Here is a 143,611-nt window from a genome sequence, read left to right as displayed (position 1 = left end):
ACTGCCCTTGGCATTCCTGCCAGGCAGGGCTGTCCATGGGAATGGGGTGTCCAAGCTTCCCTGACACCTGTGGGGCTGTGGGCAAAGCAGTCCATGGGAAAGGGGAATGAGCTGAGCCCCCTCCCTGAGATCCCATCATGGGCACAGCCGGGGATCTCCTTGCTGTGCCCTTCCAAGCTCTGAGCTGCCCTCCTGGGTGCAAATCTGTGCCAGAGCCTCTGGGAGTTCCCTGAATGTCCCACGGGGAAGGGCAGAGCTGCCAGAGCTGAGGAAATGCTGTTGGGTTTGCCAAGGGAGCCGTGAGTGTCCTTGGCACAAGGGGATGCTGAGACATTGCCCAGAGACCTTTAGGGAGGGTGAGACATTCAGGGATCCCTCTGCTCTGGGCAGGGTCTGGTTTATCCCAGGGAGACCCAGGAGTGTGATTGTGCTCTGATTGCAGCCTAAGGTGCAAAGCCAGAGCAGCTGGGAACAAGCCCATACAGCCCCTCACCTTCCCTGAGCCACAGGGAATCCTTTGCCTCTCTCATCTGGCAGTGGCAAAATCTGAGTGTAGCAGAAATGCTGGGGATTTTTGACCTCAGAGAGCCAAGAATGATCTGTTTTTAGGAAAAAAGTCCTTAAAACAGCTCCTGTAATCCATGTCCTGAAAACCTAGGAGTGCAGATGCTACCAAGCCTATGTCCATTCTGAGTGATTCCCCTGAAAAATCCTGAATATCCAGCCTTGTCCCTGTGCCCCATGGCCACAAACCCAGGGCAGTGGGGCAGGGCTGGCTCCTCAAGAGCCTCCAGGCACAAGCCTAGCTGCTCCTGGCAAACTCAGCCTGCATAACTGGAGCTCAGGCAGGGACCTGGGTGAAGGTTTTCCCAGAGAAAGAACAAGGGTGGGTGAGTCCCAGCAAGACAGTCTGCAGGGAATTGCCCAGGTTTGACTCCAAGCACCTCTCCTGACTTGTCACTGTCCTTTCTCCATGAACAGGTCCCCATGTGCAGCCCCAGCAAATGTCCAACAGCAGCTCCATCAGGCACTTCCTCCTGCTGGCATTGGCAGACACGCGGCAGCTGCAGCTCCTGCACTTCTGCCTCTTGCTGGGCATCTCCCTGGCTGCCATCCTGGGCAACGGCCTCATCATCTGCACTGTAGCCTGCGGCCACCACCTGCACACGCCCATGTTCTTCTTCCTGCTCAACCTGGCCATCAGCGACCTGGGCTCCATCTGCACCACTGTCCCCAAAGCCCTGCACAATTCCCTCTGGGACACCAGGGACATCTCCTATGAAGGATGTGCTGCACAGGTGTTTTTCTTTTTGCTCTTCATTTCAGCAGAGTATTTCCTCCTGACCATCATGTGCTACGACCGCTACGTGTCCATCTGCAAACCCCTGCACTACAGGACCCTCCTGGGCAGCAGAGCCTGTGTCCACATGGCAGCAGCTGCCTGGGCCAGTGCCTTCCTCTATTCACTGCTGCACACAGCCAATACATTTTCCCTGCCCCTGTGCCATGGCAATGCCCTGGGCCAGTTCTTCTGTGAAATCCCACAGATCCTGAAGCTTTCCTGCTACAAATCCTATCTCAGGGAATTTGGGCTCATTGCAGTTAGTGTCTGTTTATGTTTTGGCTGTTTTGTGTTCATTGTTTTCTCCTATGTGCAGATCTTCAGGGCCGTGCTGAGGATCCCCTCTGAGCAGGGACGGCACAAAGCCTTTTCCACCTGCCTCCCTCACCTGGCTGTGGTCTCCCTGTTCCTCAGCACTGCAGAATTTGCCTACCTGAAGCCTCCCTCCATCTCCTCCCCATCCCTGGATCTGGCAGTGTCATTTCTGTACTCGGTGGTGCCTCCATTCCTGAACCCCCTCATCTACAGCCTGAGGAACCAGGAGCTCAAGGCTGCAGTGTGGAGACTGATCACTGGATGCTTCCAGGGACATTAAACTGCTGGCCAGTTTCTGCCAATCACTTCTAATAAAAGACATCTTTCATACTTCTTGTTGCTTTGGTTGTGGTTTGTTGTTTTTTTCCTTTGTATTAGTTTTTCATATTGTCCACAAAGGAATGTCATTGTTTTTGCCTTTTCTCATTTTGTTTCTCTCCAACTTCCCTGTGGCCAGAGGCTGTGTCAATGAGGGGCCACACTCTTTTGGCTTTAAAGGAACTAAAGGATCTCCCAGCCAAGTTTTTTTCCAGAGATGTCCTTGTGTTCCCTTCTCTGGAGCTGCAGCAGCAATGTCTGTGTGCTGAGCTGGGGGCAGATCAGTGCTGGCACAGCAGCTCTGCTCCTGCTGGCCACACCATTCCTGATCCAGGCCAGGAGCCATTGGCCTTCTTGGCCACCTGGGCACGCTGCTGCCTCATGCCCAGCCTGCTGTCTATCACTCCCTGCAGGTCCCTTTCTGTCTGGCTGCTGTCCAGCCACTCTGTCCCCAGCCTGTAGTGCTGCAGGGGTTGTTGTGGCCAAAGTGCAGGTCCCGGCACTTGGACTTGTTAAACCTGACCTTGTTGGATTCACCCCCTAGATCCACCTGTCCAGGTCCCTGTGCAGAGCCCTCTTATGCTTCCAAAGAATCAACACTCACACCCAGCTTGATGTCATCTGCAAAGATGTCCTTGGTTCCATGAGGCCTCTCATTGTCACAATGACCTCCTTGTTACACCAGGCCCTGCACTGTCACACTGGTCTCCTGGGTTCCATAGGGCCCCAATATTTGACAATGGACTCCTTGGTTCCATGGGGCTTCACAGTGTCACAATGTTCTCGTTGGTGCTGCAGTTCCACACTGGGCCCTTGGTTCCATGAGGCCCCAGAGTGTCACAATGGCCCCATGGTTACATGAGGTCCCACACTGTCACCATGGTCTCTGTGGCTCCACAAGTCCCCTCAGTGTCACAATGGACTCTTTGTTTCCATGAGGCCACACAGTGTCACAACGTTCTTCCAGATTCCTGGAGGCCCCATCATGTCACCGTGGCCCCTTGGTTACACAGCATTGTGCAGTGTCACAATGTCCCCTTCGTTCCATGAGGCCCCGCAGTGTCAGAACAGCCCCTTGATTCCACTGGGCCCTGGAGTCTCCCAAAGGTATCTTTGGTTTTGCAGTGCCAAAATGGTGAAACCCCTTGGTTACACAAGGCCCTGCAATGTCGCAATGGCCTCTGTGGTTCCATGAGGACCCAGAGTGTCACAGTGCACTCCCTGGTTCTATGGGGCTCCAGAGCACCACAGTGGACCCCTGGTTCTATGGGGCTGCACAGTCCTCTTAGTTCCACTAGGCCCTGCAGTGTCACAATGGCCCCAGAGTGTCCCAATCATCACAGAATGACAGAATCTTATAGGCTGGAAAAGACCTTTGAGATGATCATGTCTAACCAATGCCCTAATACTGCCTTGTCACCCAGACCATGCCACTAAATGCCACTGGAGAGGGACAGTGACTCTGCCACCTCCACCCTGGCCAGCCTATTCCAATGCCCACTCACCCTTTCTGTGAAGAACTTCTTCCTCTTGTCCAGCCTGAACCTCGCCTGTGCAGCTTAAGGCTGTGTCTTCTTTACCTGCCCTCCAGCAGATCCACACTCACACCCAGCTTGGTGCCATCTGCAATTTGTGAATGGTGGACTCGATCCCCTCACCCAGATCATCAGTGAAGATATTAAACAGGACTGGGCCCAACACAGATCCCTGGGGGAATCCACCAGTGCCTGGACACCAGCTGGATGCAGCACCATCCCCACCACTCTCTGGACCCAGCCTCCAGCCAGCTCTTCAATCTCCCAAGCCGTGGGCTGCAGCTTCTCCAGGGAATGCTGTCAGAGAGTTTCAAAGGCTTTGCTGAAATCCAGGCACACAACACCCTCAGCCTTTTCTGCATCCACAGGCGGGTCACCTGGTCATAAAAGGAGACCAGGTTGGTCAGGCAGGACCTGCCACCCCTAAATCCACGCTGGCTGGCTCTGATCCCTTGGCCATCCTGTGGGTGCCCTGTGGTGGCACTCAAGGTCATCTGTTCCATAACCTTGCTGGGCACCCATGACCACCAGAGACCCTCAAGAGACCCCTACTCTAAATGTCGGTAATTTTGGGGAAGTGATTTAAACATGTCAAACACTTTGTGAGATTGTTTAGCCTGTGAGTTTGAGCAAAGGAATGAATAAAAGTAATGAAAGTAATGTCTTAGTTCCGTGGATACTAACACATGGGTGTGCATGTTTCAGGGAAGTGATTCCTCACGCACCCAGCACTGAAATAAAGCAATGCCTCTTTTCTCACACTGAGCTTGCAGTGTGGATCGGGCCCTGCTCGGTAACGTTCATTTTGGTCATTTCTATTGAAGCATAAGGAATGGTTGAAATGAAATCTTTTCCAGCTGTTTCCCTTTGGTTTACCCGTTTGAGGGGTAAAATTGTGTGCTGCAGGTGTGCTGGGTGCGTGCAGAGCAGTGCAGCCCCAGACACCCCTTGGCTTGCCCACAGGTTGTCATGCCTTGTTCCCAGGTGTGCCCAGATGTGGCAGGAGAAGGAGCCCGCAGCGCAGTGGGCACCGTGCCCTGCCCAGCCGGGGCTCTCTGGCACAGAGCAGCAGCAGCGCCAGCACCGTTCAACCCGCTCCTGACTTGGCTTCCCCTGGCACACAGAAGCCTCTGGAAATCAGCACCACCAGTGGCGTTCCCAGCTGGGAGCAGCTGCTGCTGGCGGGCAGATGCTGCCATTTCAACTGCTGCCAAAGGGGAAGAAAGGCAGAGATGTACCCGCACCGGAGCCCTGGGCATGTCCAATAAAGGTGCAAATATGTGGGGAGATTTGTTAGGAAACATTTCAGCTGTGATGCCAACAGTGGCCTCTCTCCTGGTTCTGTGTGTTCTGGACGAGTAATGCAATGGTTGGGTCTGACAATTAAGAAGTAGATGTTATGTGGATGTTCAAATGTGTAGTGATGGTATTGTAATATATCCTCCCATAGTCCTCTTTCCCGTCCCCCTTGTAATAGCCTTGGTAGTCAGGGCATTTGGGGAGGGCTGGCTTGTGACCAGCAGGCAGGGTGTAACAACACCTGACCTCCAGTCAGGATGCAAGAAAGTAATCTCCACCAATAGACAGCAGAGAAAGAGTTGACTGACAAAACTTTTGGAGGGGCTAAGAGTATAAAAGGCAGAGCATCGTTTTTGTAGATGAGAACGTGGCTGCTAGTCACAGAGACTCCCTATACTGCAATTTTTCCTTATTCAGTCCTTTGTTAAGGTTTACTACACCTTTACAATGTTAAAAGTGAGAGTAATTTCTCACATGTGCAATGCTGTGGGCCATTGTCTTGGTCTGGTTTCTTTTGCTTGGGTCCCATCTGAGTGCTCAGCTGGGGTACAGGCTGTAGGTGCTTGAGGCACTCTTGGAGTTCCTCTTAGATCCCCTGAACCATGAGGGGAATTTGTGCTTCTTTGTGACAGAGAAGAACTTCCCAGGCTCTTTTGTGTTTGCTGTACGGAAGGTTGGTTATTGCTTTGCATAAATTCACAGACTAACGTGCTTTGTGATGCTTTTCTTTGTCATACTTTGCTTTGTGATGTCACGGCATGGTTGCCACATCGTTGTGGTGACATCAGAAGGTTGCCTTGGTGCACAGAAGGCCTGAGTGTCAGAGCAGCCTTGCTCACATCAGGAGAACCCTCCTGGTTGGAGCATTGGTCAGTGGGTAGTTGCACTCTGAGAGGCCATTTGTTTTTCTAGTGTTGGAGAAGACTGGCACAGCTCTGGGAATATGATTCACCATCTGGCCACAGCAGCTTTTGCTGCTTATGGTGTTTGTTTTTCCGCGTATTACGTTACACACTTTGCACGTAAGTAGAGTTTTCCATTCTACTTAGGTTAACCTGGCTTTTGTATGTCTTTCTGCTGGTGGCTGAGTTACTGATTTTGAAAGGGAAAGAGCTTTAGGATGCCTCTGGTTTAGTAAAGCTCCTGTCAAGAAGTTAAGCTAAAAAGGGGGTGTCTGTAGCTACAGGGGCAGCATTTGCAGGGGAACCTGCAGGGCTTCCGTTCCCTCCAGGGGAGAGTCTGTGGCAGCAGTGTCTGTCATTTCCTCAGTTTGCTGGGACAAGCAAGACACCTTTGAGATTGTAGACTGGCAGAGCTTCTTGGAAGGCCTTCTAAAAACTCTGCAGTTGTTCCCAGAATTCAGAGAAAGCTTATTTCTTTTTAAATTTTGTCATGAAAGGATTTGACTGTCTAACTTGACCTTTATCAAAGTGCTAAAATAGTGATTCCCTTTGCAAGGAAATGCAAACTCCAAAGCACTGAGTGTCTGCCACAGTTCAGAGGGATTTTTGGGAAGCTTTTCTGAGCAACTGTTTCAAGCAAGTTAATGAGAACCGGTGCATGCAACTGATTAAAAAAAAGAAAATAACCTCAAGGAGGGGATTTCAGAAGCTGTTTTATGTCTTTGGTAGAACAGGAGCACTGAGTGTTAAAGAACAATTTGCATTTTCTTGGTCATATTTGTATTCATTTACTGGCAAAACAGGCTGAAGTGTAGGCACAAGCAAGAATATTGTCCTGATTCCTTGCTGGCTGTGTGAATGAAATGTGTCTGCTGGAGGGATGTTGTGAAACGGGAAATCATCTCTGTTTGGGTTGACTTGTTCTGTGGGATTCAGCAGCCCAGGCAGTTTTCTGACAGCATCTGGTTCATTTTCCCTTCCCACTACAGGTCACCTGAAGCGTGTATTCAGCTGTGCTGAAGATCCTGAGGTGAGTGAGAAAGGAACATTTCATGTTCCTGGTGTTTAAGAATTGTGGAGCTGGCTGAGAGCGTGGCCAGAGCTTGGCAAGTAGAGAGCCAGCTAGGAAGGCTGAAAGAAAATCCATTTTCATGCCTGAAGAAAAATAACAAAGTGCGAAATGGATATTTTTAATTTCTATATCAGTTTTGAAAAACTACAAACCTAGTGTTGCAGAGAGAACCTTGCTTGCTGACGGCAGATAGGGTGGAATGTTTACTTAGGAGCAATTTCCTGTACAGTTGAATTAGACCATTTTAATTTAGTCAGAGTCCCTTAGAATTCTATTCCTATCAAACTTTATGATATCTACTTAGAAGATGTGGTTATAGAACAGGAAGGCCATCTTGCAATGGTGCCTGCAGTATCTGAAGTGCAGTGGGCACCTTTGTGGCTGGGGAGCTGCGTGGGCCCAAAGGACGCAGGGCTGGCGGCCGTGAGCAGCTGAAGATGAGGCAGCGTGGGGCCAGGGGGCCAAGAAGGCCAAGGGCACGGTGGCTGTGCCAGCAGCAGTGGGGCAGCAGGAGCAGGGCAGGGAGCGTGGCCCTGTGCTGGGCAGCGCTGCGGCCACAGCTGGAGTGCTGTGTGCAGCTGTGGGCCCTGGGAAGCAGAAAGTCATGGAGGGGCTGCAGCGTGGGCACAGAGGGACAGGGGAGCTGGGCAAGGGGGTGCAGCACAAGGCCAGTGAGGAGGTGCTGAGGGAGCTTTAGCCTGGACAATGGGGGCTCATGAGGGACCTTCAGGCAGACTTCCATAGATCCCTGCCTTAGATCCATAGAGCCAGTGCTCAGCACAAGGGCTGTTTCCCTGCCAAACATCCCTTCACTGCATCCAAGTGCTTTAGACACTGGAGTAGGTAACAATTGCATATTTTGTTTGTTTGTTTGCTTGTTTGTTTGTTTGTTTGCTAGAAGGGGAAGCCTTGTGCAATTTCTCCTTCTCCAGGGAGCAAGGGAGCTTTTACTCAATCTTTCCTGCCCTTTTCCAGCACTGGAAGAAACACATCACTTTCAGGTTAATGACTCCCGTGTCTTTTGGCTGCCCAGGGAATCAGTGTGTGTTGTGTTTGGGAATTGAGCAGGAAATCAATGCCCTTGCATTCCAGCTAGTGCTCAGAGATTAGAGGTGCTGGGAGGGGCTGGGCTGCATTTTTGATTCCAGCCACTTTAGCACCATCAGTGTGGTCGAGTCCAAGAGAAGAACTTGCCCGAGCACAGATGCACAAAGAGTGCAGTTCCCAGTGCAATGCTCTGGGTCTGATTGCATTCCATAAGGACCCACACGCTCCAGATTCCCCAAGAGTGTGGTTACTGAAGCAACAGGAGAGCAAATTCAGGATGGCTGCTGACTGGGGCACTGCTACCGAGTGCTGACGTGTGTAGCGACAGAAGGGACAGAATTGATTCAGGGTGACCCCCACATGGCGAATAATGTGCTTTGACTCTATGATTTAGAAGGTTAAAAAAATGCTTTCTTAGGCTATGCTATATTACACTAGTACTATATTAAAACTATACTTTAGAGATACTATACTAAAAAGCTACTAAAGAAAAACTCGTGACTGTCTCCAGACAGTCACAACACAGATTTTATCTAATTAGCTAATCAAGCTGAACAACTACCACTAAAATCCAATTAACAAATCACTTTCAGTAAACAATCACTATAACACATTCTACATGTACTAAACAAAAAGAACAGCCAGTAGAGATAATTGTTTTCTCTTCTTCTCTAAGTTTCTCACTACCTTCCCTTAAAAAAATCCTAGGAGAGAGAGAGGAACTATATCTCTCCGTATTCAAAGAATGTAAATGCCACAGCACAGTAAAAAGAGATTAAAAAAGTGAGATCTGTCTGTCTATCTGTCTATTGAATCTTCCTGGCTCAGCTCCAAACCAGTGGAAGATGCAAAACTCACCTAAAGGCATCCCTTCAGGAGAGAAGTAGAGACAAGTTCCATTGACTGATCCTGAGCAGGCAGAGATGTTTCCCCCTCCAGAGATGGTTGTTTTTTCCCCTCATGTTTTCCTCCTCCAGCCTATTGTGCCCTGAAGCCTTCTTTTTATTCTTTAAATTTTTGCATGTCCTAAGGGAGTGGAACTATCCCATGCTGTAGCTGGGGTCTGGTGACTTTGCTCATACATGACACATGGTTTGCATTACATGACACATGGTTTCCTACGCTGGCATCCCCAGGGCTGTGTAAGTGCATTCGTTAATGGGGCCTTATGAGAAACTCTGTTAGTGCTGGTCAGAATTCTCAGTTGACAAAAGAGGGAAAAGAAACACCTTGGTCCTCCTCCATATACTGAGGTGGCCACAGAGGTTCTCTGACTTCCATAAGAGATCTTTGCATGCATCCTCATCTCCTGGATGACCCGGTTTTCTAACAAGAGTGTGGATGTCAGGAAGTCGCAAAGGTGGTGCAGGCCTGAAGAGAAGGTGAACTCCAGAAGTGTCTCTCACAAGGAGTGAGCTCACCCAGGAAGCCCCTGCAGAGCCAGGATGGAGCTGTGGGACAGGGCGGGGTGTCAGTCACTACTGAAAGACAAACAGGACACGGCAGAAGCAGAGGGAGGCTCTCACCAGACCCTTGAGAAATGCCATCCCTTCCCCGTCAGCTGCCTGAGAGGCTGCTGGAGCTTCAGTCCCAGATGGCTCCTGACTGTAGGGCCAGGGTCACTTTGGAATCTGTGCCTCCCCTCGGGCAGAGAACTACCCAGGAGAGCAGCAGCACAGTGCTTTGGGAGCGTGTGAGCCCAGCAGTCTGTGAGTCTTGGCCCACAAAGGGTGTATGGGAAGTTGAAACCCATCTTCTCTTGCTTTCTGTGCAGGTGCTTCTAGAGAAAGAGCAGGAGCACACTGACTCATCTGAGCTGCCATGCCAGACTCAGGGAGAGCTGTTCCCTGCCCGAGAGCAGGAAGAGCAGCTCAGGCAGCAGGTGGAAGAGCCACAGGAGAATGGCCAGGTGAGCCTGACTGGCCAGGTGACAGAGGGAAGGGCAGGAAGAGGGGCATAAACCAGAGCTCTTGGGACTGAGGAGGCCAGGAGTCCCACAGGCACTGGAAGCACAGAGCCTTGGAATCTGCAGAGATCAGCACCAGGACAGGAAGGTTACAGTGGAAGCAGAGCTGAGTGGAAAAGCAGAAAGAAGGGGCTGAATAAATGTGATTTTGAGGCTAAAAGAGGGAAAAGCTGAGCTTGATGGCAGCTCTCAGTCCCTTGCTCTGCTTTTGTGTGCACAGAACATCAAGGCAGAGCCACAAGCAGAGCTGCCTGAAGCTCCGAGTGCCATCATGGCAGTGAAGAGGAGGAATGAAGACATCCAAGAGGAGAAGAATCTCCCTATGCAGAGGGGCAATCAACAAAAACAGGTGAATGAAGGAATGGCAGCCACTCCACTCATGAAAGAGAGTCCTTTCCATTGTTGTTTACAGAAAATTGACGAACAGATGGAGGCACAGCTGCAAGAAACTGAGACTAGGATAAAGGCAAGGAAGAAGAGGCTAGATGAAAAAATTAAAATCATCAAAGAGAAAATGAATCACCTCCTTCAGGAGCAAAAGGCTGTAGAAAAGCGAGTGAAATAGCACTAGGCACTGCAGTCACCCAAGGGGTGGTTTCTGCCTGCCCTGCCTTTCCAGTGCAGAGCAGCAGCAGGGGGTGGGTGATGCCTCTGAGTGCCATCCTGATGAGGCCTCTGTCAGAGCTGCTCTCAGGGACACTTCCTGCTCTGCTGGATCTCAGCTGATGCTCTAGGCAGTGGCATTACTCCTTTGGCCATTTAGCCAGCAGTCATCTGAATGAACTCCTGCTGGCTTCTTCCAGGTGACCTTGTTTCTTGAGGTGTTTTTGCAGGTGAACATGGTCACTCACACAGATTTGGAATATGAGCTACAAGCTGTCTGTATCCCTTGCAAATCTGCTCCTGTCCTTTACTTTCTTCCCAGTCGATGGCTCCTGGCTGGCGGGCACAAGCTGTAGTCTCTGACTGCTTTGTTCTGTTTGACTTGAGGTGGAAGTGTCGCCATCCTACCTGGCAGCCTGAAGAGAGTTCCAGCAAATGACGGGCAACCAAGAGCCCCAAGGCTGGCATGAGGCCCAGGAACTGACCCATCCAGAGATGCTGCAGGATAAGCACGTCCTGAGGAAGGTGCAGAAAAAGAGAATTTCATGGCAGGAGGTAGAACATTAGAATGAGGAGCTGCAAATGTATCTGCAGACCTAGGAGGGGGAAAGGAGTCTTTGGGAGAAGTGGAGCGGTCATTGCTGCAGTCATCCTTTAGAACAAGAAACTGGCTATGAACTCGAGTCAAACCAGCCTTTGGTTTTGACCATTTGGTTTCACAAGTGGACATCCAAAGCAATCCAGTTGAAGAGCTCTGCATGTGGCTGACAGCAGCTTCCTAAGGGCTTGCATTTCAAATGGCAATCTCTCTTGCATTTCAGGGCAATCTCTGCCACACCTTCCTGACATCAACTCATTTCTTGTCTCAGATCTACACCGACTTTGACACTGAAGCTGCTGCAGAAGCAGCAGTGCCATCCCAAGGAGCCTTTGCTCTCCAGCTGAAGAAGTGGAGCCTGAGCCCTTGGTTCACCTCCCGTGCTGACCCAGCTGCTGCTCAGCAACAGGAGATGGCGGGTGATTCCCTGGAGCAACAGAGTACGTCTGCTATCTTTCTTATCTGAGGGACAGTGAGTTGTGTGCACGTGTCAGCACAGCTGTACCAAAGGGTTCGGCTCAGTTTAGTGTCACAGAAGTGCTGGCATTGCTCCGAGGCAGCAAGAGAGAGCTCTGGGTGTTCCTGCTGCCTCTGAGGGCAGCTTAGACTGGCTGGAGTTTTCCTGGGCTTCCCTTCTCTCTCCTGAAGGCAGAAGCAGGGATTGTTCCTGGATCAGCAGAAGGCTGTGACTGCTTGAGTCCCAGCCACTGGCAGAAGCCCTGCTGAGACCAGTCTCTAGGAGAACACATCAAGCACATTGTGATTCTGCAGCACAACCCAATGAATCTGCTTCTTGCCCTTAACGGCTGCCAGTGCTGTGCTCTCAGATAAGATCTGGTAGGGTTGAGAAGAGAGCCCAGTGGATTCTGTGTCTACCATCACCTGTTGGGACAAAAAGGGCACTGATCTGTGCCTGGGTGTGGCTGATCTCAAAGCCCATCCTGTTGTGTCCTGAATGGGGGCAACAGCTTGTCCGGGGCTCAGGCTCACTCTGGCTTCTTCCCATCAGTGCCTGTCAGTGCTCATGTTGGGGCTTTGCCAGCCTTGTCGTGGTCACTGCCCTGCCCCTGAGGGCTGTGGGAATGCAGAGACTGGAGCCTTCCTTGGCTGGGAGGGTCCCGCTGCTGCCCGGCTGCTGCAGCGCGGAGCTGCCTGAGGCAGCAGCCCCTTCTCTGGGCCGGCTTCTGCCTCGCACGGCCTGGACTCACCAGAGGGTCAGCATCTCCTCTGGGCAGCTCTCTGTGTCACAGGGACGCCTGAGGAGCACTGCTGTCCTCTGTGCCCGTGCCCGCTGTGCCGGGTTGGGAAGATGGGGACGTGTGCAGTGCAGAGAGGGCGAGTGCAATGGGAGCGACTGATCTGCGCTGTCAGGGTGAAGAGAAGCGGTGTGGTTCTTCACGCGGGGCACGGGCAAGGGCGTCTTTGGGCTCAGCCTGCTCATAAAGGGTGAGGGTCCTGATGCTGAAAGCCCCATGGGGATCGGTTCTAGCATGAGCTGCTCTGGTTTACAAACGCAGAGTCATTCTTCTGGCAAACTGCTGCAAGGTGGAAAAGATGGGAACACTTGGCAATATTCCTCCTGTTCTGGACTTGACATCTGTTCAGAGGAATTGATTCTACATGTCCAGGTGCATTTAATCTTAGCAAGTAGGAAACCTTTTCTAAATCTCACAGTGTTTATTCCCAAGAGAACAAAGGCACTGTTAGTTCCAGCTCTCCTTAATGTTTCTAGATGACAAACTTACTTGCCTAGGTAGGTATTCTCTTCTGGTCTCAGTCTCCTCTGAATGTATCTCCCTGTGCTTCCCTGTGTGTCTGCTGTCAAGAGGTCTCTCACTTCAAAGGATGCTGGAAATCAGTCTCTGTGATGGCCACTTGTGCTGTGGGCCTGCTGTTCTTTTCTTGGTGTTCCAGTTGCTGTTCCTGTTGTTGTTAGCCAGCTGTCCACCAAGGGAGGCTCAGAGCTCCAGACAGTGGGGCTGCCTTTTGTATCTCCTGGAAGCTGGGATCTCTGCTTTAAAGTGAACATCTTGCATTTTGTTTCCCTCAGGGAGAATGGTGAAGATGGAAGGTCCTATTCTAAAATACATTGAACTGGAAAATATTGGCAGTGGGTGAGTCCAAGCAATGTTAATGGTACAAAACTATGCATCAGGTGCTTAGCTGGTGGAATGGGTATCAAGTGTGAAGTCAGACAAACTGCAAATGTGTTCAGGCACTGTGCTTAGATTGTCAGTGCTGATCAGAATTTCTAGGTGTGCTCAGAAGGCATTGTCAAAGACATCTTCATGCTTCCAGTGTCCTGCAGGCATTTACAGCAGAGATCTCCTGTGTGGGCTGGCTTTCACTGCAAGATCTAAATGGCTTCTCCTTTCTCTGCTTCTGTTTTTTTTCTAGGAGTTTTGGAGACGTTTATAGAGCACTCAACACTGCCACAGGAGGAGAGGTAAATGTGAACAGCCCCTGCAGACTCTGCTGCACTCGAGGGCTTTCCCCTCTGGTGTGAGCTGTGGCTGGAGCTCTGGGCAGAGCTGTGCTGAAAAGGCACAAGAAGCACAGACTGGTGCCAGCCCACAAAACACATTTGGGACTTTGTCCTCCTCAGCTGCCGGAAGGAAGGCACGGAGGGCAGCGGTTCCTTTCAGAGAAGGCCGCGCTCGCTCGCTCTCCATTGCTAAAACAAAGGTGGTGCCTTCGAGCACCTCACTGCTCTTTGGGGCTACAGCTTCAGAGTCCTGGATTCTCATTTCTGGCTGCCAGCAAATCCATCTGAAAGTTACTGGCAGATCCTTAGCCACCTGCAGTGCTGCACTAGGGAACTGCATGTAGGGAGAGATCTGCAAGGCGTCCCTAAAAGCCCTAAGCCATGCCCATAGCCCAAGATGTATGCACAGAGTATTAAGGCATGGATTACTTCTTCTGAGTCCCAAACCAAGCAGCAGAGAGTGTGGTCAGAGGTTTGTGGATGATAACTGAGACACCGCTGTTACCAAGTGGTCAAGGCAAAATGTCAGTGCCCCCACATGTCCTGTAACTGGCTCCCAAGGGAGCAGAGAAATGGGCTGTTGGAATGTCAGTTCCTGATTACTGCACTGCCTGATCACAAGGCAGTTTGGCACAGCTCAGCTGTGTCATTGCAAAATCACTCGCTCCATGTGCCTTGTGGTCTCGTGCCACCAACCTCTCATGTTACTGATTTTCAATGTCATTTTAGGTAGCCATCAAGAAAATACAGCTTCAAGGACTGAGCAAGGAGGAACTAAAAGTCAATGAACTCATGGTCATGAAGGTGAATAGAAATCCCAACCTGGTTAACTGTTTAGACCGGTGAGTTGTGCTTTTGTCCCATGAATGTTTGTTTACATATTGCAAACATGCAAGGTAAAATCCCACTTTGGTCACTGGCAGAAAATAGAGCTGTAATTATTGGCTAACTATTATTGCTCTTTTCATCTCCAGTGGATGGGAAGGGATTGCATTTTGTCTGCATCAGTCTTCGCTGGCACATGGTATTTGAAAATTGTTCAAAAACCCGGATGATTTGTGTCTTACTAAATCAATGATCTCTATATTCACAGCCACCACTTTGTTTTAGATCTTGATTTTTTTCAAGTGTCTTCTTATGTCCAGGTACACTAACAAGGATTTCCCTTGGATTGTTGCCACTGGTTTTCATTGCTATGCATGCCAGGAAGGCTAGGTGCTTTTTTCCAGAAACACCATGCATGACAGGTTTTTTACCTGGGCTGTTTCTAAACTGCACATTTTGCTTGCTGCCCATCTAAGACATCTCCTTTTTTGCAGCTGTGTCTTTCTCCTTGAGACTGCACAGATGGCAAACAATGCACAGCCAAGAGGGAATGTCCATTCCTTTTTTTTGTCTTTGTCTCAAAGGGACCTGAAAAGAAGAATCAACCCTTCTTTTCCAAACAGCAACCTAGCCATGAACATTCATCTCCATGCCCTTGTTTCCTTCTTTCAGCTACCTTCTGGGTGAGGAACTGTCCCTGGTTATGGAGTACATGGATGGAGGCACTCTGAGCAATGTCATCAGCCAGACCTACCTGTCGGAAGATGAGATGGCAGCCATCAGTCGGGAGGTCCGCAATCCCATCTGTGTTTCCAGGGGCTTGGGCAGGATTGTCTGGGAAACGGGGGCTCAGAGCTGAAGTGATGTCCTGTGCCAAGCTTTGTTTCTGTGTTGCTGCTATTCTATGGGCAAGTAAAAGCATCTCAAGTGAAAGGCCTGCCAGTGCCCCTGCCACTCCCTGTACTCAGTGCCAGTACTCTTATCTCCTGCTGTTGTATTCTTGCTCTGTCTCTTGTATTTGTATTTGCTGTTCTCCACCTTGCCTCTCTAAACATTTGCCTGGAGTCTGTCTTCACTGCATTCCTTGCCAGTAAAAGCAAAGGAGCTGGTGGCAGGATATGAAATGACCAGCAAAGAAAAAAGACTCATTTCTCACAGTCCTCAGCTGAAAAGGATAGAAGTGCAGCCAAAATGCTCTTTGCTTGCGGGAGGTGACTGATGTGATACTTACACGCCTGTGCTGAGGCCAGCAAGAAAATCTTTGTCATGAAGCCTCCCACCCAAACGTGATCCCCTAAACACCAAAGGGAGGGACTTTTCCTTTCAAAACCCCTCCTTTGTCCTCTGCATGGAAAAAGCACGTCCACTGCAGCAGGAGTCGTCCTGGCTGGTTTGCAGGGGACAGCCTACACCAGCAGGTGCTGTTGCTCTTTCAAAAGCTGACGTGACTTTCCTCAGAAAGGTCCTGCTCTGCAAGTGTTGGAGCAGCAAGCTCTTCCTCTCAGTGGCCATTACTGTTCTGCCATTACTCCCCATTCCCCTGGAGAGGGAATCTTTTAGATTCTTTGCTTCCTTTCTTGTGTGATGAAATCACATCACTCATTTTTGCCCTCCTCTTTCTGTTTTCTCTCTCAGTGCCTGCAAGGACTGGATTTTCTTCATTCAAACCACGTCATCCACCAAGATGTGAAGAGTAGCAACATCCTTCTCAGAACTGATGGTTCTGTCAAGCTGGGTCAGTATATTCTTGGTCAGGTGCAGCGTTCCAGGGATGTGGGTGTGGGGCTGCTTGGAGTGACTGCCAGCTCCCCAGAAATGGTGCTGGTGGCAGTGCAGAGACCCCTGCTGCGAGCTGAGGGCACAGTTGCAACGTGCACAGAGGTAGAAGGAGCCACAAGCAGTCAAGAGTGGCCTTGCTCTGTGTGTGTCCCTTCCAGACAGAGGGAGCTACAATCTAAAGCTTCAGGGGAATGAAGTCCACTGCTGTGAGGAGCGTTAAGAAACCTGGGATTTTTTGGAAGTGGCCAATTCCATACTCCCTTGGCTAAATCCCCAAGGAAATCGAGCATGGACAGTTCTCCAGGAGATCCAACAGCACATTGTTAGCCTGAGAGTGGGGAATTCTTTTGCTTGGTTTCCTAACTGGAGCTGGCTTTCATGGTTTGTTGTTTTCTCCACAGCTGACTTTGGCCTCTTTGCTCAGCTCAGCCCTGAGCAGGGCAGACGGAGCTCCGTGGCCGGCGCTGCTGGGTGGCTGGCGCCTGAAGTGGTGACAGGTCAACCATGTGGCCCCAAAGTGGACATATGGTCTTTGGGAATTGTGGGCATCGAAATGGTAGAACGAGAAGTTCCTTCCTGGAATGCAACCCCTGTCTTGGTAAGGTGCAAATACTCACTGATCCCACTGTCTTTCTCACCTGTCCCATGTTGTGTGTGCCATTGGACAAAATCCCATTGCCATCTGCTGGCACCACTTCCACCAAGGTCCCCTTCTAAAAATGCCCCTGCAGCACAGCAGCATCTGCTGTAGCTTTGGTTGTATCAGAAAGGGAAGTGGCAGTTCAGAAACCTAACCAGTTCAGAAACCTGCCATTTTGGCCTCCAGCCATGCCTGACATTTCCCACTTGTTTTTTGAACAATGTTGGAACTCTGTTTCTGAGGGACAAGAATTTTTCAGTGGACAGGGTAGACATGTGATAAATATCCTGAGAAATAGAGGTTAGACCTTCCCAGTTTTAATTTCATAGAAAACATAGGAAAAAAGGAAAAAGAAAACTTAACAAAAAAGGAAAAGAGAAAAAAACCCACTACCAAAGCAATGCCCAAGCAGTTCTGCTTGCTTTTTCATTTTTTAAGCACAGCTCTTCTCTTCCATTCTGTAGCATCTTTTCCAAATCCTGTGGTCGTTGAAACTTTCAGGCTTTCAAGTCATCTGTACATTGTTCAGTCATGTGTGTGGGTGGCCTGGATAAGTGTAGGATGTGTTTTTCTCCAACTGCAGTTAGAATTTTTTTTTTTTTTTTTTTTAATGGCGGACAAGACAGTGACCCTGCACTAAGCTGTGGTACGGAACTGTGCCGAGGAGCTGTGTCGCCGAGCCGGGCCTTGTAGCTGGGCCGCGGAGTACTGCCGCAGAGCTGTGCCGCGGAGCCGGGCCTCGGAGCTGGGCCGCGGAGTCGTGCTGCGGAGCTGAGCCGCGGAACTGGGCCTCGGAGCTGGGCCGCGGAGTTGTGCTGCGGAGCTGAGCCGCGGAACAGGCCTCGGAGCTGGGCCGCGGAGTTGTGCTGCGGAGCTGTGCCGCGGAGCCGTGCCGCGGAGCCAGGCCTCGGAGCTGGGCCGCAGAGCTGTGCCGTGGGGGTGTGCCGCGGAGTTGTGCTGCGGAGGTGAGCTTCGGAGCTGTACCGCGGAGTTGTGTCATGGAGCTGTTCTGTGGAGCTGTGCTTTGCTCCCTTTCCCTGCATTCTGCATCCCTCGAAGCTGCTACTACCTTAGCAGCTCTGTGGTGCCTACTTACTGCTGGAGAATTCCTGGAACTCTGAAACCCTGGATTTTTAGATCCTTAATTTCCAAATCTCTGTATTTTTAAACCCCTAGACTCCTGTAACCTCGGATTTTAGAATCCTTGGATTCCTAAACTCTCGGATTCCTGAATTCCCGGATTGCTGAACCTCCGGATTTTGAATCCCCTACTGTCTGGTTGTTTCTGGGGTGTTTGTTAACAATGGTTTCTACAAGATCAAAAGCTGTGGCTGGTATAAGTGATCAAGTTGGGCCCTCCAAAAAGGATGTGAGTGTACAGACCCACCCCTGCCCAGAATGTTTGAGTTTATTGGTGGCATCAGGGAGTGCTGTGGAGGAGAACTGTTTACACTGCGAACAAGTGAACGACCTCCTTTTAATGGTGGCTGAGCTTAGGGAGGAAGTAGAAAGATTAAGGAGTATTAGGGAAAGTGAAAGGGAAATAGATTGGTGGAGTTCAGCCCTATCATCTTTAAGGGAGGTTACTAATCAAGAGACTGAGGATTTATATGCCTCCCACTCTCAGACGCTAGAAGGGCATTTGGTGGATGAAGAGGAATGGGAATGGGTCCCTGTGAGGGGTGGTAAAAATGGAAAAATCTGCCCCCCTCCATCATCCAGCCAAGTACCACTACAGAACAGGTATGAGTTATTGGATCCAGAGATACAACTAGATGGTTTAGGAGAGAATTGTCTGCCTAGTGAGCCTCCTAATTATGTTTCACCTGCAACACGAGTTATTACCTCTAGTACCAAGAAGAAAAGAAGGGTAATCGTCGTAGGTGATTCCCTCCTGAAAGGAACTGAAGGCCCTATATGTCGACCAGACCCATCCCACAGGGAAGTTTGTTGCCTCCCTGGGGCCCGGGTACAAAATATTACTGAGAGACTTCCTGGACTGATTCAGCCCTCTGATTATTATCCACTGCTGATAGTTCAGGCTGGCAGTGATGAGATCGAGAAGAGGAGCATTAAGGAAATCAGGAAGGACTTCAGGGTACTGGGTCAGATAATTGACAAGGCAGGAGCACAGGTAGTGATGTGCTCAGTCCCTTTGGTGGTGGAGGATAATGATGAAAGAAATAGAAAAATTCGTATCATTAACAAGTGGCTTAAGGGTTGGTGTCATCGACATAATTTTGGATTTTATGACCATGGCGAAACTTTTACAGCATCTTCTTTGCTGGAATCAGATGGGGTACACCTCTCCATTAAGGGCAAAAGAATTTTAGCTCATGAACTGGCAGACCTCATTGAGTGAGCTTTAAACTGCTTTAAACTAAGCTTGAAGGGGGAAAGGGAACCAGCTGAGCTAACTGGAAATAGGCCCAAGAATTGCAAGTGTAAGATAGGGGTGAACTCAGTTGCCCAGATGAGGTGCATGTATACCAATGCACGCAGTTTGGGCAATAAACAAGAAGAGCTGGAGGCCATGGTACAACTGCAAAGCTATGATGTAGTTGCCATCACGGAAACGTGGTGGGATGACTCATATAACTGGAGTACTACATTGGCTGGATACAGACTCTTCAGGAGAGATAGAAAAGGAAGAAGAGGAGGTGGCGTAGCTCTTTATGTTAAGCAAACCTTCAATGCCATTGAAATTGAAACAAAGGAAGAAGGTGTTGAAGGTTTATGGATAAGAATCAAGGGGAAGGCCAACAACGCCGACATCATATTGGGAGTCTGTTATCGTCGACCCGATCAAGAAGAAGAAGTAGACGATTTATTCTATAAGCAGTTGTGCAATGTTTCAAGATCATCAACCCTTGTTCTTGTTGGTGATTTTAATCTACCAGATATCTGCTGGGAACTTAATGCAGCAGTAAAGGGGCAATCCAGAAAATTCTTAGAATCTATGGAGGATAACTTTTTGTTACAGCTGGTAGATGAACCCACCAGGGAAGGGACTACATTAGATCTGTTATTTACAAATAGGGATGGGCTGGTGGGGGATGTGATGGTTGGAGGTCGTTTGGGGCAGGGTGACCATGATATAATAGAGTTTTCAATACTTGGCGATATTAGGAAGAGCACCAGTAAAACTCGTACACTGGACTTCCGGAGGGCGGACTTTGGCCTGTTTAAGAGATTAATTCAGAGCGTCCCTTGGGAAGCCACCCTTAAAAATAAAGGAGTTCAGGAAGGGTGGGCTTACTTCAAGGCAGAGATCTTGAGGGTGCAGGAACAAACCATTCCTGTATCCCGAAAGATCAGTCAACGGGGCAAACGTCCAGCCTGGCTGGGAAAGGAGAGCTTGGAGGAACTTAGGAATAAAAAGAGGACGTATCAGAGTTGGAAAAAGGGTCAGGTCTCCAAGGAAGTATTCAAGAGGGCTGCTAGAGTATGCAGGAAAAAAATTAGGGAGGCCAAAGCTCAGTTTGAACTCAGGATAGCGACTGCTGTTAAGGATAATAAAAAATGTTTTTATAAATATATTAATAGTAGGAAGAAAGGTAGGACCAGCCTTTGTTCTTTACTGGACAAAGGTGGGAAGTTAGTATTTGCAGACGAGGAGAAGGTAGAAGTGTTTAATGCCTATTTTGCCTCGGTTTTTAATGGGAAGATGACTTGCCCTCAAGACTCCCATCTGTCTAGGCTGGTTGATGGTTTTAGGGAAAAGAATGGTCCCCACATTATCCAAGAGGAGGCTGTTATAGAACTATTGAAATGCTTGGACATTCATAAATCTATGGGACCAGACGGGATCCACCCCAGGGTAATGAGAGAGCTGGCAAATGAGATTGCAAAGCCACTCTCTATCATTTACCAACAGTCATGGATTACTGGTGAGGTTCCGGATGACTGGAAGCTGGCCAATGTGATACCCATTCACAAAAAGGGTGCAAAGGAAGATCCTGGCAATTATAGACCAGTCAGCCTGACCTCTATACCTGGCAAAATAATGGAACAGTTTATATTACGTGTCATCATGTAAAATTTGCAGGATGGCCAGGGTATCAGACCCACCCAGCACGGATTTAGGAGGGGTAGATCATGTCTGACTAACCTGATCACCTTTTATGACCAGGTAACCCGGATAGTGGACGCAGGGAAGGCTGTAGATGTTGTTTTTCTGGATTTCAGCAAGGCCTTCGACACTGTTTCCCATAGCGTACTCCTAGACAAACTCGCAGGCCGTGGTCTGGACAGGAATACCCTTTGCTGGGTTCAGAACTGGCTGGATGGCCGGGCCCAGAGAGTGGTGGTGAATGGTGTCACATCCAGCTGGCGACCAGTCACCAGTGGTGTCCCTCAGGAGTCTGTGCTGGGGCCAGTTCTGTTCAATATTTTTATTGACGATATGGATGAGGGTTTAGAGTCTTTTATTAGTTAATTTGCAGATGACACTAAATTGGGAACGTGTGTAGATCTGCTAGAGGGACGTAGGGCTCTGCAGAGAGATTTGGAACGGTTGGATGGATAGGCAGAATCAAATGGGATGAACTTCAATAAGTCCAAGTGCCGAGTACTGCACTTCGGCCGCAATAACACCCTGCATCGATGTAAGCTGGGGACGGTGTGTCTGGACAGTGCTCAGGTGGAAAGGGACCTGGGGGTGCTGGTTGACAGTTGATTGAATATGAGCCAGCAGTGTGCCCAGGTGGCCAAGAGGGCCAATGGCATCCTGGCCAGTATCAGGAATGGTGTGGCCAGCAGGAGCAGGGAGGTCATTCTTCCCCTGTACTCGGCACTGGTGAGGCCTCACCTGGAGTATTGCATCCAGTTCTGGGCCCCTGACTTTAGGAGGGACGTTGAGTTGCTTGAGCGTGTCCAGAGGAGAGCAACGAGGCTGGTGAGGGGCTTGGAGCACAAGCCATATGAAGAATGACTGAGGGAGCTGGGGTTGTTTAGCCTGGAGAAAAGGAGACTAAGGGGTGACCTTATCACTCTCTACAACTTCCTGAAGGGTGGCTGTGGTGAGCTGGGGGTCGGTCTCTTTCTCCGGGCGACAACAGAGAGAACAAGAGGACACAGTCTCAAGATGCAAGTTAGAATTAAGAAGGAAGTATTTTACAGAAAGAGTGGTCAGATACTGCAATCATCTAGCCAGTGAGGTGGTGGAGTCATCATCCCTCGAAGAGTTCAAAAAAAGACTGGATGTGGCACTTGCTGCCATGATCTAGTTGAATTGTTAGAACATGGGTTGGACTTGATGATCTTACAGGTCTCTTCCAGCCTTGAATTTCTGTGATTCTGTGATTCTGTGATCACTGGGTGGCTATGTAACATCATAGGATGGGCTGTGACATCACATAGTGACTTTCTGACACCACAGAGTCTTCTGTGAAATCACAGTGCAGGTGCATGACATTCCAGGGTGACATCCCAGAGCTGGCTCTGTGATATCACAAGGGTGCTGCGTGATGTCCCAGAGTGGGCAGTGACATCACAGATGACTGTGTGACATTGCAAAAGGGCTGTGTGGCATCATAGGGGGCTGTGGAATCACAGATGGCTGTGTGAGGTCCCTGGGGAGGTCACTCTGCCCCGACCCCCCTCACAGTTCCCCACAGAGCAGTCCAGCCCTGCTCGTGCACAGCAGGGTCCCCTGTCCCCCCGGGTCCCCATGCCCCCAGCCCTGCAGCCTCCCCCAGAGGATGTTCCACGAGATCGACCCCAGAGCCTGACACGGGGACGGGGGGCTGGGGCCCTGGGCGTGGCACAGGGGGACAGGGACCCCCCGGCAGCATCCCCGTGTCCCCCAGGGCCAAGGCCTGGGCCAGGGCTCCTTCACCCTGTTACAAACGAGGCCTTGAGAGTGCTGAAAAAATCCCCAGCAAGGGAGCAGCAAAAACCAGATTTAATATTAAGGGACAGCAGCACAAAGTTCCTTGGCAGGAGTCACTCTGCTCCTGACTGGGCACTTCAGGCACACCAATGAAACAAAGTAACAGCAAAACCAAGCAAAATCCAGTCAATCAAACCAGAAATCAGGCAAGAACTCTTCCTGGGTATGTGTGAGACACAAGGACAGTGAGGGCAAAGATAAAAGGAATATGGGCCAAAAGCTTAACAGAGCTCAAACTTAACAGGACTTTACTTATACCTTAACTTTAACTGGTACCTTCAACTCCCCAATTTAGCAAAAGAACAGCACTTAGCACTATTTAATCTAACTTAAAACCTATGAGTTAGAAATTTAACAGAGGAATTACACTTAACAATCCTTAACTTAGCTAATAAATTAAATGTAACAACTTAGAAAAAGAGCAACTCTTAGCAGCATTTAACTTTGTTTAGACCTCATGACTTATACTTACTTACTGATATCTGGATATCTGACTCACTCAGGTATCCAAGGCACTCCAACCCCTTAGAGAGCAGCACTTCTGCCACGTTTCCCCAGCACAGGCACTCCTGTGTGCACGCAGACACAAAGAGTCAGTGCAAGGCACCTGGGAACAGTTCCCCTGAGGGCAGGAAATGCTCCCTGTGGATGCTTCGGCATCTCCCCAGCAGGTGAAGGGTTGACCCTGGAGGAGGGGGAGCGGATCGGCCCAGGCTCCATCATTGTTTGGGATCCCCGAGTGCAGCAAACGGGAGAGTTCCCGGCTGGGAGAGGCCCCACTCAGAGGGAGTCGCAGGCCCAGGAGAGCTCCAAGGGCTCCTTTTGGAGCACTGTGTGCAGGGCCCCAAGAGAGGAGCTGCAGTCCCAGCAATGGTTCATCCTGGCCGCACTTGGCATCAACAGCTTTCTTTGGCAGTGTGAGAACAGGGATGTTGTGTTACTGAGATAACAAAAACAGTTCCCAGGGCTGCTGCTCCAGAAAGCAGGAGCTGGTTGCGCAGCAGCAGTGCCTGGAGCAGACAGTGTTTGTGATGAGCTGCGGAGGGGTTGAGCCCAGGGGCTGTTGGCCAAGGCCGAGCCCCAAGGAGCTGGCAGGGCGGCCTGAGAAGGGGAGGGGGGAATGCAGCAGCACAGGGCCCATGGAACCAAGGGACCATTGTGACACTGTGGGGCCCTGTGAGACCAAGGGACCATTGTGACTCCGTGGGACCTCATGGAATCATGGAGAGCACTGCGACATTGCTGGGCCTCATGGAACCAAAGGGACAGTACTGACACTGTGTGGCTCCATGGAATGTAGGGGTCATTGTGACACTGAGAGGCCCCATCAAACCAAGGGGCCATTGTGACACTGCAAGACCCCATGGAGCCAACAGTCCGTTGTGACATTGCAAGACCTCATAGAACCTAATGGAGAGACCATTTGGGCACTGCAGAGCCTCATGGAACCAAGGTCCATTTTGACACTGAGGGAATCCATAGAATCATTGGGACACTGTGAGGCTCTATGGAATAAGGAAAGCATTGTGACACTCTGAAGCCTCATGGAACCAGTGAGACCATTGTGACCCTGGGGATCCTCACAGAACCAAGAAGACCATTGTGATACTGTGGGGCCTTGTGAAACCAAGAGGCCTTTGCGACACTTCAGGGCTGCATGGAACCAAAGGTCCAGGGTGATATTGCAAGGCCTTATGACATCAGTGGTCCATTGTGACACTGGGCAACCAAAGGAGACCATTGTGACACTGCAGGCTGCATAGAACCGAGGGGCCATGGTGACATTGTGGAACTCCATTGAACCAAGGGTTCATTGTGACACTGCAGGCTTCAGAGAACCAAAGCTCCAGGGTAACACACAGTGGCTTCCTGTTATCAATTGTCCATTGTGACACTGTGCAGCCAAAGGGAGACCATTGTGACACCACAAACCCCCAGGATCCAAAGGTCAATTGTACATTGCAGGCTGCTTGGTACAGAGGAATCGTGTGTCATTGTAGGGCCTGGGGAACTGTCGGGATCATTAGCTTAGCAGAGTGACCCCGAGAAAAGTTTGAAAGTCTCTTTTCCCAGCCCGGTGCTTGAAGAAGGAGTCAGGGCTCTTCATTTCTCGGTCTCAGGGTTGTTTATTTTATCTTATCTATTAAAAATTTTCTAGTGCCCTGCTGAGGTCAGCTCACAAAGACAGTCCAAAGCATTCTGCCTGCCCACAGGGCGGTGTTATGTTTTTATACAAAAACTATGTATACAATGTTCACAATTACTTTCCAAAACCTATCACCTATGTTAGACATTGAGCTTCTACTCTAAACCAATCTGTAAGTGCCAACACCACAGCAGAAGATGGAGGCCAAGAAGAAGGAGAAAGGCTGGACACACTTAGTTCCCTCCATCTTGCCCCCATACCAAAAACGCAAAAATCTACTTTTCCACCCTGTGAAAACTTCACTAATATTCTATTTAAACTGTTGTGGCTTGCTGATCTTCATACAAGGTTGGTAATTTGCTCCATGGTCATAATCAAAACCACAGGGGCATTTTGGGCTCTGTGCCAGGGTCTCTGAGACCCCTGACAGGGGTCTTGGCTGCTCAGGACAGCCAGAGGGATGTCCTGGGTCCTGACAGGGAACCACAGAGACCATTGTGACACTGCAGGGACTCATGGAATCATTGGGACCATTGTGACACTGTGGGGCCTTATGGAACCAAGGCGCCATTGTGACACTATGGAGCACCATAAAGCCAAGGGAACACAGAACAGGTCTGGCTGGTTTTGCCTCCCATGGACTGCCTGACTGGTCCAACTGATCTTGGCATGTGGAAGGTTGCTTCTCATCTGCTGCTGAAATACTGGGGCTCTGTGCTTTCCTTCTGATGGAAAAGAACTGTCCTTCTTCTCCAGGCACCCATGGCCTGAATTGAGATTTCACCTCCAAACTTCCTTTTATCCAGGGATTGTTCCCTGGAATATTGCCAGGACAAGTTTTTCTGGCAGTGGTTTTGCAAGGGTCACCTCTCATCTTTCCCCAAAACACTGGGGAAGGCTCCGTGTTTTCCTTTCCACGGGAAAGAATTGTGCTGCATCTCCGGGTTTCCATGGGTGAGATTGGTGCTTCACCTCCACAACTCCCTAGATCCAAAGACTGCTTCCCGACAAAATCTGCCATTCCTGACAAGTCTGGCTGGCCTTGGCCTAGTGAGCCTTTCAGCTGCTTTCCAAAAACTGGGTCTCTGTGCTTTCCTACCTATGGAACTGTCCTTCTCAGCCAGGTGCCCATGGCCAGAACTGGGGTTCCACTTCCAACATTGCCTGTTGTGAAAGACTGGAGGAGATTGTTGGATACAAACTTTTCATGTGTGAGGGAAGGAAGAGGCAGGTCCAGACCCTGCCCTGGAGCCCCAATCCCCCCAGAGCCTCTATCCCAGCCCAGCAGTGGCTGCCAGTCCCTGGCACAGCACAGGCAATGCTCCACAGCCACCTCTGCAGCCCCAGCCCAGCTCCTGAGGGATCAAATGAGCCCAAGGCCCACCTTGGGGAAGGGCCCAGGAAGATCAAGGGGTATTTGAGGCTCACCACAAGGCAAGCACACATCTTGACCCTGTGTCCTCTTGGAATTTCCATCTGAACACTGCTGGAATCCAGGAATTGGTAGCTCTGTGTGTGCTTCTCTAAATCTTTTTTGTCTTTCTCTCTTTCCATGTCTTCTTATGTTTCTTTGCTTCTGCAGATATTGAATAACATTAAATTGAACAGGCTTAGAGTTTGTGAAGTCAAATGGGCCAAGTCAATGCTTTGAGATGTGTTTTTTGTTGATTGAATGTCTGTTGTAGTTTGACATGAGAAGAATTTTAAAAAGTAATACAAAAATTTTGTGTAACTGACAATCTGTTTAACCACAAAGACACTGAACACGCCTCTGTGATCACATAGGTAAAGATGAAAAAACCCAGGAACCTCCTCTTTCTTTTCCAGTCAACAAAGAAGCAGCGGGCCCTGGCCCCAGCCTCCATTTCAACCAAACCAAACCAAACCAAGCAACCCTGCCGTGGGCTGAGCCCCTTCCCCCTCCCCAGGCTGCCCCGTCCCCCCGCGATTGGTGCCATTCTAACCAAACCAAACCCCAACAGCTACCAAAAAGGAAAACAAAAGAGGCTACAAAACCCCAACCAGAAAAAAGCTAGCCACAGCTATTAAAATCTTACCATCAAGTCCCCTCCCCCAAGACAATTAAAACTAAAACCCCCAGAACCTACAACCCACACAAAATAACCCTATAACTAATATTAAACACAATAAAAAGCCCCAAACCAGTCATAAAAGCAATCCTAATACAACTCAACCACAACTTCCCCCACAAGTTATCAGCGGGTCAGGTGTAAATCCTTTCAATACTTCAACCCTCCCTCAACTAAAATAAAAAAATTTAAAAAACCAACCAAAAAAAAAACCCATAAAAACATAAAAGTCAGTAAAAAGTTAAATCCCTCCCCCAAAAAAGAAGAAAAAATACCTTTATCTTAAAACTAAAATCTTCTTATTAACTATAAAGAAAAAACTCTTTTTCTTAATAACACATAAAACTATAAAAAATTCAAATTATTCAAAATATTTCAAATTAATCAAAGAAAAACCTGCATGTTAAATAAATAAATGTTAAAATAACTGTAATTTTACAAAAAGTTTAAACAGGGGGAAAAAAAGGTAATCCAGTATCCCCAAGAGAAGATCTCCATTGTCAGAGATAAAAAATAATTTAAAAATAAAAAATAAAAAAAATTACCTTTAAACAACTCATCTTTAAAACAATACCCCTTAATTTGACATGACCCATCAACAAGCTGTAAAAAAGCTTGTAGCAATAAAAACAACATCACAATAACAAAGATCCCGAGACAACTGTTATCCATGACAAAACTAAGAACAAAAAACAACCTATTTTTTCCTCTTGTAAAAAAATCTCCTTAACCTTATAAGAAAAACTTCTCCCCACAGTAAACTAAAAAAGTTGATTCTAGAAATAGTGAACTGACTAGAAATTTCTAGTTTACTTTCTTTACATTTTCAGTAAAATGAAAAAGATGTAAAGAAACAAAAATTATTCTAAAAAATTTATTTTAATTCTTACTACCTTTTATTTAATTTTACTTTTAATAAATTTTTTTTCATACCCTTTTAAAATTTTAAGCCCACTATACCTTTCTTGTAATCCTATCTCAAAATAAGATAAATACATAAATAATTACCCAGCACTAAAACCCAACATATTCATCAGTACATTAATTAGGAAATCTCAAGATTAGAAAGATCTATAATTAACATACAAAAAGCACTACAGTGCCATAAAAAACATTTTGTCAAAGCTTCTCTGATTTTCCAAAATTGCCAGTAAAGCCTGTTTTGTTGTTTTGAGTTCCTGAGAATCCCCAGTTCGTATATCTCTAGGGAGTCCAGCTCACAGTACCCAAGCAATTGTAATTCTTTTCAAATGTCTCCTTGAGAGAATTGTTTGGTGTCGACGGAAGGGAACCAGGACATCATTTTGATCATCACAGGCTCAATTTTATTGATCAGTACGGCGGGTTAAATACAGTTAATAATGAGCTTCATACATATTGCAAAAGTTGAGCTCAGGATTGGTCAGCTTGCATATCAGCACCTACGCCTACTTCTGCATTCCTATGGTTCTACTTTTGATACTTTCTACATATTCTTAGGATATATTCAGGACTAATCTCTACTCCCTACCCTCATGTTGCAGCAAGGTCGCTGCTGACTCTTCCTTTCAGCTTGCTGACTGCTGACTTTTCTCCTTCAGTTTAACCAGTGGCATTATATCAGTGTGGCCTTTCTCAGCTAACCAATTATTAATAATGCTCTCCACATTTCCCCCGTTTTCTTCTTGTGCAAGGAGATTAGTTTGCCATGTTTTTGCTATTGTACGGCTGACCATGTTTTGGATACAGTTAAAGATACAAGGCAAAATAAGCAAAAACAGTAAAATTACACCCAGCAATCCTATAGCATAGATCACAAGGTTCCTCAGCCACGGTCCGAGTCCCAGGCCTTTAAGCCATTCGTCAATTCCTAAAACGTCTTCTTCCTTAAGTTTGTGAAGTCCCTGTTGTAACTCTTTTATCTTAGTGTGAATGGACACTGAATGATCAGACAGATTCATGCAACACATTCCCTCGAACTCTTCACATCCATGCCCTTGTGCTAAGAGCAAAAAATCTACAGCAGCTCTATTTTGCAAAACAGCATGGTTAACACTTTGCACATCTGCAGTTAGCATGTCTAGAATTTGTGATGTCTTGTTCAGCTCATTCTTTGCCCAGCATCCTAATTGTTTTGCTAAATTCATGGCTTTATTGGCAGATCCTCCCGGTAAGATAGTTGAAACCACCACCTGTTTGAATGTGCCCCAAAACCGTGGATCTCCTATCTTGCTGCAGTCTAAGTCATGTATGCTACATTTTCTCCTGTTTGAATTTTGACTCAGCTGCATTAGCAAGGACACATTAGGATGAAACAGTGACAATTTTCCCAAAAAACAGGGTCCACCCTGTGGTTTAGCTGGTATACCATTCCACGCCCTGTCTCCACAAATCAAAAATATTCCTGTGGGTAATTTCATTGGTGCTGTGATATTTGTGCCGTTACATTGACTGTAATGCTGTGGAGAGAATTCACTCACATTCAGGGATGAATCTAGGGTGGCCCATGTTTCTTTAGGTTGGTTTAAATTCTGAGCACCCGAAAGTTTGAAGCTAAACCATCCACCAGCTGTAGTGTTAGATATGCTGGCATTTGTACATCCAAAAAGATCCAATTCCTCAGGAGGAGAATGCAAAGAGGTGTTAAGTGATTGGATTAGTAAGCATTGACGATAGCCATCACTCTGACCTGCAGTATACCCCTGTTGCACCGGCAATGTGATGTTTGACATGTTAGACATACATAAGGTTTGATTGTTTATCAAACTACAAAATTCTCCAGGAGACCACACCGGAAGTCCCACCAGGCATGTTCGAAATGGGTTAGTGACTCCTCCAAGACTAAGACAAAGTGATGATTGGTTAGTTTGATTAGCAAGTGTTACCCATAAATTTTCCCTTGGTTGACTAAAGTGTGTTACTCCTACTGCTTCACTTGCTACAGCATTGAGCAGTATTACAAAAACAAACCTCATTTTTCTTTCTGCTTACTTTGTTTTTTCTTTCTTCGCTGTCTTTTCCCTGGTTCGCTAGATTGTCTATTGTAAGGCTGAGTCAATTTTTGAATATACTGATCTAATTCTAAATCAGCATCCTTGCTCACAGGTATAGCACGAGGTAAGTTTGAAGGCAAATCAGCTTTGCAGCGAGCTGCTATGATGCATGAGGCTTTAGTAATTTCAAATATTCTAAGGCTTTCCTGTAACTTCCACCTAAGATATGCTATAATCACTTGTTCTGCACTCTCAAAGAGCTGTAATCCTGTCCGTCCTGGCAGGCCAGTACTTTGTTCAAGAGCTCTAACCCAGATATGATTTCGAATCCACTTTCCAAAACAAGATGTACACCATAAATATCCCAATGACTTCTGTGAATACCAATAAATCTGATTACAATCTGCACAATGCAAAGCTACCCATGCATAGCATTTATCTTTATCCTTTTTGCAAACATAACAAGGAAGCGAATGTAAGTAAGGACCAGTATAAAATTGTGTATCTTCAACCCAAAGCAACCAATTCAATGGTGGTGATCGCAAAGCCTCTTCAGCCTTTTTACTATATGAGGCTAACAGCTCAAGGTCTTTCTTTAACACAAGGTGTATCTTATTTCGTAATCGTAGTTCTTGTTCGTTATCCTCCTCAACAACTATATCCTCCCGAGGGTCCCACAACAGCAAAATTGTTCTAATCATAGAAAATTAATTAGCAATCACTGATACCCCTATTCAAATGAGACCGTTCCCCTTTTTGCCTTCTTCTTCTTATCTGTCTTCAATCTTGCTGCTCCTAATTTCACTGGCCCTGCCACTTTCAAACTTAATTTTTGCAACTTATCAACGCAGCAATCTAATGCTCTATCAGGATCCCCTTGGAAGGGTCCTACAACTGAATGCTGTGTTAAAGGCACTAATTTCCTACACCTTATAGAAACTATACGTGATTTACTTTGAACCTTAATTCTATTTACAATACATTGTATTTCCCATCGATAATAAGCAAGAACCTTCTGTTCAGGAGACTCATAAAGATTTAAAGCTATATATGCGTTTTGCCCCGTTTGTCTCCTTAATTCATCTTGCCAGCTTTTACCCCACGTGTGCTCGTGTTTACAGGTATGACACCACAAATCCCGTAATAATGATTGTTCTATCCAAAAAGTTCTTTTACAACCCCCACAACGTAGAGCTATCCAGGCAGCACAATGTGAATTGTGACAGTCAAGGCAATGTAGTTTCGCTGGATCTGTTAAATGAAAAGTTGATAATGAGTCAATGAAACCAATCAACTCTTGGGCTGTCCGATAGTGACGTGTCAGTGCTCTGTCCACCGCTTCCGAGTACCCCTTCAATTGTAACAGTAGTGGTTGTAGGACTAGAAGCAGTTTCTTCCCCAGCCGCTCCTTGTCCTCCTCCGTAAGGTGATCCACCAGAGGCTGCATCAAAAACAGGTTTAGTCCACTTAGCAGGCACCCACAAAGGCCCTGTAGGTGAGGAAACACAAAGATACCCCCGACCCCAATATAATACCTTTGCAGGTTTTTCCCATAATCCTGTACTTGGGTTCTTATACTTAACCCAGACCTCTGTTTCCTTAGTATTTTCCTGACCTGACCTCGGATGATGTTTCATTGCAGGGGGGGTATCATCTTCCCCAAAAATGCATAAATGATTAATCACATACAAAACCTTAGCCAAACATGCTTGTGGATCTGTCAAATCTTGATGTTTTTCAATATACTGCTTAAGGGTACCGTTTGCTCTTTCCACTATTGCCTGTCCGGTAGAAGAGTGTGGAATACCTGTCACGTGCTTAACAGACCACTGATTCAAAAATTTCCGGACCCTAGCACTTACATAACCTCGACCATTATCCGTTTTGATACTCTTTGGAACTCCCATAACAGCGAAACAACTTAACAGGTGTCTGATAACCTGTATAGCTTTCTCTCCTGCCTGAGCCGTAGCCCATATGTAATGACTATATGTGTCTATGGTGACGTGCACATGCTTGACTTTACCGAATGTAGCTACGTGTGTAACATCCATTTGCCATATCTCATTTATTTTTAAACCTCGAGGATTAACCCCGATGCCTAGACCTATCCCACCATTATGATAACTACATGTTGGACATGCTCTGACAATGGCCTTGGCTTCTGACAAACTCAGCTCAAAGTGTTTTGCCAAACCTCTTGCATTTTGATGATATCTACTATGTGCTTCTCTGGCCAATGTGTGCTTGTCAATGGGACAAGAATTATCAATGGGTAGGGTAACCAATTTATCTGCACGTTCATTCCCTTCTCCTAAACCTTCAGACCACTTATGGCTCCTCATATGAATCACAGAATATGCTGCATTTCTTTCTCGTAAAGCCTTCCTTAACTGTATCAGTAACTCATACAATCGTTTATTGTTCACTTCCTTAATTGCTGCTTCCTCTATTCGTTTGACTACTCCTGCAACATACATAGAGTCTGTGACCACATTTAAAGGCTCCTGTAAGTTGGACACCGCCCATACTACTGCTAACAATTCCAAAGTTTGTAAGCTATCTGCAGGGTCTGCTGTGAGGAGTTGATGCTTCCATTGTCCTTTTTCTTGCCAGGTGACAGCAGCACGCCTTGATTTCTTTCCTGCATCTGTAAAAACTGTAATAGCTCCTTCTATGGGGTTTTCTTCTCTCAAAGGTCGAGTAATCCAGTTCCATTCTGTCATCCATTGCAAAACTCTAGGCACTAATTTACTAGTCTCTACTTTAGCAGGTGACATCAATAATGCTTCTTGTAAATTCTTTGAATTTATCAAGTACCAGTCCAAGGTTTCTTTTTCCATAGGTAATCTAATAGTAGCAGGTTCTCTACCATCCACTTCAAGAATTCTGAGACGCCCCTTTTTGATTAATGCAGCCAATTGTTCAATTTTTGAAGATATTGTTTTCTTATGCTGTAGTGGTGGTGATAACCATTCCAACACCCGTATCTCCCCCGTTTTCTTTTGCAACTGAGAGAGAGCACCAAGCAAGTGGCAAGGGCTATTCCAAATAGTAAGGTCAATGGGGTGGTCGAGTTGTCGACGAGACACATACCCTTGCTGTACACAGTTACTAATTTGCTGCAAAGCAAGATGATGCTCCTTTGTCAGGTGTACAGGAGTAGTAGGGTCCACACCTTTTAACAAAGGTCGTAGGGCTTCTAATAAGTGATTTGGTACTCCCACAATAGGCTTCAGCCACTGTAAGTCTCCCAGCAACTTCTGTGCATCATGTAGAGTTTTAATGTCCAATTGTAATTCCAATTTTTGTGGTATCACTATTTGATCCATCAAAGTCCATCCCAAATATTTCCAGGGCTTTGTAGTCTGAATTTTCTCTGCAGCAATAACAAGTGAATATGCAGCAAGAGTATTTTTAATGGTGTTAATCTGTAAAGAGGAGAATGGCTGTTGCTGTGCAAACAAAATATCGTCCATGTAATGATATATTATAGTTGCTGGCCATTTGCGACGTAGTGGCTGTAATGCTGCATCAACATAAAGCTGACATAAAGTGGGAGAGTTGCGCATGCCCTGCGGAAGAGATGTCCATTCAAATCTTTTATCTGGTTCCCCACGATTTATTGCTGGTAAAGTAAAAGCAAATCTCTTCATGTCATCAGGATGCAGGCCAATAGTGAAAAAACAATCCTTCAGGTCAATAATTAAAAGTGGCCAGTGTTCTGGAATCATAGCTGGATTTGGAAGACCAGGCTGTAAGGCCCCCATTGGTTCCATTTGGTCATTTACAGCCCTCAAATCATGTATCAAACGATATTTCCCTGATTTCTTTTTGATTACAAAAATAGGTGTATTCCAAGGGCTTGTGGACAGTCGCAGGTGTCCCTTTGTATATTGTTCCTGTACCAATTCATGGGCATGCATAAGACTCTCCCCTTTTAATGGCCATTGCTTAACCATCACCGGTGTATCCGTTTTCCAGGTGAGTGGAATGGGGAAAGTCCAAGCAATGGCAATTACCCCAAAGGGTGCTGATTAGTTAACACCACTCCCAATTGTGTTAAAATGTCCCTTCCAATTAAACAGGAAACTGTAGGAGGCAGTTGAACAATTGAAAACACAGCAGATATTTGTTGATTCTCAATGCACACAGACAAAGACGGCGACCTGCTTGCCAATGTAAATCCTCCTACTCCTGTGAGCATGTTTGATGAAGGAAATAGAGGCCAATGTTGTGGCCAGGCTTCTGGAGAAATGATGCTAGTATCTGCTCCTGTATCCAATAATCCATAAAGGGTTATGCTTTGATGCCCATAGGTAATTTCAACCTTTTGTTTTGGTCTATTTTGTAAATCCACAGTTAAAAGTGTAACACCGGTAGAGCCAAAACCTTTTTCATCCCGTGCTTGCCCAGTAAATGATTGTATTCCTGATGTCATTTGTGACAGTGGTACCAATTGTGCAATGCGTTGTCCTTTTGTAATTTTAATCGGAGGATAAAGGGTGTAAGCCATAATTTGTATTTCCCCTGTAAAGTCCGCATCGATAACGCCAGGCAAAACAAATAATCCCAACATAGTTATAGAGGAACGTCCCAGCAATAATGCTCCACATGTTTGTCCATTTAGTATAAGAGGACCCTTTATTCCAGTGGGTATCCTCTCAGGCCGGTTCGTCATTAGTGTGACGTCTACTGCTGCTGATAAGTCCAAGCCGAGGCTCCCGGTTGTTGCGGGTTGCAGACAGGAGGTGGCAGCGATGTCACGGCAGCTGCTGGTGTCTCCGATGTCACGGCGGCAACTTGTGTCTGTCCCTCATTGCCACATCGGTAACACTTGATGAATGGTCTCGAGCCTCTTTACGTGACTGCCAGTGAGCCGCTTTGGAGAGGAGCAAGAGCAGCTAACACCTGATTTTGAGTAGACTATGCTTTTGCAACCCTAATCCTAATTCCTTTAAGGCTTCTGCTATAAATGCCTGTGAAGCTGTTGGCATTAATGCCATTCGCTCTAATGCTTCCTCAATAGTCTAATTTGCCCCTAAAGTAGCTAACACTCTTTGGGTTGCTGGATTGCTATTTTGCAAAGCACACCTGCTTCAATAGCACCCTGCAACACCAGCCCGATCTATAGCAGTAGCTGTTCTATCGATAAAATTTCCAAATGATTCTTCCCTTCCTTGCTTAATACCCATATAAGCCGGTAACCCTCCTGGCTCTTTAACCATATCTATTGCAGCACGCACTAACCACATAGACTCTGTAAGTTTATCAGCTCCCTATATCATCTGTGCCTCTGTACGTAAAAATGCCCCTAAGCCCATCAGCTCCTCTACTGTCACCCCATGTAATGGGTCTCCCTGGGCTCGTTGTACAGCAACCGATTCATTTACCAACGCGTGACAATGGGCATTAAATAATAACTGCTGATGCTGAGTAAATATCAACCGAACTATTCCTCTTAAATCATTAGGACATAAAACCTGAGTATTAAAAAGATAATCTAACATTTGCTTAACAGGTTCACTTTTTACTCCAAACTGACTAACCGTAGAACGTAGCTGAGTTAACAGCTTCCAATCTAAGGGAGTATATTCTGCTATATTATGCGTAAGGTTCCCCTGTGCATCATACTGTGGTGTGTATGTAACTGGACATGCAAGACTAGAAGCTATTTCCACCGCCTCACCATCCCCCATTTGCATTACTTCCTTTGCCAAAGCAGCCCAAGCTTCCCTCCTCTGTTTAGCCATCTCCCCCCATGGATCACGGTGTGCCCCTGGGATGGGATCTGGCCCTTTAAGGGTGCTATGCTGCTGGCGCTTCGGTGCAGACACCGAGGTTTCGCACGGGGAAGGCAGTGAAGCAGAGGCTGGCTCGCGCGGGGGAAGCGGGAGCCCCCCCTCCCCCGCTGGAGCTGACAGTGAAACCGGAGCCGGCTCACACGGAGCCAGCCTGCGAGGGGGAACCAGCCCCCCCGCTGGAGCCGGCTCGGGCGGGGGAGGTGACCCCCCCACCGAAGCTGTAACCGGAGCCGGCTCACTTAGGGGAAGCGGCAGAGGCAAGGCTGGCAGCGGAGGCGAAGCTGGCTTGCCCCTCCCCCCACCATCCGACCCGCCTGAAGCTGGTGGCAGAGGCAAAGCTGGTTTGCTCCTACCTCCACCATCCGACTCGCCCTCCCCCTGTGACAGGAAAGGTGCAGACGGTTCCACTGCGCCTATAGGGCAATCCTCCACACCACTTTGCTGGGGACTCTTAGGCATAAGTACTTTAGTTACAGAGGGTGCCAGGGGATCATCTTCACGACCATACCCTATATTCCTCTTATGAGCTTCTGTTGCCCTTTCTGCTGCCTTTCTCTCAGAGACCTGCTGAAGTAACGTGTTATACACCACCCGCCATAACTTCCCGAATTTCTTTGCTGACTTATCATCGTCTAGTACTGTATCCCACAATATTTCCCCAAACTTTCTCCACTCTGCTAACTCATGAACTGTATGAGGATTAGAAAAGATACCCTTAGCATGGCCATAAGCTAATAACCCTGGTAACTCCTTTTTTAAATCTATCCCTTTTATCCCACGCCGCTCTAAATAGGCGGTAAATAAATCATATGCCGCTTGCCTATCCATACCTATTAATCAGCGCGCGCTGTTGCAGCTCTCCAGGCTCCGGCGGACACGTATTGGCTTAAGTCACAGTTGTGAACCTTAAGGGTGCTTCAAATTCCGGCACCGTCCCGGCTGCTGGGACCCAAACCCAACTTCCGGACCGTGGCGTAATCCCTTTTTCTTTTAATCCGAGAAAAAGGGCAGAGATTCGGTTATGCCCGCATTCTCCACCATTTGTCGACGGAAGGGAACCAGGACATCATTTTGATCATCACAGGCTCAATTTTATTGATCAGTACGGCGGGTTAAATACAGTTAATAATGAGCTTCATACATATTGCAAAAGTTGAGCTCAGGATTGGTCAGCTTGCATATCAGCACCTACGCCTACTTCTGCATTCCTATGGTTCTACTTTTGATACTTTCTACATATTCTTAGGATATATTCAGGACTAATCTCTACTCCCTATCCTCATGTTGCAGCAAGGTCGCTGCTGACTCTTCCTTTCAGCTTGCTGACTGCTGACTTTTCTCCTTCAGTTTAACCAGTGGCATTATATCAGTGTGGCCTTTCTCAGCTAACCAATTATTAATAATGCTCTCCACAGTTTGGCGTTTAGGGGGCAGGGCTTGTGTGTCCTGCTTGGCCCAGCCCAGGCAGGGCTTTCCCAGCCACATTCCACACTCCATTTCCCAGCTGGAGCCGCTGGTGCCTCTGAGTTGTGCTGCCCCAGCCCCAGGGACGCTCTCCTTGTCTGCCCATTCCCCCACGGTCTCTGGGCAGGGATGGCCTCAGTGGGGGCTGCTGACATCCTCAGCACCTTGGAGGCTGCTGCTGAATTTTCCTGCTCCAGAGGCTTGTTCAGCCTGCAGCTCTTCAGTGCAGGAATTCAGTGTCTCAGGGCTCATTAAAATTCAGAACACCTTAACAACCAAAGCCTCTGGGAATAATTTGATTTCGGTTTCCAAATCTTGTGTGGTTAAAAAGAGAGATTTCAGAAGTGCATTCAACTGAAAATGTTCTATTTAAAAATACTGTGAGAAAACATTTTTTTGGACCTGTTTATTTTTTTTTTTTTTGTGTTAATAGCAATCTCCACTTGACATTGAAACCAAGTACCTCCTCATGCAGTTTGAAGATATAAAAATCAAGACCTTTCATGGCTGACAATCAATCAGACTCTGTCCCTATCCCCACCCCACCATTTCCCCCATCCAAGCCCTGGCACTCAGAGCAGCCTTGTGCAAATCTGAGCTCCCTCCAGCTCAGGCTGCACCTGCAGCTTTCAGCTCCTTGGCTCCAACTCCCACCTGCTTTCCTTGGAGAAGGAGCTGCCCAAGACACTGAGGGATGTTCATTTCTTCTCAGCCAACAAAGCCAAGGGAAGGCACAGCTCCATCAAATGCAAAAGTCATTCCTCTGCTGGGCTCTGCCCTGCCCCTGATCCCCACAGCCTGTCCTGTTTCCTTCATCCCTCCTTTGTCAGGGACTTTGTGGTACAAGGGAGCTCTGCTCTGGCTACAGGGGGAGGTCCAGGTGCCACCACTGGAATGGGAATCACAACTCATCATGTCTGTGTCCTTTTGGGGGTCAGGAACTGAGGAGACTCAGAGGCACAGAAAGTTTTTCTTCATGGCCTACAGACCATAGTGGAACAGGACACAATTTAATATCAATCACACTCTTCCCTGAGCTATGTACAACACCCCAGCAGTATCTGATGAGTCCACCATCCACAAGTGATTTCCGTACCAGAATTATTTAGACAAACATGGTTCTATGATTGATGTAAACAGAATTAAGTTCTTGTATCAGGATGCTCACCTAGATTGGGTGCAAAGCAGCTCAAACAATTCCTGATTTGCAAAGCTGTCAGTGGTGGATGGAGAAGGGAAGTCAGGCTGCTTTTGGTGTTGAGGAAATGCTGAAACCAGCCTGACTAATTTCATCTCCTCCTGTCCTGGCTGATCTCCTCTCTTTCCCCTTCTTCCCATTGGCTTTTTCTTTTCCCCCCAGCCCCCTGTCAAGAGCCTGGCTCTGTGTTCTCCATCCCCTCCTCACTGGCACTGCCAGGCTGGGATGGGGAGCCCCTCAGCCTTCCCTGCTCTGGGCTGGACAAGCCCAGCTCCCTCAGCCTCTGCTCACAGCCCAAGGGCTCCAGCCCCACCTTGGAGGCCCTTCCCAGACCCTGCTCCAGCTGTCAGACATCTTTCCTAGCCTGGGGAACCCAACCCAGGCCACAGTGACCTGGATAATCCACGTCCTTGATGTCCTGGTCACACAGCCCTGGCCCCTTGTCCCCATGTCAGGCTCTGGGGTGGATCCTGTGGAACATCCTTTGGTGGAGGCTGAGACGAATTGGGGATCCATTCTGAATTAGGTGAAGTGCCGGGAAGAGGTGAGAGGTCTGTGGGGCCAAAGCTGAAGGAAAGGCCGCATTCCAGAGACAGCAAGGAGACAGAGAAAGGAAAACAGAAATTACCGCAAGGTCGATCTGCCCCAGACCTAGGAATTCCTCTGATAAAGAAGAACTAGTGCTAAATGTCACGCGGAATGAATATGTATGAACTTATTGTGAAACTGTATGCATATGCATTTGGGAGGGGGATAAAAGAAGACCCGAGGTCTTCAGAGGTACGCTTGCCTATTGGGGAGGCTTGCATCCGGCGCGTGTTGTAATAAAGCATACCGAACTTTACAACTTTTACGAAGTTGGGAGGTTTCATCTTTTCTCTGCAAAACAAGGCTGTGGCTCCAGGTGGGCCGGGGGGATCCCGGGGGACAGGGACCCAGCTGGGCATGGACAGCATTGGACTTGTTGGGAGAAACTGTGAGGGGGAGCTGGGGCGGAGTGACCAACCCAGCGACCTGACACAGCCCTGCTGGGATGTCACACAGCCCCTCTGGGATGTCACACAGCTGGTCTCTGATGTCACAGCCTGCTCTGTGATGTCACAGCCCATTGTCCAATGTCACACAGCTGATCTCTGATGGTTGGTCACAGATGGTCACAGCCAACTCTGTGATGTCACAGTCTGCTCTGTGATGTCAGACCTCTGCCCTCTGATGTCACAGATGGCTCTGTGATATCACAGGGGCAGTATATGATGTCATAGCTGCTCAAACACCTCACATAACCCGCTCTGTGATATCATAGCCCACTCTGTCACCTCATGTTACCAGATGATAAATTGTCTCCACCAGGTGAGCTGACACCCGGACCTTGTTCTCCAAAACCCCAGGCCTGTGGAAACCACACAATGCCCATTGTGTGAGAAGGGGAACTGGAAGTTCAGCAGCCTCAGTGTCCTGCCAGCTCAGCCAGACCCACTGCAACATTGGGATCCACAACCACCAGGGACCACCAGAGAGACCCCAAGACAGAACAACACATGGGTGAAGGGGAGGGGAAATATGTGAATGATTTTGGGGAAACCATTATCATATTTATGTTTAGTCTGGGAAAATCAATGAATATGTGTGCAATATACAGAATATAAACAGAAACTTTCCTTCACTCAGCCTGCAGGGCTTAGGGAGGAGCTGTCCCCCGTGCATCCCCCTGAATAAATAATGCTGCTTTTTAATGCTGCATTGGGGTTAAGGAGTTTTCTATTTTACCGAATTTTTGGTAACACTCCCACTGCCAAGGAAAGTTCTGTCTGCTGCTGTTCACAAACACAGAAGGGCTGGTGGCAGATGTTGGGCTCAGAGGTTGCCTGGGGCACAGTGACCATGAAATAAATAAGTTTTCAATGTTCTGGGAAAGAAGGAGGGGCAGCAACAAAACTTCTACACTGGAATTAGGAAGGGCAGACTTTGACCTGTTTAGGATGCTGATTTTGGGAGTACCAAATCAAGTTCTGATTTTTTGAAGAAAAACATCCCTTAAAAACAAAGGGGTCCAGGAAGGATGGACATGTTTCACAGAAGTAATCTTAAGGGGAAGGAGCAGCCTGTCTCAATGTGGCAAAAGATGAGCTAGTGAGGAAAATGACTGGCCTGGCTGGCCGTGGAGATTTTGTGGGAACTCAAGGGTAACAAGAGGTGCATCAACTTTGAATAGAAGGTCAAGCAGCTTAGGAAATGTTTAAGGATGTTGTGAAGTCGTGCAGAAAAAAAGTCAAGAGGTGAAAGCTCAATTAGAGTTTAACCTGACCACTTCTGTAAAAAAAAAAATAGACAAAGTTTCCACAATTAAATTAATAGCAAAACATGGGATTAGGAGAACCTCAACCCTTTATTGGATGCAGTGGGGAATATACAAACTAAAGATAAGGAGAAGGCAGAGCTACTTAACATTTCGTTTCTCTCAATTTTCGATATTAGGGCAGGCTGTCCTCAGGACAAGTGCTCTGCTGAGCTGGTAGATGGGCACAGGGAAGAGAACAGACCCCCGTAATCCAGGGGGGAGCAGTTGGTGACCTGCTGAGCCCCTCAGATGCTCACAGGTGTGTGGGAGCAGATGGGATCCATCCCAGGGGGATGAGGGAGCTGTGGATGAGCTCCCCAAGCTGCTCTCCATCATTCACCATCAGGGCTGGCTCAGCAGGGAGGGCCCAGAGGACTGGAGGTGCCAATGTGAGCCCATCCCCAAGAAGGGCTGGAAGGAGGATCTGGGGAACTCCAGGCCTATCAGCCTGACCTGGGTGCCCAGCAAGGTTATGGAACAGATGACCTTGAGTGCCATCACAGGGCACCCACAGGATGGCCAAGGGATCAGAGCCAGCCAGCGTGGATTTCAATGTCTGCACTGATGAGCTGCATGAGGGGACTGAGTCCAGCATCAGCAAATTTGCAGATGACACCAAGCTGGGTGTGAGTGTGGATCTGCTGGAGGGTAGGTGGGCTCTGCAGAGGGCCCTGGACAGGCTGGATCGAGGAACCAAATCCAACAAGGTGAGGTTTAACAAGTCCAAGTGCTGGGCCCTGCATGTTGGCCACAACAACCCCTGCAGTGCTACAGGCTGGGGACAGAGTGGCTGGAGAGCAGCCAGGCAGAAAGGGACCTGCAGGGACTGATGGACAGCAGGCTGGGCATGAGCCAGCAGTGTGCCCAGGTGGGCAAGAAGGCCAATGGCTCCTGGGCTGGATCAGGAATGGTGTGGCCAGCAGGGGCAGGGCAGTGATTCTTCCCCTGTGCTCAGCACTGGTGAGGCCACACCTCGAGTGCTGTCTCCAGTTCTGGGTCCCTCATATTTATGAAGGACATGGAAGGGCTGGAGCACGTCCAGAGAAGGGCAACAAGGCTGGGGAGGGGTCAGGAACACAAGTCCTGTGAGGAGAGGCTGAGGGAGCTGGAGTTGTTTATCAGGGAGAAGAGGAGGCTCAGGGAGATAAGGTGGTGTCAGGGCACAGGTTGGACTTGATGATCTCAAAGGTCTTTTCCACCCTTGCTGATTCTGTGATTCTCTGAAACCACCCTTGGAGCAATTGCAGGATGAGCCCTGGGCCTCCTCTTCAGAAGCTCCAGCAGCCCACGTCCCTCAGCTTCTGCTGCCAGCCCCAAAGCCCATCCTGTCAGTCCTGCAGAGCCTCTGCAGCTCCTCCTCACTGCCCAGAACAGGGAGCCCCAGAGCCAGACACAGCAGCCCAGATGTGCCCTCCTGGCCTGCGGTGCCGCTGGCAAGGGAGCAGCACCAGGCACTGCAGGAGCCTGCAGACAATTCCTGCAGCACTTGCAGGATGATCCTGCTCGCCCAAGAGACGTTCCCATGGCGCCAAGTCAGGAACTGCAATGGGAGTGGGGCCAGAGAGGAAAGGGCCAACAGGGATGGGCTGTTTGCAGGGGAGGGAACAGCAAAGGGCAATAGGAAGGAATCTGGATCAGGGACGAGGAAAGAAATCCAAGGTTAAGCCAAGGAAATGCTCAGGTCAGTTTGGGGGTGGCTGCCAGGCAGCCCTGGCTCTGAGCAACAGCATCTGCAGTGGCACAGGAAACTCCCAGCTGATGGGAACAAACTTACTGGCTGACTGCAGAGGCCAGGACAAAGCTGAGTGGTTTCCCTGGTGTCCCCCAGCCCTTGCTGGCCCCAGGGGCTGATGGCATTTGTGCCCCCTCAGGTTCATGTCCCCACACCAACAGCATGGGGGTGCTCCCCCTGCTCTGTGCAATGCAAACAGGGGCTGCTGAGCCAGTGCTGCTGTGTGTGTGCCTGCAAGGATGGGGCACCTGTGTGAGCTGGGGGAGAGGCCAGGGCTGCAGAGGGGGGATGTTGTTGGCAGCTCCATCAGGACGCTCTGGGACGCTGCCCTGGGCTGTGCAGCACACTGGGGATGGATCAGCCCCTGCTCTGCTGCTCCTTCCCGTCTGCCCCAGGGCCCTTGCAGAGCCCCAGCCATGCTGTTTGCCCCCAGCCGGCCCACGGCCAGCCTGGGGCTGCCCACGGGTCTTTTCTGTGCTGAGCATTGGCCTGGGTGTGTTCTTGAGAGAGCCTGGGCAAGGAGCCTGGAGCCCCCAGGCCCTGGGCTGAGGCGTCAGCGCTGCCCCAGCAGTGCCCATGGCCTGTCCCTGCTGCAGCCCCGGCACTGCCACCCCCAGGGCTCTGCCCGGCCCCGAGAGCACTCAGGCCCTGCAGCAACACCAGGGCCACCAGGGCAGTGGGGCAGGGCCACGGCAGCAGCACTGGCAACAGCAAGTGCTGCTGCTGCTGCTGGGCACAGCTGCTGTGCCAGCATTGATCTGCCCCCAGCTCTGTACACAGACATTGCTGCTGCAGCTCCAGAGAAGGCAACAGAAGTGGGATCTGTGGTGAAAAGTCTCTGATGAGAGGATCTCTTCTGGGAGACCCTTTAGTTCACTTGAAACCACCAAGGGGCAGAGCTCCTCATTGACACAGTCTGGGGCCACAGCAAAGGTGGAAAGAAACAAAACGAAAGATGGCACAAACAATGGCATTTCTTTGTGAACCCTATTAAAAAAATAAAGGAATGAAAGGAATTAACCAACCTCCAAACTCAACAAGAACTATCAAAGTTCACTTTTATTACAATGACTTGCAGAAAACGGCCAGCAGTTTAATGCTTCTGAAACCATCCAGTCATCAGTCTCCACACTGCAGCCTTGAGCTCCTGGTTCCTCAGGCTGTAGATGAAGGGGTTCAGGGCTGGAGGCACCACCGAGTAGAGGACTGACACTGCCAGATCCAGGGATGGGGAGGAGATGGAGGAGGGCTTCAGGTAGGCAAAAAAGCCAGTGCTGAAAAACAAGGAGACCACTGCCAGGTGAGGGAGGCAGGTGGAAAAGACTTTGTGCCGTCCCTGCTCAGAGGGGATCCTCAGCACAGCCCTGAAGATCTGCACATAGGAGAAAACAATGAACACAAAGCAGCTTGAGGCTACACAGACAGTAACAACAAGAAGCCCAAGTTCCCTGAGGTAGGATTTGCAGCAGGATAGCTTGAGGATCTGTGGGATTTCACAGAAGAACTGGCCCAGGGCATTGCCCTTGCACAGAGGCAGGGAAAATGTATTGGCCATGTGCAGCAGTGAATTGAGAAAGGCACTGGCCCAGGCAGCTGCTGCCATGTGGGCACAAGCTCTGCTGCCCAGGAGGATCCCGTAGTGCAGGGGTTTGCAGATGGACACGTAGCGGTCATAGCACATGATGGTCAGGAGGAAATACTCTGCTGAGATGAAGAACAGAAAGAAAAAGAGCTGAGCAGCACATCCTGTGTAGGAGATAGTCCTTGTGTCCCAGAGGGAATTGTGCATGGCTTTGGGGACAGTGGTGCAGATGGAGCCCAGGTCGCTGAGGGCCAGGTTGAGCAGGAAGAAGAACATGGGCGTGTGCAGGTGGTGGCCACAGGCTACGGTGCTGATGATGAGGCCGTTGCCCAGGAGGGCAGCCAGGGAGATGCCCAGCAAGAGGCAGAAGTGCAGGAGCTGCAGCTGCTGCGTGTCGGCCAATGCCAGCAGGAGGAAGTGCCTGATGGAGCTGCTGTTGGACATTTGCTGTGGCTACACATGGGGATCTCTTCATGGAGAAAAGGACAGTGAAGTGTTAGAGGAGATATTTGTAACCAAAATCAAAGCCATTTCCCGTACACCCTCCTCTGTAACACACATGGATTATTTTAATTATTAAATAACAGGCTTTTGTGTTTAAGAGTTCTGAGGTTTTCTGATTGAGCTCCCCCCATTTGTCTCCTGTTATTCTTGGATATCAGAAACCCTCTACATTGTTTCTGCACTCAGGGAGAACAGAGCAAGTTCTGTGAGACAAAGTAATGAGAGGAGAGTAAGGGGAGACGGTCTCTCATTCTGACCGAAACAGAGTTTCTCTGGGCTTTAACCTTTCTCAGGTGGAGAGTGATCTTCTTCCCATGTTTTCCCTAAAATGTCACCAGGTACTGCTGAGAAGAGATGGATCCACCACAGCCCAGCTCCACATTTGTAGGCAAGGACTCATGTTGCTCATTTCATTAACCCAGCAGCATTTTCAGTGTCACAACACCTCTGCCTTTCCCCATCAATCTTACAACTCAGAGATGCTCTAGGACAGGTTTGCACTCTGGATTGAAGCTCCCAGCTTGGACTGAAATCTCAGAGACTTCCAAGTGTCCTTATGATGGCATTGGATGAAGGGAGATGCAGCTCCTTCCCTGGCTGCACTGACAGCATTGCCCAGAGCCGGGCACTGGGGACAGCATCACCCTGAGCCAGCTGTGCCCCCTGCCAGAGCCCCCAGTGCCGGGCAGCTGCTCCCAGCCCTGTGCTCTGCAGAGGGAACTGGGCCCGGGGCTGCAGAGCTGCCCCACCGCTCTGCTGCAGCTCTGCCTGCACAGGAGGGGCTGCACGCCTTGGAGCCCCGGCCCTGAGGGCAGAGGCTGGGCTGGAGCACAGGAGGGAGGGGGCTTGTTCAGAGGGAGGGGCTGCACTGCAGGGGATCCTGTGGGCATCTCTAAACTCTCCCTGCCACAATATTTCTGGGGTGTGTTTACTCTCATTTCCTGATCTTCTCTCTGCTTCCTGGAGATTTCCCTCCTGCAGGTGTTTCCCTGTGCCTGATCTCTCCCTGCCAGCACTCACAGACCCCAAATCTCTGTGCACTCTCCTTGGCCCTACAGAACCCTGCCTGTTTGCAGGGCACTGGCTGGGGGCAGGTTCTGTTTGCACGTGGGACAAAGAACAGCTCAGACTGAGCCTGATGCGTCCAGCAGAGGGGATTCTGGTGCCGCCCATGGGCAGAGTGGCTGAAAGTACATTAGCGATCTCCTGTGAATCTACGGAAAACTAAAATAACAGTTCCAATGTCTCAGGAACTTTTAAAATTTCATAATTAATAATTCACAATCAATCTTTAATATTAATCCCCCCGGTCCCTGCCATTCTCCAATATTAGGAAACTGAATACAAAGTCTTTGGAAATGTCCTAATTTAATGAAATCCTTGTATTGGAAAAATTTTATGACTGACCAGCATTCCTCTGCATGTCAAAGCTTCATGAGCATTTCACCTCCCCTGCACCAGAAATATTCAGAGTTTTACTCACAGGGTCTGTAGGCATTGGGATGTTCCAGCTGTAGGAGATGGCTCCAGGAGCTGCAGCTGCATTGTCCTGCAGCCAGAGGTTCCTGTGCCAAGGGCTGGCAGAGATTCTGCCCCAGGCACTTCTCAGCACTTCCCAGTCCTGACTGATTGAAGCTCTCTGTGCCTCTGTGCTGTGCCCGGGGTGGCTTCAGGCAGTGCCCCAGCCCCGCTGGGCTGGGAGAGGAGCTGCTCCTCAGGAGAAATGTCTTTTTGAAGCTCTTCTTGGTTTGCCAGGAGCTGCTTCTGTGCCAGGCGCCCAGCCCAACTCAGCAGCACAGACACAGGACAAGGACTTTAATGACCCTCTCGGGGCTTCCGTGTTGTTTACATCAGACTCAGTCCCTGAAGGAGTGTTCAAAAAACCTCTCAAGAACTCAAAGTTAAATTGAAACTCTGAAGTTTCATGAAGTTTTTATGGGTCCCACTGAGAAACTCAACTCAGAAAATGTCCCCAGGTTCCAGTTAGAGCAGAACCCTACAGACAGTGATGACAGCTGGGGACAAGCAAGGCAAAGGTGTCTCTGGTGCTGAGCACACCTGGATGTGTTTGAGGAATGCAAAGGGCCAAGGCCTGAGCCCCAGCCCCTGGCCAGGCAGATCCTGTCCCTCCCTCCTTGCTCAGGGCTCTTCCCGGGATGGGCACTGGCATGTGGGGATGTGCAGTGCCAAGGGCAGGAGCATGGGGCGGCCCCTGGCAGGCTGCTGAGCAGGGACAAGGAGGCAATGAGGCCCCAGCCCTGCAAGGGTCACTTGTCTCCTGCTCCTGCCTCAGGCCCAGGCCCAGCAGCCATGGCCAAAGTGCTGCCCAAGTTGGCTCTGGCAGGGCTGTCTTGCAGCTGCTGCCCATCCCTGTGCCCTGTGCAGCCCAGGCTGTCCCTCGGTGTCCCTGCCCTGCGCCTCTGTCCCTGCAGGCTGTCGGCATCCCCCGGCTGCCCCACCTGGCTGGGCCCTTCCTTTGCTGACAGCTCTGCCTCCTGCCTGCCTCTGCCTGCCCACACAGAGCCTGGGGCTGACCCAGACTCCTTCTGGGGGCCATGTTGCACCACAGCCCTGCCCTGGGAGGGAAATTCCTTTCTCTTTGGGTCCTGTCTGGCCCTCCCTACCTGCCCTTTGCATTATTCTTTCTTTCTCTGGCTGTTCTCTACTATGTCAAAAGGAGCCACCATCTCTGAAACCACCCTTCACTCCCTCCCAGGGCTCTCCTCTGCTGTCCTCAGTCTCCACCCCACTGAGCACAGAGCCCCACTGTCCCTATATTGTGCTCATGTGCTTCAGGCCTCCAAACCCCACCTTGGGAGATCTCTCAGCCCTCTCCAAGATACTGGCAAATAAAAACATTCTGCTCATAGTGTAAGAAAATCACCTCAGGACAAGACCAGTCAGACCTGTGTGTCCTGGCTACTTTTACCTTGGAGCAATCCTTGAATAGATAGAATTTTTTAGGCCAAATTTCAGTTTTGCCCATGGGCACTTTGATGTGAACAACGATTCTCTTCCATTGGAAGGAAAGCAGAGGCCCAGTGTTTCAGAGGCAGATGAGCAGCAGCCACCAAGGGCCAAGGCGAGCCAGACCTTTCTGGAATTGCAGCTTGTACCTGAGAGAAATCCTTGGATACACAGAATTTGGGAGGTGGAATACAAGTTTTGGCCACTGGTCTCTTGATGAAAAGGCCCTTTCTTTTCCATCTGAAGGAGAGCAGAGAGCCCCAGGGTTTGATGGTAGATGAGAAGCAGCCCCTGGGAGGCCAAGCCACCAAATTTGTCTCTCCTGGCAGCTTTTGATTGGGAGCTATCCTTGCATATATGAAATTTAAGGCCAGATCTCAAATTTGGCCACGGCCCCTGGATGAGGAGACTGTTCTATTTCCATCACAAGGAAGGCAGAGAGCCACAGTGTTTCAGGGGTAGATGACAGGTGGCCATCAGAGCCCACAGTGCCAGTGAGAGCTGGCAAGTTTTGTCTGGGAGAAACCCTTCATGTAGTGAATATTTTGGGAGGAGTAGCAATTTGGTCATGGAGGAATAAGAAGATTCTTTTCCATAGGAAGGAAAGCACAGAACCCCAGTGCTTCAGGGGCTGATGAACTGCAGGCACCAGAGACCAAGGCCAGCCAGACCTGTCTGTAATGGCAGCTTTTGTGTAGGAGCAATAATTGGATATAGGACTTTTGGTGGTGGAATCCCAATATCAGCCATGGGCACCTGGAGAGGAAGGATGGTTCTTTTCCCTTAGGAAGGAAAGGGCAGAACCCCAGGCTTTCAGGCAGATTTAAGGCAACCACCAGAAGCCAAGGCGAGCCAGACCTGTCTGTACTCGGAGATCTTGTCTGGGAGAAGAAACCATTGAATGTAGGAATTTTGGAGGACAAGTACCAGTTTTGGCCATGGGTACTTGTGCAGGAGGGACAGCTCTTTTCCATAGGAAGGAAAGCACTGAGCCTTACAGTGTTTGAAGGCAGGTGAGACCCAGCCCTCAGGAAGACAAGGCCAGCCAGACTTTTGGCTGCCTAATGGCAGCTATTTTCTGGGAGCAAACCCTGAATATTAGGAATTTTGGAGGGGAAATCCCCTTTTGGCCATGGGTGCTTGAATGAGAAGAGCAGTTCTTTTCCATTTGAAGGAAAGCCCAGAGCCCCAGGGTTTCAGGGATACATGAGAAGAGACCCTTGACATGCCAAGGGCAGTTGGACCAGTCAGGCCAAGCCAACCAGAGCTGTTCCCTGTTCCCTTGGATTCATGGGCCCCTGCAGTGTCACACTGGTGGTGTCACATCGGATCCTTGGTTCCATCAGGCCCCAGATGTGTCACACTGGCCTCTTGTTTCCATGGGGCTCCACAGTGTCACAATGGTCCCTGGCTTCCATGAGGCCTGGCAGTGTCACAGGGGTCTCCTTGGTGCTGCAGTGTCACAATGGACCCTTGGTTACATGGGGACTAACAGTGTCAGAAGGGTCTCCCTGGTGCCATGAGGCCCTGCAGGGCCTCCTAAACCAAACGAGGCCTCCAAGTGTCATCATGGCCTCCAGGATTCCATGAGGCCCCACAATGTCACAATGGACCACTGGTTCCATGGGGTCCTGAACTGTTCCATGGATCCTTAGTTCCATGGGGCCCTGGAGTGTCACAATGGACTCCTTGATTCAATGGTGCCGCACAGTGTGACAACTGCCCCTTGGCCTGCCAAGACTCCACAGTGTCACAATGGTTCCTTGCTTCCATGAGGCCTTGTAGTGTCACAATGGTCTCCATGACCCCATAAGGCCTTGCAGTGTCACAGCAGACCATTGCTTTCATGGAGCCCCACAGTGTCACTATGGTCCCCTTGGCTCCACAAGGCCCAGAAGTGCCACAATGGCCCTTTGGTTTCACAAGGCCTCCAAGTGTAAAAATTGCCTCCATGGTTCCATGAGGCCCTGCTGTGTCACAATGGACCTTTTGTTCTATGATGCCCCCAGTGTCACAATGGTATCCTTGGTTCCGTGGTGTCAGAATGGACCCTTCATCCCATGGACACCCACAGTGTTCACTGCAGTCCCCTTGATTCCACCAGGCCCTGCCATGCTCTAATGGCTCCTTGGTTTCAGTGGGTCCCAAAGTGTCACAACAGTCTCCATTGTTCCATGAGGCCCTGCAATGTCACGGTGTTCCCCTTGGTTTCATAGGGCCCCACAGTTGAACTATGGACTCTTGGTTCCATGAGGTTCCTCAGTCCCAATGGTCTCCTTGGATCCGCAGTGTCACAGCGGTCCCTATGCTCCGTGTTCCCACACTATGTCACAATGGCTTATGGTTCCATGAGGCCACACAGTTTAACAAGGGACCCTTGCTTCCATCAGGCCTTGCTGTTTCACAGTGGACTTCTGGTTCCATGAGCTCTCACACTGCCAGCAGCAGTCTCCTTGGTTCTGCAGTGTCACCATGGACCCTTTGTTCCATGAGGTTCTGCAGTAGAACACGGTCACCTTGGTTCGTTCCGTGAGGTTCTGCAGTGTCACCATGGACCCATGGTTCCACCAGGCCGTGCTGTGTCACAATGGCCCCTTGGTTCCAAGAGGTTTCTCAGGTCACAATGTTCTCCTTGGATCCGCAGTATCACAATGGAGCATTGGTTCAATGTGGCCCCAATGTGCCAAAATGGATTTTGGTTCCATGGTGTTCTGCTGTGTCACAATGGACCCTTTGTTGCATGAGTTTGCACGGTGTCACAATTGACTCCTTGGTTCTGTGAGAAACCACTGACACCAAATCTCTGAAATATCAGAATAAGGCTCCTTAACACTGATTTGCTACTTAAGAGGGTATAATTTATTCAGGCCTGCGGTCTAGTGAGGGATAACTGCTAACCTTACATAGACATGTGATTCTACCCGTATGTTGCTTATACACAGTCACAAAATGTGATAATTTTCCATTTCCATAAAACCCACTCCAAGTTCCCAGATTCAGTCCTTGTTTTCTCTATCCCTGTACCCTTGAGCCAGATGACTTCTTCTTCTCTTCCAAACATCCTTTATGAGAAAGCAGCCCCTGCATGCCTTGTTCCTGTGCTGAAAGTTCACAGGCAGGGTAAAAATGGAATGAACCCTTCTGGTATCAGCCCCAGGCTTTGTGTGGGCAGGCAGAGGCAGGCAGGAGGCAGAGCTGGCAGCAAAGGAAGGGCCCAGCCAGGTGGGGCAGCCGGGGGATGCCAACAGCCTGCAGGGACAGAGGCGCAGGGCAGGGACACCGTAGGACAGCCTGGGCTGCACAGGGCACAGGGATGGGCAGCAGCTGCAACACAGCCCTGCCAGAGCCAACTTGGGCAGCACTTTGGCCATGGCTGCTGGGCCTGGGCCTGAGGCAGGAGCAGGAGACAAGTGACCCTTGCAGGGCTGGGGCCTCATTGCCTCCTTGTCCCTGCTCAGCAGCCTGGCAGGGGCCGCCCCATGCTCCTGTCCTTGGCATTGCACATGCCCACATGCCAGTGCCCATCCCGGGAAGAGCCCTGAGCAAGGAGGGAGGGACAGGATCTGCCTGGCCAGGGGCTGGGGCTCAGGCCTTGGCCCTTTGCATTCCTCAAACACATCCAGGTGTGCTCAGCACCAGAGACACCTTTGCCTTGCTTGTCCCCAGCTGTCATCACTGCTTTCAGTGTTCTGCTCTGACTGGAACCTGGGGACACTTTCCCAGTCGTATCCCTCAGTGGAACACATTAAAATTTCATGAAACTTTGGAGTCTAAATTTAACTTTGAGTTCTTGAGAAGTTTTTTCAAGACACTCTCGGGGACTGAGTCTGATGTAAACAACATTAAAGCCCTGAGAGGTTCATTAAAATTTTCCAAGTCAGGTTATGGAGAAAGATTTCAAACACCTTGTAAAAAAATACACATTCTTATTTTAAAGGATGTATTTTATTTTATTTCTCTTTAGAGCAGAGGTGTTGCAGCATTCTGTGATTGATCTTTACCCAGAGTCTCTCCTCAGCAGCTCTGGCCTGCTCACAGAAGCTGTGCCTGGAGCTCTGACCCAGTGTGGACAACCTTGCTCCACATTGCCCAGCCCCATCCTGTCTGTCCTCACTCCCCTGGGCCCTGCTGTGCTTGCAGAGCTGGCTGCACTCAGCCTAAGAGGGGTTTTCCCTTTTTGTACTTTTTGCAGCAATCTCAAACTGCTGAGTTTCCCCAGTGCAAACAGACACACTGCTCAGGTGTGTGCCAGCCCCAGGTGCCACCAAAGGCACTGCAGAGCTGCCCTGGGCCAGCTGTGAGGGTGGATCATCAGCCCAAGCTGCACTGGGCCCTGCAAGGGGCTGTGGCCATGGGCACTGCACTGACCCCACTGCTGGGTTTGGCTGCCACGGCCACCGTGAGAAATGAAACTGTCCTTGGAAACACTGGGGAGGAATGGGACATACTGGGGAACACTGGGAACGCTGTGGGAGACACTGGGACATACTGGGAGTGACACTGGGGAGGACTGGGACAACCTGGGAACATGAGGAATGCTGAGGGGGAATGTGGGTGGACTGGGATGGACTGTGGGGTACACTGAGACAGACTGGGAGTGATAGTGGGGCAAGCGGGGCACACTTGGGACATTGCAGGAAAGACTGGGGACACTGGCGCATCCTCTGGATGAAATTGGGGTGAACTGGAAGGGACTGGGAATAATCTCAGGTGTATTGGGAGTGACTGGGCTGTACTGAGGATGAACTGGTCTTTACTGGGAGGGACTGGAGGAGGGTGAATGGGCTGTTCCCACCTCCACCGCATCCCATTTGCCGAGGCTCCCGCCCATCACTGCCTGTAGCCAATCAGCGCCAGGGATCCAGGCCTGGGGGAAGTGCCTAGGGTAGGCGCCATCTTTTCTTTTTGCCTACAACTCCCGTCATGCCCCGCGGCCCTAATTGAGCCCGATTAGAGCTGGAATTAAGACTCCCGTCATGCCCTGTGCTCCACAGAACGCCCGACGTCCGCCCCCATCTGTCCCATAAGTGTCCCCCAGACCCTCCAGGATCCCTCAGTGCCCCCTCAGCGCCTATTCGGCCCCCCCACCAAGGAGTTCCCGGGCCCCCTGAGTGCTCCCAACCCTACAGATGCCCGCTACAGCCACTTCTGGGATTTCATCTCCTCTCATCCCCCGCGGCCCCAGAGCCCCTCAGAACAGTCCCGCGCCTAAAACTCCTGCCGTGCCCCGCGCACTATAGAGCCCGGTTACAGCTCCCCGAGCTACTTCCAAGGGCTCCCAAAGCGTTTACGTTCCCCCAGAGGATCTCAAGTCGCGGCTCGGATGCAGAAGTATCCCCCAAGTGCCTTCCCGGACGCCCAAACATCGTGTTCGAGCCACTTCCGGGACTACAGCCCCCATAATGCTCCGCAGCGCATGTCAGCGCTATTTTAGTCGGGACTTCCTCTCCCATCATGCCCCACGTCTTACCGAGAGCCATTGCTGCTGCTAATCGAACTCCCGTGAAGCTCCGCGGCCCCGTTAAACCGTATGATATCCGCGCCTACAACTCCCGTCATCCCCCGCGCCCCAGGGAGCCCCGTTCGAGTCCCCCAAGGGCCCGCCCGGACTCTGAAGGGCCCCTAATTCCCGTCCCCGACCTCCAGGCGCCCCCGTGGAGCCCCAGGTGCTGCCCCGGACCCCGAACTGTCTCTCAGATTCCCTGAGTGCCCCTCCAAGTGCCCACCCGTCTTCCCCAAGTGTCCTCCAGACCCTCAAGTTCTGTCAGAATTCCCTCCCCAGACCCAAAAATTCCCCAAATGTGCCCGAGAAATGTCTCCTGGGAACCCAAAGTGCCCCCCGTCCCCCGACCCTGTATTGTTAAAAGATGATAAAAAGTCTATAAATATATCTAATTACCAGAAAGAGGAATAAATAAATACCTACTAGAGCTTAATAAATTAATGAAGGTGTGAAAATCGCCAATCACTTGTTTTTAAAATTTTAAAAGTTTAATGGGAATAAAATGGTTATAAAAATAGTAATACAATTAGAGTAATAATAATTCGGACAAATTGAAGTAGGACAATATGAGAGAATAAAGACAAAGAGTTACGGACGTCCAGGTACCTTTGTATGGGCAGCACGAGCCCGAAAAAGGACACCTGTTATCAAAGGATTAACGCTTAAACCAATAGCATTTTTGTGAGATGCAAAGCTGTGTTTCGTGTCAGGTACAAACAGGTGATGTGTGTACTTGTAAATGCAAATGTGTGGACATGGACAATGGGATAGTTGCAACTTCTAATAATATCTGAGGAAAATAAAGCATGGAAAAAGGCCTTTGAACCTGTCTTTTGTTTGCAATTAACCCTGGTTGATTCAGGAACATTGGAATTAAGATGTTAAAGATGTTGCTTTTTGCTTGCATTTAATCCATAAAAAGCTCTTCAATAATAACCTTTTGAAGTATAATTTTAGAATATTACTTGTATCCTTGAAACTATAGCTTTGGAACATATATAAAGGAAATACGTTTATCTCAAACCTTATTGAAACAGAGAAAAACAGCTTGAGAAAGGAAGATGAACATCACCTCAAGGGTTTATGGTTTTGACCAAAGGGAAGCTGGACATCACTATTATAAGATTTATACTCTCTGCAATTAAAAGGTGGACACACATCTGGGAAGCTGGACCCCAGCAGATGGGATTCGTCTTTCTTCTTTTGGAAACTGGACCGTCACCATCTGGGGATACTCCTTTGACATACATCCTGAGAAATTAAAATCACAATAGTGTATAGAATTGTGATGTAATAATTTGGAATAAAAATTGCTGATGAGTAAAAGATTGGAAATAGAAACTGCTGAAAAAAACTGATGAGTACCCCTATAAATACCTGTAACCATCAATTATCAGTGTGCAGTTGGAGGGAAAACTTCCCCCACTGTACCCAGTGCTGTATTGCTCATACTTTACCATATTAAATAATAAATTGATTGCTGCTTGAACATTGGCCTAGTCAAGCTTCTTATTCACAACAGATTTGGTGCATTGGCCAGGATTTTCCAAATCCATTGAGGGAGACTCCTGATATCAGGGAGGTGCCCCACCTTGGAGGCTTCTGCCTCCGGTGACCCTGAGTGACGGGAGAATCTCTCAGGGCAGAGGAAATCCATAAGGTAAATTATGAGCAAAGAATTTTGAGTTCCCGGAGTAGACTGCAGTAAATTCACCTGTAATAAACTCGTGCACAAAGACCCAGGCGAGAAAAGGAGGCTGTAAGTATCGCTTGGTTTGGTGGGATAAGAACGGGTGTAGGTGTGTAAAATGTGAATGGTGTGTGTATGAGACGTGACCTAGTCACGACACAAGTGAGGCGTTCTTCTAACCTCGGTTTCGCTACCCTGCAACGGGGGCAGCAGGTGAAGGAACAAAGCGTGTGGAAGAGGATTTTCTGTATATAAAAGGTCGGGGTGGGGGGGGCTGTGATAAGATAATAGTTATGGAGAGGATTTTTTTATTCCTTTTAGAAAATCAGAGGTAGGAGGCGTTTGAAGGGACTTTATATTAAGGAAATTCCTGACAAGAAGGGACTAAAGTCTGAACAAATGAGCTCAAGACGAGTGAGGGAGCACCTATTCGGGAAAAATGGGTAAATGCCAAAGCAAAACCCAGGAGCTGGTATAAACCAGCAGGAAAATAAAGGTACTGAAAGTACTGGAAAAAGAGGGAGCATTTTGCCAGACATACCTAAGGACAGCCCCCTTTAGGTAATGTTAAAATTGTGGAATAAATATGAATCCAGGAGAGGAAAAAGTAAAGAGAAAATGATACAATATTGTGTGGTAGAATGGACTAAGGAAATGATACGACCTGATAATTTATACTGGCCAATGTACAGGTCATCTGAAGGATGGATCTATAAGGCCTTGAATGCCGATGTAAATAAAAAGGACTCTATTAACCAAGAAGAAAGAGATTATGCTGCTTTTTGGCATGGGTTCTGGCCTAGTCCCCTGTATGCATTAAAAACCAAAAAGGAAAGGGATCAGTGGGACCCCTTAGATAACCTTCCCCCCCCTTATCTACCACAGCCAGCGGCACTGGCAGAGGTGCCTCATCCAGCACCTAACCCGGCACCCTTTGCACCCATTCCAGCACCCCCCGCACCACAAGCCCCGATAGCTCCGCTCCCACTGCCACAAGTCTCGGTAGCTATGCTCCAATTGCCACCAGCCCCGATGGCTCCGCTCCCATTGCCACAAGCCCCGGTGGTTCCACTGCTGCTGCCACAAGCCCCGGTGGCTCCACTCCCGCTGCCACAAGCCCCGGTGGCTCTGCTCCCGGTACGTGATTCACCACTAGCACACAGAACGAGAAGCCAGGAAAGGGCACGAGCAGAAAGCAGTGGGGATAGCAATAAAGAAGAGAAGGGGGGGCAGCTGTACCCATTGAGAGAAGTACCATTAGTAGGAAATCAAGGGAGACCAGTCATTGGGTATGTGTCAGTAGCCCTAAACACCAGGGATGTAAGGGCTTTTAAAAAAAGAGATGAGAAGGTTACTTGAAGATCCTCTGGGGGTGTCTGAAAGGCTAGATCAGTTTCTAAGACCCAGACGGAGATTCAGTCAATTTTAAGTATTTTATTTACAGCAGAGGAGAGGCAGTTGATAAGACAGGCTGGCATGAGAATTTGGGATAGGGACCACCAGCAGGGACCTTTAGGAGAAATGAAATGGCCTCTGGCAGCCCCTAACTGGAACCATAACAATGACCAAGATAGGCAGAATATGGTAGATCTCAGGAATATAATTATTCAGGGAATTCGAGAAGCAGTTCCTGGAGGGCAGAATATTAGCAAGGCCCTGAATGAACGTCAGGGGAAAGATGAGTCACCCATAGATTGGTTAGAAAGAGTAAGGAAGAGTATACAAATGTATTTGGTATTAGATCCTGATACAGCAGTGAGAGAAGCATTAATCAAAACTCAGTTTGTGGCAAAATCATGGGAGGATATTAGAAGGAAACTTAGAAAGTTAGACAGCTGGCAGGAGAGAGGTTTGCAAGAATTGTTAAGGGAAGCACAGAGAGAGAGATGAAGAAAAGGCGAAAGCTAAAGCTAAGGTTTTCATGGCTGCAGTAAAAGAGGTTCAGAACAGTAGTGCATCTTCAAGTAATGCTAAAAGCATGAGAAAAATTACTGGTGAGGGTTCTAAAAGACCTACCTGCTCTTACTGTGGTATGGAAGGACATGTTAAAAGGGTTTGCAGGAAGTGAGAGGCAGATCAAAAACTGTTTGTAGAGGAAAATTAAGAGCAGTTCCCGAAGGTGAAGAAGTCGCCCTTTTAGTAGATACGGCTGCTGAACAATCAACAGTGCAAAGATTACCAAAAAGATGCAAAATCAGCCGGAAAACTGCTCAAGTAATTAAAGCAAAAGGAGAGGCCTTTAAGGTTCCCATTATTGAACAAGCACTAATTGAAGCAAAAGGAAAAGTGGATATTAGTGATCTATTACTAGTTTCAGAAGCAGAATGCAATCTTTTGGGAAGGGACCTGATTATTTCATTAAGAAAAGATAAGGTGAGGACAATTTACACAGACTCAAAATATGCTTTTGGAATTGTGCAAACATCTAGATAGAAAGAAGTTTGATAAACACTCAAGGGAAGAAACTGATCCATCAGGATCAGTTAAAAATCAGAGTGCTTGAAGCCCTGAAAAGACCTAAGAGAATAGCTGTAGTACATGTATGAGGTCATAAACGAGAGTCAAGCTGCTTAGTAAGAAGAAAAAGAGGCAGCTTGTAAACTAAAAGAGACTATCCAGCTGAACACTATAGTGGAAATTCAAGAGAAGCTGCCAAAAAGTTACAGTACTCAAGAGGAAGAAGCTATAAAAAAATTAGAAGCTAAGAAAGAGCTGGGAAAATAGATACTATCAGATGAGAGAGAGATTTTACCTAAAGCTTATGCTAGAAGGATTTTAAGCCAGTTGCACCAACATACTCATTGGGGAACAAGAGCCTTATGTGATCATTTTTTAAAATATTATGGATGTATTGGAATTTTTGAGATAGCAAAACAAATAACACAGGGGTGTTTGACATGTCAAAAGGTTAACAAAAAGGTAATGAGACAAGCTCCAGCCGGCGGTAGAAAAATAGCCTACTGACCATTTGAAAGGGTTCAGGTGGATTATACTGAATTACCAAGGGGGGGCAGAGGAAATACTTGTTAGTATTAGTAAATCAACTGACTCATTGGGTGGAGGCCTACCCAGCTGCCTGAGCCACAGCGAAGTTTGTGGTTAAAATATTGTTGGAACAAATAATTCCTCAATTTAAGGTTATCAGGGCCATTGATTCTGATCAAGGCTTCCACTTTACTTCCAGCATCATAAAAAGGAGTAACACAAGCCATGGGGATTTCCTGGGAATATCACACCCCTTGGCACCCCCAGAGCTCTGGGAGGGTGGAAAGAATGAACCAAACTATAAAACAGTAGTTAACAAAATTAATGATTGAGACCCAAATGTCATAGGTAAAGTGTTTACCTTTAGCATTGCTTAATATAAGGACACTTCCAAATGCAGATACGGGACTTTCTGCATATGAGATTCTTTATAGAATGCCTTATTCCCAGGAAGTACCCCAAACATCAGTAGTGACTGCCGATATGACTATTCAAAATGCATCCAGAAGATGGGACAACATGTCCTAGAACTAAGGGAGAAAGGGGTAATTGCTCAATCAGCCCCTCTCGGATTTAGCATACATCAAATAAAATCAGGTGACTGGGTGCTGAATAAAAGCTAGAAGAAAGAAAGTTTATCTCCCAGGTGGGAAGGTCCATATTTAACTCTGCTGACCACTGATACAGCTGTCCGAACTGTGGTAAAAGGCTGGACCCAGGCGTCGCGGGTCAAAGGACCAGCGGAACCACCGACAGAGATGGAACCACCAACGAGACGTCTGTTGAATCCCAGTGGAGAACTGCATCTACCCCCAGAGAACTGAAAATCAAGGTAAAAAAAGACTGATGTATGTCACAAAAACGCTCCTACCTTAAGCTGCAAAACCAGTTGTATTCACGAGAGGTAGAATGTACTACTCTAAACTGTAAGTGTTATCCATGGGATTGTTTTAAGTGTATAGAGTGTGAAGAATTTTGGTATACAAACCTACCAAGGGGACAGATCTCTAATGCTCTCTGCTGTAATTGATGAAAAAAATGAAAAAAATAGAGAATCAAATTAAAGCATAAGATAGCAGGAAGCCAAGTATTGCCGGAAGAGGGGGAGGCACATACACCAACCCTATTGTACTTGCACATGCCCCGAACTCAGGGGCCAATTGGCCTAAATTAAAAAGAATCGGGCCACAACCACGATAAATAGAGATCTGAAGGCTCATGAGGCAAAAGGCAAAAATGAAACAAAAGATATCAGTGACTAAATCCCAAGGTATAAACTCTGCTACCAAGAAGATCTACATCTCAGCCCTTGGATGCAACCCAAGGGGCCTTGAGAGAGGTAGAGAGTTAAACCCTTTGAGGATTATTTCACTGTATTGATCATTGCATCCCAGGCAATGGGCCTTAGCCTCACTCCTGAACTCCACATAATCCACGAGCGAGCTGCAGGATCAGAGCCTATTGCTCCAGCTGTCTGTGAGAAATGCAATAATACTGTCTAGATCGGGGGAAAAATGGAATCAATGTTCATGTCACATTCCCATGTTAGTGAAGTGTGCTATGACCATAACCAATTAAAGATGTGCACTATGGGTGGCAAATTATACTGGGTTGGAGAAAATTTAAAACCTGAGGGTGTAAATGACCCATGGAAAGCCCCAAATTGTATATATTGGATTTGTGGACAAAAAGCTTACAGCGAACTGCCCCGTAGATGGAAAGGTGGAGATTGATCATTACGGAGAAACCATCTGGGGTTTGGCAGGAGAGATCAAAGGAGTGGCTCATGTCCCTGTCCAAAAACGGAATTCCATTCTTCAAGCCTCATGGTGGGACCAGATGCTTGGAGGAGGAACTTGGTGGAAGAAAATAGGGTTCCTGATATTGTGCTCATTAGCTGGGTTATTGTTTCTACCTTGCCTTATTCCATGTTTTATCTGACTAATCCACTCAGTTATTCAAAGCATGCAGATTCCAGTAACCGACTCGGAATTGGCTACCGGAGAAGTTGGTAGATTTGAGAAAAGAGCTAAGATAACCAAAATAATGAAATTAAAGAAAAGAGACCAAAAAGAGAAAGCTTCCAAAGTTTTGGCCAGATTTGAAGCCCAGACACGAATGAGTAAGATAAATGAAAATTTATACAAGCAGAGGGGGGACTGTGAGATGCAAAGCTGTGTTTCATGTCAGGTACAAACAGGTGACGTGTGTACTTGTGAATGCAAAATGTGTGGACACTGACAATGGGATAGTTGCGAATTCTAATAATAACTGAGGAAAATAAAGCATGGAAAAAGGCCTTTGAACCTATCTTTTGTTTGCAATTAACCCTGGTTGATTTAGGAACATTGGAATTAAGGTGTTAAAGATGTTGCTTTTTGCTTGTGTAATCCATAAAGAGTTCTGCAATAATAACCTTTTGAAGTATAATTTTAGAATATTACTTGTATCCTTGAAACTGTAGCTTTGGAATATATATAAAGGAAATATGCCTATCTCACGCCTTATTGAAGCAGAGAAAAACAGCTTGAGAAAGGAAGATGAACATCACCTCAAGGGTTTATGGTTTCGACCAAAGGGAAGCTGGACATCACTGTTATGAGATTTATAGTCTCTGCAATTAAAAGGTGGACAAACACCTGGGGAGCTGGACCCCAGCAGATGGGATTCGTCTTTCTTCTTTTGGAAACTGGACCGTCACCATCTGGGGATACTCCTTTGAGATACATCCTGAGAAATTTAAATCACAGTAGTGTATAGAATTGTGATGTAATAATTTGGAATAAAAATTGCTGATGAGTAAAAATTGGAAATAGAAACTGCTGAAAAAAGCTGATGACTACCCCTATAAATACCTGTAACCCTCAATTATCAGCGTGCAGTTGGAGGGAAAACTTCCCCCACTGTACCCAGCGCTGTATTGCTCACACTTTACCATATTAAATAATAAATTGATTGCTGCTTGAATATTGGCCTATTCAAGCTTCTTATTCTTAACACCAGCGCAGGCCATGCTCAGCAATTCCCTCTGTGAGCCTGGCCTTGCTGTCAGCCCCGGCAGCGGCTGCGTGGCCCCTTTGTGGCCCTGTGCTGGCCCGGCCATGGTGGCCCAGCCCCTGTGCAGGCCCAGCCCAGGCCAGGAGCACTGCGGCTGGGAACGGCCCCTGTGCCGTGGTGCCCACAGCAGCCTTGGGGCTCTGTGCCCCATGGCCTCCCTGCTGGGCAGCCTCTGCCAGCTCCTGCAGAGCCCGTGGCACCTGTGGGGCTGCACAGACAGCCCTGCCCCAGGAATCAACGGGAGTGGTGTTGCCCTTTTAAGGGGCTTATAGTGGGACCCAACCATGGTGGTGGCCCTTAAAGCGGCGATGGAAGAGAGAACCCCAAAAATCACCCTGGGAGGCAAAACATCCCCTACAGGGGCTTGGAGTGGGGGCCCCATAAAAATGTCACTTAAAGCCATCATGATTCCCCCTTGAAAGGGGCTTGTGTGGCTGCAGCCCCACAAACACCCTAAAATGGGAAGGGAAAAACACCCTTGGAGTGGCGGGATCCCCCCCAAAAAAACACTAAAAAGAGAAAACCTACTCTTCAAAGGGGCCTGAAGACCCTTAAAGGGCCTCGAGGAGGCACAAGATCCCCTCCTCTGCTGGGGCCTCTCCCAGCCAGGAACTCTCCAGTTCGCTGCCCTCGGGGCAGCCCCTGAGTCTGTCCAAACACGGGAACTGCACTGTGTTGAGCCCAGATCCAGAGTCCTGAATCCTGCACAGGGCACAGCAAATCCCCTGCTCGCTGCTGTGCATTGTCCCTGCTGAGGCTCAGACACTGGCGGGGCACATACCCTGCCTGCAGGTTTTGTGCCCAACCCAAGCACTGCACTTTTTGCTCCAGCATTGCTTTCCAACAAAACCAGGGCAAGGCAAACTGTGTGTAGCTCATGGTATTTTACAGAGTGTCTAAAACTCGCTAAGTCATCGATCTGAGAGGTGAGATGCATTTGGAATTCATGGCATGGAGAAGCAGTGCAACATGGAAAGGGGGATCACAGAAATAGAGGAAAACGTCTCGGATTGTTCCTTTCCATTTTCATTTCGCTTCTGGAAAGCTGTTTCACTTTTCCAGAAATGTTCTTGCTAGTCCTGTCTGCCCTTTTCAAGAACCTTTCCTGCAGAACGAGGTGCAGCTTCTGTCACAAGATGTGCCCCCAACTGCAGCTTCTCTTGGCTTTCCACACCGTGAGTGCAGCACAACTTATGCAGCAAAGCAAGACAAATGTTTGGATTCCTTGACAACTTGTCCTTTCTTTTCCCTGTGGCCTGGGCAGTTGTGCCATTGCTGAGTTTTTCATTGTGCCTGTTCTAACCCAAGAAAACAGGAGGTTTTGTTGGGGACTTGCTGGGCAATGCAAGCCTGACCGAATGCCAAGAGAATCTCCAGGACACTCTGGGAGCTCCCTGGGCTGGGCTTGGGCTCCCGCTGGGACTCTGCAGAGGGCTGGGCTCCAAGTGGGATCAGCAGCAGTGCAAAATACCTCTGGGCATCTCCATTTTCTGCTGCTCTGAGGAAGCAATGAAGCCAGCCAAGTTCTGTATTTTTGTTCTCCTGGTGGATTTTTTCATTTGATTTGCTACTTCAGAGGCAAGTTCTGTGATGGGGTCTGTAAGTTGATTCTATTTCAACAGCACCAGCAGCAGGGCGGTGTTTGACTGCTGCAAATGTGGTCTGTGAGTCTTTCATTCCTCTGGACTTGGTGCTCAAGGACTTGTGAGCATTTCAGTCTCTGCTAATCATGATGCCTGTGACAAAAACACTGAGTTCACCATTGTAATGGATAGCCCTGTTCACTAAACCCCGATATAGAAAGCCATATGATTGTGAATAAGAAATACATGGTCAGCCTGGTCAGCCTTATGATTGTGAATAAGAGATACATAGTCAACCATGTGATTAAGAAATACATAACCGCATAACCTAAAAATAATATATATCAAGTTACTATTGTTTGCTAAATTCAACCATGTATTGCGCAAACACTAACCATGCGAAAGGCTAAGGTTTTGGGAACTAAGAAGAGCTAGCCGAGAAACAGAAACCAGCCAAACACCACCCCATATAAGGAAGGCAAGAGCTCCGAGGTCAAGAGTACAGGCCTGAGGAAGACTTCAAGCCTTCATCCAATGACCACCAGAGGGTAGAAGACGACCCCCTAGCAACAATTGGAGCATGCGCCAAGGGAAGAACACGTCTACGGAAATGGACTAGTATAAAAAGGGAACTTGTGAGATACTGGGTGCGGCAGTTGGTGGAGTTGGACTCCCCACAACTCCCCTGTCGCCCAGCGCTGCTTTGCTTATTACCTATGCTTGCTGTAATTAATAAATTCCAATTTGGCAACTTAACTCGTTGCAGAGTTCCATTTATAACAATTTGGTGCCGTGACTCGGATGGTCATAGGTGAGGGAGCGACGGTGTTTGGGAGGCGCCCCACCCCATTTTCAGGTGGCCCAACATCTGACCTTCCTACCATACGTCCACCGACGAACCTAAAACTTTAGGTAATAAGCAAAGGGAGACACCGGTGAACCGCGTTAATCTTCTGTGCACAGGGTTCGGACGAAGATGCAGGACACGTAAGTTTGGGTCCCGGAACGCAAAGGCACTCCGGAAGAAACGAAATCCGTCCGGTTAAAGGATGGACAGAAGAATGCTCCAGATGAGCCTGTGGAGGGCGAGGGATCCTGGAGTGCGAGCAAGTGAGGTGTGCATGAGAGGGGAACCGACAATCGGATTCCCCAAGTGAGTGTGGACCCTCAGTAGTGCGGTTCCCATTAGTCTGCGAGGACGTGGGCCACGAACAAGGGGAAGCGAGTGGTGATTTGTGTGTGAGAGGCACTCCGAAAGGATGGGACAGGGGAAAAGCAAGCCCCCTATTTTCATTAGGTTTCTCCGGTGCCAAAAGATGGTTCGTTGGGGTTTATGTTAGAAAATTGGAGACATTAGAAAATTGGAGACATTTTCCGGGCACTAAGGAGAAGAATAAAGCTAAGACGATTCACTATTGTGTTGAAATTTGGGGAGAAAAGAAATTTTTACAAGTGTATATTGGCCCATCAGTAAAAATCCCTTTAGTCAAGAAGAAAGTGATTAGCAATATGGGTCAAGCAACCAGATACATTGGTGTTTAAATTGGCGGAACGAAAGAAACAGGAGAAGAAGAAGAGGGACTCTCCTGAGGAGGACCCCCTAATACCTCTACCCCCCCCTCAGGCTCCCCCTCTCCCACTAGACCCAGACTCACAGCTTAGGCAGGCACTGCTGCGGATGCATTCTATAGCATAGGCATGGGAAGGATTCTATATTAGATGGAAGTTGAAGAAAGTAGACGAAGGTTGGAAAAGGGTAGATAATTGGCAAGATGGAGGATAAATTGCTGTGGGAGGTACAGCGCGTGTTCGTACGGAGAGATAAGGGTGCCCAGAAGCAACAACTTGGTTGCAACCATAAGGGAGACAAACAAGGAGTTAGGAAGGAATGAGTTTGGAAAGCGAAGACAGGGGAATAGTCAGGACACTGGGATGAAAGGGAATGGTCAGGAAACTGAGACGAAGGAGCCTAAAGCCTGCTTTTACTGCGGAAGGAAGGGACATTTCAAACGAGTGTGTAGGGTCAGGATCCGGGATGAGAAAACTTCTCAGGAGAATCAGAGAGGGCGGGAGCTAATGAAGAGGACCGAATTACACCCAGAAGAGGCCTTGATGATAAAGCTAAGAGTAGGTCCTCAGAGCGAAAAACTTGCATTTTTGGTAAATACAGGAGTTTCTCAGTTGTCAGTGGCAAAATTACCCCAGGGATGTGAGATAAGTAGTGAGCGAGTTTCAATAATCGGAATTACGGGAGAGGCTTTCCCTGTTCCTGTAATAAAAGGAGTGCAAATTGAAACAGATAACAAATTTGAAGTAAATGATTTGTTGTTAATGCCAGAGGCCGGGAATAATATGTTAGGCAGAGATCTAATAACAGTCTTAAAATTACAGATAACACCCTGTGAAGGAAAACTTAAAATTCATTCTTTAACTGAAGAAGATAATCTAGAAATTAATGACACAGGTGGGCATTCAGGTGAAGTGGGAAAAGTTTAGGATAGAGGAGTCTGGTCCCCTTAGTCCCTCCTGGTCAGCACAAGCCTGTGAATTTTATATATTACTCTGTGCATTATTAATACTAAAAAGGCGAGAAGGGACTACTTATACAGACTCCAAATATGCTTTTAGTGTAGTACATACTTTTAGAAAAACTTGGAAGGGGACTTATAAAAATTGAAAGGAAAGGATTAATACACGGGAGATTGATAATTCAGATACTTGAAGCTTTAAAAGGCTCAAAGAAAATAGCAGTAGTTCATGTAAAAGAACACCAGAGAGGAAGGGATATTAAAGTTAGAGAAATAATTTGGCTGATAAAGAAGCAAAAAGAGCGACCTTAATTGGCAGCTATAAGGAAATTAAGAGCAACATTTAAGGAGGAAAAGTGGGTTTTTCCTGATGGCAGGATTATGATGCCAAAAACCAGTGGCACATTAGATTTTAGATAACTTGTATAGACAGACACACTGGGAAACAAAGACTTTTTTGTGATCACGTATAGGGATATTTGGAATTGGAAAATAAATTACCCAGGGGTATCTTACCTGTTAAAAGGTAAATAAGAAAGTGTTAAGAAGCCCTCCCTTTGGAGGATGCAAAAAGCCTACTGGCTATTTGAAAAGACCCAGGTTGATTTTATAGAATTGTTTAAAAAGTAAACCGGTAAAAATATTTGTTAGTAATAATAGATCAATTACCTCAGTAAGTTAGAAGCATTTCCAGCAGTTTGAGCTACAGTTCAAATAGTAGCTAAATTTTTGTTAAAACACGATTTATATTAACCCTGATTTATTAAGAAGGAACTAAGCACCCTGGAGTGGCTGTGACTTTCCAAAACGATGGAAACAGCCTAAAAAAAAAAAAAAAAAAAAAAAAAAAAGGAAAGAAAAAAAAATTTTTCCAGCAGCTGACTATAAAATTGCAATTCCAGAAACTGGAATTGATAACACCTGACACTTGTTGTTAAAACTCATGACAGAGAATAACTAAGGGAGAAGAGAAAGAGAGACAATTGATTCACTTGCCTTGCTATGATTATGTATTTAGCCAGCTAATTATAGAACCTATTGCTAGGATTTTTGGTGATACCTTTGAGATTGGGAGACAGGACCCTTCCGGCAGCAATTGAACTAGTGGGGAACTTAGAGCAATTGATTCCTGCTATATTGGCTATAGCACAAATAAAAGAAGGAGCAACTCATAATAATAACATTAATGAAATCAGGAGAGCCCTATGGGAAAAGGGAATGACTGCTCAAAGACCTCCTTTGGATCTTGCATTACATCAGGTAGAGCGTGGAGATTGGGACCTGGTCCGTAGCTGGAAGGAGAGCCCCCTCACACCAAAGTGGGAGGGACTCTACCAAGCCTTACTAACAACGGACACTGCAATTAGAACCATAGAAAAAGGCTGGATCCATGTGAGCCAAATAAAAGGACCAATAGAACCACCCCGACCAGTGGACCAAAAACACAAAGAACTATGAGTAGGAAGTGAGTGAAATACCGAGAGACCTCAAGGGCTAAGATGAATAGCACAGAGGAACCTCAGAAAAAATCTTTAAAGCACGAAAAACCATGAGAGTAAGTGATCGGCAACAACTTAAAGCTGTCTTTAAAGAGGAGTTGTTGAAGACAACGGAAGTGAAACTGGTAAATGGAAAACATGAGGATGGAGACTTTGATATAAATTCCCCTTTAAGCAATACAGATTGTCCAGAAGTCAAGAAAGACGATCCCTGTGATGAGAAGGAGGAATACCTATAACAAATTCAGAAGTAATAAGTGACCTTGGGTGTATGTATGAATATTGGGATTGGGTATATCGGACTTTTCTGTTGGTAGATAGGAAGTCGGGAGAAATAATCGAAGAAGGGGAAGGATTACCGAACTCAAAATAAGGGTTATATGTAATGCTCAAGGGTGTTGGAGAAATTGTAATCCATTTGTCTGTATTATTTGTATAATATGTAATGAAAGGTGGTGAACCCATTGTCGCAGCGGCTATTCCCCTAGGGGAACATGTTATAACTGTTATTACACACAGCAAAAATTAACTGAACAGACATTGGCACTTCGAATAATATCTGGGACCCTTAAAATAGGCTCCAAGAATTGGTGGAGCATTTATGCTAAAGGAATAAACCCCCAGTATTATTGTTACCACTCAAACGAACCAACACCATTCGTAACGAGAATTGTTGCAGGGGTTTGCCTGAGGTGGATCCCTGATCTGAGCTGTCTAGCTCCTCAGGTGAAAGACACTAAGTGGTCTAGATACCTCCAACGAATTAGGAGAAAGGGGCACAAACCTCCTCCTGAAGACTACCCTTGCTGCCGAGAAGACAGATCACCCCATAGCTCGCAGCAACCGAGTTGATGGGCGAGGCAGAGGGGCTGATAACTGTGGGGGAGAGGGCCCTAGAATAAGACCTGAACAAACTCGGGACCACTCTAAGCAAAAGCAACAATATCAGAAACAACAAAATTTGGAACAGGGAAATTATGGCAGCCGCTATGACAATTGGAAAAACTACCTTGGAATTTTTAGAATACTTTTAATAATGTTAACTATTGGGAATTGTAACTCTCAAACACACGAGCCCTTTAAATGGTCATTAATTAGGTGGGAAGATCAGGTTGTGATCAGTAACATCACACTAACGGGACCCCCTTCATTTAAAGTAAACCTAACGCAGTTAATCACCTCCTGGGGAACTACGCTCCCAAGTGTCGGTTCCTACATCGGTTTTTACATGTGCCCAGCCTCTAACCCTGGAAAAGTCTATTGCAATTACCCAGGGTATAATTATTGCAGATATTGGGGCTGTGAAACAATAGCTCAGGGATTCACCCCAGGGGGAGGACCTGACAGATTTTTACAGGTTGGAAGAGGCCCTCCGGGGTGTACCCCTCCACAATATGCATATGACAGATCAATTTTGGGAGGGGATACTCAGGATCATGCAAGTTTATATATATATATGAATGTCACTCAGCCAGATTACCCAGGCTGGCTAATAGGAAAAACCTGGGGAATCCAAATATGGCAACCAGGGAGAGATCAAGGAGGGATGATACTCATTAAAATGGAAGTTGTTCCCTATGACCCCGAACCTGTTGGACCCAACCATGTGATAGCAAACTCAGGTAATAGCTTAGGAAGGGTAGAGAATGAAATAGAAAATAACAAGACACAGGTAGAACAGGTAGAAGTGACTTCGGCTGACGAGGGAGGTAACATACTTTGAAAATGGGATTAATCTTGCACCATGTTTGTGGAAAAAGGGCAGGATAGGACTCCGGGAATTACCCTATCACAAGTAACCGGAAAAGGGAGATGTATTGGAACTGTTCCAGGGAATAAGAAACATTTGTGTCAAATAACTAAATTGGTGCAGGATACCTTAAGACCAGCTGAGTGGTTAATTCTGGCAGCTAATACCAAATGGGTATATAATACCCTAGACGTGACCCCCTGTATCTCTATAACAGCCTTTAATGAAAGCCATGAATTTTGCATACAGGTAATAATAGTCCCCCGGATTATCTATCATCCCAGGGAATACGTGTACTCCCAAAGCCATATTTCAAAACATCATTTGCAAAAACGAGAACCCTTTACAGCCCGCACGGCTGCGGCATTATTAACCATTGGGGGAGCTGGGATAGGAACAGGCGCGGCAACTCTTGTACATCAACAACAGAGGTTTAAGGCTTTAAGAGCCGCTGTAGATGAGGATCTTGAGAAAATTGATAAATCTATTAATGAATTGGTAAACTCGCTCCGATCACTTTCGGAAGTAGTTTTACAAAACCGAAGGGGGTTAGACTTACTGTTTTTACAACAAGGTGGCCTTTGTGTAGCCCTTCGGGAGGAATGCTGCACATATGTAGATACTACTGGAATAGCAGTAGACACTATGGCCGAATTATGCAAACAAATAGAAAAGAGAGAGAAAGAGAGAAAATCCCAACAAAATTAGGTATTAATCTTTATTCAACTATTCTCCATGGCTTACCACCTTGTTGTCCACCATTGCCGGACCGGTAATCTTGCTGTTGTTAGGGTTGCCCTTTGGGCCATGAATATTCAATAAAATAATTAGCTTAGTGAACTCCCAATCTGAAGCAGCCCATTTGAAGATGATGAAAACAGAGTATAAATCTCTAGGTGCCGTAGAAGGAGAGGACTATTTGGACTTAAATAGGAAAGAACTTCAAAGGTTTAGTGAACAGAATGATAAATAGAAAAAGGGGGGATTGTAACGGATAGCCCTGTTCACTAAACCCCAATATAGACAATCATGTGATTGAGAAATACATGGTCAGCGCCGTATGATTGCAATTAAGAGATACATGGTCAACCATATGATTAAGAAATACATAACCGCATAACCTAAAAATAATATGTATCAAGTTACTATTGTTTGCTAAATTCAACCATGTATTGCGCAAACACTAACCATGCGAAAGACTAAGGTTTTAGGAACTAAGAAGAGCTAGCCGAGAAACAGAAACCAGCCAAACACCACCCCATATAAGGAAGGCAAGAGCTCCGAGGTCAAGAGTACAGGCCTGAGGAAGACTTCAAGCCTTCATCCAGCGACCACCAGAGGGTAGAAGACGACCCCCTAGCAACAATTGGAGCATGCGCCAAGGGAAGAACACGTCTACGGAAATGGACTAGTATAAAAAGGGAACTTGTGAGATACTGGGTGCGGCAGTTGGTGGAGTTGGACTCCCCACAACTCCCCTGTCGCCCAGCGCTGCTTTGCTTATTACCTATGCTTGCTGTAATTAATAAATTCCAATTTGGCAACTTAACTCGTTGCAGAGTTCCATTTATAACAGTCAATAATTCAGTGAAGGGGCTGATGTCCTTGTGTAGGGGTTTTATACTGGCTAAGTGCAGGCACACACAAAAAAAACATTTACTCATTTTTCTCTGCTATTGTTGAGCAGAGGAGGGGAAAGAAAAATTCAAGGACTGAGTTGAGATAAGGATTAGAAGAAAAACACTTTGAGCGTAAAGCAAATTCAAAATAAATAGTATAAAAAATTATTAATAGAATTAAAAGTGAGTAATAGGAATTTAAAAAAATCCTTAAAACACCTTTTTTTCCAATCCCTCCCTCTTGCCCACCAACAGCACAGAGAGACAAAAGATATGATCTTCAGTCAGTTTGTGACTTCTAAAGATCTTTTTTCAGTTTGCTTAGAGAGTTTCTTTTCCTGCTGTGCTCTGGGGTCTTCCCACCAGAGACATTCTCTGGGAACTCTTCCAGTGTGCTTTTAATTTTTACCAGTAGCAGTCCCACCCAACCTGCTGCAACAGATCTTATTCTGGGCACTAAAAACTCAAAATGTTTCTAAAAATGAATTGCAGTAGCAGTGTGTTTTTGTCTGCTCCTCCAGGTAGTGTGTCATGTTTGAATAGGAAACTTTTGTTTTAAATATTTAGATTGTGCCCTCTCACCCCTGCTCTCCCAAGGGTTTTAAGGTATTACCTTGAACACTTCTGATCAAGTACCTGTTTCTTACAGTGCTTCAGTCTTTGTTAAACAAGCTAAAGCAAAGCTTCAAGTATAGGGCTGAAAAGCAAATAGAATTATCTTGTGTATCTATTGAGTGTCCCTGTTAATTACTGCCTCACTTGGGACTGTTTTCCTTTTTCTGGGCTGTGCAGAGTTAACCCTGTCCTTTATTTAATGGTTTGTAGGAAAATGAGCTGTCATGTTTGAAACGGGAACTGTCATCTCTTAAGGAACAGCTGAGAGCAGAAATGGAAGAAAAGGTGGAGTTTTTTTTTCACTGAGCAGTGGGGGTGAGAGGTGTGGCCTGGGCTTGTGCTGTGGGAGGAGCTGGGTAAGAAATGAAACTGAACAGAAAAACAGTGACTTTGGAATGCTGGGGTTGTGCTAAATCTGGTCATGTATTTGTGTGAACTTTGTAACAGTCTGTGATTATAGATTACATACAAATAAACAAACAACAAAGCAAAACTCTCTTTTATTTTAGTTAATTTTAACTAGCTAAAGCAAAAACGTTCCCTAAACTGTAAAGTTTTTCAGTGACTTTTGATTGCTGGGGTTGTACCAAACCTGGTCATATTTTTGTGTGAACTTTGTAGCAGTCTGCGATTGTAGACTGTGCTCTGTAATTACACCAAGAAGATTTTTAACAACTGAATTCAAATCAATATTTCCTTGCTGTCACATAACTCTTTTCTAGGAGAATCTTGTAAAAGAGCACTCTGGCAGTGTGATTCCTGACAGTGAAAAGAAACACAAGGTAACTTTAACTTTTTAATTGCTTCTACAATTTGGTAATATTTGTATTTGTAGAATCAATTGAAGTGCCATGAGAATTTATTTGCATTCAACAAAAGACATTGGAATGCTTTTGACTTCAATCTTTTTAAATTATAGAAAATACAAATTTATGTTCCTGACTCCTAAACCTTGTTTAGTTCTATACAGTGAATCTATTCATGTAAAAATAGAAAATCTCCAAATTATATTCCTGAAATAAAAAAAAAATAAAATAAAAATAAAAACTGCCTCCTTCAGTACAGGAAGCCTCTTGGGCAGTCCAACATTGAAGTTTTGTAACTCCTAACAGTGAATTTTTCTTGTTGCATTTTTCTGCCTATATTTCTTACTTCTCTGTAGATGATTTTTTCCCCCCTGGGATAAGAAGGGATTTTAAAGGGTCACACCATTCCATGGAGATATTAGACAGCAGTTTCTGGAAGGGCTCTCCCAGTGTGTAATTTTTCTTGCTCAGTTGTTGATTTTTTAATGTCTCTAGAACTGATTTACTTAGTCTTTAAAAGTGTCCATTTGTAAAGGCACTTTTCCTCTATGAAAGAAAAAAAAGCTGATACAGCTGTAAAAATGGTCAAAGTATCAAAGTAGTCCTGATTGCAGAACTCACCCTTCTTCCCTGTCAGGAGTTCACTTGTGGTTTTCACATTGGAACAATGGAATCCAGCACCATTTTGATGTTATCTGTCTAAAAAAGGACTGCACTGGACCATTCAATGCTTCTCAGTTTCACTTCTAGTGAAAAGACTATTTTAAATAACACCAATCTTGATGTAGCTATCAATCTTTCTCTGAAAGCCTTTTCCTGCAGTTTTGTTTGTTCCCATTTTCTTTGATGTTTGATAGAGTCCAATGTAGTGGCTACAGTTCAGAATAACCTGAATTTCTGCAGATAAGCACGGAGAACTTAAATACCATGTGCCATGAAACTCAGCTCTTCCATAGCTTCCCCTTCATTCTCCTCATTTGGCAACAAAAATAATATAAAAAATGATATTTCCACCCCACCCCACTTTGTTTGGGTCTTTGCTTCATGTTTGGATGGAAAGATCAGAGTTCCACCATTTCTCTCAGGTGAATTCTGGGACACTCAGACTGTCAACTGGGTCCTGAGTTTGGCTTTAGATTCCATACTTACCCCATAAAATATAATCTAAAAAGAGAAGCATTTTCTTTCCCAGACATGTGTTATAAAGACTCCTCCAATGGATAAAATGCAGAGTGGAAGAAGCACAAACCTGCCTGCAGGGCAGAGCAGCAGGAAAAAGCAGAAAGTGCTTGTGCAGCTGGACACTGAGTCAGACAGCTCTGAGCACACTGACCTCCTGGTAAGAGCCAGAGAACAAATCATGTGCTGAGCAGCTCTGAGCAGCTCTCACTGCTGGGGCTGAGAATGGAAATAAAGAGTTTGGGCTTCCACATTCCAGCCAATATTTATGTGTATATTTTTAATTTATTGGTTCTTTCTGGAATTGTCATTGTATGTATATAATTAACATTCTTTTTATTGAACTGTTATGCCTCATAATGACATCTTTTTTTTCATAGTCTAATATCCTTAGGGGGAAAGAAAAAGTATTTTTAATATAGTGTGACTAAGTAACTTTTTAATTTATTAGAGCATAGTCTCGGAAGAAGAAATGTTTAAAAATTTGTACAAAGATTATCCACAAGCTTCACAGTTACATTCCACAGCACCAAAAAAGGTATGTTAGCCTTTCCTAAGATTAAACCAAGCAGTTAATCAGATTGTTTACAGAAACGAAAGGATGGCTTTATTTTCCTTCCTAGAGCCCAGCTCCATGCAGTGTGAAATCTCCAGGCTCTGCTCTGAAACTCAAAACCATGAGGAGGATGCGCGAGGCGGGCTGGACTGTGCTCTCCAAAATGGACAGGAAAAGGAAAATTAAAGATGCTGTAAAGATGCTGTAAAGATGCTCTTTGCTTAAAATCCAGAAATGCCCAGTGCCCTGGCATTGCTTGCAGGGCTGTTTTTCTCTCAGAGTTGGTGCTTTGTTGCATTTTTCTGTCATACTCAGTGTGTTTAATACTGTGTTCATTCCTTTACACATATAAACTTTATAGATCTATAACTGCAACCCCTGCAGAGCATCTTCCACCTTTCCTCCCTTGTGCTTCAAAATGTTGGGACACAAATTAGCCAATTTTAAATTTGGAAATAAATAGAACTACACAGAAAGTTGTTTCAAAGCTGCTTCTGGCTTAGAAATTAGAAATTCTGGTTTCAAAGAACTTCTGTTCTTTTACATTTACTCTGTTTTCCTTAACATATAACTACTTAGTGGAAGAAATGTAGCTGTTAAATGAATGTTCTTTTACCTGAAGTCCTCTTGCTTTTTCCTGCATTTTAATGGCTGTTAGACCTGTCTTTTTAGACTGTTTTGTTTTCAGTATGTTAAAATGGTTTCGAAACTTCTAAAATTTCAGTAGAATTACTTGTATTTAAAAAGATTTCAGCTTCACAAGGAGTAAAATATGCACGTTATAAGATTGTGAAACCAATGTGAAGATGCCATTAAATTGTTTATCTGAAATATAAAGTGTGGGACTATTTGTTGTTGCTTTAAATATTTGAACACGGACATAAATCACCCACCAGCCTTCCTAGGGACCAGCAGAACTGCAAGGATAGATTAGAACATCTATTTCTGTATTAATCCTTGGTTAATCTTTGTCAGGATCTCTGGCTGGTCAGAGTGACCCTGAGAAAAGTTCCAAAGTCTCTTTTCCCAGTCTGGTGCTTGAAGAAGGAGTCAGGGCTCTTCATTTCTCAGTCTCAAGGTTGTTTATTTTATCTTATCTATAAAAAATTTTCTCCTGTCCTGCCAAGGTGAGCTCAGCAAGACAGTTCCAGGCACTCTGCCTCCCCCAGGGCTGTGTTATGTCTTTATACTAAAAACGACATATACAATGTTTACAATTACTTTCCAATATCTATCATCTATGTTAGACAGTGAGCTTCTACTCTAAACCAATCTGTAAGTGCCAACACCACAGCAGAAGATGGAGGCCAAGAAGAAGAAGGAGAAAGCTGGACACATCCAGTTCCCACCATCTTCCCTACTGAACCCCCATACCAAAAACCCTAAAATCTACTTTTCCATCCTGTAATAGCTTCACCAATATGCTACCTAAAGTGTTGTGGCTTGCTGATCTTCATACCGGATTGGTAATATGCTCCATGGGTCATAATCAAAACCACAGGGGCATTTTGGGCTCTGTGCCAGGGTCTCTGAGCCCCCTGGCAGGGGTCTGGGCTGCTCAGGACAGCCAGAGGGATGTCCTGGGTCCTGACAAATCTTGGTTCCACAACAATGACAAATCCTGCTTCAGAGCCTAGACATAACAACAAAATTACAAGTGTTATGTTTGCCCAATTATCCCATCATAAAAAGGCCAAAAAATATTAAAAATAGTAGCAATTTTAATTAAATAGTTTAAAAATGTATAAACAAGGGATAATTTGGTTCAAATAATAGCGCATAAGCAAAAACAACCACGGGGTACGGAGGGCAGGTTTCAATGACCCTTGCCACTTCACGTACAAGCTTGCCAGGTGAAAGTCACCCCTTATATGCCGTGTGTCAATGCCATCTCCTCCTATTTTCGGTTCGTCACTTTTCTGTCTCCGCCCTCCTCACCACCTTTACCACGCACGCGCCACCACTCGGTTTGGTGGTCACACAAGTCTTTGGGGGTCGTCACTGATGAAGGCCCTGTAGTCTTCTTCGTTTTCCTTTAATTCACCTTTGGGTTACACATGCACACCAAGCCAGTACAATGTAAGCCAAGACTAACGTATCAGTGCATCTACATATCAAAGCAATAAGTCCCTTATAATTAGCATTTTCTTGGACCCAACCAGGTTCTTGGTCATTTTTAGCAACTGTATCTTCAGCTTCTTTCCTGTGGTCCTTGAGAACATCTGCTGGGGAAGGGGGGGTGGGTGGAGCCCCTCCTTTCCCTCTCTTCTTCGGCATTACAACTTTTAGCTATTAACTATTTTATTATTCTCAAATATTAATTACCGTATCAATATTGATTACTGTTTCAATTTTTATCAGCACGAATCATACCTATTTATCACACAAGTACATCTTAATCCTCGAGCCCTGAGCCCCCTGCCCATCGCTGGGGACTCTGGGGGTTTCCCCCCCTGCCCCAGTGCAGGATTGATGGGGGTAGCACGGTTGAGATGGACAGAGATAAGAGATCTCTGCAGCCAGGTCGTGGAACTTGGGGTTTATTGCAAAGGGCCTGGGTGCAGGGCCCTGCTGGGATTTGGGGTTTATTGCAAAGGGCCTGGGTGCAGGGCCCTGCTGGGATTTGGGGTTTATTGCAAAGGCCTGGGTGCAGGGCCCTGCTGGGATTTGGGGTTTATTGCAAAGGGCCTGGGTGCAGGGCCCTGCTGGGATTGGGGTTTATTGCAAAGGCCTGGGTGCAGGGCCCTGCTGGGATTTGGGGTTTATTGCAAAGGGCCTGGGTGCAGGGCCCTGCGGGGGTTTGGGGTTTATTGCAAAGGCCTGGGTGCAGGGCCCTGCTGGGATTTGGGGTTTATTGCAAAGGGCCTGGGTGCAGGGCCCTGCTGGGATTGGGGTTTATTTAAAAGGCCTGGGTGCAGGGCCCTGCTGGGATTGGGGTTTATTGCAAAGGGCCTGGGTGCAGGGCCCTGCTGGGATTGGGGTTTATTGCAAAGGGCCTGGGTGCAGGGCCCTGCTGGGATTTGGGGTTTATTGCAAAGGGCCTGGGTGCAGGGCCCTGCTGGGATTGGGGTTTATTGCAAAGGGCCTGGGTGCAGGGCCCTGCTGGGATTGGGGTTTATTGCAAAGGGCCTGGGTGCAGGGCCCTGCTGGGATTTGGGGTTTATTGCAAAGGGCCTGGGTGCAGGGCCCTGCTTGGAGCTGCAGCCACAGCTCGGAGCAGGCCCGAGAGAAGAGAGGGGGAGAGAGGATGAGAAGGCAAGAGAGTAAAAGCGTAAGAGAGTAAAAGGGGTAAGAGCATCAAAGGCAAGAGCTAGGAGACAAGAGGTAAGAGCAAGAGTAAGAGAGGTAAGAGCTAAAACAGCAAAGTTCCCATTACAATATAATAAATCTTCTTCTGTGTTGAATATTCTGATTCTCACTAACCAATCTAGTACAAGATACAAATCCTACAGCATTTTCATACCACCTATAAGAATCATTACATTACCATACTGTGCTACATTTTAAACCCTAAAAACTCCTCTGTGGTCCCCTTCAGTAGGGGCTGCTCTGACCCTCGGGCCTGCCTGCAAGCAGAAGGAATTGTTCCATCAAAAGGGGATTACTTTCAGCGGCCACACCGTTGTTTTCCCGCTGTTCAGTAACTAAGGGATCTCATAGCTTGCTTTCATTTCAATCTCGCTTATAGTTTCCATATTCTCAAAATCTTTTGCCAGACAATCATATTTGTAAGGCTTTCCTGTTTCATCTTCTCCAACACCCCAGAGCCGGCGCCGCTGCGGCTGTGGGACAGAGGAGGGGCGAAAGGGGGATCCGGGCTTGGAGCGGGAGGAAGGGCAGGGAGAGGGGAAGGGGAGGAGCAGGAACAGGAGCAGCACGGAGGGAGCAGCCCGAGGAGGAGCAGCAGCCGGGGAAGGAGCATTGCGGGGTTCCACGGCGAGCCCGCAGCTCGGCTGGGCCCGGCAGCATCGCATTGCCCCGCGTCCCGCAGGTGAGCGCCGAGGGGAAGCGGCAGCTCCGGGAGGGTTTTTGGGGGGAAGAGGGGGATTTGGCTGGGATTTGGACCATGCCGATTCCGGAGTTATGAAAAGTGCGTATTATATGGCTCTATGCAGATATTTACTGTGGGAATCCATAAAATCAGAGGGGTTTGGGAAAGCTGCAAAAGGCAGGCCTCAGAGACAGCAGAACTGTGAGTAGAGCGCAGCCATGAGATAGATCATCAGAAAAATTGTTTAAACTGTAGAAAAAGCAAGGGCAAATAGAACAATGGCCTGTGTATTAATGCTTGTCTGAATAGCTCTCTAAGCTGCAGAAAGTTTATCTAGCAAGATATTAGGAAGGTTAAAGCTTAAGAATGGAGCTCTGTGTGTTGTGTTTTAAGGCTTACAAGCAGGTATTGTATTCGAAATAAGCAAGCATTGTTTTAAGCAAAGGTACGTGTGCTTATGGTGTGTGAAAAATTGTAAAAGTTTAGTAGTAATAAAATGGTTCTAAAAATAGTAATACAATTAGAGTAATAATAATTTGGACAATTTGAATTAGGACAATACGAGACAACAAATACAAAGAGTTACGGACCTCTGGGTACCTTTTTCTGGGCAGCATGAGCCCGAAAAAGGACCCCCGCTAACAAAGATTAACCCTTAAAAACAATAGCCCATTGCATATTCATGCACTTCATACATGATGCATAAATTCCATTCAAACACAGGATTCTGTCTGGTCAGTGTCAGCTTCTTCCTCTGAATCCTAACAGCACCTTCGAGGCAGGAAGAAGTTCGTTTCTTCTGGTAAGAGAGCAATAAATTATTTTTCTCTGAAAGATTCAGGTGTCCTGTGGCTGCTATCTCGCTGGAAGTCCTTTCTTTAAAAAAGTATCCTACGTGGCATCGTTTCTATTTTAACAATTTTTATAACCTAAAACTATATTTAACATGGTACTTAAGAGAATTAATACAGCATTACTTTCTAACACAACACATATAATATTCATTTAATATTTGCGAGAAGCCAATCATAAAATACAGGCATTTTCACATTTACCATATGTATTTTGGTGTATTGATTAGTAGTGCTGTATTAACAGTTTAATAATAAATGTAGTCTTGTAATTAAAAGGTAACTTTTGTAGTTAAAAGAAGAACTATGTCAGTGAGGTTTTTTTAAAGAAAGGAATGAGGCACTCGCATCAGATAGCAGCCACAGGACACCTGAATCTTTCAGAAAAAAGAATTTTTTGCTCTCTTACCAGAAGAAACGAACTTCTTCCCGCCTCAAAGGGGCTGTTAGGATTAGAAGGAAGAAGTTGATGATGGCCAGACAGAATCCTGTGTTTGAATGGAATTTATGCATCATGTATGAGGTGTATGAATGTGCAACGGGTTATTGTTTTTAAGGGTTAATCTTTGTTAACCGGTGCCCTTTTTCAGGCTCGTGCTGCCCAGAAAAAGGTACCCGGACATCCATAATTCTTTGTATTTGTTGTCTCGTATTGTCCTAATTCAAATTGTCCAAATTATTATTACTCTAATTGTATTACTGTTTTTAGAACCATTTTATTACTATTAAACTTTTAAAATTTTAAAAACAAGTGATTGGCGTTTTTCACAGGAGTTGAGTCCCAAATATATTTTGGTGTCGCTGAGAGAGGTATTTTTAATTTATTTGATGAAGGGGGTACTTTTGGATCTCTCAGGAGTGCAAAGGGGAGCAGGGGAAGCGCTGAGTGCCTAGAGTGGGGGGATGCTGGAGAAAGGGGACCCTGGAACACCTGATGTAAAATTTCAATAGCGAATGTGAATTTTACTTCTATACCTTTTATTTTAAAGCAAGCACGCAGCGCTGGGTGGCTGGGTGGCTCCACTCATAGCACACACAGTTCAGTAAATTATATATACTGTTTTTAAGCCTACAAAGCATTTTCCAATATGCTTGGTTAGTCCAAATTAGCAAATATCAATAAGCTGGGAGCAGTAATTTCACAATATTTCTAGGTGGTCATTGATTGCTATCCTTCTTGTGATTGTCTGGAGGGAGGCCTTGCACTGGTGTCTGCTACATGATTTGTCAAGTGCATCAAGCTTTTTATTATACATAAGCTTTTAATTGCTTTGTTACAATATCTCTTAGCTTTACCCCAACTTCCTCTATTTTATTCTAAGCATCAGTCGTCTTGCTGCCTCATCTCTTTTGCTCTACTATACTTCTTTGATTTTGATGCTTTATTTGTCTATTTGGTCAGAAAGTTTCAAAACCTTTCTTTGTGTCTTGTTTTGGACACAGCAGATAGAAGCATTTGCTGATTCCATTCCCAATTGGCACGTGTCACAAAAACAATTTCCACAGAATCAGGGGAGGGTGAGCCCTGGGACCCCCAAAACCCCCTCAGCATGCCTGAGCAGGACCCGGGAGAGGGGGAATGCCCAGGACCCACAGGCCCCCCATCAGCTGTGAGAAGAGGGACCCCCATAAACCCAAAATAAGGACACTGGAAACGAGGCACTCCTGGGAGAGGTTTTTGGAATTCCTGATTTTTGGAGGTATTTCTGGCCACCAGACACTCAGTGACTTCTAGAGATGGACTTGGCCAGTGGGACCTTCAAAGCCAATGTCCTGGCTTAGGGCAATTTTGGGAGGAAAAACTCTAAAGGTGTTTCCTGTAGAAGAGCAAAGTCAAGTGGCCCCTCCTCCAGCTGGTTCTGGAAAAGTATTTTCTTTGAGAGAAGTGGAAAAAAACTGTTTATTGAACAGGCAAAGCACTCACCAGCCCCAAAAATGAACAGTATTAAACAATAAAATCTCTTGCTGCTCCAAAAGAGATGACAAACTCACAAAGTCCCTCCGTGAGCTGTAGCATGGCTTGCTCAGTCTCTTATCAGTCTCTTATCAGTCTCTCTGGTGCTGGAAATGCCGTGGCCCAGCCCCGGTGGGGCACAGGTGTGAGCACCTGGTGCTCTTCTGGGTGTTCAATCCAGAGCAGGTTTAGACAGGTCCAAAGAAAAGGATAAACCAAAAACCACAGTCCAGGGAGCTTCTCTTCCTCTGCTAGCTCAAACTGACTAACAGCAAAGGAGGGCTCTGTCCCACTGTCTGTCCATCTGCAGACAAGAGAGGAGCAGGAATGTGGAGGAGTGAGAGAGGTTCTGAAAACAAACTCCGTGCTTCTTCTTCCTCCCTCTCTGCTCTCAGAACCAGTGTTAAAGGTGCAAAGCTTATTTCAGACAAATGGGGATACGAGCATCATAATTTCACCCCTGGGACCCCCAAAAGACCCTCAGCCTCTGTAAGCAGGACCCGGGAGAGGGGGAATGCCCAGGCCCCACAGCCCCCCCAGCAGCTCTGAGGAGAGGGACCCCCATAAGCCCAAAGTGAGGACACTGGAAACAGGGAACTCCTGGGAGAGGTTTTTGGACTCCTTGATTTTTGGAGGTATTTCTGGCCACCAGACGTCCGGTGACTTCTAGAGATGGACTTGGCCAGTGGGACCTCCGAAGGCAATGCACTCACATCTTGTTTTTCCCCCAAATCAGGATTTCCCATTCCCAAACCTCATCTGGATGGAGAAGGCTGTGAGGAAGAGGAAGATGTCCCAGGGCACTGAGGCAGGTGAGAAGGAAGTCAGTGCCCCTTTTCCCCTCTGTCCTGCTCCGTCTCCCAGCCCAGCACGGCCCCAGCTGCAGCACAGCCCCACTGCTGATGCTGTCCAGCCAGGGATGCTCTGGGGGATCTCCTTCCCCTTCCCTGTGGCACGGAGGCAAATCCCAGCCTCTCCTTGTCCTTCCTCCCCCAGGGAAGGAGCTGAGGATGGAGACCAGGGAGGACAAATCCTCACAGCAGAACCTGGTGGAAGAGGCCATTTTGAGCGGCTCCAGGGCACAGGAATCCACTGGGGAGGAAAAGCCCCGGAGATCCCTCAAGAGGAGGGGCTGCAAACCCAGCCCAGGGTGCTCCGAGGAGGAGAGACTCAGCCTGTGCCTGGAAGGCAGCCAGAGATCTGGCCAGAGCGCTGAAGTGGTGGTCCATGAGCAGCTTGATGAGGGCAAGAAGCTCCACCAGTGCTTGGAATGTGGGAAGAGTTTCGGCAGGAGCGACCACCTGCTCATCCACCAGAGGACCCACACCGGGGAACGGCCCTATGAGTGTAGGGAATGTGGGAAGAGCTTCAGGATCAGCTCCCACCTGACTGTCCACCAGAGGATCCACACCAATGAACGGCCCCACAAGTGTGGGGAATGTGGGAAGAGCTTCAGGATCAACTCCAACCTGATCGCCCACCAGAGGATCCACACCAATGAACGGCCCTATAAATGTGGAGAATGTGGGAAGGGCTTCAGGAGGAGCTCCAGCTTGAAACTCCACCAGATGATCCACACTGGGATACGACCCTTTGTGTGTGGGGAGTGTGGGAAGGGCTTCCGTGACAGCTCCCGCCTGATCATCCACCAGACAATGCACACTGGGGAGTGCCCCTACACGTGCTCAGAGTGTGGGAAGAGCTTCATTGAGAACTCCAGCCTGATTCTGCACCAGAGGATCCACACTGGGGAGAGGCCCTACAAGTGCAGGGAATGTGGGAAAAGCTTTAGGCAGAGCTGCCATCTGAATGCCCACCAGAGGATCCACACTGGGGAGAGGCCCTATAAGTGCAGGGAATGTGGGAAAAGCTTTAGGCAGAGCTGCCATCTGAATGCCCACCAGAGGATCCACACTGGGGAGAGGCCCTACAAGTGCAGGGAATGTGGGAAAAGCTTTAGGCAGAGCTGCCATCTGAATGCCCACCAGAGGATCCACACTGGGGAGAGGCCCTATAAGTGCAGGGAATGTGGGAAAAGCTTCATCGACCCCTCCGGCCTGAGTGTCCACCAGAGGATCCACACTGGGGAGAGGCCTTACAGGTGTGGGGAATGTGGGAAAAGCTTCAGTCAGAGCACTAGGCTGATTCTGCACCAGACAATCCACACCAGGGAGAGGCCTTACAGGTGTGGGGAATGTGGGAAATGCTTCAGGCAGAACTCTAGGCTGATTGCCCACCAGAGAATCCACACTGGGGAGAGATCCGATGAGTGTTCTGAGTGTGGGGAGAGGTTTCAGAGCCGATACCGTCTCCTCAAGCATCAGCAGATTCACACAGAATAGAGGCCCTTCTGCTGCCCTGACTGCAGGAAGGGCTTTTAGAAAAACTGCACTCTCGTCACCCACCAGTGGATCCACACTGGGGAGAGGCCCTGACAGTGTCCCAAGTGTGGGAAGAACTTCTCCCAGAACTCTGCTGTGACCCAACACCAAGGGAGGCAGCAGTAAGGGATGCCCAACAAGTGCCCTGTGTGCAGGAAGAGTGTTGCCTTGATTTTTAAAGATTTTCTGAGCCTTCTAATGTTTACATTCTTGTAGCAAACTTTCTCAAACGCTTTCTGTAAATAACTTCTTGTTTGGCATTCTTTTATAGAAGAAGAAAAATATGATGGACTGTTAGTTTGTCCAGTGTCATTGGAGAGGTGGCACTTTCACCCTCCAATCCACGGTCGCTTTTAGAAAACTGTAAATGTTGGAGTCAGGAAATAAACTTCCCTTTTCTTCCCCTTGAGAGCAGCAGTGTGTGCGCTCGTGTTGTTTTGTGTCCTACAGTGACAGGAAGAGCTTTGAGTGCTGCTTCAACTCCATCGCCCATTGGGGACCCCCACTGGATGGTCCACAGTGACCCTCGCTGGGCGGAGACTTGGTCATCCATGATCCTGGTGATCCATGTTGGGAAGACGCCTGGCTGGTGGTCCCCACATCTTCCTGGCTCTCCTTGGGCACTTGGACACGGCCAGAGAAAAATCCATTGGGATGCAAACAGACATCAGAATTTCATAGTGGACAGCACAGTTTTTTACTTTCGACCCCAAAACAGTCTCACCTTTTGCATCCAGTCATTGCTTCGAGTGGCATCCAGAATTCCAAATGGTGTTGGAGGTCTTTTCCAACCTGAATCATTCCATGATTCTAATTCTCTCTGGCCCACCAGCATCTTCCACAGCCAAATGGTGATTGACTGGGGCAAAACCCAGGATTTTGGAGACAATGGAGTGGAAATCTTTCTAGAAAAGGTCCTTTCTACCTGCCCAGGCACACGGATACTCAGCCAGCATGCACACATAAATGCTTTTATTTTGGCCTTTATTTTCTTTCATTTTTCATTATGCTTCACCCAACATTGGGGTAAATATAAAGACATTCAACTAAGACATGGATGGTGACATTGTGGGACTTGGATGGGGACATGGTAGGGATGGGGACAAGGACGTGGGTGGGGATATGGTGGGGATGGGGACAAGGACCTGGGTGGGGATGTGGTGGGGATGGGGACAAGGACCTGGGTGGGGATGTGGTGGGGATGGGGACAAGGACATGGCTGTGGATGGCAATATTGGGCATGGGAGGTGTCACAGATAGAGATGGTGACATGGGGCTCTATGGCCATGGATGAGGAAATGGGGGACATGGCCATGGATGGTGACACAAGTGGCCTAGAGACAAGTCCATGGGTTGACATGTCCATGCCATGGGGTGTCCCATGGCCAAGGACAACACATCCCCACCACCACCATGATACTGTCCCTTTCATGCTGCCATTTATTCCCTGCTCCTCCCCATTGTCACCCCACTGTGAACCCAGCCAGGGACAGGGGTGACATTTGGGGACACTGCTGTCCCCACTCCAGCACACCTGGGGCCAGCAGAGAAGGGGATGAAGGACGACGGGGACCGTTCCTTGCTGTTTTCCAGACTGAACCTCAGAGGACTGAACACCTGGGGTGACACCAACACAGTCACACCGAGGGGACACAGCTGTCACCACCATGGTGACAGGGACACCTCATAGGGTGGCCCTACCTCACGCTTGGGCCAGAGGTCTGGGTTGTGGTGGGTCCCATAGATGCTCATCAGGCAGATGACCCCTGCTGGGATGGGAATGGCCACTTTAGGGACAGCAGATGAGGATGGGTGGTGACACTGGGGACACCCTGGCCATGCCATACCCTTGGGGATGACACAGCCATCACACAGGGGGATGTCCTCGGTGCAGCGCCAGGACACAGCAGTGACAGGAGGGTGCAGCCGCAGGCTCTCCTTGATGCATATGGTGGTGAAGGGCAGCTGGGACAGGTCGTCCCTGGGGACAAGCGGGGGTGGCATCGTGTCCCCAAGCCACATGACCGGGGTGGCCCTGGGGACATCTCACCATTCAATGTCTGCAGTGTCCCGGCCAGCCAGGAGCTCCTGTACCTGCTGGCGGCATCGCTCCTGGTGCTCAGGATGGCCGGCCAGGTTGTAGAAGAGCCATGCCAGGCCACTGGCCGTGGTGTCATGGCCTGTGGGGACACTGGGTGAGTGAGGGGACACTGGAGTGGCTCCTCCCCAGTGGCACCTGGGAGCTCGTGCTCACCCTCAAACATGAAGGTGTCAGCCTCAGCCGCGATGTCCTCGTCCGACAGGGTGCGGCCATTCTCGTCCTGCAGAGGCAAGATGAGCCACGGGCCACTGGGGCCACCAGTCTGTGGGCCACCTGGGGCCAAATCCCATCCATGGCCACCACCCTATGGCACCACCATCCCACTGGCCACCAGCTCTATGGTCAATGCTGCCCATGGCCACCACTGTTCCCCTGTAGCCACCAGTCTATGTCCAAGCCTCCCATGGCCACCAGCATCCTACTGGCCTCTATGGTCAATCCTTCCATGGCCACCACCACTCTCTTGACCACTTTCATGCCCCATGGCCACCACCCCAGCCCCACCTTGGTGAGCAGCAGGATGTACTCGCTGGGCTGCCTGTACCAGGGACGATGTGGGGACACTGTGGCCACCAGCATGGATGATAGCAGGACCATTGGGGCCACCAGAATGGCCAGCAGGGACAGTGATTGGACAGGATGGCCAGTGGGGACCATGGCAGAGCCAGCACAGCCACCAGGATGGCCAGCAGGGACAATGGTAGGGCCACCAGGATGGTGTCATGATCCGCTCGTACAAGCGAGGGTCATGATGGTTTGTTAACTGATCTGAGTGCAAAAGCAACACGGAAGGGGATTTTGGTATTAATCAAAACAAATGCACCTCTTGTTGAGTGCCCACAGCAGATGTGATGGAAGGATTAGAAAGGAGAATAAAGGAGAGAGAGAGAGAGAGAGAGAGAGAAAGAGGGGAGGAATAGCTGCCAGTGGAGAGATGAAACCCTTGTGGTCCAGCCAATAGATCCGTCTTGTCACGTCAGGGAGAATCTCAAAGTCTTGGTTCTGTTATAGTCCTCCACCAAGGGGGGGAGCAGGTAAGTCTATTGAAAGCACCGAGAGGGAACAGGTGAGTTTACAGACAGTCCATGTTCTCAGCAGTGAGTGAGACCAATTGTTTTCTTGGTCCAGGGAACACACCTGCAGGCAACACTTGGCAAACATCTGGCTTCAGTTCGGCCAGCCCCCTGTGTTAGAGTTATAGGGGTCTCAGTCTCAGCCCTTGGGAGGGGGCTTCAGTCTCCGTCACAGCGGTCGTGAGGCAGCTGAGGGAAACCTCAGAGTGTCTCTTACAGATGATCAGTGGGGACAGGTGTCAATCACTCCTGGCCGTGGGTCTCATAGCTGAAGATGCACTTCTGGAGCGTGTCCAGGGTGAGGAGGCTCAGGGGCTGCAGCTCCTCCAACTCCACCGGCCCCCACCAGCTGCCACTGCTGCTGCCGCCCACTTGGCCTGCGGGGAAGGGCTGGGTTGGGGAGGGAACAGGGAGGGGATCAGGGACATGGGATAAATTTGGGGGTGGGACAGGGGTGGGAGAGGGGGAGGAGTTGAAGAGAAGGTGTGGAACAGGAATGTGGTGATAAATGAGGGGTGGGGTTGGGGTTTGGGGGCAGCTTTGAGTTTGGGGTATGGGACAGTACAGAATTTGGGTACAGGACGGGGCTCGTGGTGCAGGACAGGACTGAGGATGCAGCAGTGGGTGCAGGACAGAATTTTGGGTGCAGGACTGTCTATGGTGACGTTATGATGCCTGTATCCCCATCCATGTGTTCTGTTTATGCTGGATATTATGTTCTGTGCCTTCAAGACTGGCTCTGAAGAGCGAAGTTTTGTTTTGGTTTTGTTATCAGCCGCTCCCCCACGGCTGGCGGGACACAGAGACAGGGCAGTGCATGGTGCTGCTTTTGCTTTTTGCTTGGCTTTTTGCTTTGCTCTTGCTTTTGTTTCTGCTCATTAATTAGTTTAGCTAAGCACTCCGAATTTTTCCCTGGACTGTTTTTCCTTTCTCTTTTTTGGAACCACTCAAACCTGCTCCGGACTGGGACCTTGGAAACACTGAGAGTTTGCACCTTGTGGCTGCAGCAGCTGCCCCAGCACCAGAGGGACTGATAACAGAGCGACCACTCCCAAGAGAGACTTTCTGAATTTGTCATCTTTTTCAGAGTGGTGAAAGAGTGTTGTCACCTGGTATTGTTCATTTTGTGTGCTGGGGGTGCTTTGCCTGTTAAATAAACAGGTTCTTTCCACTTCTCTCCAGGGAATCCTTCGTGACCCAGTTGTGGGGAGGGGCAATGTGCGTTTGCTTTCTGGAGGAGCCCCTTTGGAGGTTTTCTCCCAAATTTGCCCTAAACCAGGACAAAATTTGGTGCCCAACGTGTGGGGCTTGAGAGAGAGTGGAAAAAACCCTGTTCTGACTGCATTTTGGTTGCCATTACTCTGTGTTGGTATAAAGCAGTTAATGGCCATGTTTTTTGAATTCATAATGTCTCTTGCGGTGGAGGCTTGCATGCATTTCTGGTCCCCAGGTGCAGAGGATCATTAATGGGACATCACACCATGATTAATATGATAAGGGAAACCAATTTATTACAAAAAGCAAGCCATATTTATACTGTTCTCTATTGTTCACACCTCAAGCTGATACATGATTGGTTAAATCCTTTTTACGCACGCATTTTGATATTTCAGTTAATTTTAGTTAGTCTTTCTTCTTCATGCATCTCGCTGTGGTTTTCTTGTCTGCCTTTGCATCCTGAACCGTCTGCTGCTGAGCGTGTTCTCCTTCTTTTGTGTCCTTCAAGGGCATGGTGACCTCACTCAGGTTCTATGAAGGCTGGATTGTGAACATGTTACATATGTCCATTGTCCTCCAAAAAACCCTCAGCACTCCTCCCGGTGCTTTCTGGTCATTCAAGTGCCCTTCAGCTGACTGGTTTCATGCTTTGAGCTTCAGGGAATTGCCCAATCTTTCTGAAGCTGAAATAAATATCATATTAGTCAACATCTTAATTGTGTTTATATCTCACAGAATTGCCTTTTCTTTTGCCTTTGTCTAAAACTGTTCCTGTGCGGAAATCTCTGGGGGATGGTGGACATGTCAGATGCTGCTGGGACATCCCAGAGCACTTGGACCTTGGCTCTGCACAGGAGAGCTCTTCATCCCCTTTCTCTCTTTTCCTCCCTCTGGGCATGGAGGGAGCTCCTGACTTCAGTGTGTGACTCGTGTGTGCAAAGAGCAAATCTGGGCAGAATTGGGGCAGGAAGGGTTTGGGGGGACCTTGGGATCTGTGCTGGGCACAGAAGGTGCTTTCCATTGCTCTGAGGCTGTCTGCTGTGGAAAGTGGATTTAATATCCAGCAGAGGAATGACTTTTGCATTTGATGGAACTGTGCCTTCCCTTGGCTTTGTTGGCTGAAAAGATACAGAGGAGCACACACAGAGTTACCAACTCCTGGATTCCAGCAGTGTTCAGATAGAAATTACAACAGGAGGTAGGGTCAAGATGTGTGCTTGCCTTGTGGTCAGCCTTCAATACCCCTTGGTCTCTCTGGGCCCTTCCCCCAGGTGGGCCTTGGGCTCATTTGGTCCCTCAGGAGCTGGGCTGGGGCTGCAGAGGTGGCTGTGGAGCATTGCCTGTGCTGTGCCAGGGACTGGCAGCCACTGCTGGGCTGGGATAGAGGCTCTGGGGGGATTGGGGCTCCAGGGCAGGGCAAGGCTGGACCTGCCCCTTCCTCCCTCCCACACAAAATGTTTAGAGCCAACAATCTCCTCCAGTCTGTCACAACAGGGAATGCTGGAAGTGAAATCCCAGTTGTGGCCGTGGGCACCTGGCTGAGAAGGACAGTTTTGTTCCATAGGAAGGAAAGCACAGAGCCTCAGTGTTTGGAAGGCAGGTGAGAGTCTCACTAGGCCAAGGCCAGCCAGACTTGTCAGGAATGGCAGATTTTTTTTGGGAGCAGTCTTTGGATTTAGGGAATTCTGGAGGTGGAAGACCAATCTCAGCCATGCATGCCTGGAGAAGTAGGACAGTTCTTTCTCATAGGGAGGAAAGCACGGAGCCTTCCCCAGTGTTTTGGGGACAGATGGGAGGTGACTCTCCTGAAAACACTGCCTGCCACACTTGTCCTGGCAATATTCCTATGGGAAAAATCTGGAGTTGAAATCCCAGTTCTGGCCATGAGTAATTAGAAGAGATTGACAGTTCCTTTCCTAGCAAGGAAAGCACAGAGCCGCAGTGCTCCAGGAGCTGATGAAAGGCAGCCTTTGACATTCCAACATCAGCCAGAGCTGTCCAGTGGCCCCTGGGAGGCCAAGCCAGCCAGGCCTGTTCCATGTTCCCTCAGTTCCATGAGACCCAATGGTCCCTTGCTTCCATGTGTCCCTGAGGTGCCATAATGCCCCCTTGGTGACACGAGGCCCTGAAGGGTCCCAATGGTCTCCATGGTTCCATCAGGCCCCACAGAACCATAATGGTCTCTGAGTCCATGAAGCCCCGCTGTGTCACCAAGGCCGCTTGGTTCCATGGGCTCCAGTGGTGCCACAATGATCCCCTTGGTTCCATGAGGTTCCATAGTGCCACCACGGTGTCCTTGGACCTGCTGGGACTCTCGGTGTGTTCCCAGACACCCCCAGCATGGTTACAGACACTCCCAGTATATCCCAGTTGCCTTCAGCATACTCACAGTCATTCCCAGTCACATCCACTTGGCCCAGTAAGATTCCACTTTCCACCAGTATGATCCCAGTCACTCCCAGTGAAGGGAACGGACCGGGATGGACTGGGACAGGCTGGGATGGACTGGGACACCGGGATATACCAGGCAGGATACACTGGGATACACCAGGATAAACTGGGACACACTGGGACACACTGGGACACACTGGGATACACTGGGACACACTGGGATATACTGGGATACACCGGGACATACCAAGACACTCCAGGATACTCCAGGATACACCAGGACACCCTGGGATTCACCGTGCCCAGCACTGGGACCCACTGGGAGCAGGATCAGAGCACACTGGGACTCAGCAGGGCCAGAACTGGGGCAAAAGGGATCACAGTGGGACCCACTGGGATATACTGGGAGTGACTGCAACCATACTGGGGATGACTGGGAACACACTGAGAGTGACTGGAGTCACTGAGTCTACATTGGGGGCAACTGGGAAGACTGGGATCACAGTGGATTCCTACTGGGGTCATACTGGGAGTGACTGGGTCTGTGCTAGGGTGTTGTGGTTTTGGTTTGCTAATATAAGATCTCTTTAATTTTGAGATTTTTTTTGGCTAATGCACTAAAGAATGTGGTGGGTTTGGTGTTGGTTAATTACTAATACACTTATTTTTGGTTGTGAGATAGGATTAGGAGAAAGGTAAAGCAGGCTCAAAACTTTAAAAGGGTAGAAAGAAAAATTTTAATAATAGTAAGTAAAAAGAAAAAAAAAGGTAGTAAGAATCAAAGCAAACTTTTTAGAATACTTCTCCCCACAACTTTTTCTTTCTCACTGACAATGTAAAGAAACTAAACTTAAGATTTCTAGTCAGTTTACTACCTCTCAAAGAGTCTTTTTTTAGTTCACTTAGGGAGAGAAGTCCCTCTTGATAAAGTTATGGAGACTTTTCTACAAAAGGAAAAAAACAGTTTTCTCGTGGTTCTCAATTTTGTCATGAATAACAACTGCCAGGGGAACCTTGCTATCGTAAAATCTTTCTTATTTCTACAAACCTTCCCACAGCTTGGAGATGGGCTATGTTGATTGATGGGGTATTGTTTTAAAGATGAGCTGTTCAAAGGCAAAAGTTCTCATTATCTATCTCTAAAATCATCTTCATCTCTGGGAGCACAGATCTTCATTTTTAGAAGCACAAGACTGTGCTCTTTCTTTGTACAAACTTCTCATGAGATTACAGCTATTTCAACATCTGCTTACTTTAACATAGAAGCCTTTACCTAATATCAATTCAAACACTTTCATTTCCTTATAGTTTTATGTGTTATAAGGGAAAAGAGTCTTTTCTTTATAGCTTACAAGAGGATTTCAGCTCTAAAAACAAAGCATCTTCTCCCCCTCCCATCTGGGACTTACTTACCTTCTTCTTTATTACCTTTAATATCTTCATCTTGTTTTTAATATACGTGCATGTTGTTCTTTTCTCTCACTCAGAAGAAGACTGAAGCACTGAAAAAGTTAACATCACGCCTGAAGCCTACCTAACCCACCAATAACTACTAACAGAAAGCTGTGGCTCAGTTGTGTTCAGATCAGCTTTGTAGTTAGTGTTTAGTTTTCTACACCAGCCACAGAAGTCTCTGGTCTCAGCCAGGCTAAGAAGAAGAAGCAGCAGCCTGACAGCGAGATCTTCGCAGCCACAGCCAGCCCTGCTCTGGCTAAAGCTCCGCAGCCTCCCCTGTCTCCTTGCCCGGCAGCTGCTGAAGCCCAGCCCGGCCAAACCAGAGCCCATGGAGAGAGAAGCCAGCAAGCAGCCCAGGAAATAGAAAAGAAGCCCAGCCTGCAGCAAGACGGCCCAGCCCAGCCCAGACACAGAGCTGAAGCCCAAACCGAAACCCAGCACCTCCCTGCCGACCAACAAAGAAAAGAAAAGTTTCTGAATTTTTTGGTCTTTACCATGTGTGTTTCACAAAAGCGTGTCTAGCTTTTCAGCAGCTCAACAGACTGTCAGATACACAAAAAACTTTGCATCACTTCCCTACATTTCCTCCCATTCCCAAACATAACACAGGGGCCACTGGGAACAACTGGGATCAGACTGGGAGCAACTGGGAGCAGCTAGGACCAAGCTGGGAGCAACTGGGATCATCATGGCATCAGAGTAGGATCATACTGGGAGGGACTGGGTCTGTGCTAGAGGCAACTGGGATCACACTGGGAGGAAATGGGGACATGCTGGGGACCAATGGGATCATACTGGGAGCAACTGGCACCACACTGAGGGTGACTGGGATCCTTCTGGAATCATACTGGAAGTGACTAGGGGCAGGCTGAGGGCAATTGGGACCATGTTGGGGCAACTGGGATATACAGGAAATGACAGGAATCATGCTGGAGGTGACTGGGAGTGGCTGTGAGCAAATGGAATCATACCGGAAGCTACTGGGAGCAACTGGGAGTGAGTGGAAACACATTAGGGACAACTGGGATGTACTGGGAGAGACCAGGAGTGACTGGAATCACAAAAGAACCATAAAGGAAGTCACTGGAATAATACTGGGAGTATCTGGGATTGACTGGAATCCTACTGGGCGTGACTGGAATCCTACTGGGTGACTTGGAGTGACTGGGACCATACTGGGGGCAAATGGCACTGTACTGAGAGTGACTGGGTTCATCCTGGAATCATACTGGGAAGGACTGGAACCATACTGGGAGTGTCTGGAACTATAGTAGGGCGGAATGGGAACACCTGGGATCATACTGGGAGTGACTGGGATGATACTGGGATCACACTGAGTGTAACTGGAAGTGACTGGGACCATCCTGGGGGTGACTGGGAGCCACAGGGCCCATGCTGGGAATGACCTGGGGGGAACTGGGGGAACTGGCCCGGCTGGGGCTCAGGGTTGTTCTCCCCCAGGGCTGCCCTGGCTCCTGCTGCCACCCTGGGCCCCACAGAGCCGAGGGACAGGGGACAGCTGAGGGACAGGAGACAGGGGCAGGGACATGGAGAGGTAGAAGGGAGTTCCAGGGGGTCCTTGAGCCCAGGAAAGGGGAGTCCAGGGTTTCCCAAAAAGGGGGGACAAGGGTGGGGACAGCAGGGATGCTCGAGAACGAGGAGTTCAGGGGGTCTCTGGTTTTGCACACAGCTGGGGCTGGGGACTGGGAAAGGCAGGAATGGGGGACCAAGGCATTCCAGGGCATCCCAGGGTCAAGCCAATGGCCAGTCTGGAGGCTGGGAGCCATGGGATGGCCGGGAAAAGGGGAGCAGAGAGCCCTGATGTCCAGGAATGGGGTGTGAAAAATGCATGTATTTTATGATTGGCTTTTCACAAATATTAAAATGAATATTATATGTGTTGTATTAGAAAGCAATGCTGTATTAATTTTCTTAAGTACTGTGTTAAATATAGTTTTAGGTTATAAAAATTGTTAAAATAGAACTATGCTATGTAAGATGCTTTGTTTAAAAGAAAGGACTTGCAGCGAGATAACTTGCAGCCACAGGACACCTAGATCTTTCAGAGAAAAAGAATTTATGGCCTTCTTATCAGAAGAAACAAACTTCTTCCCACCTTGGAGGTGCTATTAGGATTAGAGGGAAGAAGTTGACACTGGTCAGACAGAATCCTGTGTTTGAATGGAATTTATGCATCATGTATGAAGTGTATGAATATGCAACGGGCTGTTGTTTTTAAGGGTTAATCCTTTGTTACCAGGGGTCCTTTTTTGGGCCGTGATGCCCAGAAAAAGGTACCTGGACGTCCATAACTCTTTGTTTTTATTGTCTCATATTGTCTTAATTCAATTTGTCCAAATTGTTATTACTCTAATTGTGTTACTATATAACCATCTTATTACTATTAAACTTTAAAAATTTTAAAAACAAGTGATTGGCGTTTTTCACAATTTGGTAGCAGAGGATGGTTACTAACTCCTCGCTGCCGGTGCTTTGGGAGAGTCAGAGTGGGGAAGGCGCGCCCTGCCCTCTTTGGCAGCCTCGCTCTGCTTCCCCTGAAGTGACCGACAGACGCAGGTTACGATCTGTGGACAAAAGGAGACAATAAAACAAAGAGAACGGGAAAAGGGTCCCTACAACTGCTGTAATTTGCCCCCTAAGAGTAGTAGTGCGCACGAAGAACCCGGGAAGGAAAAAGGATTGGTAAGTATTTCTCGGGGGGCAGGTACGGGGGGATGAATGTGTGTGAATGAGAGGCGGGCTGGTTGTCCCAGACCTGCCAAGTGAGTGCGGAGTCTCCCACGCTGCGTTTCCGACTTTTCGCTGGAAAAGCGGCCAGTAAAGAGACAAAGCGACTCATAAGAGAGTGAAAGAATCCCCGGGGGTGACTGGGACTGGGTCTCAGGGAGGGGTTGGACCCCTCGGTGGTGGGGAGCAAGGTTTCCTAGCCCAATCCACTAGGAAACAGGACAGGAGGGGCTCCTAAAACCTGCTGGGTTGAGGGATTTATATTCCAAGAGCATCCAAGAGCAGGGTTGAGCAGAATTCTGTCCGAGTGAGGATATGCCCGGGAACACTCAGGGTGGGACAACACAGCTAGATTGGGGGATAAAAAAATGCCCAAGAACATCCAGGGTTGGACAACACAGCAGAACAAATTAAATGCCAAAGAGCATCTGTAGTTGTACCACACCGCTGGGTTGAGGGACAGAAAATGCCCAAGAGCATCTGAGGTTGAACAACACAGCTGGATTGAAGGAAAATTACCCGAGAGCATCTGGGGTTGGACAACACGACAGGATTGAGGGAAAAATTGCCCAAGAGCATTTGGGGTTGGATAACACAGCTGGGTTGAGGGATATCCAATAGCACCGGGACTGGCCAGTAACACCTAAACTTGTAATAGGCGATGTGAAAGTAAAAGGTACCTTATTGTTGTTTTGTGGTGTGTGAGAGTGACACACACACAGAGCCAGCCTCAACTTCCTGGGCAGGTGGGAAGGGGGAGGTGTGGAAAGAGCGAGTGACCTGCACACCAGGCTGCAGCTCCCGGCTGGGTGGGGGCTTCTGGGCCCAAGAGGAGCGAGTGACCTGCGAACCAAGCTAGCGTTCCCTGGGCGTGTGAGGGGCCGTAGCTGAAGAGTGTGAAAGACACGCAGACAGCCTCACAGGGGAACGGGCACCAGAGGCAGCCAGAGTCAGGGCCCTTCTAGGGGGCCTGGTGACACTGAGACCTGGAGGTAAACCCCAAAGCGAAAGAGGGGGCCACAAGGACCTGTGATTTCCCAGCAATAAGGATCCACTTTGTGTCTTGAGAGTGTGAAGGAATGTGTGAAAGTGAATGAGAAATAAAAGTGAGTGAATGTAGACGAATGAAAGTATAGGTAATGTCGATTGTGCATTTTAAGCCTTACCATATCTCCTTGGAGGGAGTTGGATTGTATTGAAAAGCAGTGTGAGAAAAAGGGGTTTTTTTGGGTGTAAGTAGTTGAAAGAAAAGTGGTATTTAAGTTGTTAGTAAAAAGTGAAAAACAGAAGCAGGGGACGAATAGATAGAAAACTGAAAAATGAGACAGAAATTCAGTAAGGTGGATACAGGAAAAGAAAAGCAGAAAAAAAATACCAACAGAAATACCCCAAGACAGCACTTTGGGAGTTATGTTAACAAACAGAAATACAACTCCTTGCAAAATACAGGGTATGCAGAAGTTGATGAGAAAAAACATGCAAACTTGTGAATTATATACTTAAAAACAGCATTAGAAAATTTAACACAAAAGAGTTATATATTGATTCAAGGTATGCCTTTAGAGTAGCACATACCTTAAGAAAAATTTTAAAAGGGAGATTGCTTAATTAAAGAAGAAAAAGATTAGTACATGAGAAACTTATTTTCGAGGTTTTAGAGGCATTACAATTACCTAAGAGAGATAGCAATAGTACATATTAAAGGACACCAAAAGGTAAAGACCTAGAAATAAGAAGAAATAAAATAAATAACTGGCAGATCAAGAAGCTAAAGATGCAGCAGAAAATAGAGCTGAAAGAGTTAATATTAACTCCAAAAGAAGAAAAAAAAAGGGGGGGGGGAATTAAAACAAGATTGTGGCGAACAAGATAAATTGGGGAAATAGAAACATCTTAATATGGAAGACAATTAGATAATAAAACGCTTACGAGGGAATAGCAGAGGACGTGTATCAAAAAGCCCGGTGGGATACACAGGCTAGGTGTGATCATTTTTTTAAAAGAACTATGGGTGCATTGAGACTTTTAGAGTAAAAAAACAAGTACCTGAAACATGTATAATTTGCCAAAAGATAAATAAAAGGGTGATGAGAAAAACAATATGAGAAGGTCGTCAGTTAGCTCGTCGACCATTTCAAAGCATCCAAAAAGCAAAACGGGGAAAGTACAGAGCTGAGAACAAATTACCTCATCCATTCCCGTTCGTTCCCCCACTCGTTCGCACCAGCCCTCCCAGCCCCTGTGCCGGCTCCGGCACAGTCCGTCTGTCCCGGTCCGTCTGTCCCGGTCCGTCTGTCCCGGTCCGGCCGCCTGGCCCGCGTTCTTGCCGGGGGTGGGGGTCTGTCCTGCCGTGTGCACCGTGGTCACCGCGCTGATCGCACCGAGGGGGTCCCGTCTGTCCCATCCCCGGCTGCCCTGACTCTGTCGGCTCCCGCCGCTGCAGCCGGGGTCAGTCCCGGCTTTGTCTCTGCCGGATCAGCCCCCGTGAGCCGAGTGAGGGCGATCCCCGCTCCAGCTCGGTCTGCACAGGAACAGCCCCTCGGGCGATCCCAGCCACAGACCCCGCCTCTGGAGCCCCCAGACCCTGAGCTGTGCCGATCCCCTCGGGCCATCCCAGCCACAGACCCCGCCTTTGGAGCCCCCAGACCCTGAGCTGTGCCGATCCCCTCGGGCGATCCCAACCACAGACCCCGCCTCTGGAGCCCCCAGACCCTGAGCTGTGCCGATCCCCTCGGGCGATCCCAGCCACAGACCCCGCCTCTGGAGCACCCAGACCCTGAGCTGTGCCGATCCCCTCGGGCCATCCCAGCCACAGACCCCGCCTCTGGAGCCCCCAGACCCTGAGCTGTGCCGATCCCCTCGGGCCATCCCGGCTGCAGACCCCGCCTTTGGAGCCCCCAGACCCTGAGCTGGGCCGATCCCCTCGGGCCATCCCGGCTGCAGACCCCGCCTCTGGAGCCCCCAGACCCTGAGCTGTGCCGAGCCTCCCCGTCCTGCCCTGAGCTCCATTCCCTTGGTAACCACAGCTCCGGCTGCTTAAGGAAACTCTCTAAAGGAATCACTTTATTGAAACACTAAAAAATCAGTTAGAAGAAAGCCCTCTCCTGATTCTTCCTAAAAATACGTGAGAAAGGCTGTAGAAGATAAAAATCCAAAAAGAATGGGATAAAGAGATTGGTCTATTTCCATTAAGAGAGGTTCTCAAAGGGGGGTGATGGATCAGAGTTTGTAAATGCTTCTTTGACTTTGTCTGAGGTCTGAAATTTTAAGAAATAAATAAAAGAGATATTTGGAGAATCCCATAGGCATAGCTGAACAATTAGACCAACTTTTAGGTCCAAACATGTATACTTGAGAACAGATGTGGTTGGTAATGAAAATAATATTTTTCTCAGGAAGAAAAGCAATTAATCAGAGCAACTGAAATAAAAGCTTAAGAAAAAGATAATCTGCAGGGACCCCCAGAGAAGACAAAATGCCAACTGTACCTCCTGAATGGGGTTAAAATAATGAGGAGGGGAGTAAACACATGAACAGTTATTGTAATTACATAACCAAGAGAATAAATGAGACAGCATATCAAAGGCGAAATGTGAAAACAAAAGATTTTTGAGAGACAGCTTTTAGAGGGGAAAGAAAAAACTCCAACTAAATAGATAAACAAACTTTAGAGAAAAAGGAAAATGGTCCTAAGTAAGCAGAAGATCTGAAAATCTTTAAAGAAATGGGCCCATTAAAAAAAAAAAAAAAAAAAAAAAAAAAAGTCATAGGCTTTAATTTTTTTGGGGGGGAACAAATACCATCAGGAGCCTGTGATAACTTTAAAAGTGGGTCCCCAAGAAGAAGAATTGGAATTTGTTATAGACACAGGGGCAGAGAAAACCTGCCTGTTAAACGTTCCAAAAGGTTATAGTGTGAGCAAACATATAGTGAAAGTAACAGGGGCAAAAAGAGGAAGTTTTACATTTCTGGTCATTAAAGATGTGGTAATTGAGGGAACAAACTAAAATTTAGGTGGGAGATGTGTTATTGGTCCCAGGGGCAGGTAGCAATTTATTGGGAAGAGTCTTACAAGTGCAATTAAGAGTAAGAGTTATATCAGAAAATAAGAAAATGACAGCTAGAGTTTTGAAATTAAGCCAAGAGGATGAAGAAAAAAAAATCAACAAAGAAGTTTGGGCTGGAGAAAGAAATAGGGGAAGAATAAATATCGACCCCATAAGGGTTACAACTGAGAGAGGAGTGTCGACGGAAGGGAACCAGGACATCATTTTGATCATCACAGGCTCAATTTTATTGATCAGTACGGCGGGTTAAATACAGTTAATAATGAGCTTCATACATATTGCAAAAATTGAGCTCAGGATTGGTCAGCTTACATATCAGCACCTACGCCTACTTCTACATTCCTATGGTTCTACTTTTGATACTTTCTACATATTCTTAGGATGTATTCAGGACTAATCTCAACTCCCTATCCTCATGTTGCAGCAAGGTCGCTGCTGACTCTTCCTTTTAGCTTGCTGACTGCTGACTTTTCTCCTGCAGTTTAACCAGTGGCATTATGTCAGTGTGGCCTTTCTCAGCTAACCAATTATTAATAATGCTCTCCACATTTCCCCCGTTTTCTTCTTGTGCAAGGAGATTAGTTTGCCATGTTTTTGCTATTGTACGGCTGACCATGTTTTGGATACAGTTAAAGATACAAGGCAAGATAAGCAAAAACAGTAAAATTACACCCAGCAATCCTATAGCATAGATCACAAGGTTCCTCAGCCACGGTCCGAGTCCCAGGCCTTTAAGCCATTCGTCAATTCCTAAACCGTCTTCTTCCTTAAGTTTGTGAAGTCCCTGTTGTAACTCTTTTATCTTAGTGTGAATGGACACTGAATGATCAGACAGATTCATGCAACACATTCCCTCGAACTCTTCACATCCATGCCCTTGTGCTAAGAGCAAAAAATCTACAGCAGCTCTATTTTGCAAAACAGCATGGTTAACACTTTGCACATCTGCAGTTAGCATGTCTAGAATTTGTGATGTCTTGTTCAGCTCATTCTTTGCCCAGCATCCTAGTTGTTTTGCTAAATTCATGGCTTTATTGGCAGATCCTCCTGGTAAGATAGTTGAAACCACCACCTGTTTGAATGTGCCCCAAAATCGTGGATCTCCTATCTTGCTGCAGTCTAAGTCATGTATGCTATGTTTTCTCCTGTTTGAATTTTGACTCAGCTGCATTAGCAAGGACACATTAGGATGAAACAGTGACAATTTTCCCATAAAACAGGGTCCACCTTGTGGTTTAGCTGGTATACCATTCCACGCCCTGTCTCCACAAATCAAAAATATTCCTGTGGGTAATTTCATTGGTGCTGTGATATTTGTGCTGTTACATTGACTGTAATGCTGTGGAGAGAATTCACTCACATTCAGGGATGAATCTAGGGTGGCCCATGTTTCTTTAGGTTGGTTTAAATTCTGAGCACCCGAAAGTTTGAAGCTAAACCATCCACCAGCTGTAGTGTTAGATATGCTGGCATTTGTACTTCCAAAAAGATCCAATTCCTCAGGAGGAGAGTGCAAAGAGGTGTTAAGTGATTGGATTAGTAAGCATTGACGATAGCCATCACTCTGACCTGCAGTATACCCCTGTTGCACTGGCAATGTGATGTTTGACATGTTAGACATACATAAGGTTTGATTGTTTATCAAACTACAAAATTCTCCAGGAGACCACACCGGAAGTCCCACCAGGCATGTTCGAAATGGGTTAGTGACTCCTCCAAGGCTAAGACAAAGTGATGATTGGTTAGTTTGATTAGCAAGTGTTACCCATAAATTTTCCCTTGGTTGACTAAAGTGTGTTACTCCTACTGCTTCACTTGCTACAGCATTGAGCAGTATTACAAAAACAAACCTCATTTTTCTTTCTGCTTGCTTTGCTTCTCCTTTTCTTCCCTCTGCTTACGTTGTTTTTCCTTTCTTCGCTGTCTTTTCCCTGGTTTGCTAGATTGTCTATTGTAAGGCTGAGTCAATTCTTGAATATACTGATCTAATTCTAAATCAGCATCCTTGCTCACAAGTATAGCACGAGGTAAGTTTGAAGGCAAATCAGCTTTGCAGCGAGCTGCTATGATGCGTGAGGCTTTAGTAATTTCAAATATTCTAAGGTTTTCCTGTAACTTCCACCTAAGATATGCTATAACCACTTGTTCTGCACTCTCAAAGAGCTGTAATCCTGTCCATCCTGGCAGGCCAGTACTTTGTTCAAGAGCTCTAACCCAGATATGATTTCGAATCCACTTTCCAAAACAAGATGTACACCATAAATATCCCAATGACTTCTGTGAATACCAATAAACCTGATTACAATCTGCACAATGCAAAGCTACCCATGCATAGCATTTATCTTTATCCTTTTTGCAAACATAACGAGGAAGCGAATGTAAGTATGGACCAGTATAAAATTGTGTATCTTCAACCCAAAGCAACCAATTCAATGGTGGTGATCGCAAAGCCTCTTCAGCCTTTTTACTATATGAGGCTAACAGCTCAAGGTCTTTCTTTAACACAAGGTGTATCTTATTTCGTAATCGTAGTTCTTGTTCGTTATCCTCCTCAACAACTATATCCTCCCGAGGGTCCCACAACAGCAAAATTGTTCTAATCATAGAAAATTAATTAGCAATCACTGATACCCCTATTCAAATGAGACCGTTCCCCTTTTTGCCTTCTTCTTCTTATCTATCTTCAATCTTGCTGCTCCTAATTTCACTGGTCCTGCCACTTTCAAACTTAATTTTTGCAACTTATCAACGCAGCAATCTAATGCTCTATCAGGATCCCCTTGGAAGGGTCCTACAACTGAATGCTGTGTTAAAGGCACTAATTTCCTACACCTTATAGAAACTATACGTGATTTACTTTGAACCTTAATTCTATTTACAATACATTGTATTTCCCATCGATAATAAGCAAGAACCTTCTGTTCAGGAGACTCATAAAGATTTAAGGCTATATATGCGTTTTGCCCCGTTTGTCTCCTTAATTCATCTTGCCAGCTTTTTCCCCACGTATGCTCGTGTTCACAAGTATGACGCCACAAATCCCGTAATAATGATTGTTCTATCCAAAAAGTTCTTTTACAACCCCCACAACGTAGAGCTATCCAGGCAGCACAATGTGGATTTTGACAGTCAAGGTAATGTAGTTTCGCTGGATCTGTTAAATGAAAAGTTGATAATGAGTCAATAAAACCAATCAACTCCTGGGCTGTCCGGTAGTGACGTGTCAGTGCTCTGTCCACCGCTTCCGAGTACCCCTTCAATTGAAACAGTAGTGGTCGTAGGACTAGAAGCAGTTTCTTCCCCAGTCGTTCCTTGTCCTCCTCCGTAAGGCGATCCACCAGAGGCTGCATCAAAAACAGGTTTAGTCCACTTAGCAGGCACCCACAAAGGCCCTGTAGGTGAGGAAACACAAAGATACCCCCGACCCCAATATAATACCTTTGCAGGTTTTTCCCATAATCCTGAACTTGGGTTCTTATACTTAACCCAGACCTCTGTTTCCTTAGTATTTTCCTGACCTGACCTTGGATGATGTTTCATTGCAGGGGGGGGTATCATCTTCCCCAAAAATGCATAAATGATTAATCACATACAAAACCTTAGCCAAACATGCTTGTGGATCTGTCAAATCTTGATGTTTTTCAATATACTGCTTAAGGGTACCGTTTGCTCTTTCCCGTAAAGCTTTCCTTAACTGTATCAGTAACTCATACAATCGTTTATTATTCACTTCCTTAATTGCTGCTTCCTCTATTCGTTTGACTACTCCTGCAACATACATAGAGTCTGTGACCACATTTAAAGGCTCCTGTAAGTTGGACACCGCCCATACTACTGCTAACAATTCCAAAGTTTGTAAGCTATCTGCAGGGTCTGCTGTGAGGAGTTGATGCTTCCATTGTCCTTTTTCTTGCCAGGTAACAGCAGCACGCCTTGATTTCTTTCCTGCATCTGTAAAAACTGTAATAGCTCCTTCTATGGGGTTTTCTTCTCTCAAAGGTCGAGTAATCCAGTTCCATTCTGTCATCCATTGCAAAACTCTAGGCACTAATTTACTAGTCTCTACTTTAGCAGGTGACATCAATAATGCTTCTTGTAAATTCTTTGAATTTATCAAGTACCAGTCCAAGGTTTCTTTTTCCATAGGTAATCTAATAGTAGCAGGTTCTCTACCATCCACTTCAAGAATTCTGAGACACCCCTTTTTGATTAATGCAGCCAATTGTTCAATTTTTGAAGATATTGTTTTCTTATGCTGTAGTGGTGGTGACAACCATTCCAAAACCCGTATCTCCCCCGTTTTCTTTTGCAACTGAGAGAGAGCACCAAGCAAGTGGCAAGGGCTATTCCAAATAGTAAGGTCAATGGGGTGGTCGAGTTGTCGACGAGACACATACCCTTGCTGTACACAGTTACTAATTTGCTGCAAGGCAAGATGATGCTCCTTTGTCAGGTGTACAGGAGTAGTAGGGTCCACACCTTTTAACAAAGGTCGTAGGGCTTCTAATAAGTGATCTGGTATTCCCACAATAGGCTTCAGCCACTGTAAGTCTCCCAGCAACTTCTGTGCATCATGTAGAGTTTTAATGTCCAATTGTAATTCCAATTTTTGTGGTATCACTATTTGATCTGTCAAAGTCTATCCCAAATATTTCCAGGGCTTTGTAGTCTGAATTTTCTCTGCAGCAATAACAAGTGAATATGCAGCAAGAGTATTTTTAATGGTGTTAATCTGTAAAGAGGAGAATGGCTGTTGCTGTGCAAACAAAATATCGTCCATGTAATGATATATTATAGTTGCTGGCCATTTACGACGTAGTGGCTGTAATGCTGCATCAACATAAAGCTGACATAAAGTGGGAGAGTTGCGCATGCCCTGCGGAAGAGATGTCCATTCAAATCTTTTATCTGGTTCCCCACGATTTATTGCTGGTAAAGTAAAAGCAAATCTCTTCATGTCATCAGGATGCAGGCCAATAGTGAAAAAACAATCCTTTAGGTCAATAATTAAAAGTGGCCAGTGTTCTGGAATCATAGCTGGATTTGGAAGACCAGGCTGTAAGGCCCCCATTGGTTCCATTTGGTCATTTACAGCCCTCAAATCATGTATCAAACGATATTTCCCTTATTTCTTTTTGATTACAAAAATAGGTGTATTCCAAGGGCTTGTGGACAGTCTTAGGTGCCCTTTTGTATATTGTTCCTGTACCAATTCATGGGCATGCATAATCAGGGTGCTGATTAGTTAACACCACTCCCAATTGTGTTAAAATGTCCCTTCCAATTAAACAGGAAACTGTAGGAGGCAGTTGAACAATTGAAAACACAGCAGATATTTGTTGATTCTCAATGCACACAGACAAAGACGGCGACCTGCTTGCCAATGTAAATCCCCCTACTCCTGTGAGCATGTTTGATGAAGGAAATAGAGGCCAATGTTGTGGCCAGGCTTCTGGAGAAATGATGCTAGTATCTGCTCCTGTATCCAATAATCCATAAAGGGTTATGCTTTGATGCCCATAGGTAATTTCAACTTTTTGTTTTGGTCTATTTTGTAAATCCACAGTTAAAAGTGTAACACCAGTAGAGCCAAAACCTTTTTCATCCCGTGCTTGCCCAGTAAATGATTGTATTCCCGATGTCATTTGTGACAGTGGTACCAATTGTGCAATGCGTTGTCCTTTTGTAATTTTAATCGGAGGATAAAGGGTGTAAGCCATAATTTGTATTTCCCCTGTAAAGTCCGCATCGATAACACCAGGCAAAACAAATAATCCCAACATAGTTATAGAGGAACGTCCCAGCAATAATGCTCCACATGTTTGTCCATTTAGTATAAGAGGACCCTTTATTCCAGTGGGTATCCTCTCAGGCCGGTTTGTCATTAGTGTGACGTCTACTGCTGCTGATAAGTCCAAGCCGAGGCTCCGTGTTGTTGCGGGTTGCAGACAGGAGGTAGCAGCGATGTCATGGCAGTAACTTGTGTCTGTCCCTCATTGCCGCATCGGTAACACTTGATGAATGGTCTCGAGCCTCTTTTCGTGACTGCCAGTGAGCCTCTTCGGAGAGGAGCAAGAGCAGCTAACACCTGATTTTGAGTAGACTATGCTTTTGCAACCCTAATCCTAATTCCTTTAAGGCTTCTGCTATAAATGCCTGTGAAGCTGTTGGCATTAATGCCATTCACTCTAATGCTTCCTCAATAGTCCAGTTTGCCCCTAAAGTAGCTAACACTCTTTGGGTTGCTGGATTGCTATTTTGCAAAGCACACCTGCTTCAATAGCGCCCTGCAACACCAGCCCGATCTATAGCAGTAGCTGCTCTATCTATAAAATTTCCAAATGATTTTTCCCTTCCTTGCTTAATACCCATATAAGCTGGTAACCCTCCTGGCTCTTTAACCATATCTATTGCAGCACGCACTAACCACATAGACTCTGTAAGTTTATCTGCTCCCGATATCATCTGTGCCTCTGTACGTAAATATGCCCCTAAGCCCATCAGCTCCTCTACTGTCACCCCATGTAATGGGTCATGTGCATTAAACAATAACTGCTGATGCTGAGTAAATATCAACCGAACTATTCCTCTTAAATCATTAGGACATAAAACCTGAGTATTAAAAAGATAATCTAACATTTGCTTAACAGGTTCACTTTTTACTCCAAACTGACTAACCGTAGAAGGTAGCTGAGTTAACAGCTTCCAATCTAAGGGAGTATATTCTGCTATATTATGCGTAAGGTTCCCCTGTGCATCATACTGTGGTGTGTATGTAACTGGACATGCAAGACTAGAAGCTATTTCCACCGCCTCACCATCCCCCATTTGCATTACTTCTTTCGCCAAAGCAGCCCAAGCTTCCCTCCTCTGTTTAGCCATCTCCCCCCATGGATCACGGTGTGCCCCTGGGATGGGATCTGGCCCTTTAAGGGTGCTGTGCTGCTGGCGCTTCGGTGCAGACACCGAGGTTTCGCGCGGGGGGGGCAGTGAAGCAGGGGCTGGCTCGCGCGCGGGAAGCGGGAGCCCCCCCTCCCCCACTGGAGCTGACAGTGAAACCGGAGCCGACTCAAGCAGAGCCGGCCTGCGAGGGGGAACCAGCCCCCCCGCTGGAGCCGGCTCGGGCGGGGGAGGTGACCCCCCCACTGAAGCTGTAACCGGAGCCGGCTCACTGAGGGGTAGCGGCGGAGGCAAGGCTGGCGGCGGAGGCGAAGCTGGCTTGCTCCCACCCCCACCATCCAACCCGCCTGAAGCTGGTGGCGGAGGCAAAGCTGGCTTGCTCCTACCTCCACCATCCGACTCGCCCTCCCCCTCTGACAGAAAAGGTGCAGACGGTTCCACTGCGCCTATAGAGAAATCCTCCACACCACTTTGCTGGGGACTCTTAGGCATAAGTACCTTAGTTACAGAGGGTGCCAGGGGATCATCTTCACGACCATACCCTATATTCCTCTTATGAGCTTCTGTTGCCCTTTCTGCTGCCTTTCTCTCAGAGACCTGCTGAAGTAACGTGTTATACACCACCCGCCATAACTTCCCGAATTTCTTTGCTGTCTTATCATCATCTAGTACTGTATCCCACAATATTTCCCCAAACTTTCTCCACTCTGATAACTCATGAACTGTATGAGGATTAGAAAAGATACCCTTAGCATGGCCATAAGCTAATAACCCTGGTAACTCCTTTTTTAAATCTATCCCTTTTATCCCACGCCGCTCTAAATAGGCGGTAAATAAATCATATGCCGCTTGCCTATCCATACCTATTAATCAGCGCGCGCTGTTGCAGCTCTCCAGGCTCCTGCGACACGTATTGGCTTAAGTCACCGTTGTGAACCTTAAGGGTGCTTCAAATTCCGGCACCGTCCCGGCTGCTGGGACCCAAACCCAACTTCCGGACCGTGGCGTAATCCCTTTTTCTTTTAATCCGAGAAAAAGGGCAGAGATTCGGTTATGCCCGCATTCTCCACCATTTGTCGACGGAAGGGAACCAGGACATCATTTTGATCATCACAGGCTCAATTTTATTGATCAGTACGGCGGGTTAAATACAGTTAATAATGAGCTTCATACATATTGCAAAAATTGAGCTCAGGATTGGTCAGCTTACATATCAGCACCTACGCCTACTTCTACATTCCTATGGTTCTACTTTTGATACTTTCTACATATTCTTAGGATGTATTCAGGACTAATCTCAACTCCCTATCCTCATGTTGCAGCAAGGTCGCTGCTGACTCTTCCTTTTAGCTTGCTGACTGCTGACTTTTCTCCTGCAGTTTAACCAGTGGCATTATGTCAGTGTGGCCTTTCTCAGCTAACCAATTATTAATAATGCTCTCCACAGAGGAGAAAGAGAGAAGTTGAAGTAGAGAAGTAGTTAGGAAACTCTGAGATGTTAGAATGTGAAGTGATGACATCTTGGTGCTAGAAGAGAGCAGAAGTGTGAATGCAAGTTTTTTGCATGAAAGGCAGAGAAGTATCTTAACACATGGTTGTTAAGAGGTTATTCAATGCCACACTGGGGTCCGGAAAAGCCTTAGCAGAACGGGCCCTCCTTGAAGAGAAAAGAGGATAAGTTGACGAGAGAAAGAGAAAGAATGTCAGGAGCACCTGGGCACGCCAGGTTTGGGGTTGTCAAGGCTGGGAGGTGTCTGAGCGCTCCCTGCGATCGGCGGGGTCTCGGGGGCTGCGGCACGGACCGATCCATGGAGGTGCCCCGGGTGGGGCTGGCAGCAGAGGACACAGGTTTGCGGCCAGGAGCGGGCTGGCTCCGGGGCAGAGCTGCCGGGGGGCTCCCAGACTGTCGGGGTGCCGAGCCCAGGATGGCAGCGTCAGCCTGGAAGTAGGCCGAGAGAGAGAAGGGGAGAGAGAGAGAGAGAGGGAGAGGGAGAGGGCAAAAGAGACCCAGCGCAGCCCCCAGGGTCCCCATGCCCGGGGCTGCTCTCCCCTGCCCCGGCCCTGCAGCCAAGGGGCCGCACCGGGGGAAGGGCCAAGAACAGCACTGACAGCAGGGCTGTGAAAAGAGGGGCAGGGGGGACTAGCACTAAAAGATAAAATCAAAGCAGAGATTGCTGACTCTCCAAACCTCACAAAGCGGTTTGTTTTTCTTAAGTAAGAGGTTTTTTGTTTTTTTCTTTTCTTTTGTGTGTTTTGTTTGCCGTTAACGAGAAGGCTTTTTTCCTGAAGAAGAGGCTGCTGTAGAGAAAGCTTTTAGCTAAACCCAGAAAGTTTAGAAGGAAAGCGAATCGTAAAAGTTAATGCAGTATTATCTTTCTTTTATTATCTATGCTATTAAGAAGTCCTTTCCAGGTACTACTGAAGCAACAATCAAAATCACGGAAAGAGAGTGAATTCATGCTAGCAGAATCAAAGGACTTGTGAAGAAACTTGAGGAACGGACTATCATATTTAAACTGGGTGATACTGAACTGACTTTCCAATGGGGACTGAGTGGTAATGGTTTGAGAAAACCCAAATGATCCAAGAAATGTACAAAGAATAACACTGAATTAAGAAATAAGATAATGCTTATATCACTGGATTTGAGCACTGCCTGAATAAAACATCTCCTTGGGGGAGGAATACCTCAGATAGAAAGATCAAGAACGTTTTTGTATTCTGACCTTAGCCCTAGAATTGTACAAGGGAGAAGGGGAATTACTATTTCCATTAGTAAACTTTACTTGATTCATTCCAATACTGGACATGCTAGGTGGGTTATAAGTAAATGCTTAAATTGTAAGAGTAATTAGTGTTGTGATTCACAAAATTTATGCTCTTATTGCAAAAAGTGTTAAAATACTGACTTGGTTTTGTGGATGGGAATTATTAGTGCCTGTTAAATGAGAGCTACCTGAGGAACAGTCAGAGACCACAGTTAAAGAGTGTCAAAAACAATTTGCCTAGCAATTAGTTAAGAGAAAGTGACAAGAAAATAGAGGGCAAGACCAGATTGGCCTCTGTATTTCACCACCAAGAAGATCAAATAAACCTGCTGTGGGTTGCAACCTCACAGGCATGGGAGGTGGGAGTATAAGCCATACTGGACCTCTGTTATTCCTGTTTCTGGCACTCACTTGCTGTCTTTTCCCTTTCGGGATACCAGCAGGATTGTGTCACAAATGCTACAGAAAGCATCACATAGAAAGAAACCAAAGTTCCTCCTTTATTACACACACCTATGTCAACAGCCACTGTTATAACCCATCCAAATTAAGAACTTGTAGGCAAAACAGAGTAAATTATTAGATTACAAGAAACTTAAGAAAAAGTGGCAATAGATTTAGAACTGAATGTCCAAAAGGAGAGAGATGGATTTGTTTTAAATTTAATCTTGAAGATGCGGTTCAAGATTTGGAAAAAAAAAAACCAAATAATAAAGGAAAAGGTAAAACCAGCACAGCAATCTAACTCTGTATTGACTCCAAATTATCTGTTGAATTGTATTACAAGACTCCAAGCAGTTATAGAAATGATAGCAAATAAGGCTGCCCAGGCATTAGAGTTAACATTAAGTCAGCTAAGCCAAACAAAAACTGTAGGGTATCAGAAAGGTTCGCTTTAGACTATTTATTGGCCAAAGAAGGGGGTGTTTGTGGAAAGTTCAATATATCAGATCGTTGAAAATTGATGACCACAGAAAAGTCATTCTAGCAAAAGCAAAAGAAATCAAAAAGAAAAATGTATACGCATATAACAACCCAGGTACCAGTCCAAAAATTAGAAAACAATGTTAAAATCTAGCTGGTGGGGTAATGTATTAGAAGAAATTAAGATCTTTCATTTGTGTTACAACTGTTTTTATATTTCTTTCTTGTGTAATCCCGTGTTTTATTTTACCAGCATAGTCCAGAAGATATAGGTAGAAAAAAAATATTGCTCAAGCCAAATGATTTACAAAGAATAAGAGTGGGGATTGTGAAAAATGCATGTATTTTATGATTGGCTTTTCGCAAATATTAAAATGAATATTATATGTGTTGTGTGAGAAAGCAATGCTGTATTAATTTTCTTAAGCACTGTGTTAAATATAGTTTTAGGTTATAAAAATAGAAACTATGCTATGTAAGATGCTTTGTTTAACAGAAAGGGCTTGCAGTGAGATAGCAGCCACAGGACATCTAAATCTTTCAGAGAAAGGGAATTTCTTGCCTTCTTATCAGAAAAAATGAACTTCTTCTCACCTTGGAGGCACTGTTAGGATTAGAAGGAAAGAAGTTGACAATGACCAGACACAATCCTGTATTTGAATGGAATTTATGCATCATGTATGAAGTATATGAATATGCAACAGGCTATTGTTCTTAAGGGTTAATCCTTTGTTAATGGGTGTCCTTTTTCAGGCTCCTGATGCCCAGAAAAAGGTACCCGGACATCCGTAACTCTTTGTTTTTATTGTCTCATATTGTCTTAATTCAATTTATCCAAATTGTTATTACTCTAATTGTGTTACTATTTTTATAACTATTTTATTACTATGAAACTTTTTAAAATTTTAAAAACAAGTGATTGGTGTTTTTCACACTGACTGTTCACCGCTGCCAATGCTCACAGTATTCTCCTAACACACTTGAGCTTCCTGTCTTTCAGTGAGAGAAAGATTCAGCTAAAGTCAAGGAAAGAGGGCAGGGGAGATGGAAACCTTCCCTTGAGATGCTTTTAGGAAGGCCTGAAGGGACCCTGCCTTTCCTTGGAACAGAGGTGGTCACCATGCATGGTGTTGCCTGACCTGCCCTAGGTGCTCCTCTGTTCCAGAAGGACTTTTGCCCACTTCATCACTTGTCTGTCCCTCCAATTCCAGGGCCTCAAACCTGCTCTGTGAGATACTAAACCTGTAAGTCAGCTGTAAGTTTTCAGAATATGGCACTGACCGTGGCTCTAAGTAAGTTTTTTTAATCAGGCTTACAATATATTTTGAGAAGAAGAAGGAACAGAAGGGGTAGATACCACACAAGAATCCAGCAGAGTCTTCCCAGCTTTTTTGTCTGGGTTCTATGAAGCACAATGCCCAGTGCTTGCATTATGCTGTCTTTTCATGTGTTCTGGTGACCAGAACCATCCCATGGCCAGGCCCAGGATAATTTGGGTGCCAAAGTCCCATTGCCTGCAAACATCACACTCTTTTTTACCCAGCTGGTGCTCAGCTCAGCATATTTGCTGAGACAACTTTAGGACTGTTTTCCTTAACTTGGCAGTTCTAGCAGATGTCCTTATGGCCCCTAAATTCTGCATCCTTTGTGTCCACTATCAATGGGCATCCTTCTTCCCAAGCTTTGTCAACCTCCCTCTGGGTCTGAGATCAGTGAAACGGGCCCAGCCCTGAGTCTTAAAGACAATTCTAGCAACAACTACTTTGCTTTTCTAATACCTGGCCATCACTTCGAGCTTGTAGGCTGCTATGTGTGTCACAGGTTAAATGTCTCTTCCTGTTGATCAGGCTTGGAAGTGCGGACAGCCCAGGCATGACAGGATATGTTTTCTTCAGGAAATGGGACGTAGGGCCCAGCTTGCACCAGGTCCAGGCCCGCGCCTTCCAGAGCGCCAGAAGGTTCGCGGCGCCATTGCAGGGCTCAGGGCGCCTCCTTGTGGGCAAGAGTGGCCTCGACAGCGCGGGCGCCGCGCGGCGGGGCCAGAGGCCGGGAAAGGGCGGGCGGGTGTGAGGGGCGGGGCGGTTCGTGCCTAGAGCCGAGCCCGCGCTGTACCTCGGCGCCTTCCCGGCTCGGTGTTGGGAGCGAGCCGCCGCTGCTCGGGCTCTGGGAGAAGCGTGCGGCCGCTGCGGAGTCCCAGCCCGCAGATCTGGCTGCTGGCCGAGGCTGCAGTGCAGAGCTGCCATGCCAGAGCTGCCGTGCGCCGTGGCACTGCCAGAGCCCCTGGCAGAGCCGGGCTGGAAGTGCCGACAGCTGAGGGAAGCCCTGCCATGGCAGCGCCCCAAGCTCTTGTTTATCCCACAGAAAGAGAGGATCAGCGCCTGGAGGTGACTGCGTCATTCCTGGAAAGGGACTATCTGCTTACAGTTGCGATGTCTGGCAGCAAGCAGGACGGCGCTGGTGCCAGGGAGCCAAGTGAGGGCAAAGCAGCCCTGTGACAGCCTGGCCCAGGGGCTCTTGTGGCAGCAGGCAGCGTGGGGATCAGAACAGAGGCAGGGGGAGGCAGGAGCTGCTCGGCCATGCCAGGGCTGGGAGCCTCCTTCCTGCCCAAGTGGGGCCCAGCTGGGCCAGGGGGCAGCTCCTGGGACAGCCGTGCCCGCAATGGCCCCTGCTCTGCAAGGCCTCCAGCGCTGCCCATCAGCCAGGCAGGGACAGAGCAGCCTTGGGGCCGATGCTGCTGCAGGCTCAGAGCCCCGCACAGCTGCTCATGCCCGGTGCCATTGGCTCTGTCCCCTGCAGCCTGCATGCTGTGTCACCGTGCAGAGGCTGAGCCCTGTGCCTCCCCTGGCCCTGGCAACTGTTCCTGTGCTGCTCCTGCACTGCCCAGGGCACCCACGGGCCCTGCTTGGGCCGCACGCAGACCAGAACCAGCTGGGGCTGTGACAGCTCTGCTGCTCTGGGCCCAGCCCTTGGGCAAAGCACCCGCCTGTCCCTGGGCTGGGGGCAGTGCCCAGGCTGGGCTTGGCAGAGCCCGTCCGCTCCTGGAGGGCTGGGGGCACTGCTCTGGCCTGGCCTGGCCCGGCCCTGGGGTCCCTTGGCATTCCTGCTTGCCCTTGCATCCACCAGGGATGGGCTGCAGCTCAATGGCCCCGGCCTGGCCGCACACTCAGGCCTGGAGCCTTCCCATGGCTCCCCAGGGCACGAGAGCCTCAGCCCCAGCTCCCAAACACGACCTAACAGGGTTTGCTGATATTGATCCCTGTTAGACCTTTGAAAGCATGTTGAAAGTAACCTTGTTTGGCAACTCCTTCAAGGAACAAACGTGATTCGCTTCTAATCAGTAAAAACTTTATTGGTTTGCTTGCACTTCCTATAGGGTATCCTAATGCTTCCTTTGGCGTTCCAGAAAATAATGAAAATCTAACAAATTCTAAAGAGAAGTTCTTGAATCCACTATGAGGAGAAGTCTCTACATTCACTATCCTTACATACACTTAAGTAGCTGCTCCTGTAACACACAAAGATGTAGTGGTTTACCTGACTGGACCACACAACAGGATGTTATACACACCGCTACACTAAAAAACTCCTCTTCCCTGTTCATCACAAATTTAAAGCTCTTCTCGAGGTCCTGACTTAATTTTACATGCACATTCATACCTGCAATCCCTCCCCATGCTCAGTTTTCACCTAGACTTACCAGGGAACAGATGTTCCATACTCACCTCAAGCAATAATCTACGTCTGTCTTCCTAACCCTCTTTTTCTTCACTGACTTCTACTAATCTACAAAATAACTTGGACCCTCTGCACAAAAGAAACATCCAATTAATAGCCTTAAACACTTGTGATTGTGCTGCTACTTCTAACAATCTTGACCACCACAGCACTAAAATCAGAAATCAATTCTTCACATCCTTCCTGTTCTCCTGCCCCCACCACGCCTTGGCTCCAGCAGAAATGTTCCCTACTGCAGCCTGGTGTGCTAAGAACAATCAAAGGCAGCAGCACTTTTCCTCAACATGCTGCAATCTGAATTGCAGTGAAATTGCAGCTGTTGCATTAGAAGCTCAGCACCAGCACCCCACATCTTCCCCCAGAACTGAGGCCTGCTGAGGCCTGAGCTCTCCATTTCAACACACCCTGTAAATCAGGCTGCCTGGAAGATTGCAGGCTGGTAACTGTGTGAACACAGCAGTGCATTTCAGCAGAGTTATGGAATCAGTCTCATGGAAGGCACATCCTTTAAGCTTAAGACTCTATTCTACAAAATCTAGCCAGCAATTGTTTTGGTGGCCTGTGCAGGTTTTGGGGACTGTGCATGTTTCCTTTGGATGTTGTTTTCTTTGTTTCTAAACACAAAATTCACTGGATTCAGAAGCAAAACCCCAGCTTCATTAGAACAAAGAACCACAGGGACATATGTGGCTGACAAGAACACTCCTCATTTCTAATAGTAACACCAGAAAGAGAGGAAAAAGATAAAGATGATTTAAATACCCGAAAGGATCCGAAATGTCTACATAAGCTGTCAAGTGACTAAGTTTTTGGTAAACTCTAAAAGTCCAGATTCCTATTCGGTAATTGTCTGAAAGAAAAGAAAGCCAGAAAATCTGGTTGACCTTTATTTTGCCAGGACTTTCTCACGGGATTCTACCACAACTTGGATCACAAGTGAGGGTGGCAAATTTTGACTAGAAAACTTTGATAACTAGGCAGCATTTTTTCCTCCTCACTGAATTACAGGAAGGGTTTAAAAGGAAAAAAAAATATAAAAGAGCGTAAAGAAATTCTATCATACCTCTTAGGCGTTCATCATCTTTGGAGAACAAAAAAAAAAAACTCTAGCACTTCCTGTGCATGGTAAAGAAAGAAACCTAGAAAAGGACAAAGGGATTTGAGCATCCTAAATTGTACTATCAAATTTCATGAACACAAGTTAATCCTGTAGTGCTTCAGAGAAATGCCATACATTGAAAAGCTTTATTCCCTAGAAACCAAATAAATCTTTTTATTTTCCAAATCCTCTTTTAAAGAGAAAACTGACTGTGTCTTTGGCTTTTGGCCAAACTCAGTTTGGAGTTGGTCAAACCAAAATGACCCAGTTAATTTCCTGTGCTCTGCTCTTTCTTTCCATATTCCCATTCACATCCAATGGGTTGCTGGGAGTTTTGACTCTGTGCAGCACAAACGGTTTTCTAAGATGACTTTCATTGCTCAGAGGTGTGCAATGTCAGTTTCCCATTCCCTGAGTGCTGCTATTAATATTCCCACAGCATCCAACTACTACAGCCAAGTAGACAACAAAGAGAAATGGAACTTGCATTTCTTGGTCCTGTTCAATTTCTGACATCTCAGGCTCATCGTCACCCTCAGAACTGCTGTCCTGGAAACGTGGATCCTCTTGCCATGTGGCTTTTACTGGCTTTATTGTCCCAAGCGCGTGAGGCTCTGCAATGACAGCACCAATAGAGAAAAAAAGCCAAAACCAGATTATTCCTCTAATCATCAGGAAGAATTCCTCCTTTCACGTGAAATACTTACAGTGGAGAAGAGAGATTTAGGAAGGACAGAATCTGACCCTGCCAGATTTTCTAAGCTACATTTCTGCTCCACTTTGTATTTTCCACTTTGTTCCAGGGAGCCCTTATGTATTCTTAAACATTTCTCATTGCATTCAGAAGACACTGAATACCTTTTCAGTTCAGCGCAAGTCTGGGGGGCTCATTGCTTTGTGCTGTTGCGTTGGGTTTTTTAATATTTTGGGTAACTTCACGGGGTTTCTTTTCTCTCCTACATGACTGGGACTTGAGTTAATGTTGTTTCATCTTCATTTCAGACGGCCTCATTTTATCTAAGGTTAGGACACCCCAATGATCATGTGTCATTCCATTTCCTTTTTCTAAAGGTCCAAGAGTAGAATTCAGTAACAAACAGAATGTTCATGGATCTTGGGGCCAGCTCTCGGACTTTGCTCCTCCCTCTACATTAACGCACATTTCCTTAAAAGCCTTGTGAGTTCCTATGAAACTTGATATGACTGGTGTGTCACCTTTTTCCCTGTTTGAGGAATTCAGGGCATGAGAACAAGCTTTTTCACCACTCAGCAAAAACCCCCAATGCCTTCTCAAAGCATGCCTTTCAGAATTCCTGAGATGCAAGCATGAGGCACCTCTCAATAATCACAACCCTAGCAAGCAGAAATGAAGATCAAAATGCTTCTGCCTAATTACTGACTTCTGTTGCTGAAAATCCCCTGCATCCTGACCTTTATTACACCATATTGCCCTACAGTGCCTGCCAGAAGCTCTTCCTTAGCAATGGCACTGTTAGAAGGGTTCTGCTGTTACCTTCTTTGATGCCCAACTCCTCTGTGCCTCCAAAGAAAGAAAACTTGAAGTAACTCGTCTCCTGAGCTGCATCATCCTCAGGCAAAGGTCCCAAATGGTCATCTGGGGCAGAGTCCTGTGCATCCTCTTTGTCCCAGGGTATTTCCTCAGTCTGGTTTGCTCTTTGAAGGTCTTTCAAAGAATAAACCAGAATAGACGGAGGAAATACCGTCTATTCTGGTTTGTTCTTTGAAAGGCCTCTTTCAAATCCGCAGCAATGGTGTAGGAGTTGTCTTCAGACAGTGAGGAAGTGTCTCATCTCTTTCTTCTTTTTTTGGCTTTACTGAAATGAGATTGTTCAAGGATAGCAACACAGCACACGTCCTTTTCGGACACAGCTTCCCTAAGAGCCACCTTGCTCTGAATGTCTCCCTAAGCATATCCAAGCCCATTAAGGAGTGCTTCATTATCAAGGGTAAGCAGTGGGGAAACATCTGAGGTTGAAGTCTAAAGGCAGGAACAAGAGTCCTTTTTAATTAGCCACATCCTTAAGTGACTTTTCACTGAATACACAGTTACACAGAAATCAAGGTATTTAGCCCAGACTTCTTCCTGCCAGTAGAAACATCAAGAGCTAATAGGGTTTGCCCACAGAGCTGCACATCTCAGGGTCCCTGCACTGACCGTTCTCACCTTCACTTCTGGCAAGGAACACACGGCCTAGAAAGAAAAGATGACGGCGCTACGTGCTGCTGTTGGAGGTCCCAGTTGAGGTCCGACGTCGCTGGTGGGAGCGGCTGCTCCTGCGGGATGTCCCCGACCATGTCCCCCTACGCCTGGGCCTCTCAGCACTCGCTGCTGTCGTCCTGCTCCTGTCCTGGCGACTCCTGGAGCGCACAGTTTGAGTCGAGGCCCGGCGCTGCTGGCGGGAGCGGCTGCGTCTGGGGGATGGCCCTGACCATGTCTCCCTTCGCCTGGGCCTCTCAGCCCTTGTCCCTGTGCCACTGCTGCTGCCGCGGCGACTCCTGGAGCGGACAGGTGGACTCTGGGCCCAGCCTTGCTGGCGGGAGCGCCTGCGTCTGGGGGATGGCCCTGACCATGTCTCCCTTCGCCTGGGCCTCTCAGCCCTTGTCCCTGTCCCACTGCTCCTGTCACAGCAGCTCCTGGAGCGGACAGGTGGACTCCGGGCCCAGCCTTGCTGGCGGGAGCGCCTGCGTCTGGGGGATGGCCCTGACCATGTCTCCCTTCGCCTGGGCCTCTCAGCCCTTGGCCCTGTCCCTCTGTCCCTGTCATGGCAACTCCTGGAGCGGACAGGTGGACTCTGGGCACGACCTTGCTGGCGGGAGCACCTGCGTCTGGGGGATGTCCGTGATGGTGTCTCCCTTTGCTTGGGCCTCTCAGCCCTTGGCCCTGTCCTACTGTTCCTGTCACGGTGACTCCTGGACCAGACAGGTGGACTCTGGGCGCGACTTTGCCGGCGAGAGGAGCTTCGCCTGCGGCTGGGCCCAGCACGTCTGGAATGGACCCTGTCCTCAGGGTCAGGGGACGTGCTGCGTGTTGCCCTTGATCTGCTGATGCTGCTGGTGTCCAGTGAGGAAGATGGCAGCGCCTGCTGCCATGCTGCGTGTTGGGGCCTGCTGTGGCTGCCCGTCTCTGGAGATGGAGGTGGGGAAACCAGCACCAATGGCACAGGGCTGTGGGAGCTGGGGCTGATGGCCTCAGATTCTGACCAGCCACGAGCAGATTGTAGTCCTGACTGTCTGGCCGGCCTGGGGCCATTGAGCTCTGTCTCATCCCTGGAGGCTGTAAGGGCAAGCAGGAATGTCAAAGATCACCCAGGCCCCGGCCAGGCCAGGCCAGAGCAGTGCCTCCAGCCCTCCAGCAGTGGATGCTGCGCTCTGCCAAGCCCGGCCTGGGCACTGCCCCCAGCCCAGGGACACCGGGGACTTTGACTCATACATGTTCCGAGCCCAGCACAGCTGTCACACTCCCATCTCTGTGTGCTGTTCCTCAGGCCAGAGCAGCGCCTGTGGGTGCCCTCAGCAGCACAGGAGGAGCACAGGAGCAATTGCCAGGGCCTGGGGAGGCAAACAAGCTCATAGCACTGAGAACAAAAAGTGTACCAGCACGTGGTTGTCTAACCAAGCGCTTCTGCTTCTTCCTGCTTTGAGCCCTTGTCGAGACACAGGTTCCCTGCAGAGCCCCAGGTGCAGCTTCCCAACTTACCCCTGTTCCTCTGCCTCCTCCCTGCCCCCAGGGTAAAGGCAATCCCTGGCATTGCATTGGCCGTGCCTCACTCCTAGATCTGCGAAGGCATCGTTGTCCTCCCACGTTGGCTGTCTGATGGAGAAAGGAAGAGATGATGAATTTCTGCTGTTCTCCCTCACGGAGGTCCAGGGTGTCCCAGCTCTTTCTCCAGCGCTTTTCCAAGTTGGGGGTTGAAGCTGAAGCCCAGACTCACAGGACAGGGCAGGGCCAGGGCTCCTGGGGCAGGGCCTGGCACAGCACAGCACTTGCACCCTCCTGGCTGGTGGGCCAGGCAGAAGGACACCAACCTGAAGGGGACTCGGATCCCCAAGATGAACATTTCAACAGGGAATTCCCCACTGTCTCTGCACAGGGGGCACTGGAAATAGAAAGCACCAGCGTGCAAGGCCTGTCCCTGCAGGGCAAACACAGGCAGGGTGAGCGAGGCCCTGCTGCTGCTGCTGCTGCTGCTGCTGCTGAGCACCTGCTGTGCCCCAGGGCTCAGGGGAGGGCTCCTACCTGGATGCAGTCCCTGTGGAACCAGGCCTTTTTGCACGTTGGGCACACCAATGTTGTGAAGGTCTTTCTGTCCTCCACAGGTTCCATGCAGATGGGGCAAACGGTGTCCGGCTCAGGAGTCGCATCCACCTCCTGCTCTGGACGGTGCTCAGGGCAGAAAGAGCTGGGGGCAAAGGGATGGGGAAAGTGAGAAATGCTGGATCATTCCCCAGGGGTGGCCATAAAGAGAGATGAGGTACCTGAACGGAGTAACGTATAGATTGACACAGCCGCCCTCCTTGGTACAGGGCAAGTGGAACCATCTGTCACAGTTCTCCCTGCAGCACATGATGGTTGCCCCGCTCTGGCCGCAGACGCAGCAGCGCTGGAAAGAGCCAAGCAGCTGCATCAGCAGCAGCAGCAGCAGCAGCAGCAGCCTCGAGGCCTCCCCAGGCAGCCCCAGGGCTAAGGGCAGGGCGCAGGACGTGGCCGCTGCCGGCTCCCAGCCCACAGAGCCGCCAGCTGGAGGAGGGATGCTGCTGTGCCAGGGCCTCTGTGCCAGAGCTGCTGGGAGCCAGACTTTGTCCCGACTGTTGGGCCGGCCTTTCTTTCCTGCAGTCTGGGCTAAGCTCTGGCAAACCTCGCCAGGCACAAATCTCCCTGCTCTTGTCAGGCTCTCACCTTCTGTGCCGCCCGCCGCACTGCAATTAGGAGATCTCGAGGGAGAAAGTCCATGAGTCCCCCGCGGTCCGTCTCTTGCCGAAATAGTAGAGTGGCGAAGAACTGCAGCCAAAGGGAGAAGCTGATGAGGAGGGGGCGGGAGGAGCTGCCCATTGCAAAGGTGGAGGGAGCGCCCGGAGCCACTCACCATGCAGAACACGTGGGCACAGAGCCCACCCTTCTGCAGTTTGTCACCGCATATGTCCGGGTCAGCCTCGGCACGGCGACACAGCATGCAGGCTGCAGGGGACAGAGCCAATGGCACCGGGCATGAGCAGCTGTGCGGGGCTCTGAGCCTGCAGCAGCATCGGCCCCAAGGCTGCTCTGTCCCTGCCTGGCTGATGGGCAGCGCTGGAGGCCTTGCAGAGCAGGGGCCATTGTGGGCACGGCTGTCCCAGGAGCTGCACCCTGGCCCAGCTGGGCCCCACTTGGGCAGGAAGGAGGCTCCCAGCCCTGGCATGGCCGAGCAGCTCCTGCCTCCCCCTGCCTCTGTTCTGATCCCCACGCTGCCTGCTACCACAAGAGCCCCTGGGCCAAGCTATCAGAGAGCTGCTTTGCCTTCACCTGGCTCCCTGGCACCAGGACCCTCCTGCTTTCTGTCAGACATGGCGGCTGTCTACGCTGAGTCTATCTCCTCGAGGGACGTGGTCACTTCGAGGTGCTGTTCCTCTCTGTCTATGGGAGAAAGAAGGGGGGGGGGGAGTTTGCAGAACAGGCCCAGAACCACGAGGCTCTACTCCCTGCTCAGCCCTGCGTGAGCCCTGCTCCTGTCTGTTTCTCCTCCCGTCGTCGCCTTGAGTAACACTGCAGTGTCCTCTGGCTGTTCCTCTGCTGATTCTGTGATTTTGGGAAGGGAGAGGCAGGTGAGCCTGCAGCACAGGCCCAGAGCCCCGAGGTGTGGGGCCCCTCTGGTCCCTGGGCAGCCACATCCCCGCCCTACCTTCTCCTCCCGTTGTCAGGTCGCACTGACACTCGGCTTGAGCCCCGCGTTCCCTTTTGTGGCCTTGGTGGCACAGGTCACAATGGCCACTCTGACATCAGCACCGTGTACCCAAAATCGGGGCAGCCATGTCCCCAGGTCCCTGGCAACCACTTGTGGCGGCCCCCTTGGGCACCGAGCTTCTAAAATGGTCCGAGCGTTTGCTCAGGGTGGAAGCAGGGCCAGGACTCCTGCAGCAAGTGCAGGGTCAAATGCCAGGCCCTGGGGCAGCCATCCAGGGTGGTACTGTAGGCACGGAGGTGCTGTTCAGGCACTGCCACACTAGGGCTCCGGCCCCGGCCAAGGGAAATTTCTGCCCCTGGCAGGCGGTGGCCCAGAGAGCCCGTGCGGAGTCAGCTGCACTACAGGGATTCAAACCCTGCTCTAGGTGAACTGATGTTTTCATCAAGACCTGTCTGCAGAAAACTAAGATGAACCTGATTTGATGCTGCTGCTGATCACCATTGGGTACAGGAGATAAACCTGGACACCACCACAGCTGCCTCCGTTATCCTGCCATCATATGAACTAACAACTTTGACTTTCCATATAAATGGAAAAATTAGTATTAAGCTTCTGAGAAGCGTCATCTTTTATACTGACTCAGCAGAAAGACAGAAAATTCACTGAGAATTTTCTGTGTACATTTGACAGGAGAGCTTGCAACTGTCCTCCACTCAAGTCAAATACAGGAGGATGCTTTTCCTACATTATAGGAACTTTGCCAGTTTGGTCCATGCTTTCCTACTAGAAAATACATTGGAAAAAATTAGGAAGAGAAGCACAAACAATTCTTGTCAATTTTTCTCTTTCGTGTCTTTGCAAACATGCTCCTGGAAATGCAGATCCATGACTTGTGGAACAATCAGTGGCATCTCTGGGAAGCAGGGCAGGGACTGACAGGCAAGGACACACTGCACCTGCCTGATGCTGGGGCAGCAGGAGTTTGCCCATTTTCCTGTCTCCATGGGAGAGCCACCTTGGCTGGGAAACGATCCCTTCACTGGTCTAGGAGGGAGGCACAGCCAGTGCAATGCCAGGGAGCGCCTTTACCCTGGAGGCAGGGAGGAGGCAGAGGAAGAGGGGGGAAGTTAGGAAGCTGCACCCGGGGCTCTGCAGGGCTCCCGGCTAGGTCTCGAAGCACAAGGAGCCAGAAGAGCTTGGCCGGACAATCCCGAGCTCTGGACACCTTGTCCTCAGCACCGGGAACCCGTTTGCTTCTCCAGGCCCTGGGCACTGCTCCCGTGCTGCTCATGCAATTACACACAGACACAGAGCTACCTGCTCTGTCTCAACCCTCTTCAGCACTGAACAGCACAACACAGTAACATGTTCTCTTCAGTACATGGTCTAATTATTAATAGTCCTGCAAAGACTCACATTCAAAGCACACACAAAAACCCCAAACCCTGGTACAAACCTTGCATCAACACAAAATGCATGTTGCTGTTCAGAAACACAGGGCAGCACTTTTGGCCAATGCTTTTTCCTATAAGATCTTTCAAAGGATTGCAAAAGTGACATTGTTTGGCAACTTCTTCAAGGAACAGACAGGAGAGGCTTCTGAGTTTTTAAAGATTTATTGGTTTGCTTTCACTTTCCTTTTGGCATCCTTACACTTCACCCAGCATTCCAGAAAATCGTGAAAATCCAAAATAATATCAGGGGAAGTTTCTGAATTCATTCATGTTTCTCCCAAAGACTTTCTTGACATACATACAAGTGACTGGTCCTATGACATACAGAGACGCAGTGGTTTCCCTGACTGGACATTACAAGACAACGTTATAGACTCCACTATACTAAAACACTTCTGTTGCCTGGTAATTACAAAGCCTGAAGCTCTTCTAGAGGCTTTTCCCAGTGCAACTTCATTAGGTTCCTCTCTGCCCAACTCTCGAGCCTCTCCAGGTCTCACTGAAGGGCAGCAGAGCCTTGTGGTGCCTCAGGCCCTGCTCCCAATTCTGTCCCATCAGCAAACACTGAGGGAACACTCTGTCCCTTCTGCCAGGTCACTGGGGAATAAGGCAAACAAGGCTGGGCCCAGCACGGCGCCCTGAGCTCACAGCTACCTGAGTTTGGAGCTCCCCTGTCCACTTCTCTGCCCCACTGTCCCTGAGCTGCCTCAGGGGCCTGTTATGGGAGGCAGGGACAAAGCCTTGCTGAAGTCCCAGCTGGCAACAACCACTGCTCTCCCCTCACAAGCCCAGCCAGTCACTGCAGCACAGGTGGCTATGGGATTGGTCAAGCATGGTTTCCATTCCTGTTATTCCACAGGCTTAGAGATGGCATCCAAGAGGAGCTGTTCTGTCACCTTTCTGGGGATGGAGCTGAGGCTGACGGCCCTGCAGTTTCCTGGCTCTTTCTTGGTGCCCTTTTGCAAGACTGCAGTGATGTTGGCTTTCCTCCACTGCTCATGCCTCTCTCCAGGGCTGTCTCCTTCCCTGACCTGCTGGCAGAGCACCCTGTGCCAGAGGCAGGAGCAGAGATTTCCCTTGGCCCCAAAAGGGAACACTGGGCTCAGGCCGAGTGTCAGTGTGACCTGACAACGGGAGGAGAAGGCATGAAGGAGCAGAGCTCACTCAGGGCTGAGCAGGCAGTAGAGCCCTCGTGGCTCTGGGCTTGCTCTGCAAGCTCCTTGGCCTCTACTTTCTCCACAGAGAGAGAGGAACAGCACCTCAAAGCGACCAGGAAACCCGGCCATGGAGCGAGGCTGGGGCTCTGACACCTCAGGGAAACCGGACACGGAGCGGGACTGGGGCTGTCAGCCCTCAGGGAAACTGGCCATGGAGTGGGGCTGGGGCTGTCAGCCCTCAGGGAAACTGGCAATGGAGCGGGGCTGGGGCTGAGACACCTCAGGGAAACTGGCCATGGAGTGGGGCTGGGGCTGTGACACCTCAGGGAAAGCGGCCATTGAGTGGGGCTGGGGCTGTGACACCACAGGGAAAGCGGCCATGGAGCGGGGCTGGGGCTGTGACACCTCAGGAAACCGGCCATGGAGCGGGACTGGGACTGTGACACCTCAGGGAAACTGGCCATGGAGTGGGGCTGGGGCTGTCAGCCCTCAGGGAAACCAGCCATGGAGTGGGACTGGGCCTGTGACACCTCAGGAAACCGGCCATGGAGCGAGACTGGGACTGCCAGCCCTCAGGAAACCCGGCCATGGGGCTGGGGCTGCAGCTGTGACACCTCAGGGAAAGCAGCCATGGGTGTGGCTTGGCCTTTGACACCTCAGGGAACTCACCATGGCAGCCACCTCCAGGGGTTTTGAAGTACTTGTTTCTTGGTTTAATGCCCTTCCAAGATCAATTTTCCTGATCCTTATCCATGTTTTGGACAAGTATTGCCTCCTGAACAGGCCACCTCCTGGATGTGCAATGATTCCATCTGATCCAGCTGTGCCTCTTCCTTTCTCAAGGGATGGACAGAGGGGCTCTATTGAAGGTGGCATTTCCTGCAGGAAGGGAGGCGATGCCAGACACAGCCACAGGAGGTAGTTGCTCTGCTTCTGGGCCTGAGCCCTGCTGACGCTTGAGCTGCCCTCTCTGCTGCTTGGCACTGCGGGCACAGCCCGGATAAGATGGGCACAGCCCAGAGGAATTGTCCCGAGCAGGCTCAGGGCACTCGGGTACTGAGCTGTCCTGCTGGGCTCCCTCCGTGGGAGACATGTCCCGAAACCTGGGAGCAGCTGCACAGGGTGCCCGTGGTGGGGAAAGGGCAGAGGGGGAGAGCAAGGCTCCAGTGTGTCCTGAGAGGGCCTGGCTATGTGCCCGTGGGCTGTGGGAGCTGTTCCATGGGCAGGTGGGCAAGCAGGAGGGAGGGACGGAGGTTGGGAGCGACAGCTGTGGCACTGCAGATTTCCCCAAGCATTTAGTGAGGGTTTCCTGTGTGGCAGGGAGAGAGCCCCAGGGCCCTGGGCTGCTCCAGCTGCCCCTCCAGGCATGTTGGACAGCACCTGCAAAGAGCGTACAGAGTGACCAGGAGCCACAGGCTTCCACAGCCTTACCCCACCCCCTTGCAGTCCCCAATTCCCCAAGGGAGAAGGAGATCCCAACACACCATGGAAATGGTTCTGTAGCATCTGTGATCCCTCCTCGACTGGGATCATGACTTGGATTACTTGGAAATGCTGGTGAATGGTGCTTTGAAGACCTTGTCAGATGTTGGAGGCATGTTCTGAATGTACCTTTCCTGACAGAATAATCTGTGTCAGTATGCCAAGAGCTTACCATGAGCCAGTTCCCTTAAATTTCACTGAAGGTAGATCAGTTCTGGAAACCTTACCCTGCTCCCTTCTGGAGCCCTGAGGGATCCCACAGGATCACTGTCAGTGGGAGGAAGGGGCATTTAGCTGTCCATCCTCCTCCCGTGTGCAATGCCACTGTGTCCTTCTGTGTGCTCTGTGCAGCCACAGAGAAGAGCAGAGAGGGAAGGCGCTGGGCCCAGGGCTGTGCCTGGGGGCTGAGCCTTTCTCATCTCCTTTGCAGCCCCCAGGGAGCCCGAGCTGCTTCTGCTGCCACTGCTAAGCCCTGGCCCTGCCTGGGGCTGGGTTTCAAGCTGCTGGCTGCTCCAGGGAGTCCTTTCTGCCCCGACTGCCCCACAAGGGGCTCCTTCCATCCCAGTGTGGGGCCACTGCAGGCACGAGGTCCCCCTGGCCCTGCTCCTGAGTGGAAGGCAGAGCCAAGGGAGTGCCTTGGAGGGCACCAATCACCCAGATGCCCTCACTGCCACTCGGGCCTGAAGGAGAATCTTCAGCAGTGCCATTGGAGCTGTTTTGTCCTGCCTTTCTTTGCAGCTGAGCCTGTTGCTAAAGGTGATCTGGCTTCCCAGCCCATGTTCAGGATTGAGCCTCTGGGAGAGGGTGAGGGTACGCCAAGGCCTTTCCCCTGTGAGACCTGCCAGCTCAGAGCCCAAAGCTCGGCCAGGGGGGCATCGCTGCAGGTGCCAGGACAGAGCCATGCATGTGTGTGCCCTCACCCTGCACGATCCACTCACAACTTCTGCTCAGCACTGGCAGGTGTTTGAAGGACGGTGGGCCATGGCCCAGCTGAAAAAGCCCAGATGATTTGTTGATTTTATCCGATTTTGCATAAGCATGACGTTCTGAACATGCCATTAAAGAAATGGAGAATTTCTCCATCTTTTAAGGTGTACTTTTTGTTTCTCAAGTGATGGGCCAAAAGTTAGGACAGAAGGAGGTGTTTCCCCAACAAAGCAGAGGCGGATTGGCAGCCTCTGCTGCAGGAAGGAAGTCCGAGCCAAACACAGGCATGGGCACAGGCACAGAAGGTAATTGCTGTGCCAGGCTCAGCAGGGCTCAGCCATTGGCAGAGCTGTGTGGCTGCAGCTCTTCTTCTTCTACCAGGGCCTCCCTTGCACAGCCCGGCAAAGCTGGAGGTGCCTTTGGAGCTCGTTCACAGCCCTGGGGAAAGGGGACTCGTGCACCAACGTCCCTCCCGCTGCAGCTGCTCTGGAGCTGGCCCTGAGTGCCCAGAGGCCCAAGGCACAGGAGCAGCCCCGAGTGGGAGCCCTGCCGCGAGCCGAGGGCCAGAGCCAGCCTTGGCTCCTGACTGGACAGGGGCTGCACTGGGTCCTGACAGGGCCTGACTCTGTGCCCTGGGGCGGGGGGAGCTGTCACGGGGCAGGGAGGGCCAGGGCTGGCAGGGGCTGCTCAGGGATGGGTGTGGCCCGTGTCCCTCCAAGCAGCGACTGCCCAAAAAGCTGCGCTGCCCCCGGGCTCTCCTCCCGGCCTGCTGGGCTTTGTTGGGTGGCACAGCCTGTGCCAAGGGGCAGCAAGGTCCCTGCAGGCCCCAGCTCTGGGGGAAACGGAGAATGTCCTGCCCGCATCCACCGTGCTGCCAGCTCAGCAGTGCAGCACAGCAGGGGCTGACGATCCCCATCGCTCCCACAGGTGCAGCTGGAACCACAGCACATGTTCCTGATTCCCAGAAGGGCCTTGGAAGGGGTTTCTGTCAGGGAACAGGCTTCTGGCTAGGGTTACTGGCAGGCCTGCTTGTCTTGGAGCTGATCTTCATCTTATGCTGTGTCCGAATATGGACTTGCTGGAAGAGAAAAGAGTGAGTGTTTAGTTCACCTTTCCCTCAAACAGCTTCTTTTGAAAGTCTACGTCAGACAGAAAACATTCCCAGTGAGGTTGCAGTGTAGGGGTGGCCAGTCCTTGATTGTCCAAAGAACTCTGCTGAGGGTTCTGCTGCTGCCCAGAGCTTTCATTGGCCTCCTAAATGCTGGGCCCTGTCCTGGGGGGGCCCGCTGGGGCTGCAGCCAGTGCTGGCTCCCACTGAGGCTGCCTGGCCAAGAGCAGCCCCAGGGGCACTGGGCAGAGGCAAAGCACGGTGGGGAGGAGAAAGAGCAGGGACGAGATTGCCCTTGAAAGGCAGAGGCGCTCTGGGGCCCGCTCCTGGCCAGGGAGCCTGCCCAGAGCCGTGCCCTGCGGGCCGGGGCCTTGAGGGACAGCTGTGCAGCTGGGCCAAGCTGTGCCAGCAGCTCCAGCCGTGCTGGGGAGCCTTGCCAGCTCTGGGCCCGGCTGTGCAGGAGGCTCCCTGTGTGCCACTGGCAGCTGGGGCCCCAGCCACCTCTTCTTTCCACAGTTCCACCTCTGGACAGGAGTTTTAAGATGGTGGCTGCATGTCACACCCAAACAGCAGGAGCAGCTCCTCCAGCAGTTAGAAGGGCCTGGGCAGCCCTGTCATGAGTTCTGAGAAGAAGACTGCAGAACAGCCATCGACAAGGAAATCTCCTATTCTCCTGGATATCCCACTGCCACCTCCTCTCCCCATGTATATCCCCAAGCTACTTCCATCTCTTTTTTAATCCTCCTCTGTCCTGTCCCGACTTCTTCTATAGACCCCAGGAGCAGCCCAGCACCCTCCTGCCCCTCCTGAGTCCAACATGTCCCTTCCTCTGCCCCTGAGACCCCTGGGCCTGCCCTCTTAACAACACTGAAGTTATCCCCGCTCTCTGCCAGGCTAGGTGATGGCCCTTTCTTTAGTTGCACTAAAGGGAAGGTGCCGTCACCCCAGTGTTTGGGTGGCAGCAGCAGCAAAGCCCGGCCGGCAGCACCACTGGCTGACCTCCATGGCCAGGAGCAGCTGTGGATGCCCACGATGTCAGCAGGCAGGAGCCAGGCAGGGGCTGCTGTGACCAGCGGCGGGGTCCCGAGGGCTGGGGGAGCCCAGTGGGCAGGCAGCAGCATGGGGCTCCCGAGAAAAAGCAACCCCATTTTCTTAATTTTTCACTTTTAGATATTAGAAATTTGTAGAAATATTTCAAAATATTTTTTCTGTAGACAGACACCCCCAAATATTTCTTCCCAATTCCTATAGTACTTAAAGATTTTTTAAAGTAGTTTTAGAATCCAAAAAAATGACCTCATTTTGTCTTCAGTTTTCATTTTTAAAAATATTTAGAAATATCTCTTGTGTAGAGAAATCCTCATATGTTTCATTCCTTTTTCCACAACACATCTGTATTTTTGAAACTGGTTTTAGAGGTCTGGAAAATATTTTCCCCTTATACAATAAAAAATACAATTGCATTTCACTGGTAATCTTTATTCTAGGAAGAAGTAAGACCCCTTCAGCCAGCCAGCCTGCTGCAGAGGCTCTTTTCCCACAGGAGCTTTGTACCTAGTCACAACCAACATACATAAAACCTTTTCCCAGATATTTCCTGGGATTTATGACAAGCTCACGTCTTAATTTTCTCAGACAAATTTTGAGCACAGTGGGAATGTCTTCAAATTACCATCTTTGTTTGCTTCTGGTGGAACTCCCTCCGTTCTAGAGCAGGGCCTTCTCTCAGCTTCCTGCTGCGCCCGGGCTCTCCTCCCGGCCTGCTGGGCTTTGTTGGGTGGCACAGCCTGTGCCAAGGGGCAGCAAGGTGCCTGCAGGCCCCAGCTCTGGGGAAATGGAGAACGTCCTGCCCGCATCCACCGTGCTGCCAGCTCAGCAGTGCAGCACAGCACGGGCTGACGATCCCCATCGCCCCCACAGGTGCAGCTGGAACCACAGCACATGTTCCTGATTCCCAGAAGGGCCTTGGAAGGGGTTTCTGTCAGGGAACAGGCTTCTGGCTAGGGTTACTGGCAGGCCTGCTTGTCTTGGAGCTGATCTTCATCTTATGCTCTGTCCGAAGTTGGACTTGCTGGAAGAGAAAAGCATGAGTGTTTAGTTCACCTTTCCCTCAAACAGCTTCTTTTGAAAGTCTACGTCAGACAGAAAACATTCCCAGTGAGGTTGCAGTGTAGGGGTGGCCAGTCCTTGATTGTCCAAAGAACTCTGCTGAGGGTTCTGCTGCTGCCCAGAGCTTTCATTGGCCTCCTAAATGCTGGGCCCTGTCCTGCGGGGGCCCGCTGGGGCTGCAGCCAGTGCTGGCTCCCACTGAGGCTGCCTGGCCAAGAGCAGCCCCAGGGGCACAGGGCAGAGGCAAAGCACGGTGGGGAGGAGAAAGAGCAGGGACGAGATTGCCCTTGAAAGGCAGGGGAAGGGAGAATGTTGCTTATCGGAAGAAGCCCCAAAGAGCGGCTGGAAGGGGTGCTGCCTGATCAAGGACCCCCGAGAAGCGGAGGGAGGGCGTATCGGCTGATGGGGTGTCTTGAGGAGCGGCTGGGGAGAGTGGGGGTGTCCCTTAGTGGGGAGGAGCAGCCAGAGCGCTTGCACGGTCCGGTGGTGGGGAGGCCGGCGGGGCAGTCGGAGTAGGCTCAGCCCGGCCGGTGGGCACGGCTCACCCTGCCCGCCCGCAGGACCACGGCGCAGTTCCTGTTGGAGGCGGACCTGCACGGGCTGCTGAAGCTGGACACGCTGATCCCGAACGCGCCGCCTGCGCCATGGCAGCGCAAGGCCAAGGAGAGCGGCCCCGGGCCCAGCCCTGTTGGCGTGTCCCCCATAAAGCCGGCATGTCACTCCCACAGCCCCAGGAAGACGCCATCCAAGACACCCGGTGAGCGCCGGCCACCGGCGGCAGAGGTTGAGTGCGGGAGCCTGGCCCAGGCTGCTTGTCCGTAGCCACGGGGCTCTGGGCTCCCTGCCACGCTGCCCTACCGGCTGCTGCTCAGGCAGGAGGAGGTGGGCTGTGCTCCATACAGCCACCCACCTCCTTGCCAGCATGAGGGGCAGAGCTCTGAGCACTGGGGCTGGCGAGCTGCTGTTCGCCCAGCTGAGCCTTGCTGGCACAGCTGGATGCTAGGACAAGTGTGGGCAGGACTGTCAGCTGACAGCTTTACATTCTGTGAGCGTTTTTGTATCTTCCCCTTATCTCTGGACTCTGGAATTGTTGCACTAGACCCAAGGAGTTGCACCACACAGTCCCTAACCAACTTGGTGGCAGGGAGGAAAATATAAGTTAGTTGGGACTGGGTGGCATGAGACCTCAGAGTCCTACTTGTCTGGTGGGTGTGATGTGGAAGAGTGTTGGGTTTGCTCCCGTGAAAGCTCTAATACAGGCTGTTAAATAGCTGTAAGACAATATTTTCATATGTGAATGCAGGTAAATCTGGATCCAAAATTCAAAGCACCCCCACAAAGGCTGGGGGGGATCGCTACATTCCCAAACGCAGCACTATGCAGATGGAGATGGCAAATTTCCTCCTAACCAAAGAGAATGACCCTGCTGAGGATTCCCCTACCAAGAAGGTGAGCATGTTGCTAAGTTACAATTACTTCAATAACTGCTACGCCTTCCTGCCCCTTTACAGAGCAGTGAACAATAGGTTCTATCAAGGGGGCACACGGCACTGACAAGTCCCAGCCATCACTACTTGCAGCTCTGGGCTTCAGGAGCCTAGGATGAGACTGAAGCTGTAGAGACTGCCATGCACTCGAAGCCTATGCTGCTTCTGGTAGCAAAATTTAGCTTTTGACTAACGAGGCTTTAAAATGTAGCAGGCAACAAAAACACAAAGCTGTAAGCCTATGCAAAGTGAAACTGCTGGTGGTAGCTATTCTAGGACAAGGTCTCCACAGGGAACACTTCTGGAATGTTTTACACTGTGTTCTGAAATCTGTTTATGAAGCATTTGGTCGCTTTGTGGCTGTGGCTTTTCCCTCTGGCAATGACACTGAATTTGCCATTGTTTGAAAATGTGAGCAGGACAATGTATGAAAGTCTGAGGAAAACTGCTTTGACCTGCCTCTGTGTGACTGACCCTTGCAGCACAGTCAAACATCTTCAGATTCTAAGAGAAGGGGACTTAGGTGTCTGTTTAAATTGTAGTGTGGGAATTGTTTTAAATGCATTGCACTGAGGGTGATTTGTCTCTGTAGGAGCAACAGAAAGCCTGGGCAGTGAATCTGAATGGTTTTGATGTGGAAGAGGCAAAGATCCTCCACCTCAGAGGAAAACCACAGAATGCTCCAGAAGGTATGATACAGGCTCCGTGTGAGCTGAATCAGCAGGAGGGATCAGGTCAGGGGAACAGCAACACAGAGGCTCTGTGTGTGGTCACAGGAGAAATCAACTGGTTTCTGAGAGCTGTACAGGCTGGAGTCTCCTTTCTTAAGGTTCCTGAGGTCGAGGGAGGGCATAACAGTTAAAGTGAATTTATTTAGGAGAGTTGCTATGACTGCCAGTTGGTCACCTGTTACAGGGCTTGCAAGGGTCTTCAGGGTGGAGAGAGAGATGAGAATCTTGACCTCATGTTCAGAAGGCTTGATTTAATATTTTATGATTTATATTACATTATTACTATACTAAAAGAAATAGAAGGAAAGTTCTCAGAAGCTAGCTAAGCTAAGAATAGGAAAAGAATGAATAAACAAAGGGCTGTGTCTCAGCAGAGGGTGAGACCCAGCTCCGCTGTGAGTGGTCAGTAAATCCAAACATTCACCCAAGACTGATCATGCATCCACCTGTTGCATTCCCCAGCAGCAGATAACCATTGTTTACCTTTTGTTGCTGAGGCCACAGCTTCTCAGAAGGGGGAAAAATCCTAAAGAAAGGATTTTTATGGAAAGATGTCGGTGACAGCTACCGGTACTGCAGGTTCCAAACGTTCATGAAGTCTGTAAGAGCATCAAAGCCTCTGCTGTGCACTTTCTAGCTTAAACTGCAACTAAATATAATGGGATTCAAAAACCCAAGTGTTTGTTAAATTTGTTTCCATGAATGAGGAAATTGTAGCTCACCCCTGCTCAGCAGTTCATTCTGCCAGTGATTTTAGTGCACTGCAGGCTTGTGAGTGTTTCTCTTAGGACTTTATTTTCACTCCAAGGGATTCCTAGTTGGGTGAGCAGCACTCAGCTGGGAGGAAACTAACTCAGGTTAACAAACCTGTTCCCCTGCACACAGACTATCAGAATAACCTGAAAGTGCTCTACAGTCAGAAAATGGCACCTGGATTGAGCAGGAAGAAGAGCAGATATATTCCCTCAAAGCCAGAACGGGTCTTGGATGCACCAGAGATATTCAACGACTACTGTAAGTAGGCTACAGGTGTGGAGAGTATTATTAATAATTGGTTAGCTGAGAAAGGCCACACTGATATAATGCCACTGGTTAAGCTGAAGGAGAAAAGTCAGCAGTCAGCAAGCTGAAGGGAAGAGTCAGCAGTGACCTTGCTGCAACATGAGGATAGGGAGTTGAGATTAGTCCTGAATATATCCTAAGAATATGTAGAAAGTATCAAAAGTAGAACCATAGGAATGTAGAAGTAGGCGTAGGTGCTGATATGTAAGCTGACCAATCCTGAGCTCAACTTTTGCAATATGTATGAAGCTCATTATTAACTGGATTTAACCCGCCGTACTGATCAATAAAATTGAGCCTGTGATGATCAAACTGATGTCCTGGTTCCCTTCCGCCGACAAATGGTGGAGAATGCGGGCATAACCGAATCTCTGCCCTTTTTCTCGGATTAAAAGAAAAAGGGATTACGCCACGGTCGAGGAAGTTGGATTTGGGTCCTTGCAGCTGGGACGGTGCCGGAATTTGAAGCACCCTTAAGGTTCACAACTGTGACTTAAGCCAATACGTGTCCGCCGGAGCCTGGAGAGCTGCAACAGCGCGCGCTGATTAATAGGTATGGATAGGCAAGCGGCATATGATTTATTTACTGCCTATTTAGAGCGGCGTGGGATAAAAGGGATAGATTTAAAAAAGGAGTTACCAGAGTTATTAGCTTATGGCCATGCTAAGGGTATCTTTTCTAATCCTCATACAGTTCATGAGCTAGCAGAGTGGAAGATGTTTGGGGAAATATTGTGGGATACAATACTAGACGATGATAAGTCAGCAAAGAAATTCGGGAAGTTATGGCGGGTGGTGTATAACACGTTACTTCAGCAGGTCTCTGAGAGAAAGGCAGCAGAAACGGCAACAGAAGCTCATAAGAGGAATATAGGGTATGGTCATGAAGATGATCCCCTGGCACCTTCTGTAACTAAGGTACTTATGCCTAAGAGTCCTCAGCAAAGTGGTGTGGAGGATTTCTCTATAGGCGCAGTGGAACCGTCTGCACCTTTCCTGTCAGAGGGGGAGGGCGAGTCGGATGGTGGAGGTAGGAGCAAGCCAGCTTTGCCTCCGCCACCAGCTTCAAGCGGGTCGGATGGTGGGGGTGGGAGCAAGCCAGCTTCGCCTCCACGGCCAGCCTTGCCTCCGCTGCTTCCCCCGAGTGAGCCGGCTCCAGCGGGGGGGCTGATTGCACCCGCAGGCCGGCTCCGCTTGAGTCGGCTCTGGTTCCACTGTCAGCTCCAGCGGGGAAGCCGCTTCCCCCGCGCGAGCCAGCCCCTGCTTCACTGCCCTCCTCGTGCGAAACCTCGGTGTCTGCACCGAAGCGCCAGCAGCATAGCACCCTTAAAGAGCCAGATCCCATCCCAGGGGCGCACCGTGATCCATGGGGGGAGATGGCTAAACAGAGGAGGGAAGCTTGGGCTGCTTTGGCGAAAGAAGTAATGCAAATGGGGGATGGTGAGGCGGTGGAAATAGCTTCTAGTCTTGCATGTCCAGTTACATACACACCACAGTATGATGCACAGAGAAACCTTACGCATAATATAGCAGAATATACTCCCTTAGATTGGAAGCTGTTAACTCAGCTACGTTCTATGGTTAGTCAGTTTGGAGTAAAAAGTGAACCTGTTAGGCAAATGTTAGATTATCTTTTTAATACTCAGGTTTTATGTCCTAATGATTTAAGAGGAATAGTTCGGTTGATATTCACTCAGCATCAGCAGTTATTGTTTAACGCCCATTGGCAAGCGTTGGTAAATGAATCGGTTGCTGTACAACGAGCCCAGGGAGACCCATTACATGGAGTAACAGTAGAGGAGCTGATGGGCTTAGGGGCATATTTGCGTACAGAGGCACAGATGATATCGGGAGCAGATAAACTTAGAGAGTCTATGTGGTTAGTGCGTGCTGCAATAGATATGGTTAAAGAGCCAGGAGGGTTACCGGCTTATATGGGCATTAAACAAGGTAGAGAAGAATTATTTGGAAATTTTATCGATAGAACAACTTCACAGGCATTTATAGCAGAAGCCTTAAAGGAATTAGGATTAGGGTTACAAAAGCAACCAGAGTCCACTCAAAATCAGGTGTTAGCTGCTCTTGCTTCTCTCCGAAATGGCTCACTGGCATTCACGCAAGGAGGCTCGAGACCATTCATCACACAAGTTGCCGCCGTGACATCGGAGACACCAGCAGCTGCCGTGACATTGCTGCTACCTTCTGTCTGCAACCCGCAACAACCGGGAGCCTCGGCTTGGATTTACCAGCAGCAGTAGATGTCGCACTAAGGACGAACCGGCCTGAGAGGATACCCACTGGAGTAAAGGGTCCTCTTATATTAAATGGACGAACATGTGGAGCATTATTGCTGGGACGTTCCTCTATAACTATGTTGGGATTATTTGTTTTGCCTGGTGTTATCGATGCGGACTTTACAGGGGAAATACAAATTATGGCTTACACCCTTTATCCTCCGATTAAAATTACAAAAGGACAACGCATTGCTCAATTGGTACCACTGTCACAAATGACATCGGGAATACAATCATTTACTGGGCAAGCACGGGATGAAAAATGTTTTGGCTCTACTGGTGTTACCCTTTTAACTGTGGATTTACAAAATAGACCTTAGCAAAAGGTTGAAATTACCTATGGGCATCAAAGCATAACCCTTTATGGATTATTGGATACAGGAGCAGATACTAGCATCATTTCTCCAGAAGCATGGCCACAACATTGGCCTCTATTTCCTTCATCAAACATGCTCACAGGAGTGGGAGGATTTACATTGGCAAGCAGGTCGCCATCTTTGTCTGTGTGCATTGAGAATCAACAAATATCTGCTGTGTTTTCAATTGTTCAACTGCCTCCTACAGTTTCCTGCTTAATTGGAAGGGACATTTTAACACAATTGGGAGTGGTGTTAACTAATCAGCACCCTTTGGGGTAATTGCCATTGCTTGGACTTTCCCCATTCCACTCACCTGGAAAACGGATACACCGGTGATGGTTAAGCAATGGCCATTAAAAGGGGAGAGTCTTATGCATGCCCATGAATTGGTACAGGAACAATATACAAAGGGACACCTGCGACTGTCCACAAGCCCTTGGAATACACCTATTTTTGTAATCAAAAAGAAATCAGGGAAATATCGTTTGATACATGATTTGAGGGCTGTAAATGACCAAATGGAACCAATGGGGGCCTTACAGCCTGGTCTTCCAAATCCAGCTATGATTCCAGAACACTGGCCACTTTTAATTATTGACCTGAAGGATTGTTTTTTCACTATTGGCCTGCATCCTGATGACATGAAGAGATTTGCTTTTACTTTACCAGCAATAAATCGTGGGGAACCAGATAAAAGATTTGAATGGACATCTCTTCCACAGGGCATGCGCAACTCTCCCACTTTATGTCAGCTTTATGTTGATGCTGCATTACAGCCACTACGTCGTAAATGGCCAGCAACTATAATATATCATTGCATGGACGATATTTTGTTTGCACAGCAACAGCCATTCTCCTCTTTACAGATTAACACCATTAAAAATACTCTTGCTGCATATTCACTTGTTATTGCTGCAGAGAAAATTCAGTCTACAAAGCCCTGGAAATATTTGGGATGGACTTTGATGGATCAAATAGTGATACCACAAAAATTGGAATTACAATTGGACATTAAAACTCTACATGATGCACAGAAGTTGCTGGGAGACTTACAGTGGCTGAAGCCTATTGTGGGAATACCAAATCACTTATTAGAAGCCCTACGGCCTTTGTTAAAAGGTGTGGACCCTACTACTCCTGTACACCTGACAAAGGAGCATTGTCTTGCCTTGCAGCAAATTAGTAACTGTGTACAGCAAGGGTATGTGTCTCGTCGACAACTCGACCACCCCATTGACCTTACTATCTGGAATAGCCCTTGCCACTTGCTTGGTGCTCTCTCTGAGTTGCAAAAGAAAACGGGGGAGATACGGGTATTGGAATGGTTATCACCACCACTACAGCATAAGAAAACAATATCTTCAAAAATTGAACAATTGGCTGCATTAATCAAAAAGGGGCGTCTCAGAATTCTTGAAGTGGATGGTAGAGGACCTGCTACTATTAGATTACCTATGGAAAAAGAAACCTTGGACTGGTACTTGATTGATTCAAAGAATTTACAAGAAGCATTATTGATGTCACCTGCTAAAGTGGAGACTAGTAAATTAGTGCCTAGAGTTTTGCAATGGATGACAGAATGGAACTGGATCACTCGACCTTTGAGAGAAGAAAACCCCATAGAAGGAGCTATTACAGCTTTTACAGATGCAGGAAAGAAATCAAGGCGTGCTGCTGTTACCTGGCAAGAAAAAGGACAATGGAAGCATCAACTCCTCACAGCAGACCCTGCAGATAGCTTACAAACTTTGGAATTGTTAGCAGTAGTATGGGCGGTGTCCAACTTACAGGAGCCTTTAAATGTGGTCACAGACTCTATGTATGTTGCAGGAGTAGTCAAACGAATAGAGGAAGCAGCAATTAAGGAAGTGAATAATAAAGGATTGTATGAGTTACTGATACAGTTAAGGAAGGCTTTACGGGTAAGAGCAAACGGTACCCTTAAGCAGTATATTGAAAAACATCAAGATTTGACAGATCCACAAGCATGTTTGGCTAAGGTTTTGTATGTGATTAATCATTTATGCATTTTTGGGGAAGATGATACCCCCCCTGCAATGAAACATCATCCGAGGTCAGGTCAGGAAAATACTAAGGAAACAGAGGTCTTGGTTAAGTATAAGAACCCGAGTACAGGATTATGGGAAAAACCTGCAAAAGTATTATATTGGGGTCGGGGGTATCTTTGTGTTTCCTCACCTACAGGGCCTTTGTGGGTGCCTGCTAAGTGGACTAAACCTGTTTTTGATGCAGCCTCTGGTGGATCGCCTTACGGAGGAGGACAGGGAGCGACTGGGGAAGAAACTGCTTCTAGTCCTACAACCACTACTGTTACAATTGAAGGGGTACTCGGAAGCGGTGGACAGAGCACTGACACGTCACTACCAGACAGCCCAGGAGTTGATTGGTTTCATTGACTCATTATCAACTTTTCACTTAACAGATCCAGCGAAACTACATTGCCTTGACTGTCACAATCCACATTGTGCTGCCTGGATAGCTCTACGTTGTGGGGGTTGTAAAAGAACTTTTTGGATAGAACAATCATTATTACGGGATTTGTGGTGTCATACTTGTGAACACGAGCATACGTGGGGAAAAAGCTGGCAAGATGAATTAAGGAGACAAACGTGGCAAAACGCATATATAGCTTTAAATCTTTATGAGTCTCCTGAACAGAAGGTTCTTGCTTATTATCGATGGGAAATACAATGTATTGTAAATAGAATTAAGGTTCAAAGTAAATCACGTATAGTTTCTATAAGGTGTAGGAAATTAGTGCCTTTAACACAGCATTCAGTTGTAGGACCCTTCCAAGGGGATCCTGATAGAGCATTAGATTGCTGCATTGACAAGTTGCAAAAATTAAGTTTGAAAGTGGCAGGACCAGTGAAATTAGGAGCAGCAAGATTGAAGACAGATAAGAAAAAGAAGGCAAAAAAGGGAACGGTCTCATTTGAATAGGGGTATCAGTGATTGCTAATTAATTTTCTATGTTTAGAACACTTTTACTGTTGTGGGACCCTCAGGAAGATATAGTTGTTGAGGAGGATAACGAACAAGAACTACGATTACGAAATAAGATACGCCTTGTGTTAAAGAAAGACCTTGAGCTGTTAGCCTCATATAGTAAAAAAGCTGAAGAGGCTTTGAGACCACCACCATTGAATTGGTTGCTTTGGATTGAAGAACCACAATTTTATACTGTTCCTTTCTTATACTCACTTCCTTGTTATGTTTGCAAAAGGGATAATGATAAATGCAATGCATGGGTAGCTTTGCATTGTGCAGATTGTAATCAGGTTTATTGGTATCCACAGAGGTCATTGGGATATTTATGGTGTACATCTTGTTTTGGAAAGTGGATTCGAAATCATATCTGGGTTAGAGCTCTTGAACAAAGTACTGGCCTGCCAGGACGGACAGGATTACAGCTCTTTGAGAGTGCAGAACAAGTGATTATAGCATATCTTAGGTGGAAGTTACAGGAAAACCTTAGAATATTTGAAATTACTAAAGCCTCACGCATCATAGCAGCTCGCTGCAAAGCTGATTTGCCTTCAAACTTACCTCATGCTATACCTGTGAGCAAGGATGCTGATTTAGAATTAGATCAGTATATTCAAGAATTGACTCAGCCTTACAATAGACAATCTAGCAAACCAGGGAAAAGACAGCGAAGAAAGAAAAAACAACGTAAGCAGAAGGAAGAACAGGAGAAGCAAAGCAAGCAGAAAGAAAAATGAGGTTTGTTTTTGTAATACTGCTCAATGCTGTAGCAAGTGAAGCAGTAGGAGTAACACACTTTAGTCAACCAAGGGAAAATTTATGGGTAACACTTGCTAATCAAACTAACCAATCATCACTTTGTCTTAGTCTTGGAGGAGTCACTAACCCATTTCGAACATGCCTGGTGGGACTTCCGGTGTGGTCTCCGGGAGAATTTTGCAGTTTGATAAACAATCAAACCTTATGTATGTCTAACATGTCAAACATCACATTGCCGGTGCAACAAGGGTATACTGCAGGTCAGAGTGATGGCTATCGTCAATGCTTACTAATCCAATCACTTAACACCTCTTTGCATTCTCCTCCTGAGGAATTGGATCTTTTTGGATGTACAAATGCCAGCATATCTAACACTACAGCTGGTGGATGGTTTAGCTTCAAACTTTTGGGTGCTCAGAATTTAAACCAACCTAAAGAAACATGGGCCACCCTAGATTCATCCCTGAATGTGAGTGAATTCTCTCCACAGCATTACAGTCAATGTAACGGCACAAATATCACAGCACCAATGAAATTAGCCACAGGAATATTTTTGATTTGTGGAGACAGGGCATGGAGTGGTATACCAGCTAAACCACAGGGTGGACCCTGTTTTTTGGGAAAATTGTCACTGTTTCATCCTAATGTGTCCTTGCTAATGCAGCTGAGTCAAAATTCAAACAGGAAAAAACGTAGCATACATGACTTAGACTGCAGCAAGATAGGAGATCCACGGTTTTGGGGCACATTCAAACAGGTGGTTGTTTCAACTATCTTACCAGGAGGATCTGCCAATAAAGCCATGAATTTAGCAAAACAATTAGGATGCTGGGCAAGGGATGAGCTGAACAAGACATCACAAATTCTAGACATGTTAACTGCAGATGTGCAAAGTGTTAACCATGCTGTTTTGCAAAATAGAGCTGCTGTAGATTTTTTGCTCTTAACACAAGGACATGGATGTGAAGAGTTCGAGGGAATGTGTTGCATGAATCTGTCTGATCATTCAGTGTCCATTCACACTAAGATAAAAGAATTACAACAGGGACTTCACAAACTTAAGGAAGAAGACGGTTTAGGAATTGACGAATGGCTTAAAGGCCTGGGACTCGGACCGTGGCTGAGGAACCTTGTGATCTATGCTATAGGACTGCTGAGTGTAATTTTACTGTTTTTGCTTATTTTGCCTTGTATCTTTAACTGTATTCAAAACATGGTCAGCCGTACAATAGCAAAAACATGGCAAACTAATCTCCTTGCTCAAGAAGAAAACGGGGGAAATGTGGAGAGTATTATTAATAATTGGTTAGCTGAGAAAGGCCATACTGACATAATGCCACTGGTTAAGCTGAAGGAGAAAAGTCAGCAGTCAGCAAGCTGAAAGGAAGAGTCAGCACTGACCTTGCTGCAACATGAGGATAGGGAGTTGAGATTAGTCCTGAATATATCCTAAGAATATGTAGAAAGTATCAAAAGTAGAACCATAGGAATGTAGAAGTAGGCGTAGGTGCTGATATGTAACTGACCAATCCTGAGCTCAACTTTTGCAATATGTATGAAGCTCATTATTAACTGTATTTAACCCGCCGTACTGATCAATAAAATCGAGCCTGTGATGATCAAATTGATGTCCTGGTTCCCTTCCGCCGACAAGCAAGATATTAGGAAGGTTAAAGCTTAAGAATGGAGCTCTGTGTGTTGTGTTTTAAGGCTTACAAGCAGGTATTGTATTCGAAATAAGCAAGCATTGTTTTAAGCAAAGGTACGTGTGCTTATGGTGTGTGAAAAATTGTAAAAGTTTAGTAGTAATAAAATGGTTCTAAAAATAGTAATACAATTAGAGTAATAATAATTTGGACAATTTGAATTAGGACAATACGAGACAACAAATACAAAGAGTTACGGACCTCTGGGTACCTTTTTCTGGGCAGCATGAGCCCGAAAAAGGACCCCCGCTAACAAAGATTAACCCTTAAAAACAATAGCCCATTGCATATTCATGCACTTCATACATGATGCATAAATTCCATTCAAACACAGGATTCTGTCTGGTCAGTGTCAGCTTCTTCCTCTGAATCCTAACAGCACCTTCGAGGCAGGAAGAAGTTCGTTTCTTCTGGTAAGAGAGCAATAAATTATTTTTCTCTGAAAGATTCAGGTGTCCTGTGGCTGCTATCTCGCTGGAAGTCCTTTCTTTAAAAAAGTATCCTACGTGGCATCGTTTCTATTTTAACAATTTTTATAACCTAAAACTATATTTAACATGGTACTTAAGAGAATTAATACAGCATTACTTTCTAACACAACACATATAATATTCATTTAATATTTGCGAGAAGCCAATCATAAAATACAGGCATTTTCACATTTACCATATGTATTTTGGTGTATTGATTAGTAGTGCTGTATTAACAGTTTAATAATAAATGTAGTCTTGTAATTAAAAGGTAACTTTTGTAGTTAAAAGAAGAACTATGTCAGTGAGGTTTTTTTAAAGAAAGGAATGAGGCACTCGTATCAGATAGCAGCCACAGGACACCTGAATCTTTCAGAAAAAAGAATTTTTTGCTCTCTTACCAGAAGAAACGAACTTCTTCCCGCCTCAAAGGGGCTGTTAGGATTAGAAGGAAGAAGTTGATGATGGCCAGACAGAATCCTGTGTTTGAATGGAATTTATGCATCATGTATGAGGTGTATGAATATGCAATGGGTTATTGTTTTTAAGGGTTAATCTTTGTTAACCGGTGCCCTTTTTCCGGCTCGTGCTGCCCAGAAAAAGGTACCCGGACATCCATAATTCTTTGTATTTGTTGTCTCGTATTGTCCTAATTCAAATTGTCCAAATTATTATTACTCTAATTGTATTACTGTTTTTAGAACCATTTTATTACTATTAAACTTTTAAAATTTTAAAAACAAGTGATTGGCGTTTTTCACAGGAGTTGAGTCCCAAATATATTTTGGTGTCGCTGAGAGAGGTATTTTTAATTTATTTGATGAAGGGGGTACTTTTGGATCTCTCAGGAGTGCAAAGGGGAGCAGGGGAAGCGCTGAGTGCCTAGAGTGGGGGGATGCTGGAGAAAGGGGACCCTGGAACACCTGATGTAAAATTTCAATAGCGAATGTGAATTTTACTTCTATACCTTTTATTTTAAAGCAAGCACGCAGCGCTGGGTGGCTGGGGAGTCACTGCTCCACTCATAGCACACACAGTTCAGTAAATTATATATACCGTTTTTAAGCCTACAAAGCATTTTCCAATATGCTTGGTTAGTCCAAATTAGCAAATATCAATAAGCTGGGAGCAGTAATTTCACAATATTTCTAGGTGGTCATTGATTGCTATCCTTCTTGTGGTTGTCTGGAGGGAGGCCTTGCACTGGTGTCTGCTACATGATTTGTCAAGTGCATCAAGCTTTTTATTATACATAAGCTTTTAATTGCTTTGTTACAATATCTCTTAGCTTTACCCCAACTTCCTCTATTTTATTCTAAGCATCAGTCGTCTTGCTGCCTCATCTCTTTTGCTCTACTATACTTCTTTGATTTTGATGCTTTATTTGTCTATTTGGTCAGAAAGTTTCAAAACCTTTCTTTGTGTCTTGTTTTGGACACAGCAGATAGAAGCATTTGCTGATTCCATTCCCAATTGGCACGTGTCACAAAAACAATTTCCACAGAATCAGGGGAGGGTGAGCCCTGGGACCCCCAAAACCCCCTCAGCATGCCTGAGCAGGACCCGGGAGAGGGGGAATGCCCAGGACCCACAGGCCCCCCATCAGCTGTGAGAAGAGGGACCCCCATAAGCCCAAAATAAGGACACTGGAAACGAGGCACTCCTGGGAGAGGTTTTTGGAATTCCTGATTTTTGGAGGTATTTCTGGCCACCAGACACTCAGTGACTTCTAGAGATGGACTTGGCCAGTGGGACCTTCAAAGCCAATGTCCTGGCTTAGGGCAATTTTGGGAGGAAAAACTCTAAAGGTGTTTCCTGTAGAAGAGCAAAGTCAAGTGGCCCCTCCTCCAGCTGGTTCTGGAAAAGTATTTTCTTTGAGAGAAGTGGAAAAAAACTGTTTATTGAACAGGCAAAGCACTCACCAGCCCCAAAAATGAACAGTATTAAACAATAAAATCTCTTGCTGCTCCAAAAGAGATGACAAACTCACAAAGTCCCTCCGTGAGCTGTAGCATGGCTTGCTCAGTCTCTTATCAGTCTCTTATCAGTCTCTCTGGGGCTGGAAATGCCATGGCCCAGCCCCGGTGGGGCACAGGTGTGAGCACCTGGTGCTCTTCTGGGTGTTCAATCCAGAGCAGGTTTAGACAGGTCCAAAGAAAAGGATAAACCAAAAACCACAGTCCAGGGAGCTTCTCTTCCTCTGCTAGCTCAAACTGACTAACAGCAAAGGAGGGCTCTGTCCCGCTGTCTGTCCATCTGCAGACAAGAGAGGAGCAGGAATGTGGAGGAGTGAGAGAGGTTCTGAAAACAAACTCCGTGCTTCTTCTTCCTCCCTCTCTGCTCTCAGAACCAGTGTTAAAGGTGCAAAGCTTATTTCAGACAAATGGGGATACGAGCATCATAATTTCACCCCTGGGACCCCCAAAAGACCCTCAGCCTCTGTAAGCAGGACCCGGGAGAGGGGGAATGCCCAGGCCCCACAGCCCCCCCAGCAGCTCTGAGAAGAGGGACCCCCATAAGCCCAAAGTGAGGACACTGGAAACAGGGAACTCCTGGGAGAGGTTTTTGGACTCCTTGATTTTTGGAGGTATTTCTGGCCACCAGACGTCCGGTGACTTCTAGAGATGGACTTGGCCAGTGGGACCTCCGAAGGCAATGCACTCACATCTTGTTTTTCCCCCAAATCAGGATTTCCCATTCCCAAACCTCATCTGGATGGAGAAGGCTGTGAGGAAGAGGAAGATGCCCCAGGGCACTGAGGCAGGTGAGAAGGAAGTCAGTGCCCCTTTTCCCCTCTGTCCTGCTCCGTCTCCCAGCCCAGCACGGCCCCAGGTGCAGCACAGCCCCACTGCTGATGCTGTCCAGCCAGGGATGCTCTGGGGGATCTCCTTCCCCTTCCCTGTGGCACGGAGGCAAATCCCAGCCTCTCCTTGTCCTTCCTCCCCCAGGGAAGGAGCTGAGGATGGAGACCAGGGAGGACAAATCCTCACAGCAGAACCTGGTGGAAGAGGCCATTTTGAGCGGCTCCAGGGCACAGGAATCCACTGGGGAGGAAAAGCCCCGGAGATCCCTCAAGAGGAGGGGCTGCAAACCCAGCCCAGGGTGCTCCGAGGAGGAGAGACTCAGCCTGTGCCTGGAAGGCAGCCAGAGATCTGGCCAGAGCGCTGAAGTGGTGGTCCATGAGCAGCTTGATGAGGGCAAGAAGCCCCACCAGTGCTTGGAATGTGGGAAGAGTTTCGGCAGGAGCGACCACCTGCTCATCCACCAGAGGACCCACACCGGGGAACGGCCCTATGAGTGTAGGGAATGTGGGAAGAGCTTCAGGATCAGCTCCCACCTGACTGTCCACCAGAGGATCCACACCAATGAACGGCCCCACAAGTGTGGGGAATGTGGGAAGAGCTTCCGGATCAACTCCAACCTGATCGCCCACCAGAGGATCCACACCAATGAACGGCCCTATAAATGTGGAGAATGTGGGAAGGGCTTCAGGAGGAGCTCCAGCTTGAAACTCCACCAGATGATCCACACTGGGATACGACCCTTTGTGTGTGGGGAGTGTGGGAAGGGCTTCCGTGACAGCTCCCGCCTGATCATCCACCAGGCAATGCACACTGGGGAGTGCCCCTACACGTGCTCAGAGTGTGGGAAGAGCTCCATTGAGAACTCCAGCCTGATTCTGCACCAGAGGATCCACACTGGGGAGAGGCCCTACAAGTGCAGGGAATGTGGGAAAAGCTTTAGGCAGAGCTGCCATCTGAATGCCCACCAGAGGATCCACACTGGGGAGAGGCCCTATAAGTGCAGGGAATGTGGGAAAAGCTTTAGGCAGAGCTGCCATCTGAATGCCCACCAGAGGATCCACACTGGGGAGAGGCCCTACAAGTGCAGGGAATGTGGGAAAAGCTTTAGGCAGAGCTGCCATCTGAATGCCCACCAGAGGATCCACACTGGGGAGAGGTCCTATAAGTGCAGGGAATGTGGGAAAAGCTTCATCGACCCCTCCGGCCTGAGTGTCCACCAGAGGATCCACACTGGGGAGAGGCCTTACAGGTGTGGGGAATGTGGGAAAAGCTTCAGTCAGAGCACTAGGCTGATTCTGCACCAGACGATCCACACCAGGGAGAGGCCTTACAGGTGTGGGGAATGTGGGAAATGCTTCAGGCAGAACTCTAGGCTGATTGCCCACCAGAGAATCCACACTGGGGAGAGATCCTATGAGTGTTCTGAGTGTGGGGAGAGGTTTCAGAGCCGATACCGTCTCCTCAAGCATCAGCAGATTCACACAGAATAGAGGCCCTTCTGCTGCCCTGACTGCAGGAAGGGCTTTTAGAAAAACTGCACTCTCGTCACCCACCAGTGGATCCACACTGGGGAGAGGCCCTGACAGTGTCCCAAGTGTGGGAAGAACTTCTCCCAGAACTCTGCCGTGACCCAACACCAAGGGAGGCAGCAGTAAGGGATGCCCAACAAGTGCCCTGTGTGCAGGAAGAGTGTTGCCTTGATTTTTAAAGATTTTCTGAGCCTTCTAATGTTTACATTCTTGTAGCAAACTTTCTCAAACACTTTCTGTAAATAACTTCTTGTTTGGCATTCTTTTATAGAAGAAGAAAAATATGATGGACTGTTAGTTTGTCCAGTGTCATTGGAGAGGTGGCACTTTCACCCTCCAATCCACGGTCGCTTTTAGAAAACTGTAAATGTTGGAGTCAGGAAATAAACTTCCCTTTTCTTCCCCTTGAGAGCAGCAGTGTGTGCGCTCATGTTGTTTTGTGTCCTACAGTGACAGGAAGAGCTTTGAGTGCTGCTTCAACTCCATCGCCCATTGGGGACCCCCACTGGATGGTCCACAGTGACCCTCGCTGGGCGGAGACTTGGTCATCCATGATCCTGGTGATCCATGTTGGGAAGACACCTGGCTGGTGGTCCCCACATCTTCCTGGCTCTCCTTGGGCACTTGGACACGGCCAGAGAAAAATCCATTGGGATGCAAACAGACATCAGAATTTCATAGTGGACAGCACAGTTTTTTACTTTCGACCCCAAAACAGTCTCACCTTTTGCATCCAGTCATTGCTTCGAGTGGCATCCAGAATTCCAAATGGTGTTGGAGGTCTTTTCCAACCTGAATCATTCCATGAGTCTAATTCTCTCT

General features: G+C 48.0%; 1 protein-coding gene, 1 long non-coding RNA gene and 1 pseudogene across 3 annotated transcripts; all 3 read left to right on the top strand.

The window, feature by feature from the left end:
* Nucleotides 1–1,143: 1,143 nt before the first annotated feature.
* On the top strand, nucleotides 1,144–1,966 carry LOC134432903 (olfactory receptor 14I1-like). The gene is made up of 2 exons (XM_063181775.1): nucleotides 1,144–1,298; nucleotides 1,659–1,966. The coding sequence occupies exons 1-2, from the start codon at nucleotides 1,173–1,175 to the stop codon at nucleotides 1,935–1,937; spliced, it is 405 nt and encodes a 134-aa protein (XP_063037845.1). The 5' UTR covers nucleotides 1,144–1,172; the 3' UTR covers nucleotides 1,938–1,966.
* A 68,864-nt stretch (nucleotides 1,967–70,830) lies between these two features.
* LOC134432710 (uncharacterized) lies at nucleotides 70,831–73,623 on the top strand. Of its 2 annotated transcripts, XR_010031388.1 has the most exons (4): nucleotides 70,831–71,027; nucleotides 72,244–72,390; nucleotides 72,682–72,768; nucleotides 72,854–73,623. It is a non-coding gene; the product is annotated as an uncharacterized LOC134432710 (long non-coding RNA). The 2 variants fall into 2 exon arrangements; XR_010031387.1 differs by lacking the exon at nucleotides 72,682–72,768.
* Nucleotides 73,624–76,869: 3,246 nt separating this feature from the next.
* LOC134432890 (zinc finger protein 850-like) lies at nucleotides 76,870–143,200 on the top strand (annotated as a pseudogene).
* Nucleotides 143,201–143,611: the final 411 nt, after the last annotated feature.

Source organism: Melospiza melodia, assembly GCF_035770615.1.
Source record: "Melospiza melodia melodia isolate bMelMel2 chromosome 7 unlocalized genomic scaffold, bMelMel2.pri SUPER_7_unloc_1, whole genome shotgun sequence".
NCBI classification, from domain to species: domain Eukaryota; kingdom Metazoa; phylum Chordata; class Aves; order Passeriformes; family Passerellidae; genus Melospiza; species Melospiza melodia.
Note: the sequence above shows the minus strand (reverse complement) of the source record. Positions and strands in the feature narration are given on the sequence as shown.

Coding starts and splice junctions, on each gene's coding strand:
- LOC134432903 (XM_063181775.1), top strand. CDS start 1,173: ATGTTCTTCTTCCTGCTCAACCTGGCCATCAGCGACCTGGGCTCCATC. Junction 1,299..1,658: donor ATGAAGGATGTGCTGCACAG/GTGTTTTTCTTT, acceptor TCCTATGTGCAG/ATCTTCAGGGCCGTGCTGAG.